This window comes from Oncorhynchus kisutch, linkage group LG14, assembly GCF_002021735.2.
Source record: "Oncorhynchus kisutch isolate 150728-3 linkage group LG14, Okis_V2, whole genome shotgun sequence".
Classification (NCBI taxonomy): domain Eukaryota; kingdom Metazoa; phylum Chordata; class Actinopteri; order Salmoniformes; family Salmonidae; genus Oncorhynchus; species Oncorhynchus kisutch.
The window spans coordinates 55001237-55144548 of NC_034187.2; the positions used below are offsets into that span (position 1 = coordinate 55001237).

The 143312-nt window shown below is 42.7% G+C and overlaps 7 protein-coding genes, 1 long non-coding RNA gene and 1 pseudogene across 34 annotated transcripts in view; 7 read left to right on the top strand and 2 right to left on the bottom strand.

The window, feature by feature from the left end:
• The first annotated feature begins 13384 nt into the window (after nucleotides 1-13384).
• Nucleotides 13385-19304, top strand: LOC109903668 (inhibitor of growth protein 4). 6 transcript variants are annotated; one of them, XR_004202931.1, is made up of 9 exons: nucleotides 13387-13491; nucleotides 14044-14115; nucleotides 14286-14452; nucleotides 14752-14866; nucleotides 15175-15286; nucleotides 17214-17358; nucleotides 17481-17542; nucleotides 17839-17900; nucleotides 18054-19304. XR_004202931.1 is itself a non-coding variant. In XM_020500531.2 (8 exons), the coding sequence occupies exons 2-8, from the start codon at nucleotides 14143-14145 to the stop codon at nucleotides 18091-18093; spliced, it is 666 nt and encodes a 221-aa protein (XP_020356120.1). In that variant the 5' UTR covers nucleotides 13387-13491; nucleotides 14044-14142; the 3' UTR covers nucleotides 18094-19304. The 6 variants fall into 6 exon arrangements, 2 of the variants coding, with proteins under 2 accessions (XP_020356120.1, XP_020356117.1); XR_004202933.1 differs by having other exon boundaries at nucleotides 13385-13491; nucleotides 14286-14570; nucleotides 17481-17900; XR_004202932.1 differs by having other exon boundaries at nucleotides 14044-14167; nucleotides 17481-17900; nucleotides 18054-19302.
• A 6781-nt stretch (nucleotides 19305-26085) lies between these two features.
• LOC109903665 (glyceraldehyde-3-phosphate dehydrogenase-like) lies at nucleotides 26086-33593 on the top strand. The gene is made up of 12 exons (XM_020500523.2): nucleotides 26086-26171; nucleotides 26706-26751; nucleotides 28551-28650; nucleotides 28752-28861; nucleotides 29158-29248; nucleotides 29517-29632; nucleotides 29882-29963; nucleotides 31711-31862; nucleotides 32026-32104; nucleotides 32244-32327; nucleotides 32843-32940; nucleotides 33332-33593. The coding sequence occupies exons 2-12, from the start codon at nucleotides 26729-26731 to the stop codon at nucleotides 33399-33401; spliced, it is 1005 nt and encodes a 334-aa protein (XP_020356112.1). The 5' UTR covers nucleotides 26086-26171; nucleotides 26706-26728; the 3' UTR covers nucleotides 33402-33593.
• Nucleotides 33594-46524: 12931 nt separating this feature from the next.
• LOC109904454 (glyceraldehyde-3-phosphate dehydrogenase-like) lies at nucleotides 46525-52228 on the top strand (annotated as a pseudogene).
• Nucleotides 52229-53260: 1032 nt separating this feature from the next.
• On the top strand, nucleotides 53261-70402 carry LOC109903649 (intermediate filament family orphan 1-like). Of its 4 annotated transcripts, none has more exons than XM_020500495.2 (9): nucleotides 53261-54600; nucleotides 59054-59114; nucleotides 60323-60418; nucleotides 60639-60779; nucleotides 61063-61244; nucleotides 62918-63038; nucleotides 63593-63688; nucleotides 64209-64339; nucleotides 66180-70402. In XM_020500495.2, the coding sequence occupies exons 1-9, from the start codon at nucleotides 53582-53584 to the stop codon at nucleotides 66340-66342; spliced, it is 2010 nt and encodes a 669-aa protein (XP_020356084.1). In that variant the 5' UTR covers nucleotides 53261-53581; the 3' UTR covers nucleotides 66343-70402. The 4 variants fall into 4 exon arrangements, with proteins under 4 accessions (XP_020356084.1, XP_031645217.1, XP_031645218.1 ...); XM_031789357.1 differs by having other exon boundaries at nucleotides 61060-61244; nucleotides 66180-67063; XM_031789358.1 differs by having other exon boundaries at nucleotides 61060-61244; nucleotides 63596-63688; nucleotides 66180-67063.
• Nucleotides 70403-72663: 2261 nt separating this feature from the next.
• Nucleotides 72664-79106, top strand: LOC109903670 (vesicle-associated membrane protein 2-like). The gene is made up of 5 exons (XM_020500534.2): nucleotides 72664-72947; nucleotides 73983-74100; nucleotides 75707-75865; nucleotides 78437-78488; nucleotides 78710-79106. Coding segments are annotated over exons 1-5 (348 nt in total). The 5' UTR covers nucleotides 72664-72945; the 3' UTR covers nucleotides 78727-79106.
• Nucleotides 79107-80651: 1545 nt separating this feature from the next.
• On the bottom strand, nucleotides 80652-95271 carry LOC109903637 (uncharacterized). The gene is made up of 8 exons (XM_020500468.2): nucleotides 94505-95271; nucleotides 91303-91505; nucleotides 89046-89150; nucleotides 88871-88963; nucleotides 88491-88601; nucleotides 88226-88349; nucleotides 86208-87695; nucleotides 80652-86100 (listed from the first exon to the last, which is right to left on the bottom strand). The coding sequence occupies exons 1-8, from the start codon at nucleotides 94842-94844 to the stop codon at nucleotides 84212-84214; spliced, it is 4353 nt and encodes a 1450-aa protein (XP_020356057.1). The 5' UTR covers nucleotides 94845-95271; the 3' UTR covers nucleotides 80652-84211.
• Nucleotides 95272-107302: 12031 nt separating this feature from the next.
• Nucleotides 107303-113967, top strand: LOC116353459 (uncharacterized). The gene is made up of 14 exons (XM_031789224.1): nucleotides 107303-107321; nucleotides 110978-111169; nucleotides 111386-111501; nucleotides 111585-111656; nucleotides 111746-111829; nucleotides 111954-112100; nucleotides 112190-112270; nucleotides 112394-112543; nucleotides 112669-112712; nucleotides 113035-113095; nucleotides 113194-113292; nucleotides 113402-113482; nucleotides 113571-113675; nucleotides 113836-113967. Exons 1-14 carry the CDS (start codon nucleotides 107303-107305, stop codon nucleotides 113965-113967), a joined length of 1383 nt encoding a protein of 460 aa, XP_031645084.1.
• Nucleotides 113968-116240: 2273 nt separating this feature from the next.
• On the top strand, nucleotides 116241-116762 carry LOC116353499 (uncharacterized). Its single transcript, XR_004202934.1, has 2 exons — nucleotides 116241-116432; nucleotides 116531-116762. It is a non-coding gene; the product is annotated as an uncharacterized LOC116353499 (long non-coding RNA).
• An 11477-nt stretch (nucleotides 116763-128239) lies between these two features.
• LOC109903634 (chromodomain-helicase-DNA-binding protein 4) overlaps nucleotides 128240-143312 on the bottom strand; it is a 26732-nt gene continuing 11659 nt past the window's right edge. For 2 of the 19 annotated variants that reach the window (XM_031789386.1, XM_031789395.1), the window contains exons 12-42: nucleotides 143133-143264; nucleotides 142916-143015; nucleotides 142467-142658; nucleotides 141724-141924; nucleotides 141450-141587; nucleotides 141029-141150; nucleotides 140695-140868; nucleotides 140311-140452; nucleotides 140026-140157; nucleotides 139664-139781; nucleotides 136898-137022; nucleotides 136525-136617; nucleotides 136151-136304; nucleotides 136014-136037; nucleotides 134725-134900; nucleotides 133858-134047; nucleotides 132778-132867; nucleotides 132562-132662; nucleotides 132210-132343; nucleotides 131933-132077; nucleotides 131627-131795; nucleotides 131383-131442; nucleotides 131094-131197; nucleotides 130645-130876; nucleotides 130464-130526; nucleotides 130145-130300; nucleotides 129864-129972; nucleotides 129428-129560; nucleotides 129064-129259; nucleotides 128629-128798; nucleotides 128240-128530 (exon numbers count right to left, since the gene is read on the bottom strand). In XM_031789386.1, the coding sequence (XP_031645246.1) occupies nucleotides 128516-128530; nucleotides 128629-128798; nucleotides 129064-129259; nucleotides 129428-129560; nucleotides 129864-129972; nucleotides 130145-130300; nucleotides 130464-130526; nucleotides 130645-130876; nucleotides 131094-131197; nucleotides 131383-131442; nucleotides 131627-131795; nucleotides 131933-132077; nucleotides 132210-132343; nucleotides 132562-132662; nucleotides 132778-132867; nucleotides 133858-134047; nucleotides 134725-134900; nucleotides 136014-136037; nucleotides 136151-136304; nucleotides 136525-136617; nucleotides 136898-137022; nucleotides 139664-139781; nucleotides 140026-140157; nucleotides 140311-140452; nucleotides 140695-140868; nucleotides 141029-141150; nucleotides 141450-141587; nucleotides 141724-141924; nucleotides 142467-142658; nucleotides 142916-143015; nucleotides 143133-143264 (4090 nt within the window). In that variant the 3' untranslated portion in view covers nucleotides 128240-128515. The remainder of the gene's footprint in view (nucleotides 128531-128628; nucleotides 128799-129063; nucleotides 129260-129427; nucleotides 129561-129863; nucleotides 129973-130144; nucleotides 130301-130463; nucleotides 130527-130644; nucleotides 130877-131093; nucleotides 131198-131382; nucleotides 131443-131626; nucleotides 131796-131932; nucleotides 132078-132209; nucleotides 132344-132561; nucleotides 132663-132777; nucleotides 132868-133857; nucleotides 134048-134724; nucleotides 134901-136013; nucleotides 136038-136150; nucleotides 136305-136524; nucleotides 136618-136897; nucleotides 137023-139663; nucleotides 139782-140025; nucleotides 140158-140310; nucleotides 140453-140694; nucleotides 140869-141028; nucleotides 141151-141449; nucleotides 141588-141723; nucleotides 141925-142466; nucleotides 142659-142915; nucleotides 143016-143132; nucleotides 143265-143312) is intronic. The other 17 variants (XM_020500459.2, XM_031789399.1, XM_031789387.1 and 14 more) reach the window with 16 other exon arrangements.

Consider the following 143312-nt stretch of genomic DNA (forward strand, 5'->3'; position numbering starts at 1 on the left):
TAAATTGTATCTCTTCGCTGCCACTGATTCAAAATAATGCTCCCAATTATAAAAGTAAAACCATTCTCTTTCTTCCCAGTAATGAAGTAAAAGATTGCTACTGTGTAACGTGTGAAACTGCAACAACGCCCCTATAAGTGCATACGTTTGTTTATATTTGATAGTCTGGTTTGGGTTTAGGTCAAGTTACTGTGGTAGGAAATACCATACTATAGTAAATGAAAATCCCCCGAAAACCACATTCCAAAGGCATTTCCCAGCTAGCAAATAATGTTCTGAGAACCATATGTTTCTTAGGGCTTGGTGAGAGCATGGTTGTCCTATGGTTATTTTGCATATAACCTTCCCACAACATTCTGGGAATGGTGCAGGATACCCAGCTAGCACATAACATTTTGAGAACCATGTTTCTTAGGTAGGAATTTCACTGCATCAGCATAATGCTTTCTACATGTTTCCTCATGGTTCTCATGTTCTTCTGTGGGAATCTCAGTACATCAGCATAACATTTTTCTGCAGGTTTCCTCATGGTTCCATTTAAAGTCATGTTCTCAGAACTTTAAGAAAACGTTCCTTTCAAACGGCGAAGAAAACAACATTAGTAATGTTCAAAGAATAGAATCGTGGAGCAAAGAAACCACAGCAAGTTGAAAGTGCCGAGAGCCAGCTTCAGAATCTGTCAGGAGAATCATTACATTGGAGTCTCATGTGATGGGTGTGTCCAGTATTGTGGCAGTGGAGTCCTGGAGGACAAGTGTCTTTCAATTGGGGGCAGGACAACAGCACTTTGGACGACTGGCTACAAAACAAGAGAGGGCATCTGGCAAGTCATGTTCTTCTAAAAATCAATGGCTGTCATGTTATTTTGTAACGAATAGCCTAGGGCTTGTTACACCGCACGCTCTCACTCATTTAGACCCAAGCCAAGGTGGGGGAGCTCGGCTCCTGCCCAATTCATGGCCAGCTTTTCATCCTGTGTACACAACAGGCGAACACAACACAATTCACTATCTCTTAGACAGGTAATGTAAGCTAGCTAATGGACTTTCATGATGGCTTTCACTCTACCCTAATTGTTTATGTCACGAACCCCGCTTCCTGAGTCTGTGTTTGCCTGTGTTTCTGTCCTGGAGTGTGTTTCCGGTGTCCTAGAACGCACCCTGTCTGGTTGCCGGGCAGATTAGCTTGTTGGGAGATCGATGTTCACCCGCACCTGTATCCCATCAGTAATCTGCACACCTGTCCTGATCATCACCTCTCCCCTTCAAAAGCTCTGACCTGACATCCATTCCCTGCCGGATCGTTAGCCATGAACAGTATGTTGTGCCATAGTATCAGCCTCAAGTTGGATAGAATTTGTTTTGTTGTTTTGTACGTCTTGCTTGCCTTCAACTTACCTCCGTTTGTTCTGTCTTCAGTTACCCACCCGGATCATTTACCCCATTCCCGCCTGGTCATCGGAGGATTCCGCTTCCCCATTGGATCTACCTATTTACTCCCATCAACTCACCACCGCTGCCCGCTACGCCACCTGGATGTATCTACCCACTCACATTCACTTGTAAATAAATACTCACCTTCTTCCTACTCTCCTTGTCCTGGTCTGCTTCTGGGTTCGATTTTGAAGAAACGTGACAGTTTATAACCGATTACATTGTTGAACTTGAGATAGCTAACGTTAGTATGCTCCTTCGCTCGGGAGACCTGTACAGGTCGTGACGGTACCACAGATAGCGTTACTTCCAGCTACAGTTGACTGAAAGCATATGGGAAAAGAGCTGGATAGCTCTCCTTGTTGTACACAAACACAAATGAACAGTATAACACACATCTACACGCTGTCTAATGTAAACAATAATGACTTTTGTAACCTGTAATGAAGGGTTTACCATACACGTAGGTGTGTGACGAAGCCAGGGCCCTCAGGCATCCTCACGTCTGATGGACTGGAGCCACAGCAGTCGTCTGAGAGGCTCTTTTTGGGGATTTGGTGCAGCGAAAAACTTGACGTCTGGGTTTTTCCTCTTATTAGAGGTAGACCCTGCGACACCGGCTTCTGGGCATTTTTGCGTTATTGGAACGCTTCAAAGGTACCACGGAAAAAAAGCCAACTTTGAATGGCGGACTATGAGATGAACCGGGACGCGCCCCGTCAAATGAGGGGCTTTGCGTGTTCTAATTTATAACGTGAAGCTGAGTAATAGGATGATAACATCCAAAGACGTTCAAATTATTTTTTTGATAACAAAATGTTTTATTTTTGTTAATATTTTTTAAAGAAAATATCCTTGGAATCTTCTCCTAAAATTCACAAAAATGTTGTGAAACACACCATCTATAACAACCACCACAGAACGTTCCCCTACGGTAACTATTAGGCTCCCAGGTAATGTAATAACGACATTTGTTCTGGGAAACATTCTTGCATCAGGTGAATGTTTGATACAAACATTGTGTAAATGTTGTGCTCCCGAGTGGCGCAGCGGTTTAAGGCACTGCATCTTAGTGCTAGAGGCATCACTGGTTTGATTGCAGGCTGTATCCCAACCGGCCGTGATAGGGCGGCGCACAATTGGCCCAGCGTCGTCTGGGTTTGGCCGGTGTAGGCCGTCATTGTAAATAAGAATTTGTTCTTCACTGACTTGCCAAGTTAAATAAAGGTTCAATTCATCATCATCAGCACAACTGGACAGTTTTCGGGTTTTTGCAGAACAGGAAGTTCTACACACATCTAATTCATTTTAATTCCTTCACTAGCACTTCTATTCTATTGACATTTATCACTATTTGCAGATGGAAATGTTACGTGTATGGCTTTCAACCAAAAACATAAAACTTTGTGAAAGTTCATTTCTCACTTCACTCACGGTGTCTGTGCTCCAACGACAGCATCACAGCCATTCCAGAAAAGTGGGTATTGCTTCATTCGTGTCATAATTGTTTAATACAAGGCCTCTTGATACAATGAAAAGACAGCTAAAGCAATCACACTAGTTCTATTCAAAATGTGTTTATTTCTTATTGAAAACCAGGTATCTTCTCGGGATGGAAGCTCTTCCATCTTGACGGATGACTGGCTAGCAGAGACGTTCTGCGCAGACAAAGGCGTAACTAGAATTGCAAACTTGATCATTCCACCTTGGGTCAAAATGGTTAGTTATTACACAGTTTTGACTCCGTCCGCCATCAGGCTGGGATGGATGCCAGGGTATGAAGTCCACTTTGGATGTCAGACAGACCCATCCAGGTTCCTCTCTCCGCAGGGTCGAATCTCTGGATCAGGATTTTGATGAACTGGTGTTCTGCCTCACTGTGCACAGAGACCAGGTTTGCTCCCTGAGTCAAACAGTAGGACTCAGGCCAGTTCAGTGGTGTAGCGACATACTTATAGCAGCGTCCGTTAAAATCGTACCAGCCCATTGGGCAGGAGTTTTGGGATAGCTCTTCCCCCTGGTAAAGCACAGGAGCACCCAAAGCAAGGCTGTGGAGAAAGGCGACACAGAGTAACACGAACATGTTGCAGAGTGTTGGGCCGGTAGGCAGGCACTATAGGTGAGCTGTGCAGCAGTGGGCCCTGTCCTTTTATCTAATTCAGAGAGGGCAGGGAGGCCGGTAGGCTTGACATCATTGGTGGATCACCCCACCGATCCATATACGTGCACATTCACTGTCTTGGAGTGAATTTTAACCTCTGCCTTTACTAAACTGCTTAATTTTTAGATTTCACTCCAGATCCTAACAAAAAAAACGAACTTTTAAAAAGAAAACAATAACATATTTAAGGAAATTAAAAATGATAAAGTTATTTCTCAATTCCCTCACTAAGGGCTTGTGTGAATAAGCTATGCTGCAAAGGCATGACAACTGCCAGATAAGGGGCTATTGCCACGTAACCAAGTGGTCATATCAACTCTGCAGCTGTGTTCTTCTCATCATTTCTGTGGCAAGTTTTGGTACAGGGCTATTTGACACTAACAAAGCACACCTAGATAGTATGTTTTACATCTTTGACTTGAGGTAAAAATCTGCCATATTTACTGCTGTTCAATAGTCATTTCGAGTTTCAAGCTTTTTTTGCAAGCATTACCTCCAATAATTCAGTAGTCAATAATCATGTAAGGTAGAACAAAATCACAAAATATATAAAAATAAGAAATAAGAAAAACACGATAAACTACTGTAAGTAAGCATATACAGGGTCAGTTCCAGTACCATCATAACCCAAAATATAAGGATGGTGTACATCATTGTTTAGGTTTTGTTGTAATTTGAGTCCTTGTCAACAAACAATGTAGCCCATAGCTTCAAGTTGCTGTCAGGTCTTGCATCCATAGATTTATCTAGAAATGTGAGAGTGCTTACATTTTCTCTAGCCCTTTTCCTCAGCTTAGCAAATCAAGTGTCAAGGTGTGCCGTTTGCTGACACACAGATTCAGGGTTGTGGCTTTAGCAACAGTCGTGTTTTTCTACATGAAAGCGTTTCAGATTGACAAAATAACAGCATATTTTGGAACCATCTTAGACAGTGAGACATAAGACAGTCCCAAGAGAGGAAGTGAAATAAAGAGCTATTCTAGTTTAACCTCCCCACAAAAGTGGGTGGCCTGCTTGACATAGTGAGGCACAACTGATGAGGATAAAGAGTAGCAGTGTGTGTGTGTGTGTGTGTGTGTGTGTGTGTGTTCTCTATAATTCAGAGCTTTTCAATCTCGTCTGCATGTCGTGTGGTGCACACGTCTGTGTTCCTCCCTCCTCCGCCTGTTAGTCTGTCGACCCCTCTTCATGTTCGCGTTTGTCTCTCTCAGTAATGCGTCTCTAGTTGGTCGAGTGCTTTTGCCCCGATAGGTTGGTCATTCCTTGCATCTCACCTTTGTTGCTACTTACTCAGTGCTTGTCATTTTCAGAGTCATTAGGAGACTGACAAATATCTGATTCTGGATCAGTGGTAGGGGAAACTACTTCCATTTCATCAGGTTCTTTACTGACAGTGAATTGTGATGGTGATAGAATATAGTACACTGCCACCTATTGGTGACAAACACTCAGAGAATCCTTTGTAATTTTGAAGTGTCCCATATAATAAATAAATGGATATTGCACGAATGAACGAATGAATGAATGAACAAATGAACGAATGGACAAACCAAGTGGTGTCTCCTCTGCATCCTCTGACCAAATTATTCCATTCACTCTGTCTGGTTTCCTGCCAGCTGTTGAATGGCTCCGCTGAGTTGATTAGAATCCCATTCTAGCATAGAGGACAGCACAAGGAGAAATGACAGTTTGCCAGAGTTAAATGGCAGAAAGGAGGTCTATATGCATCAATTAGGATCCCTCAGATGAAGAGGAATAGCCTCTTCATCTGAGGTTTAGATAGGCCTACTATTTATTTATATTTTTGCCAATTCCATATAAATATTTCTGTTCTATAACAAAATTATAACAACAAAATTATGTATTTCAGATAATATTTATATTATTTTGTTCCTTAGACTAATGCATATTGCATCTCATTTGTAACATAGCTTACTGAAGGGAAGAAATAGGCCCACATAAAATAGTTTCACTTTTTAGATTTTTTATATGCATTAGAGAATCTTTATTAGGTGTTAAATGTATGAAAACCTTATTTTGGTGGCAAAAAAATGAAAAGGGGTGTCCCCTACTGGGTTCCCCCGAACTTAATTTCCTGTCTGAACACTGAACTATGGTAGTGTAGCGTTTTGATCAGCAGCTCAGACATCTTTAAAAAAGCCTGATGTAATCCAGGCACAAGACCTAGATATGTTATGTTGTGATAGGTTGTGGAGCAGTCAGGACCTCCCCGGTGGCAGCGCTGCAGGTAGAGTTGGGAGAGATACCATTGAAGTTGAGATGACAACAACTAACCATGATATATTGGGTAAATCTTCAAGGATATAAGGTTACACGTCCTACACATAAGGTGCTCCTAGAGTGCTGGGAACATGAACGAGATCTGAATACAAGTTCTGGCTGGATAGGTAAGAGATGGGAATGGGATTGTTTGGGAAGGAGTTCAGCCTCTTCCTGCTATTCCACCTTGGTTTCTCCCTCAGCCAATGATATACCTAGGGTTGCCTGAGAGGGTAAGAGATGTTGAGGAAGGAGTAGATTCAGTTGTAAGTGAACATTTAAGAACACAGTACTATGCTTTCTTGAATATATTCACTAATGGATCTAAGGACCCCAAAACAGGGAAGACAGGTGCCGCTTTTAGTGTTCCTGAGTTTAAGGTGGCACTGACAAAAACAGCAACGGATAATTTATCTTTATACATCATGGAGTTCCTGGCCATACTGCACCTTAAAGTGGCAATCAGCAATTGAAACAAAATCTCCCCACCCCTGTTTCGGTAAAAAGCTGAGGGAAAAGCTAGAGGAATGTAACCACTCTCAAATTCATAGACAGGGCTATGGATGCAAGGACTGACTATCCATGATATCAAAAGTGTAGTTTAACCATGTTTTAAGCCTATATTTACTTTTTTTTTAGTAAAAAAGCTTACATTTTAGGTTCTGATGATGTACGACAGTTGAATTAAGCTCCTGAGGCATGCATGCTGATTGCCCCTTTAAAGTTGGTTGCCAATCTCCATATAAAATCCACAGAATAACATTTTAGGGACTAAGTGTAATGAATTCATACTACAGAATAGTAGGCCGCCAATAAAGAAGGTGGCGGCTTGCACCTATAACATTTGTTTGCGGACCGCCATAATACCAAATAAGAAGAAGAAGAATATTTCAGCATTTCCACAGTTATAATCTGTAAGGTTCAAGTCTCAAATGAAGTCTAAGGAACTGGACATTATTGTGGCTGCGGAATAAACGTTTTTGAGACTTAAGGACATCAGAAGACTTGCAAGGGGTACTAGTGCAGGAAGACGCTCCCCTTGGGCCTGCGTAGGGATCAGATCTGTTTATTTTTTACCAGTGAAGTTGTTTGATTTATTTTATTTTTGGTAGTTTACCAGTGAAGTTGTTTGATTTATTTTATTTTTGGTAGTTTACCAGTGAAGTTGTTTGATTTATTTTATTTTTGGTAGTTTGCCAGTGAAGTTGTTTGATTTATTTTATTTTTGGTAGTTTACCAGTGAAGTTGTTTGATTTATTTTATTTTTGGTAGTTTACCAGTGAAGTTGTTTGATTTATTTTATTTTTGGTAGTTTACCAGTGAAGTTGTTTGATTTATTTTATTTTTGGTAGTTTACCAGTGAAGTTGTTTGATTTATTTTATTTTTGGTAGTTTACCAGTGAAGTTGTTTGATTTATTTTATTTTTGGTAGTTTACCAGTGAAGTTGTTTGATTTATTTTATTTTTGGTAGTTTACCAGTGAAGTTGTTTGATTTATTTTATTTTTGGTAGTTTACCAGTGAAGTTGTTTGATTTATTTTATTTTTGGTAGTTTGGTGGTTTTGTTTTTTAATGTTTTATATGTTTAATTTTGTGTTTGTATTTTATTTATTTATATATATATATATATACACTGAACAAAAATATAAATGCAACATGCAACAATTTCAAGATCTACTGAGTTACAGTTCATATAAGGAAACCAGTCAATTGAAAGAAATGAATTAAGCTCTAATCTATGGATTTCACATGACTGGGCAGGGGAGTAACCATGAGTGGGCCCATTTGGCAGTCAGGCCCACCCAGTGAGTTTTTCTTTATTTCAGACAGAAATACTCCTCAGCCTCCCACCTGCAACTGGATTCTGGACTTAAAGATGGGCTGCCCCCAGGTGGTAAGGGTAGGCAACAACACATCTGCCATGCTGATCCTCAACACTGGGGCCCCTCGGGTGCGTGCTTAGTCCCCTCCTGTACTCCCTATTCACCCACGACTGCGTGGGCAAGCACAACTCCAACAACATCATTAAGTTTGCTGACGACACAACAGCGGTAGGCCTGATCACCGACAACGATGAGACAGCCAATAGGGAGGAGGTCAGAGACCTGGCAGTGTGGTGCCAGGACTTCAACCTCTCCCTCAATGTGAGCAAGACAAAGGAGCTGATCATGGACTACAGGAAAAGGAGGGCGGAACAGGCCCCCATTAACATCAACGGGGCTGTAGTGGAGCGGGTCGAAAATGTCAAGTTCCTTGGTGTCCACATCATCAACAAACTATCATGACCCAAACACACCAAGACAGTAGTGAAGAGGCAACGACAACACCTTTTCCCCCTCAGGAGACTGAAAAGATTTGGCATGGGTCCCCAGATCCTCAAAAGGTTCTGCAGCTGCACCATCGAGAGCATCCTGACCGGTTGCATCACCGCCTGGTATGGCAACTGCTCTGCATCCGACCATAAGGCGCTACAGAGGGTTGTGCGTACGGCCCAGTACATCACTGGGGCCAAGCTTCCTGCCTTCCAGGACCTATATACTAGGCGGTGTCAGAGGAAGGCCCAAAACATTGTCAAAGACTCCAGTCACCCAAGTCATAGACTATTCTCTCTGCTACTGCACTGCAAGCGGTACCGGAGCGCCAAGTCTAGGTCCAAAAGGCTCCTTCACAGCTTCTACCCCCAAGTCATAAGACTGCTGAACAATTGATCAAATGGCCACCCGGACTATGTACATTTACCCCTACATCTACAAATAACCTCGACTAACCTGTACCCCTGCACATTGACTTGGTACCGGTAGCCCCTGTACAGTGCCTTGCGAAAGTATTTGGCCCCCTTGAACTTTGCGACCTTTTGCCACATTTCAGGCTTCAAACATAAAGATATAAAACTGTATTTTTTTGTGAAGAATCAACAACAAGTGGGACACAATCATGAAGTGGAACGACATTTATTGGATATTTCAATTTTTTTAACAAATCAAAAACTGAAAATTGGGCGTGCAAAATTATTCAGCCCCTTTACTTTCAGTGCAGCAAACTCTCTCCAGAAGTTCAGTGAGGATCTCTGAATGATCCAATGTTGACCTAAATTACTAATGATGATAAATACAATCCACCTGTGTGTAATCAAGTCTCCGTAGAAATGCACCTGCACTGTGATAGTCTCAGAGGTCAGTTAAAAGCGCAGAGAGCATCATGAAGAACAAGGAACACACCAGGCAGGTCCGAGATACTGTTGTGAAGAAGTTTAAAGCCGGATTTGGATTCAAAAAGATTTCCCAAGCTTTAAACATCCCAAGGAGCACTGTGCAAGCGATAATATTGAAATGGAAGGAGTATCAGACCACTGCAAATCTACCAAGACCTGGCCGTCCCTCTAAACTTTCAGCTCATACAAGGAGAAGACTGATCAGAGATGCAGCCAAGAGGCCCATGATCACTCTGGATGAACTGCAGAGATCTACAGCTGAGGTGGGAGACTATGTCCATAGGACAACAATCAGTCGTATATTGCACAAATCTGGCCTTTATGGAAGAGTGGCAAGAAGAAAGCCATTTCTTAAAGATATCCATAAAAAGTATTGTTTAAAGTTTGCCACAAGCCACCTGGGAGACACACCAAACATGTGGAAGAGGGTGCTCTGGTCAGATGAAACCAAAATTGAACTTTTTGGCAACAATGCAAAATGTTATGTTTGGCGTAAAAGCAACACAGCTCATCACCCTGAACACACCATCCCCACTGTCAAACATGGTGGTGGCAGCATCATGGTTTGGGCCTGCTTTTCTTCAGCAGGGACAGGGAAGATGTTTAAAATTGATGGGAAGATGGATGGAGCCAAATACAGGACCATTCTGGAAGAAAACCTGATGGAGTCTGCAAAAGACCTGAGACTGGGACGGAGATTTGTCTTCCAACAAGACAATGATCCAAAACATAAAGAAAAATCTACAATGGAATGGTTCAAAAATAAACATATCCAGGTGTTAGAATGTCCAGACCTGAATCCAATCGAGAATCTGTGGAAAGAACTGAAAACTGCTGTTCACAAATGCTCTCCATCCAACCTCACTGAGCTCGAGCTGTTTTGCAAGGAGGAATGGGAAAAAATGTCAGTCTCTCGATGTGCAAAACTGATAGAGACATACCCCAAGCGACTTACAGCTGTAATCGCAGCAAAAGGTGGCGCTATAAAGTATTAACTTAAGGGGGCTGAATAATTTTGCACGCCCAATTTTTCAGTTTTTGATTTGTTAAAAAAGTTTGAAATATCCAATAAATGTCGTTCCACTTCATGATTGTGTCCCACTTGTTGTTGATTCTTCAAAAAAAAATACAGTTTTATATATTTATGTTTGAAGCCTGAAATGTGGCAAAAGGTCGCAAAGTTCAAGGGGGCCGAATACTTTCGCAAAGCACTGTACATAGCCTCTTTAATGTTATTGATTGTGTTACTTAAAAAAAAAAAAAAATGTTTATTTAGTAAATATTTTCTTAACTCTATTTCTTTAATTGCATGGTTGGTTAAGGGCTTGTTGTATTGATCATACTGTTTAATCAGCTTCTTGATATGCCACACTTGTCAGGTGGATGGATTATCTTGGCAAAAGAGAAATGCTCACAAACAAGGTACTTTTTTCCCCCACTGGTCATGATCCCCACCATAATTGTAGCAAGACTGTTCTTCACTCCGATCTTCTGTATACTCCACCTGTCTGCACACACTTGAAACATGGCCAAATTGTTATGTTATTTTACACTGTAGTGGTGTAGAGACAAAATATCTTTCTGCATACCTTATATACCCCAGCGAGCGTTACTACATGCATAGGGAGTTGCTCACCATAACAAAAAAAAACAATAGAACCAACAAACCTTCCTTTCTTCCATCCACCATGCAGGGATTCACGTCACAAGGTTTTCCTCTTTAATAGAAAAGGACTCAAGGAAATGTGTAAGTCACCCAGTGAAATACTACTTGAGCAAAGGTAGGTCTAAAGGTATTTTCTTTTAAATATACTTAAGTATCAAAAGTAAATGTAGTTGCTAGAATATACTTAAGTATCAAAAGTAAAAGTACAAACAATTTAAAATTCCTTATATTAAGCAAACCAGACGGCACAATTTTACATTCTTATTTACAGATAGCCAGGGTCACACTCCAACACTCATAATTTACAAACAAAGCATTTGTATTTAGTGAGTCCGCCAGACAATAGGAAATAGGGATGTTCTCTTGAGAAGTGTGTGGATTGGACCATTGTCTGTCCTGCTAAGCATTCAAAATGTAACAAGTACTTTTGGGTGTCAGGGAAAATGTATGGAGTTAAAAGTACATCATTTTCTTAAGAAATGTAAGTGAAGTAAAAGTCAAAGTTGTCAAAAATCTAAATAGTAAAGCACAGATACGCCCAAAAAACTACTTAAGTAGTACTTTTAAAGTATTTTTCTTAAGTACTTTACACGACTGATCATGACCCAGAGGTCGTGGCATGTCCTGTAAGGGTGAAGGAGGTTGAGGTGGCATTTAGGTGCTCCATCAGATCTCCTAGGCGGAAGCGATCAAAAGAATTGAGAGAACAAGTGATGTTGAAGAAATGGTAGTGAATGGACCACAGACCATAGTGAATAGGCCTATTTGTCAACCAAGAGAACTGGACATACTGTAGGTAAAGGAAGTGGATTTAATGGCGTTCATTGCAACTGTGGCTCAAGTAGCAAGGAAACCAAAGAAATTGGACAGTGTGGCTTCAGCAGACTTCACAGTGGAAGATTTACAAGGGTTTTTGGCGTCGGAAGATGACGCCTTCCCAGGCTCCTGATTTTGTGGAGGGACTATACATGATTATTATTTTTAACAGATGAAGTAGGGAGCGTTTTGAGGAGTGAGTTTGGGTAGTTAATTAGTATTTTTATCCATATTTATTCGTTTTTTAAATCTTTTATTTTCATTCCGCACAGTTGGTGGCGGCAATACAACTTTTAGGATGTAGTCCACCTTAAGCCCAGAAGAAGGAGAATGAGAAGAAGATTTTGATTTCATGTCTGACCGGAAGAACAAGGGCAGACGCCTCAATGGAAATGGAGTCCTTAGAGAAAGCAAGAACAAGATGGTTGTCAGGGGTAGTGCAGTATTATCATAAGGAGACGTATACTTGGAAAATGGAGGAATGGAGGGAAAAAGAGAGGGAGAGGAGGTCTAAGAGAGAGAGGGAAGAAGAGGGTGAGCTTGAGTAAGATAAAAATGGTGGAAAAAAGGGAGATGGTTTGTTAAAGAAGAACGTTAGAAAGTGTAAGCAGAGGGAGCTGAAGACAGGAGGAGAAATGGAAGTGAATGAGGGTGAAGTATCGGAGGTGGTAGGTGCAGTGAAGTTATATGAGACCGAGGTATGCACCGAGGATCAGGAGAAAGATGAGTCTGTGACAGTAGGAGTGAAGTTTATGGAAAACGTGGACTCTTGCCTTTTGGCTGATCCATTTGTGGTTTCACGGTGGGTGAAAAAATTGTTGGCTAATGTGGAATCGGTGAGGGTAACCAGAAGTGGTCTAGTGATAATTGTTTGTGTTTCTGTTGGTCAGAGGGAGAATGAGCTCGGAATAAAATGAATGTGAGCAAGAAAAGTGAATTGTTTCGTTCTCAAGAAATGGGCACCAATGAAAGGAGTAGCAGTAAATAAAAAAGTTGACCAGCTGAGGGGAAAGATTCCCGGTGTATGTGATTCTCCTCATTTGATGAGACGCAGACAGGGTGGCGAGAGTGGGGAACAGAACCTTGTCTTTTTGAAGTTGAGTCTTTGCCTGACAAAGTGAAGTTAGGATATATACGTTATCCTGTACAAGTGTATGTGTCGAATTCATTAAGATGTTACAGGTGTCAAGCTTATGGACATGTGGCAGCAGTGTGTAGGAGCGAGGGTCCAAGCTGTGAGAAATGTGCAGAAGGGCATGAAACAAAGGAATGTGTAGCATTGGGGAAAGTAGTGGAATGTGTTCATTGTAGGGGTGCCCATGGAGCTGGGGATCAGAAATGTCCCGTGCGAGAGAGGCAGGTTGAGGTTTCCAGGGTTAGCGTAGAGCAGACGTTGTCATATGCAGAGGCAGTGAAGAAAGTAGAGAAAGATGGGTTAAGGGGGAGGAGTGGTGAGAGTAGTAGAGATATACCAGTACAGAGGGAGAGGCCAAAAAGTGATATAAGTTTCAGTAATATTGGATATTTAGCATTTATAGCAATGGTTATCAACTGTACTGCAGGGATGGAATGAGGTTGAGGTTGTGGTGGCACCTGCAGAGAGGTATTTGGGTGTGTGAGATTTGACATCATACGAGTTACAGAGGTAGGAATAAATACATTTAATTAGTAGAGTAGGGTGGTGTTCATTTTATTTTATATCATTTTGAAATTAGTGAGTGTAGTGTTAGATGGTAGGGTATTTATTTAGTACATTTTTATTTTCCAAGAAAATTATACGGGAGTTGTACTCCAGTCTCGTAGGTGGCGGTAATGCAACAAATTGGATGTCAACCGCAGTTAAACCTCATAAAAACCTCGGAAAAACCTTTGTTTATTATTTTCAAGATGGCGGCGGGAATGTATTTAGAACATTACCTTGACAGTAAGATAGTTTCCTTTTTTAATGTTTTATTCGTGAAATAATGTAGAATCCTACTAAAATATTGTGTAATGGAATTTATTTGTGTATTTTTGTTTTACTTGCACGCATAGTTACTCCCAGAACCAGTACCAGGGCTTGAGGAGACAAGAAGCCCAGTTACTGGTTCAGCTAACGTTAACGTTACTACATAAAAAAGCCCAGGGCAAGGGACAAAGAGCACGCGAGAAAGCTAACTTACGTTAGCTAAGTTAGCGCGCCTGCAACCCAAGTTCGCTAGATGGCCAGCTAACAAAGCGGTGCATAATTATACCGTTCTTGATCGACTCTAAATTACTTTGTTGTATCGTAAGGTTCTATTCAGTGGTATCCCCACGTTTACGTAATAAGAGTTATACATATTTATAGACCAGCATTGACAATTTTAGTAACGTTACCTAACACACACAAGAAGCTAGCAATGTTGCAGCCCACTGACGCTGATGATGCATACTGGTGTATTTGATTTGGAACCCGGTATATAACGTGATATACTGTACAACCTTGTTTTTCTAGGTATAGAAAATCTGCCGTTTGAGCTACAGAGGAATTTCACTCTTATGAGAGACCTGGACACACGGACAGAGGGTGAGAGACTCACACAGATCTGATATTATGATTGTTGCTGCTATCATAACAGGTAAATAGAAAACACTTATCCAGAGTGTCTAGGCTAAAGTCAGAAGTCAGTGTGCATGTAGCCCATGTGATGGTTGTATCCACAATTGACTATAAATTAATTCATCTCTTTCTCTCAGATCTGAAAGGGCAGATAGACTCTTTGGCTCGTGAGTACACGTCAAACACACACACCCTCTCCTCTGAGCAGAAGCTCTCCCTGCTCCGGCAGATCCAGCAGTCATATGGCAAGTGTAAAGAGTTTGGAGATGATAAGGTCCAACTGGCCATGCAGACCTATGAGATGGTGAGTAGGACCTTAAGATGGATACAGTAGACTGGGAATAGAAGCGCTGCTTGGGGTCCATACTAGTAATGAGGAAAGGAAAGGTGTTCCTTGGAGAGAGGTTTACCTCAGGTTGCAGGTAAGCTTTACATAGTGAAATGTGTGTTATATTCTCAGTTAGCATGTTTGATGCAGCTGGAAATGGAAATGTTGACTACTTTCTGCTTCGACTCTGATTAGTTAGCCTAGGCAAGTTGAGATGTCTGTCATTTCTACATGTAATGTCTCAGTCAGTCCTGTTATTCATTGTGACCCCTCAGGTGGACAAACACATTCGCAGGCTGGACACAGACCTGGCCCGCTTCGAGGCAGACCTGAAGGAGAAAAAGATTGAGAGCACAGACTATGACTCAACCTCCAGTAAGGGAATCAAGAGTAAGTTCTGTTCAGACACTTTGTCCTCATTTTCATTAAATTTTGTCCCTTCAAACCCAAATGTGACTTTTTAGTGTTGTCTCATTGACGTTCAACCCTATAGATAGCTGTGAATTGGGCCATGTTCATTATTGCATGCAATGGAAAACAATTAGAAAAAACAAACATTTGCTTGTTCTTATTGGACAAGTCCAGGGAGTCCCTCCTTATTTATTTTATTAGTATATTTTCTTCTGTTTGGTGCTTAATAAACAACCCAGGTAAGCTCCAAATGTGTCCATAGCCTAAAAAGTTTTGTCTTTTTTCAGGTGAGCTCAGGGGACCAAAAGAGAAGAAGGTGGCTCGCACAAGGTTAAAGGTGAAGTCAGACGACGACTGCAGCCCCAAAAGCGGACAGAAGAAAGTCAAACTAACACAAGTGTATGTACACTTAAAACATATGTTTCATAGGCTGATGCTTTGTACGAGGGATGCACGATATATCGGTGAACATATCGGAATCGGACGATATTAGCTAAAAAAATGCCAACATCGGTATCAGCCCGATGTTAATAACTGATGTCAAAGCTACCGTGCATACCTATATAACGTAAGTACATGATGTAATAACGCCGCGTAAAATGTAGCGCTACACGTGCAACACAGCATTCTTAACCTAGCCCACACAATGTCTGCTGTGTGGATCGAGCTGTCATTTGAAAGAGTAACAAAATTTCAGCGAGACAACTCAAAGGCGAAATCCATTAAAGCCAAGATAATGGAATTCATTGCCCTTGACAATCAACCTTTCTCTGTCGTGGTTGATGTTGACTTTCGCCGACTGGTTGAGCACCGGTACACAATACCAAGTGTGCTATTTTTCAGATGTTGCCCTACCGGAGTTACACAGTAATGGCGTCACTGCTATTAGCTTCACAACATACTATGGAAAGCCGTTTGGGTCTTTGCGTGTCATAAAAGAAACAGTAGCACTGTCAAAGCTGGACAAAAAAGTCTGCAAACACCGGCCACAAACGATGTGTTTACAATACCGCGTTGGCAATAAAGCATTATTTGATCGACCGCAACTTCTGGGGTAGCTAACTTTAGCTTGGTACCTAGCGAGCACCAATACAACCAGCCTGAAAACAATGACCAGTAGAAACTGCAGTCATTTTCATTATTCTTCGCAATGATTTATGAATCCTTGTGACTAAGTATTGTTGTTTGCCTATTGAAATTGAATGAAAATAAATAGCTAGCTAGCTACTTAACCCTGTTGCCCAAAGCTAACATTATAAGCAGCCAGCTAGGTTCATCTGGCTAGTGAGGCTCGACCAGACCGGGTTATGTGTTGTGAAGCTAGCCACAATAAGGATTAGGCACAATAGTGGAATTTGTAGTTTGCCTTCAAAATAAAAGTATGTCGTTGACAGTGATGCAAATTAATACAAATAGTAGAATTATGCCATACTTTTATTTTTGAAGGCTAACCGCAAAGTCTACTCTTGTGGCTAATCCTTATTGTGGCTAGCTTTACATAGATGGGTCTGACCACCTTTAATCAATTAAGAACGGTCTTATAAATTAGGGTTATTTTAGATGATGACGCCTAGCTATATAGTTAACTAGCTAGCTAACTATAGCTACTGAAACAGATTGTTGTGTTATTTGACACTTTGACGTATATATTTTTTGACATGCAAAGACCCAAACAGCGTTCCATAGAAATTCTGGTAGAGAATGAAAGGACTGAACAAATGAACAACAAACCATGGGTGGCAGGTAGCCTAGTGGTTAGAGCGTAAAGTTGGAAGATCGAATCCCCGAGCTGACAAGGTAAAAATCTGTCCTTGTGCCCCTGAACATAGCAGTTGACTAACTATTCTTAGGCCGTCATTGAAAATAAGAATTTGTTCTTAACTGACTTGCCTAGTTAAATACAGGAAAAATAGATTAAAAAAAAAAAATAGGTCTTGATTATGTTTTACATTTACATACGTAAATCCCAACAATAACTTTTTGGTATGTGTGTGTAACCTTTATTTAACTAGGCAAGTCAGTTAAGAACAAATTCTTATTTACAATGACGGCATGGACAACGCTGTACTAGAATGCTTTAAAGGCCGCTAAAACTTTTAAGTATTGGTTATCGGTATCGGGCCAAAAATGGCATATCAGTGCATCACTACTTTGTACCAGATATAAGCAAGACGGCTCATTTTCATCTCCACTCAAATAACTCCCGTGAACCTAACCGAAATGTGCTGTTCTGGTCTTCTCTCACTACATATCTTGCAGCAGCTTCTGATGCAGTACATCTCTTCCTCTCAGTATTAATCCCCATTTCCTCCCTTGTTGTTCTTAGGCCTGAGTTCACAGCCCCTACAGTGAACTTTGGGAACGTCCACCCCTCGGACGTGCTAGACATGCCCGTGGACCCCAACGAGCCCACCTACTGTCTGTGTCACCAAGTGTCCTACGGAGAGATGATTGGCTGTGACAACACAGACGTGAGTCCACAGCTTTCTGCCAATGACGATCTAGTGGTACATGAGCACTAGGTCCAGAGTTGAGGTCAGTTCTTTCAATTCAGGAAGGAAACTGACATTCCAATTCCCTTTTTTTCTCATAGAGAGAAGCAATGACATCACGTCCTGAGATGACGGAATTGAAATGAACCCCAACCCTGATTGGGTCAACTATTCACTATGATCCAAATCCTAACCTGATATCTGGGCACTAGAATGTTCCTATAAAAAATACCACATTGACATGAATGTGTGATTTTACCTAAAAGTTTGATTTATAAAATAGTGTTTAGAAATGAGCGATGGCTTTGGAATTTTTGGCACTTAAATCAAAGATGAATTAAGTAAAACCTAAATAAAGGCTAGTTCATTTTGGCCCACTAGAGGGCAGTAAAGCATTATAAGTCTCTCCCGGCACTAATGGAATACTAAGCAGAATGTATTGTGTTGGACTCATTGCAGTGCTCCATTGAGTGGTTCCACTTCGCCTGCGTGGGGCTGACAACAAAACCCAGAGGAAAATGGTAAGTCAAGGAAGAGATGGAAATCAGGAATTTAGAATTGGAAAATATGGATTTTTCACCTATAACATGGAAGAGATCAAGACCCTGAACGTACCACCATTTATCTCTCACCCTTTCTTTTCTCTTTTCCTCTCTATCATTTCTTACGCCCAGGTACTGTCCAAGGTGTACTCAGGAGAGGAAGAAAAAATGAACCCAGAGACAATCATAACCAACAATCATAATGCTAGAGTTTACAAAGGAGGGTTCAGTGTTTGTATTGGAACATGGGGAAACCCTCCATCAACACTAACATGGACCCCCGCACGGTCATGTTTAATAGGTCACACTGTCGCAAATTGTCAAAACCAAAATGAGCATTTCCTATTGGACAAGTCCAGAGTAGCCCCTTCCCTGTATCAGTCCATATTCTTCAGTTCAGTGTCTAATGAACACGACCCCCCCCCCCCCCACACACACACACACACAGTATTAGGGTCCTGCTGGTCTGCCATCCTGTATAATTCTCTTTGTTAAACAGAAAGAAGCAATGATGGACATTTGACAGAGGTGAAGTTACAGACGCTCCCCAATCATGACTATTATGTTGCATTTTATTTTTGAACTTTTTTTGACAGTTGCTTTAATGCCTTTATATGCAGAGTAATACAGGGACGTATACCCTTATTTTACAGCCGGTGGTTCTATATGGCTCTCAGCCACTCGGTTGCTTCATGACAGACTAACAGCGACTCCTACTGGATGCTTTTATACTGAACACTATTCAGCCCTGATACACGCAGATCACATGTGTTAACTCTTATTTTCCAACTGTTATCTTAATTCAACCCTGGTTATTTCCATATCAGACTTTTGGGGGACAGAACATTTATTGATTAAGCAGAGTCATTGATTTAGTTGATAGATTTGACTCAATGAGAATATACAGATCTAGATGTCCTAGTTCAGAATGCAGTCGGAAGCAAACTGGACAGAATTTCTCTCGCACATTCGCTTAAACAGCAATGACCTGAATTGCAGGTTTTTTGCACAAAATTAGTGCGCTGGAAATGGAATTGCTTAAAGGAATGTAGATGCTAACACTTTCAAATATATATGGATATTTTGATAGGCCCCAACTCGCATCATTCAACAATGTCCTGTATATTTCTATTATGGAGAGGCATATCTTTGACTGGCTGTGTTTATGAAGAGCCTTATTGATCATTACTGTAAGAATAACCATTTAAATGTGCTTAAAAGTATCAGGGTTACCTGATACTTTGCCCAGTAGGTTTTGACTGGTGCCTCAAGAATATTATTTCAAGTTAAACTAATGAACATTTATTTTGTTGCCATTTACTTTTTGTATTTGGTGTTTTTCCATTATGCAATAAAGCTTAAAAAAAAAGAAGCAAAATGACATTTTGTTTCTAGAAGTTGCTATATTCTCATTAGCTTAACATATGTATTTCCTGCATGTAATATTTTTTTGGCCCAATGTGCGAGATGTCTAAGAAAGATGGACACATCTTTGCATGGATAGTATTGACAATATCAATCTGACGTCATCCAATAGTTTATCACTCTTAAGATGTTCTTTCCTTTGACCCACTGTTATTTTGGTAGACATCAAAAAACTTCATAAGTCTCATCACTGCTCTATCATAGACCATAGCATGTCCTGTGCTTTCCAAAATTCCAGGAAGTGTCCGTTCTTCCCTTTTTCATATGATACTATATACACTTATTTTATATGATTCACAAGAGGCATCTGCCAAAATAAAGGAAACACTTGTGTGAATGAGGGAGACAAAGTATATTGAAAGCAGGTGCTTCCACACCAGTGTTGTCCCTGAGAAATTCCTAAGCAAGTAACGTTCCATGATGCTTAGGGTCATGTATAAAAATGCTGGGCAGACCCAGTTGCCCATTATTTTGGCCACAATGGCTATACCCCCATCACTGGGCACGAATGGTCACTGAATAGTTTGATGAGCATAGAAACAATGTAAACCATAAGCCGTCTCGGTCACGACATCTCAACCCCATTGAACACTTATAGGACATTCTGGAGCAGTGCCTGATACGTTTTCCACACCATCAACGAAATTTTTAAATTTCTCGTGGAAGAATTTTGGAAGGATGCGACACCAGTGTTCCAGATACTAATGTGAAGGTACATTGAAGCTTTTCTGGCTCATGATGACAGAATGCCCTATTAAGACTGTGGGGCGGCAGGTAGCCTAGTGGTTAGAGCGTTGGGCCAGTAACTGAAAAGTTTCTAGATCGAATCCCCGAGCTGACAAGGTAAAAATCTGTCGTTCTGCCCCTGAACAAGGCAGTTAACCCACTGTTCCTAGGCCATCATTGTAAATAGAAATGTGTTCTTAACTGACTTGCCTAGTTAAATAATACAAATATTGGTGTTAGTTTTATTTTGGCAGTTACCTGTATGTGGAAGGTGTTTATGGGTGGAGATTATTAGGAATTGTTTTGTTTATTGTATATATAGTACCATTCAACATTTTGGACACCTACTTATTCAAAGGGTTTTCTTTATTTGTACTATATTCTACATTGTAGCATAATAGTGAAGATATCAAAACTATGAAATAACACATATGGAATCATGTAGTAACCAAAAAAGTGTTACACTTATCAAAATATATATTTTTCTTTTAGATTCTTCAAAGTAACCACCCTTTGCCTTGATGACATCTTTGCACACACTTGACATTCTCTCAACCAGCTTCACCTGGAATGGCTTTCCAACAGTCTTGAAGGACTACACACATATGCTGAGCACTTTTGGGCTGCTTTTCCTTCACTCTGCGGTCCAACGCATCCCAAACCATCTCAATTGGGTTGAGGTCGGGTAATTGCAGAGGCCAAGTCATCTGATGTAGCACTCAATAACTCTCCTTCTTGGTGAAATAGCCCTTACACAGCCTGGTGGGGTGTTCTGTCATCCTGTTGAAAAACAAATGATAGTCCCACTAAGCGCAAACCAGATGGGATGGCGTATTGCTGTGGTAGCCATGCTGGTTAAGTGTGCTTTGAATTCTAAATAAATCACAGAAAGTGTCACCAGCAAAGCACCCCCACACCTCCTCCTCCATGCTTCACGTTGGGAACTACACATGCAGAGATCATCTGTTCACCTACTCTGCATCTCACAAAGACACAGCGTTTGGAACAATCTCAAATTTGGATTTCCACCGGTCTAATGTCCTTTGCACGTGTTTCTTGTCCCAAGCAAGTCTCTTCTCATTATTGGTGTCCTTTAGTGGTGGTTTCTTTGCAGCAATTCAACCATGGAGGTCTGATTCAAGCAGTCTCCTCTGAACAATTGATGTTGAGATGTGTCTGTTACTTGAACTCTGTGAAGCATTTATCTTGGCTGCAATTTCTGAGGCTGGTTACTCTAATGAACTTATCCTCTGCAGCAGAGGTAACTCTGGGTCTTCCTTTCCTGTGGTGGTCCTCATGAGAGCCAGTTTCATTATAGCACTTGATGGTTTTTGCGACTGCACTTGAAGAAACTTTAAAAGTTCTTGAAATGTTCTGCATTGACTGACCTTCATGTCTTAAAGTAATGATGGACTGTTGTTTCTCTTTGCCTATTTGAGCTGTTCTTGCCATAATATTGACTTTTACCAAAGGCTATCTTCTGTATTACTACCCCTACCTTGTCCCAAAACAACTGATTGGCTCAAACTCAATAAGAAGGAAAGAAATTCCACAAATTAACTTTTAAGAAGGCACACCTGTTAATTGAAATGCATTCCAGGTGACTACCTCATGAAGCTGGTTGAGAGAATGCCAAGAGTTTGCATAGTTGTCATCACGTCAAAGGGTGGCTACTTTGAAGAATCTCAAACATAAAATATATTTTGATTTAACACTTTTTTTGGTTACTAATTCCATATGTGTTATTTCATAGTTTTGATGTCTTTACTATAATTCTACTATGTAGAAAATAGTCAATAGTCAATGGTTCATCCTTGGGAGCAATTTCCAAATGCCTGAAGGTACACGTTCATCTGTACAAACAATAGTACGCAAGTATAAACACCATGGGACCACGCAGCCGTCATACCACTCAGGAAGTAGACGCGTTCTGTCGCCTAGAGATGAACGTACTTTGGTGTGAAAAGTGCAAATCAATCCCAGAACAACAGCAAAGCACCTTGTGAAGATGCTGGAGGAAACAGGTACAAAAGTATATATATCCACAGTAAAACGAGTCCTATATTGACATAACCTTAAAGGCCACTCAGCAAGGAAGAAGCCACTGCTCCAAAACCGCCATAAAAAAGCCACACTACGGTTTACAACTGCACATGGAGACAAAGATCATACTTGTTTGAGAAATGTCCTCTGGTTTGACAAAAATAGAACTGTTTGGTCATAATGACCATTGTTTTGTGTGGAGGAAAAAGAGGGAGGCTTGCAAGCCGAAGAACACCATCCCAACCGTGAAGCACGGGGTAGCAGCATCATGTTGTGGGGGTGCTTTGCTGCAGGAGGGACTGGTGCACTTCACAAACTAGATGGCATCATGAGGGAGGAAAATTATGTGCATATATTGAATGTGCATCTCAAGACATCAGTCACTTAAAGCTTGTTAAAGCTTGGTCACAAATTGGTCTTCCAAATGGACAATGACGCCAAGCATACTTCCAAAGTTGTGGCAAAATGGCTTAAGGACAACAAAGTCAAGGTATTGGAGTGACCGTCACAAAGCCCTGACCTCAATCCTATAGAAAACTTGTGGGCAGAACTGAAAGCGTGTGCGAGCAAGGAGGCCTACCAACCTGACTCAGTTACACCAGCTCTGTCAGGAGGAATGGGCCAAAATTCACCCAACTTACTGTGGGAAGCTTGTGGAAGGCTACCCGACATCTGCCGAGTGTAATCAAGAGGGACTTGATATAGAAAAATGTGGGGAGGAAGGGGGTAATGTAGTGACAGTTGACACATTTATGTCAGATGTAGTTTTGTGAGCAAATGCTAACTACCATTATCACAATGACTGGAAGTCTATGCAGATATGCAGATATGCAGAGCAATTGACTACACTGACTGAATTAAATTAGCTTTTTGATGACTTTGGGTTGGCATCCAAACTGTGCAAGCAGATACTGCAGATGCCAAACATCTGACAAATCTGACTCCACTTTTCAAAGGCACACTGGCGGTACATTTGCCATTGGCCATGCTCTGGGCTGTGCACTCACAGATCTCCTCACTATTCAGACATCATGAGAGTGGGGCAGACAGTCTTGTAAAATGTCAACCACCAGTGGAAACCAATTTCTTTCTCTCTCACCCACTTGTTTCCCCTCTGCAGGTCTATTTATGATTGGTCACAAGAAGTTCACATTAATCAACTGTGAGCCTCATTAACTGTGGTATTTATTATTTAGTTCATTTGATTCAGATTGCAGTAAATTATCCCAGAGAATGCTTAACTCATACAGCATATGGGCAAGGATATTCAGGTAATAATACTGTAACGACCCTGGGTTTATAAGAGCGGAAATCGACTCTGCCGCATGAGCACGCGGACCTCGGGCTCGAAGGTGGAGGGTTCGAGACCTGCTCCCTGCCGTTTCATTACAATACATTGTGCTGACTATAAGCCTACAAGTATTGTCAAATTAGGTATATGAAAAGTCAACACAACCTAGAGGATGACTGTTGGATGTGTCAATGTTGAGAAAGGATATGATCAAAAATCATATAGGCCCATGCAATGTCGTTTCTGAAAACATTCCTCAATGGTGTGCCTAGTCTACACTGTACATATGCAAGATGTACACTAGCATCTTGCACCACATAGTCACATGCCCCAAGTCTCAAAGCATCATATTCTGAATTTGAGAAGAGACCTCTTGACTCTAAACAAGTAGCCTCGTACAACAGAATTTGAGTCTTACCTTGGCAGGGTGCCAATTTAAAGGCAGAGCGTAGATGCAGAAATTAAACAGCATAGTGGGTCAAATCCCGCAACAACTAAGAGCGTTGAAGTGCGAGGCTCAACTTCTCCGCTGTTTAATGTCCCATGGGTACCACGCTGTGATAGCGTAAAGCGAACACCGTGCACAAGCACAGACACTCCGTGTGAGAGCGAACTGAGTCATCGACTGACAGATTGCTATAACGTATGATGTGGTAAGCTGATATGAACATTTTTATTTATTTATTTTATTTTATTTCACCTTTATTTAACCAGGTAGGCCCGTTGAGAACAAGTTCTCAGTTACAACTGCGACCTGGCCAAGCTAAAGCAAAGCAGTGCAACAAAAAACAACAACACAGAGTTACACATGGCATAAACCGAAGTACAGTCAATAACACAATTGAATAGAAAAATATATATACAGTGTGGGCAAATGGAGTAAGGAGGTAAGGCAATAAATAGGCCATAGTAGCGAAGTAATTACAATTTAGAAAATTAACGCAGGAGTGATCGATGTGCAGATGATGATGTGCAAGTAGAAATACTGTTTTTTTTATATGGGGATGAGGTAGGTAGTTGGATGAGCTATTTACAGATGGGCTATGTACAGCTGCAGCGATCAGTAAGTTGCTCAGATAGCTGATGCTTAAAGTTAGTGAGGGAGATATGTTTCCAACTTCAGCAATTTTTGCAATTCGTTCCAATCATTGGCAGCAGAGAACTGGAAGGAAAGGCGGCCAAAGGAGATGTTGGCTTTGGGGATGACCAGTGAGATATACCTGCTGGAGCGTGTGCTACGGGTGGGTGTTGTTATGGTGACCAGTGAGCTGAGATAAGGCTGAGCTTTACCTAGCAAAGACTTATAGATGACCTGGTGTCAGTGGGTCTGGCACAAATATGTAGCGAGGGCCAGTTGACGAGAGCACACAGGTCGCAGTGGTGGGTGGTATATGGGGTTTTGGTGACAAAACGGATGGCACTGTGACAGACTGCATCCAGTTTGCTGAGTGTTGGAGGCTATTTTGTAAATGACATCGCTGAAGTCAAGGATCGGTAGGATAGTCAGTTTTACTAGGGTATGCTTAGCAGCATGGCTGAAGGATGTTTTGTTGTGAAATAAGAAGCCGATTTTGGATTGGAGATGCTTAATATGAGTCTGGAAGGAGTTTACAGTCTAGCCAGACACCTAGGTATTTGTAGTTGTCCACATATTCTAAGTCAGAACCGTCTTCAAAGCACCACAAATGCCAGACTTTGATGACAAAGTTTGATGACAGAATTCTTCCACGAAGAACCGCCACGCCACCTTCCTGTTCAAGTGAGCACAGCACAACAAGGTGAGTCCAAAAAGGTATTGTATGCTGCTGCATAAATTATGCAATATTCCAGGGAGATATGTATACTGTAGCCAAGAAAGTAATACTAAGTGTATGTTGTGTAGTAAGCTGTTAGTAGCCCATGTGCTTCACCCTAATAATTTGGTCCATTTTCCCCTCATAATTCAGCCTACTGTTCTGACTTGGTGGTGCCTATAGCATGTTTTTGAGAAATATAATCATTGGATATTGTAAGAGCTTCCTTTGTCTGCCTATATGTTCCCTTTATTTATTTTACGGTACAGACTTGGTGTACAGGGAGAATACTGTAAGAACGGCCCATGTTCTGAATTATGTCGCTGTACATTTCAAAAGTGCTGAACAAATTGTTATATTGACCACGTCATTTAATGTAATTTTTATAAAAGTCGCGTTGTCGGAGAGAGAGTTACATGGTTATCAAAATGTTACGCCAGGGCAAGCCTACACGAAACACAGCCCTTATTTTAAGTGTTTCTAATATTCCCTATGGGAAAAATGAATGGTGGGAAAACAATTGGAACCATTTCCCTGTTTGAATGCTAGGTTTTATGGGTATTATGACACCTCCACCTCTATTGTGTCACACCCTCTAGAAATGTATTGCCAGATCAATAATAAATTGGCTTTTAGTCCATGTGTATTAAAAATGGACAAATTAGTTAATCAATCCATCCAGACCCACCATTTTAATTGATTAGTATATGAATGAAATATAAAATTAGACTGAAAATGATTTAAAACATGATTTTGCCAAGATGCAGCCACCGTCCAAAATAATGGTGTAGGTTTTTAGTTCGGTACTTCCTTGTCGATTGATAAGCGACAACGACCTTGACATTCTGACAGGGCGTGCGGGCGCGGAGGGCGTGTCCAAGGACTCAATGGGAAGATAAAATGCGAGCGCACCTTTGCTTGTCCACGCTTCCCCTTGCAAACAAGTGGACAGACAGAGGCTATACAAGAACGGTACTTTAACATTTTGTTTGTTATGCCTTCAAAACGAATTTTAATTCAGTTTCATGTATGTGATTTACGCACTACTCATTGTAGGCCTACGCTTATCTGGCGTTTTTAATTGTTTTCTTTTATGACTTTGCGGATCGTGTTTTAACTTTCTTTGGCATGCATATTTAGTCGCTTCATTTCTTTCAACGTTTTCCAAGACTGTTTGGTCAACTGTGTACATTAATAAATGACTCATTGCCACAGACTAGATTCTCATGGCTATTTTAATATTTTCTTCTTTCTATGACTTGATTGACGAACATCGTCTCCCAAACTCAGTCCTGGGGACCCCAATTAGTGGACTTTTTTTGTTGCTTTCACGACACAGCTAATCCAAATAGCCTAATCAACTCGAGTTGATTAGGCTATTTGATCATTTGAATCAGCTGTCTACTGCTAGGGTGAAGGACAACTAGTTTAAGTAACACTGACATTCAAATTTTGCATTATGCTCATATTACTTGTGATACAAAGTTAACTACTTTTTACATACAGAGGACTAGACCATATCAGCCAAAATGGTGAAGATTGGGATCAATGGGTAAGTTGCTTTTGCTTAAATACTCTTGAATATTTTAACACTTAACACAATTTGACTTTTGTATTAAATCTAGAGAATACGTTTTTAAAGGTCATAAGAGACCTTGGCTTGCATTGCACAAATCCCATGATACAGTTTGTACTTAGGAACAAAGGTGGTGGACAGCCATACTGTAGCTACTAGTTCATAGGCCAAGTCTGGACACTTCCCCTGTCCATTCTCTATGTATTTATAGTTTGGGTGTCACACTGCCTCTGCAACACTCACATAGAAATCCTCTCAGCTGTCATGTCTTTATTCTATCTAATAATACCCTGTTAAAGTTCAGAGTTCAGATTGTCTAAGAGCTCCTCCAAACGATCCTATCCTTTTAACCTTTATTTGGCCAATAGATGGCTGTAAGTTCGTTATATTTTTAAATTTAACTTTTTATTTAACTAGGCAAGTCAGTTGAGAACAAATTATTATTTAGAATGATGGCCAACTGAGCGCCACCCTATGGGACTCCCGATCACGTCCGGGAGTGTGATACATGTGATACAGCCTGGATTTGAACCCGGGACTGAAGTGACGCCTCTTGCAGAGTGCCTTAAATGGCTGCGCCACTTGGGAGCCCAATGACTGAATAGATTAAAGTTGGATATGATAGGCCCTTTCTCAAATAAACATGAAGTCCAAGACAACCTATAACATTGCCCATTTTAAACCGGAAACAATGACATGTCATTGTTCTGATTGACCTTTATACAGTGTGCTAAACGTTCTTATCACTGAGTGCAATAAATCCTCCTGACTGTTCAGTTCCCTCAACCGATGTCATGGACGTGTTGAGTGACAACTTAATTGACTAGAACAGGACTTGTTAATGGGATTGGATAACAAGGGTTTTGCTTCAGAACACCAACTGTTTACATCCTAATGTTACCAAATGGGCTACTTGTTTTTCACTGTTTATATTCTGTTCTGATGCACTGAGTCCTTTTCTTGGTCAATACATTGACCCTTGTGAACAGGACACCCTTGTAGTTGGGGGTGTGTCGGCTTGTGTCACTGGACAAAGTTCATAACCATAATCACAATTCATGACAGTGAATCCTCAGTTTTAGTATCCACTCTGTGAACTTGATTGTTCTAGATATACACTCCACGACAGCTCTGCACTAATTGACTGCTGACAGTATCTTCAAGTAAGTTAATACTTCAGCTGCCCAGAACCCAGAACTGACTTAAATTCAGACTGAAAACAAGTCTAGACTACAATCCAGTGTGCTTTCAGTGTCATCTAGATTCATATTCCTTATTATTGACCATAAACATTTCTCAACTACTGAAACTGAAGTCTCCTGCATTTGACTGTGGTCCTTTCAGTAATCTGCTTGAGTTACAGTAACCATCAGGTGAAATAAATTCAGTCTGTGGATTGCGCTAAACACTTCACTGACATTATGCTGAAACTAGACCTACACAACTGATGGAAATGTGGCTTAATCTAGTTTAAACACTACAAACATTTATTTGCTTTTGGTGGGTAATGTCACTGACTGCACAGGCCAACCAAGCTTACATATCTGTCTTCTCTAACCTGATTTTCCAATTTGTCTTAACCTGCACTTTCTCGTCACTTCTGGTCACGCTGCACCAACCCAACCATATTAGGCATGAACAAAGGCTCTGGGCTGCAAATGTCAAGTATTGTTATCAGTCAAGGTTGGCAGGCCTTGTAAGGCTGCTGCCACCTGCTGGTATGGTCATATGGATACATGGGGATTAATCGTAAAATATCTGATTTCGCTTCTCAGATTTGGGCGTATCGGGCGCCTGGTGACCCGTGCTGCCGCCAAGAGTGGAAAAGTTGAGGTTGTCGCCATAAATGACCCCTTCATCGACCTAGACTACATGGTGAGAACTTTATACTACATTAAGTGCAGTACACTTAAATGTAAACTAAACCTTCTCAGGTTTTTACTGTACCCTGACTGTACTTGCCCCTTTTTCCATAGGTCTACATGTTCAAGTATGACTCCACCCACGGTGTTTGGAAGCACAGTGAAGTGAAGCAGGAGGGTGGAAAGCTGATCATTGGGAACCTCCACATCACAGTTTTCCATGAGTGGGTTTTCCTTATTCTTTTAAGTACGTTGGTTCAAATTACACATTTGGATGCTTTCCTCCACCCATATTAAGCTTAAAAGTTGACTAAAAAGCACTTTCAATGGAAATGTCTCCCTGGTTCTGCGAAACTGCCCCATTTGACTCTTGGGCGTGCCAAGGCTGACGCTTGGGAGTGCTTGATCAGTCTAGACCACTTATGTTAGGGTGCCTATGGGTTTCACACCATTTGGAACCATTCAATATCTGTAATTGAATGCTAGGTTTGTGGCTCTTAATCCCAACTTCTATCTTCAGGAGGGACCCCACTGCCATCAAATGGGGCGAGGCTGGCGCTGACTATGTTGTGGAGTCTACCGGTGTGTTCACCACCATCGACAAAGCTTCTGTAAGTACATCCGTTCACTAGCCGTAGGAAGGCCATCGTCACATTTTTATGTAGTTTGAGATATTGGCGAGCAGTCATTATAATTTTAGTAGGCATGTTGTGCCGTGACCTCGCTTTACAGTAACTTTTTTTTTGTTGTTCTAACCTACTGCTATCTAACATAGCTTGGTTTTTAAACTCTGTGCCTAAATGTTGTCTGGCTTGGTTAATTCACTGGCTTTGCTATTCCACAATGTCATTTTCCCTCTAACCCCAACTGCCACAACAGGCTCACCTGCAGGGAGGTGCCAAGAGGGTCATCATCTCCGCCCCCAGTGCAGATGCCCCCATGTTTGTGATGGGCGTCAACCATGAGAAGTACGACAACTCCCTGAAGGTCGTCAGGTAAGCCCCCCCCCCCCTTCGTTGCATCTTAAAAGAGCAGTGGTAATTCCCTGTGGCCAAAAGATCATCTGTACATAGTTTCAGCCATTCTATCTCTGTGCTTTATTTAGACTCCTACCCCTCAGTCCTGAGGTAATACTATTTAAATAAATACGCCATTTAAGCTGAGTCTGCAATGCATTTGTTGAACAATGTTTATTTATTTAACATTTGCGCTGGTATGATAGTAATTATGTAATGTCCTCACAGCAATGCCTCCTGCACAACTAACTGCCTGGCTCCCATTGCCAAGGTGATCAACGACAACTTTGGCATTGTGGAGGGTCTCATGGTAAGAACAGTTTCCTTCAGTGTTTGACTTTGTCGAAGTGCAGTACTTACTGGAATGTAAACTCAGCAAAAAAATAAACGTCTTCTCACTAACTGCGTTTACTTTCAGCAAACTTAACATGTGTAAATATTTGTATGAACATAACAAGATTTAACAAGTGACATAAACTGAACAAGTTCCAGACATGTGACTAACAGAAATTGAATAATGTGTCCCTGAACAAAGGGAGGGTCAAAAGTAAGTCAGTATCTGGTGTGGCCACCAGCTGCATTAAGTGCTGCATGTCATGGACTGCACCAGATTTGCCAGTTTGTGCGGTGAGATGTTACCCCACTCTTCCTCCGAGGCACTTCTAAGTTCCCGGACATTTCTGCAGGGGAATAGCCCTAGCCCTCACCCTCCGACCCAACAGGTCGCAGGTGTGCTCAATGGGATTGAGATCCGGGCTCTTCGCTGGCCATGGCAGAACATTGACATTTCTGTCTTGCTGGAAATCACGCACAGAATATGCAATATGGCTGGTGGCATTGTCATGCTGGAGGGTCATGTCAGGATGAGCCTGCAGGAAGGGTACCACATGAGGGAGGAGGATGTCGTCCTTGTAATGCACAGCGTTGAGATTGAGCTTTTCGTCATCGCAAGCAGTCTGATGCTGTGGCACACCGTCCCAGACCATGACGGACCCTCCAACAAATCGATCCCGCTCCAGAGTACAGGCCTCGGTGTAACGCTCATTCCTTCGATGATAAACGCAAATCCGACCATCACCCCTGGTGAGACAAGATTGTGACTCGTCAGTGAACACTTTTTGCCAGTCCTGTCTGGTCCAGCGACGGTGGGTTTGTGCCCACAGGTGACATTGTTGCTGATAATGTGTGGTGAGGACCTGCCTGACAACAGGTCTACAAGCCCTCAGTCCAACCTCAGCCTATTGTGGACAGTCTGTGCATTCCTGGTGTAACTCAGGCAGTTGTTGCCATCCAAACCTGTCCCGCAGGTGTGATGTTCAGCTGTACTGATCCTGTGCAGGTGTTACACGTGGTCTGCCACTGCGAGGACGATCAGCTGTCCGTCCTGTCTCCCTGTAGCGCTGTCATCTCACAGTATGGACGTTGCAATTTATTGCCCTGGCCACATCTGCAGTCCTCATACCGCCTTGCAGCATGCGTAAGGCACGTTCACACAGATGAGCAGGGACCCTGGGCATCTTGAGCTTTTTTTTGTCAATAGAAAGGTATCTTTAGTGTCCTGAGTTTTCATAACTGAACTTAATTGCCTACCGTCTGTAAGCTGTTATTGTCTTAATGACCGTTCCAAAGGTGCATGTTTAATTGTTCATGGTTCATTGAACAAGCATGGGAAACTGTGTTTAAGCCCTTTACAATGACGATCTGAAGTTGGATTTTTACAAATTATCTTTGAAAGACAGGGTCCTGAAAAAGGGGGGACATTTTTAGGGGAGTTCAGTAGTAAAGTGTGTACTTAGCATTTACATTATCAGTGTTAACATATAAGGTCATTACAGCCCAAAATCAAATTGTCCAATTAGTGTCTCAATCTATTCAAACCCTCCTGGTTCATTTATTTGTATATCAATGAATTCTACATTTTTCTGAAATCTTTTATCAGTCTGCGACTCAAAGTAGTCCATTGTTTAACATTTCCAAAACATAGATTCTGGAATGTCATATCCATATCCATTTTGGTGCCCTCCATAAACCAACATCCCTACCACTGGTTCCCCCAGAGCACAGTTCATGCCGTCACAGCTACACAGAAGACTGTTGACGGGCCCTCCGGTAAGCTGTGGAGAGATGGACGTGGTGCCAGCCAGAACATTATCCCTGCCTCCACCGGCGCTGCCAAAGCCGTGGGAAAGGTTATCCCCGAGCTGAACGGGTATGAACTAATCAGGATCACTTTAATGACGGTTTTGACACGTGATAAAGGCTGGGATTTATATGGCCCTAGTGCTTTTTTTACTAGTGACCAGTTTTTTTTATATACTTGAATTGGTGCAATGGTGTGGCTCCTGAACCTTGTTGCTCTTTCTAACCCACAGCAAGCTGACGGGCATGGCCTTCCGTGTCCCCACTCCCAACGTGTCCGTGGTTGACCTGACTGTCCGTCTTGAGAAGGCTGTAAGTCTCCAACCACTTAATACGTTCGCTTGTCTACTAGGGTTAAACTGGGCGTTTGGGATACGTTACCGGCATTACAGCAACAGGCACTTCATGTGTGTATGGTCTACCTTTTTTTTAACATGTTCGTCTGCTTTAGGCACCTTATGACGAGATCAAGAAGGTCATCAAGGCTGCTGCTGAAGGACCCATGAAGGGAATTCTGGGATACACAGAGGACCAGGTAAATTTCCCTAGTAACTCTATCCCAATCTCTTTTTTTTTTTTTTCTTAGTGTCCACTTGTATACTATTCCTTATGATTAAAAAATTAGATTAGTCTAGATCCGTCTACCAAACTGAACAGACGCCCCCCTCACCCCCAAAGCATGTTTTGGTTTTTGCTTTGCACTACACAGCTGACTACAATAACTAACTTATTATCAAGTTTAGATTATCTGAGTCAGCGGTCTAGTCCTCGGGCAAAAACCAAAACTTGCAGTTTGGAGAAACCCTTGTCTAGATCAGTCTTTTTGAACTTCATTCCTAAGCCATTCTATATGATGTATTCTAGAACTAGTACATCTGATTTGAATGAGGGATTATTAGTTGACAATTTGACTACTGTACTAGTTCTGGAATGCATTGACTGTGGCTGTAGTGCACACCAAGAACAGGCAACATTTCCTTATTCTAATGCCCGGGGCCTCAAAGTCGAGGCTGAAATGTCTAAGCTTCAGGTGCTTCACCCCCCCTGCAGGTGGTGTCCACAGACTTCAATAGTGACTGCCGGTCCTCAATCTTTGACGCCGGTGCAGGAATTGCACTCAACGACCACTTTGTCAAGCTGGTCTCGTGGTATGTATGCAGGAACCGACACCCTTGCAATATCTCACCAGGTGTCCACCGACTCAATGTTTCATTGAGATGTACAGCGGTGTATTATTCACATTGCAGTGAATGTGCTGTTATAACCTTGCCACGGTCAGTGTAAATATATACATAAAATGCAGAGCCTTGAGCAACTTCCCTTTTAATTTGATTTTCAATCAACAAGTTGATACCTTGTCAGGATCTAAACCAGGCCAAAAAAAGTAAACTCAATGGCTTAACTAAAGTCTCCTGTTATTGTGGGATGGTGAAATGCAACACAAGTGTGTGGGTGGGGGGGATTACGACAGTCATTGAATTAGGATAGTCTTTTCTGTCATTTGTATGGGTTTGTTTGTTTAACTTCTCTTTTCCACAGGTACGACAACGAGTTTGGCTACAGCAACCGTGTCGTTGACCTGTGTCTGCACATGGCCTCCAAGGAGTGAACACAACTCCCAACCCCCACATCCTTCTGAATGGATATCCCACCAGAGAAAAAGAGCCTGTAGGGAACTCCAAGGCAACATTTTCATTCAACGTCACCTCTAGTGTGAGGACTACGATTTTAGCTTGAAGAGTATCTTTTTACTGCACTATGGCTTAATTTGCACTCTGACAATAAAGGTCCCGTTTTGTGATAACTGTCCTCGTTCTTCCATAGCACATTTTCATTATGGCGCGCAACAGCATTTTGATTATCTTTACTTTTTGCAACAAAAATAAATCTTATTCCAGTTGGAGCCTAATAAACCACTCTGCATGGACTAACGTCACTAGCCAACAGTTCACGTCGCCATAGAACAGACGGGCACTCCAGTAAGCTGGAGAGGCGCCAGATGGCACATCACTCGTGTCACTAAGGCTGTCCAATCCAGGACCACTGTGTCCCTAATAGGTTATCACCTGTGATGGATAGGATTGGTGTACTGCTTTTCACTTGGCTGAAATCTCAATTCTAAAGCAGTCATATGGAGAGGCATCTCTATGCAGCTGGTCTAAAGTAGTTGGTGTACCCAACTGCTGTGACTTGTAAAAAAGGGTATAACTTAAGATGAACTACAGTATTGCATGGATTCTTTGTTTAAATTAAACTGTCCTGCAAGCTGGCCAGCATGGCCTACCGTGTACCCCCCCCCCCTTGTCTGTGACCTGACAACCCATCTTGTAAGTCTAGCCTGACTGATCCAGAACAGAGTAGCAGAATGAAATCTGACAGGTCAAGGAGGTACTCGGATCCAGAAATGTAGGAAATGTATTGTCTGTGGGCGTGGCATAGCGTTTGATTGGCACAAGGAGTCGGTGCCAAGCAAGTCTCAATATTTTCTACATGTTTAGTGTAAATGAGGGTCAGGGTTGGTTCAATTCACTAAATCAACTGAAATTCAGCAATCAATACTCCTCTAAAGCTATGTTTCTGTGAAATTGGCTACAGATTCCCTCAAACTGTTTTTCCCACCAGTTGTCTTTGCACAACTTCTGCGGCTAAAAAGCGGTGCTTGACGACGGTGCACTAAGTTAAACCAGTTCCTGGAAATTTCGGGAAATAAATCACTGACCTGGATTGGTGTGCAAGCTTTCCTTTGCTTTCACCATGTTGGAGTCAAAGGGAGGTAAGAACACCATTTTAGGAGTTAAAGGGCCCAAGCTTTCCTTATGTCCTGTGCCTCGGTCATAAATGGTCAAATCTAAGCTCAGACACGGGAGCAGTATTTTTTTTCTTTTTCACACCATCCCTCAGGTGTCCAGACTTCAGTGTCTGCTGCTCAATCCACGACGCCATCACACTCAACCTATGTCAAGGTGCTCTCGGTGTGTATGCAGGAACTTACTCATCCTTGCAAAACCACAATTGGCACCAGACATGAGCTTCACAGCACAACTGCAAGAAAATTGCCAGGAACAAAAGGGACCTTAAGCCTTTGACTCTAGCTGATTCTGTCAAATTGTCTGACAAATTTGCCAGAATACTGCGACTGATGCATGACATGTCAGCTTCAGTGCTCAGTAATATTGAACAGCTGGGAGGACACTGGAGAAGAGGTCGATGTGGAGGAAAACTGTCCATGAGGGAGTAGCCCGGTACCAAGAAGCTCTCCGCCATGCTGCAGAAGACAAGCAGCAGCTTCGAAAGAAGGCCCAACCACCATCAAAACCCACCATTCACCCATGCCCACACTGCACATAGGAGACAGAAAGTTGAGGGGTGTGAATACTTTCTGAAGGCACTGTATGCTCATCCATAACCTGTCTGAAGGTTTTCATTTCATGTAAGAGTAAGCGAACAGGGTCAAATGTGCTCGTAACTAGTCTTCAACTGTTTAAGTCACAATCACCAAACCAACTTAAAACATTCCATATAATTTTTTACCTATAACTATTTACACTTGCATAAGAGCTCAATAGGCTATAATCCATTTTGGATTCACCACTGCTCTTGAATCATTTAAGCTACAAACGCCAAAACAACGTTGAAATGTGAAGTTAAATTGCTCGTCAAAAGCTTTTTGATACCATTTACACTTGGGAACTATAACAATTTTAAATAAAGCTACATAGATACTGTAACGTCTTCTCTAGACAGAACAGAATTGTGGTACTTTTCACTTAAATATTCCCTGAACTCAAAGCTAACCCTGTGTTGGTTAAACTGAATTTAAAAATGTAGCTATCCCTCAACTATGAACTGAGCATCCTTTTCCCTCAAACAAACCACCTTTCCTATTGGTTATAACTTGTAGTCCACGAAAGGGGCAGACCATGGCCCTATTGGTTATAAGTTGAAGTCCATGAAGAGGGCTGAAAATGGCCCTTTTGGTTATAGTCCATGAAGAGGGCAGACCATGGCCCTATTGGTTATAACCTGTAGTCCATGAAAAGGGCAGACCATGGCCCTATTGGTTATAACCTGTAGTCCATGAAAAGGGCAGACCATGGCCCTATTGGTTATAACCTGTAGTCCATGAAAAGGGCAGACCATGGCCCTATTGGTTATAACTTGTAGTTTGGCTCTGTACTCAGCACTTTGGATTTCAAATGATACAACAACTATGAGGTTAAAGTGCAGACTGTCCATATCGGGTGAACCATTTAGAAATGACAACCCTTTTTGTACCTAGTCACCACATTTTAGGGGACCACAAGTATTGGGACAAATTCACTTATACAGTATATGTATTAAAGTAGTCAAACATTTCATATTTGGTCCCATATTCCCAGCACGCAATGATTACATCAAGCTTGTGACTACAAACCTGTTGGATGCATTTGCTGTTTGCTTTGGTTGTGTTTCAGATTATTCTGTGCCCAATAGAAATTAATGGTAAATAATGTATTGTGTCATTTTGGAGACACTATTATCGTACAGTGTTTCTAAACACTTCTACATTCATGTGGATGCTACCATGAATACAGATATTCCTGAATTATTCATGAGTAATGATGAGTGAGAAAGTTAAGAGACGCACAAATATCATACCCCCAAGACATGCTAACCTCTCACCATTCCAACAGGGGAGGTTAGCATTTTGGGGGGGGGATGATATTTGTGCACCTGTAACTTTCTCACTCATCATTATTCACGATTCATTCAGGGTTATCCATAGAGGTAGCAGTCTGCACTTTATCCTCATAGTCATTGTCACAAATCCAAAGTGCTGGAGTACAGAGCCAAAACAGCAATGTCACTGTCCCAATACTTTTGAAGCTCACTGTAGGGTACAAGTTGAACAAGCTACAGTCTAATCACTCATCTCCATTCAGTGAGTGATAATATCCGCAGGGACACTGATTATGCAGCAAATGTCGTATTGTTACGCATCAATTTATCCAATTTAATAACCCCAAACTCTCCCAAGTTCAGTCTAGTCGAGACGTGTTGATGTTGAAAGCTCAAATAACATCCTAAAAGTGGTGTATCGTTAAACGGAAATGTGGGTTTTATCGAATGAATCAAAAGCCTTTTGAAGAAGGGTCTTACATGCAATGACTAAGCTATGTGGTTGCAAGTCGCTCTGCAGAAGAGCATCTGCTAAATAACTCAATTGTCAAATGCGTCATGAGTGATGGTATGAAGAGTGGTGCTGGAGCAATTGCCAACATCTGACCCTGAAGGAATGGAGTTGAAAGGCTTTTACTATAAAGGATGCCAGAGGTATTTCAGCCAAATAGCCCCTATCCAAATCACTATGTAAACATTTGCCTTTGGCTTTAATTGAGACATATTATGACTTGGACGGAAACCTTAGAAGATTCCTACTGTGGAGTCTTGTCCGGCACCAGCAGTGGTTGCCAAAGCCCTCCCCGGATCTTTGCCTGGCCCTGGTCCAACCTCCAGCAGCAATTCTGGATCCACCGTAGATTCCTCTGCTGGGTGATAACCCTGTGATAAGAAATCATCCTCCTGACTCAGAAGTAGGATTGTATGCATGAATGTAACGAACACAGCAGGAAGAATAAGCATGAAATGGAAGTGCAGATGAAATTGAATAATAAACTATCGGTAGCACAATAGAGAAACAGCCACTTTAAGGTAACAAAGGACTGTATAAAGGTAGCAATACAAACTCGACCCAATGAATAAGAATAGGGACAACAATGCCAGACGTACAGTTGGCACTCAACTTTATGAGAGCCACTCAGAAGATCGGGTGCCAGGTGTTGAGACTCTGCACTGCTGCCGGGAAACCGTGGCTAGTGGGAGAGGTGAGGAGATTTTCTGGGCAGGCTGTAATGGGACCGATGGGATGCCTGGTCATTCAGGTCACGGACAGTTACAGAGAGTTACAGGTGGCTGAGATGCTTCGTCACTCCAAAGACAAACTGCTTCAACTCCCTTCCTGATCTCATATTTCTATTTTTGTATTTGCTATTTGGTTAGATTTTTTAAACACTTTGAGAAACTTTGTGTGCCAGTGTATTATTATTATTAATAATATATTATTGTTATATCTAGAAACCTAGATGTCTGGGCACAGTGGGAAGCTCACCATCCCCCGGTTTTATGTTTCTGCTATCTTCTGCAGTAAAGCTGAGTTTCGGGGGAGCTTGAGAAAGAGCTGAAGTGTGTGTCAGAACTTACCAGCACAGCTCAAAACAGTTTTTTATATATTTTTATAATTATTTTATTTTACCCCCTTTTCCTAACCAATTTCGGGATATCCAATTGCAATCCAATTATGATCTTGTCTCATTGCTGCAACCCCCCAACGAGCTTGGGAGAGGCGAAAGGTCCTCCGAAACATCCACGCTTCGTAACACCCGCTCGCTTAACCTGGAAGCCAGCTGCACCAACGTGTCGGAGGAAACACTGACGACCGAAGTCAGTCTGCAGGCGCTCGGCCCGCCACAAAGAGTCGCTAGAGCGCGATGAGCCAAGTAAAGCACCCCCGGCCAAACCCTAACCCGGACGACGCTGGGCCAAATGTGTGCCGCCCTATGGGACTCCCGTTCACGGCCGGTTGTGACACAGCCTGGGATCGAACCCGGGTCTGTAGTGACGCCTCAAGCACACCGCTGTGCCATTCCAGGGGCCTAAACAGGTATTCTTAATGGACAGTAAAACATGAGGAATCTTGTGAGGAACGAGGGAGTGAGGCATAGCGACTCAAGAGACTCACCATCCAAGTGACGTCCACTATCCTCTATCCCACAACCTGCCTCTCAGTGTCACCACCACACATACAGTTGAAGTCTGAAGTTTACATACACCTTCGCCAAATACATTTTTAAACTCAGTTTTTCCACAATTCCTGACATTTAATCCTAGTAACAATTCCCTGTCTTAGGTCAGTGAGGATCACCACTTTATTTTAAAAACGTGAAATGTCCGAATAATAGTAGAGAGAATGATTTATTTCAGCTTTCATTTCTTTCATCACATTCCCAGTGGGTCAGAAGTTTACATACACTCAATTAGTATTTGGTAGCATTGCCTTTAAATTGTTTAACTTCGGTCAAACGTTTCGGGTAGCCTTCCACAAGCTTCCCACAATAAGTTGGGTGAATTTTGGCCCATTCCTACTGACAGCTGGTGTAACTGAGTCAGGTTTGTAGGCCTACTTGCTCGCACACACTTTTTCAGTTCTGCCCACACATTTTCTATAGAATTGAGGTCAGGGCTTCTTGATGCACCCATCCAGTTAGTAGGATCATTTTCATCAACACCAGCTGAATTGCAGCGCACCAAATTCAAATTAAATTACTAAAAATGCTTGTTGTTAATCCACCTGGCGTGTCAGATTTCAATACAGCTTTTCGGCAAAAGCATAACAAGTGTTTATGTAAGAACATCTCTCTCAGTAGACAAAATATTACAAACACCTAGCAGCCAAGTAGATTGGTCACGAAAGTCAGAAAAGCAATAGATTAAATCGCTTAACTTTGATGATCTTCGGATGTTTGCACTCACGAGACTCCCAGTTACATGTTACTTTTGTTCCTTAAAGATTATTTTTATATCCAAAATACCTCCATTTGTTTGGCGCATTATGTTCAGAAATCCACAGGTTCGAGCGGTCACGACATCGCAGACGAAAATTCCAAATAGTATCCGTAATGTCCACAGAAACATGTCAAATGTTCTTTATAATCAGTCCTCAGGTTGTTTTTAAAATATATAATCCATAAAATATCAACCGGGACTGTCACTTTTTCAATAGGAGAGGGAGAGACAATGGCTGCCCCACTCTGTTGCGCAAGCAAAACTCTGCGAACACCCAGCTATCCACTGACGCGATGCTATCTTTCTCGTTCATTTTTCAAAATAAAGCCTGAAACTATGTCTAAAGACTGTTGACACCTTGAGGAAGCCATAGGAAAAGGAATCTGGTTGATATCCCTTTAAATGGAGGCAAGGCATCCAATGGAACAGAGAGCTTTCAGGAAAAACAACCCTTCCTGGTTTGATTTTCCTCAGGTTTTTGCCTGCAGTTCTGTTATACACACAGACAATATTTTGACAGTTTTGGAAACTTAAGAGTGTTTTCTATCCTAATCTGTCAATTATATGCATATTCTCATTTCTGGGCCTGAGAAATAGGCCGTTTCAAATGGGTACGTTTTTTTGCCAAAAACAAAACAAATCCTGCCCCCTACACTCAAGAAGTTTAAGCTATTTTGCCACAACTTTGGAAGTATGCTTGGGGTCATTGTCCATTTGGAAGACCCATTTGCGACCAAACCTTTACTTCCTGACTGATGTCTTGAAATGTTGCTTCAATATATCCACATTATTTTCTAGATGCCATCTATTTTGTGAAGTGCACCAGTCCCTCCTGCAGCAAAGCACCGCCACAACATAATGCTGCTACTCCCGTGCTTCACGGTTGGCAAGGTGTTCTTCAGCTTGCAAGCCTCCCCCTTTTTCCTCCAAACATAACGATGGTCATTATGGCCAAACAGTTCTATTTTTTGTTTCATCAGACCAGAGAACATTGCTCCAAAAAGTACGATCTTTGTCCCCATGTGCATTAGCAAACCGTAGAATGGCTTTTTTTATGGCGGTTTTGGAGCAGTGGATTCTTCCTTGCTGAGCGGCCTTCCTGGTTATGTCGATATAGGACTCATTTGTACTGTGGATATAGATACTTTTGTACCCGTTTCCTCCAGCATCTTCACAAGGTCCTTTGCTGTTCAGGGATTGATTTGCACTTTTCGCACCAAAGTATGTTAGTCTCTAGGAGACAGAATGCGTCTCCTTCCTGAGTGGTATGACGGCTGCGTGGTCCCATGGTGTGTATACTTGCGTACTATTGTTTGTACCGATGAGTGTGGTACCTTCAAGCATTTGGAAATTGCTCCCAAGGATGAACCAGACGTGTGGAGGTCTACAAAAATGTTTTGAGGTCTTGTCTGATTTCTTTTGATTTTCCCATGATGTCAACCACACACAAATATGTAGCGAGGGCCAGCCGACTAGAGCATACAGGTCGCAGTGGTGGGTGGTATAAGGTGCTTTAGTGAAAAAACGGATGGCACTGTGATAAACTGCATCCAGTTTGCTGAGTAGAGTGTTGGAGTTTGAAGGTAGACCTTGAAATACATCCACAGGTACACCTCCAATTATGTGAATTGGCCTATCAGAAGCTTCTAAAGCCATGACTTAATTTTCTGGATTTTTCCAAGCTTTTTAAAGGCACAGCCAACTTAGTGTAAACCTCTGACCCACTGGAATTGTGATACAGATGATTTAATAAGTGAAATAATCTGTCTGTAAACAATTGTTGGAAAAATTACTTGTGTCATGCACAAAGTAGATGTCCTAACCGACTTACCAAAACTATAGTTTGTTAACAAGAAACAAGACATTTGTGGAGTGGTTGTAAAACGAGTTTCAATGACTCCAACCTAAGTGTATGTAATTGTAACTTGCGTTCCAGACTTAAGTATGCTATAAATTAAGCTTGAATGCTGCATTTATAGTAGCCTATTGTAGTGTTTCTGGGCATGGGTAGTTCAGGTTATGCACTAACAGATCCCCTCACTATGCAGACCTCTCTGGAGTGTGGGGGGGGGGGGTGTCTTGTAAATGTCAACCACCAGTGACTCTTGTTTTTTTTATTTTTTTACATGGCCTCACACTCCCTGTCCTCTCTCTCTCTCTCTCTCTCTCTCTCTCTCTCTCTCTCTCTCTAGGTTTCTTTTGGTCCTGAGACAATGACATGTGGGAGGGGGATGGGGGTTTAGAGGGTCTTGTAAATGTCAACCACCAGTGACTCCTCTTTTTTTTCCTAAATGGACTCACACACTTCCTGCTTTCTCGCTCTCTATATGTCTCTCTTTCTATCTCTCTCTCTCTCCACATTTATTTTGGTCCCGAGAACATTGATGCCTAGGTTCATAAGTAATATAGAACCCCCAACACATTAGTTCCCTTTACATCCAAATTCTCAGAATGTAGGATAGTGTTAATTTATCTTGCTGCATTAGGCATCCTAAACCTCGTGCAGGATATCACATAGAAAATGGCACCAGATCATCACATGACCCTTCATTTCTCAAAGTCAGTGCTTGAGTAGGTGCTGGTACTGTTCATATTTAGGTCCACAATACTTTTGGGCTAATATGCTATACTTTTGAGCTAATATTCTATAAGAAAAACCGGAGCTCAAGCAGTAGAACATTTGGCGCCCGGAGATCTTTGTGGGCTATACTCGGCCTTGTCTCAGGATGGTAAGTTGGTGGTTGAAGATATCCCTCTAGTGGTGTGGGGGCTGTGCTTTGGCAAAGTGGGTGGGGTTATATCCTTCCTGTTTGGCCCTGTCCGGGGGTATCATCAGATGGGGCCACAGTGTCTCCTGACCCCTCCTGTCTCAGCCTCCAGTATTTATGCTGCAGTAGTTTATGTGTCGGGGGGCTAGGGTCAGTTTGTTATATCTGGAGTACTTCTCCTGTCCTATCCGGTGTCCTGTGTGAATTTAAGTATGCTCTCTCTAATGCTCTCTTTCTCTCTTTCTTTCTCTCTCTCGGAGGACCTGAGCCCTAGGACCATGCCTCAGGACTACCTGGCATGATGACTCCTTGCTGTCCCCAGTCCACCTGGCCGTGCTGCTGCTCCAGTTTCAACTGCTCTGCCTGTGATTATTATTATTTGACCATGCTGGTCATTTATGAACATTTGAACATCTTGGCCATGTTCTGTTATAATTTCCACCCGGCACAGCCAGAAGAGGACTGGCCACCCCACATAGCCTGGTTCCTCTCTAGGTTTCTTCCTAGGTTTTGGCCTTTCTAGGGAGTTTTTCCTAGCCACCGTGCTTCTACACCTGCATTGCTTGCTGTTTGGGGTTTTAGGCTGGGTTTCTGTACAGCACTTTGAGATATCAGCTGATGTACGAAGGGCTATATAAATACATTTGATTTGATTTGATTTGAGGTACCGGTACTCAGCTCCAGTGAGCTCCTGCCCAAGTCAAGCACTGCTCAAAGTGTCATACTCTGAATTTGAGATGAGCGCCCTTGACTGTAAACTAGTCGTAGTGTACTGGTGGTCTTACCTTTGCAAAAGTCCAACTGATGGACACACTGTTATCATTGGGCTTTATCCCATGTTCTTTCAACTGCCTTCTATTGCAACATACTATATTGCAGCCAAGCACACCCAGTGAAATGGAAAAAATATTATTAAATGTTTTTTCCCCAAAGATTATAAATGTTTTTTTCCCCAAAGATGATAGCCTTTAAATAAAGTTAAAGTTAAACAATTGGTTGATCCAATTATTATCCAACTATCAAATCAATCTGAATACAAATTTCCCATCTTCCTATTTTTTGCAAAGATGCATCGATTTCATTACATACGCAATGTTGCCATGATGATCACATCAGTAGTGGGGCGGTGTCATCCAAATGATTGTCCTGTTCTGTAATTCAAATTAAAGTCGATTAGGACAATGACCAATTGGTTCTGCTGTCCATCTGTGACTTGACATTCTGAAGGGGCGTGTGCACTTGAGTTTGTGTTCACGCGGGGGCGTGTCCATGTACCCTATAGGAACATAAATTGTGAGCACACCTTGCCAACATTGTGGACAGAGCAACCCACAATTGTAAAAAAAAAAATGTTTTTACAATTATTATTTTTTTCTTTAGCTCTTAATGCCTTCGTAGCCAACTTGACATTTAATTATACAATTATGCGTTGATTACATGTGGCAATTTGCACTTTGGCAGGTGAAGTCCTACCTGGCATTTTGAATAGCTGTCTTGTATGACTGCAGTTGAATAGCAAAACATTTTAAATGGGCTCTTTGAAATGATTGTAATGTCGGCACTGTACAATTATTGGGGATTCTATAGATGTCACAAAATAGATCAGCATCTATCACAGCTAGTTTCTTTCTATAGTGACTGTTAATCAGTGATGCTTAATGTAGTGAGGTACCTAGAGGATTTGAGTTGCTTATTAAAATGTTGCCTCATACATAATATAACCAAGTACAGTTCAAGTAAAACAAGTTATTAAGTATATTCTTTTTTAACTTTCAGAGGTCTTAGACCATATCAGGAAAAATGGTGAAGTAGCTTTTTTTTTTGTGCAAATTAACCTTTAAAATTATATATTTTCAAAAGGACAGACATGACAGGATCGAGTGACAAGATAATACCCTGGGTTGCATTGCACTTCTGTGCTGTATGTTCCATAGGTGCTTGCTATCAAGTTCATAAGCCTGACCAGTTGGAGGTGTGTCTGCTTCTGTCAAGGGGCAATTTTTTTATATGGCATATTTAAAATTGCACATCTTAAAGAGAACATAAGGAATGGCTATTGACAGGATCGGGTCACAGGACAGATCCTGGGTTGCATTGCACTTCTGTACTGTACATACCATAGGTGCTTGCTCTTAAATTCACAAGCCTGGGTTGTACAGTTTTCACTAGAAACAGGACGAAATGAGAAGGGATTACCTGAACTTGTCCAATAAGATGCTGCTTTTAATTTTCCATTGCAATATTTTTTGTCACCTTGTGCCCTAATGAATAAGACCCTGGTCTGGCCAATACCATTCTCTACTTCTTTCCAAACGCCTCTCTGCAACACTCTTGTATCTCTCCTCAGCTGTCACATTCCTTTATTCTATCCATCTAATAATATCCTGCTAAGCTTCTCAGCTAAAGTTCAGAGGTCACACTGAGACTTGTTTGGAGGAGCTGTTAGACCAATCATATCCTTCTAACCTTTATTTGACCAATCTGCAGCTGTCACTGCAGAGCCACAGGAAGATTCAAGTTTGCGTTGATAGGCCCTTTCCCCAAATCAACCCGAATGTTTAACTGTACCTACTTGAAAGACCAAACGCTGTGCCTTGCAGTTTGATATTTCACTTCTGCTATCAACCTTAGCATGACAACTAAATGATGTGTCTCGTAATGACTGACTAATTGATCATGCTGACTGTTCACAGTTCCGGCAAAGCCAATCTTGTTGACCCATTGAAAAATGGTTTGTGGAGTATAGTTATGATTTAACTTTATTGACCTGGGCCAGGTTTCCCAAAAGCATCTTAAGGCTAAGTTAATCATAGAACCATAGGATCGTATGGTTCTATGGTTCTAACAATGAACTTAGCATCTTAAAGCTTTTGGGAAAGTGGGCGCAGAACAAAATGACTTTGACAAAACTGTTACCAAACACTTGTTTTTGGTGGCACCTTAATTGTGGAGAGCGGACTCGTGGTAATGGCTGGGACGGAAGAGTTGGAATTGTATCAAACACCTGGCTTCACAATTTTATTCCATTCGTCTCCGTTCCAGCCATTATGAGCCGTCCTCCCCTCGGCAGCCTCCACTGTTTCTGACATACTGTACACGGACTCCTTTCTGACGAACTTTGACTATTTTGCTGGGCCATACATTGACCCTTGTGTGCAGGGCTCATTTTAGATGGGGGTTTGTCTGCTTTGTGTCACTGGGCAACGTTCCAATATGTTCTGTTCGAACAACGATCGTCACACCGACTCCTCAATCACAAAGATTTGATCTTCCACTGTCGGTGGACTTGATTGGTCTATCTAGCTCTCTCTATATCGTTTCACTAGCTGTCTACAAGAGCCTGCAGTATGGCGAATAGTCTAGACGTGTCTCAACCGTTTGTGAGTGGTGACAACTTAAGTCTCCAGCGTTGACAGTATTTGACTAATGTTTGCCTCAGTAGTCTGCACGAGTTCAACAGTAAAGGGAACGGTGCATACCGTACATACAGTATGTATTCCACTGAACTTTACCACCAAGTTATGCTGCAACTGGGCATTTAAAGGGGAATTACACTCCGTGTTCCTGAAATATTTTCATACACAAGTGGTTTTCTGTTGAAGTCCGTGTTACCCAAGATGCGCACCATGTCATTTACGGTACTCCTCTTTTCCATTCTTTTGGGGTTGACGGAGCTAGATATGCACAACTGATAGTGTGGAGCGTGGATTAATCTTGACATCAGACTACTGGATAGGTAAACGACAAATGTTACACTGACCAGCCTTGTCCCTTCCCTGCTTCTACAATTTGTGTCCTCGACCCCGCACTTGTCTGTTCTATGGGTCAACGAGCTGCACAAACCCAACCATATTAGGCATAAACAAAGGCTCTGGGCTGCAAATGTCAAGTATTGTTATCGGTCAAGGTTGGCAGGCCTTGTAGAGTTGTCAGTATAGGGCTGCTGCCACCTGCTGGTATGGTCATATGGATACATGGGGATTAATCGTAAAACTATCTGAAATCGCTTCACAGATTTGGGCGTATTAGATGCCTGGTGACCTGTGCCACCGCCAAGTGCGGAGAGGTCAATATCGTTGCCATCTAAGACCCCTTCATCGACTTGGACAACATGGTGAGAACCTTATGTAGGCTACTGCTTTATATACTGACAAATATACAATTTAAAAGGTATGGAAATTGAAATAAATTGAGAAATATTAACCTGTTTTACTGAAGTCAGACCTTGAGTGGGTCAGGTCTGTTTCGGTTTAACAAGAAATATCTCAGGTGCACAAGTTTACTGTACACATATTCAACACCTCCCTAAAGATTGTATGCAATATCACTGACCAGCTCTCTACCACTGTTCCATAGGTCGACATGTTCAAATAGCACTCCACCCACGGTGTTTGGAAACACAGTGAAGTGAGGCAAGAGAATGACACGCTGATCATTGGCAACCTCCACATCCCAGTTTTCCATGAGTAAGTGTTGTTCCTTTTCCCTTTTCTCTGTAATTCTAACTCTCGTTTTATGGTATAAACCTAACTTCTATCTCTTTGCCATCTTCAGGAGGGACCCTTCCCAGATCAAGTGGGGCGAGGCTGGAGCTGACGATGTTGTGGAATCTACCGGTGTGTTCACCACCATCGACAAGGCCTCTGTAAGTACCTCTTCGCTAGCAGTAGGTCATATTGACAATGGTCTATACTTGAATTTGGTGGATATATATTTATATATATATATAAGACTTCATGGGTATAAGGTTGTGGGTGAACAGCAAGTGAGCATTGTGGTTTTATGCTGTAAATGGTTTACATTGATACCTTCATTTTTTCCCTACAGACCGACGATTTTGCATCAGCTGCATGCGACTGAACCAAGCAAGGCAGCCTTGATGCTGTGTATTTGTTGTTACACAAACATACCCGTTGACCTCTCACCCCACCCATCACCCCCACAGGCTCACCTGCAAGGAGGTGCCAAGAGAGTCATCATCTCCGCCCCCAGTGCCGATGCCCCCATGTTCGTGATGGGCGTCAACCACCATCATTACGATAACTCCCTGAAGGTTGTCAGGTAAGCCCCTCCCCCCTCGACATTATTTTAAAGGAGCCGTGTGACATGTACAAACATTCCTGCCACAGGGTGACATGTCACATGTACAAACAATTGCTGAAACAGACAGACACGCACACTCAGTTCCAGCAGGACAAAAATCATCCCTCAGTCTTACAGAGAATGCGAGTATGAAACATGCCCTAAACACATCCTACAATTGCTCACACACTTCAATTAAACTTTGGGACAATATCACTAAACAAGGTCCTGTGTTTGACAGATTTTGGAAAAGAACTGTTTTCAACAATGGTTTTGTAAAGAAAAATCTACTCTCATTCTAAGCACTGTTTACTTTCCATTGATTTCCATAAGCCTTATCTTCAAATTCTATGGAAGTTGCATAACTCCTTGAGGTAAGAAAACAATTCAGATTAGGTAACATGGGAAACTATTTTACTTCGGAAAGACAGGATTTAATGTGGGTCAAAGGTGGGTGGAGGAGTGACTTGGTGCTGCTGCCGATACAGTTGAAATGATGTTGGGTTTTTCCTAGTGGGAGGAAATAGATTATGTTGATAATGATGTCACGTCCTCACAGCAACGCCTCCTGTACAACTAACTGCCTGGCTCCCATCGATCGGCAAGGTGATCAACGACAACTTTGGCATCATTGAGGGTCTCATGGTAAGAACGGATGATAATTGTGTTAAAAAAGCACAATTATCACACGGACTGGAATGTAGTGATAAAAGTGGGTCAGCACTGATGCTGACATTGAGATCTCGATTAATGTACATGCTAACAACCCTCATGCTTCTGCTCTGCACGCGTCCCGAGTCATGTTTATCGGAGCACACAACAGAAAAAGAAAATATGGTTAATTTCAGATAGTAACTTCCTGTTTTCTTCCTTTTGGTGCCTAATGAACAAAACCCTGCATAGACTAGCATCCATATCACTTGTTTCCTCCCCCAGAACACAGTTCACTCCGTCACAGCCACTCAGAAGAGACTGTTGACGGGCCCTCCGGTAAGCTGTGGAGAGATGGACGTGGTGCCAGCCAGAACATTATCCCTGCCTCCACCGGCGCCGCTAAGGCGGTGAGCAAGGTTATCCCCGAGCTGATTGGGTAAGAACCAATCCAGGACCATTGGTTTCGTAATGGAGGTTTTATGACCATAGTGATAATGGATGGGATTTGTATAGTCCTTTTCACTAAGGGCGCGTCTCAATATTAGAAAGCATGATAAAAAATGATTATAGCCCCATCCCTCAGCTGTATATCAAAACAAGTGGCAGGGCTGTCATTGTTTAATTTACCCAGAATGTAGATTAACTGAACCTTCTGACCCACACAAAGCTGACCGGCATGGCCTTCCGTGTCCCCACCCCCAACGTGCCCGTGGTTGACCTGACTGTCCGTCTTGAGAAGGCCGTAAGTCTTGTCACCTCTCTACACTTTTTGGGGTATTTTATTGAAATACAAGATGTTCTACACAAGTAGAGCTACTCTTTGATCAGGCTGTGTCACAGCCGGCCATGACCGGGAGACCCATGAGGCGGCGCACAATTGGCCCAGCGTCGTCTGGGTTAGGGGAGGGTTTGGCTGGCCGGGATTTCCCTATCCCAACGTGCTCTAGCGACTCCTTGTGGTGGGCCGGGTGCCTGCAAGCTGACTTCCGGTCGCCAGATGGATGGAGTTTCCTCCGACACATTGATGTGTTCTTGGCTTCTGGGTTAAGCGAGCAGTGTGTCAAGAAACAGTGCGGCTTGGGTTGTGTTTCGGAGGACGAATGGCTCTTGACCTCCGCCTCTCCCGAGTCTGTAAGGGAGTTGCAGCGATGGGACAAGACTGTAACTACCAATTTGATATCATGAAAAAGGGGTAAAAAAACAGGAATTCAGAGTAGCTCTACTTAATTCCCCTTGACCACCCTCCCAACCCAACTACAAGCTACCATTGTTTTTGCACCTTTCCTTTAGTTACTGTAAATGTAACACACAACAGGGACTTAATACATAGTAATTTGTTTCCATTTAGGTACATTCTTGTTCTACATGAATAATGTTTTCTCCTGTCTGCCTCAGGCCCCTTATGAAGAGATCAAGAGAGTCATCAAGGAGGCCTCCACAGGACCCATGAAAGGAATTATGGGATACACAGAGGACCAGGTAAATATTTTCTCATTCCAAGACCCTGCTTGAATACTATCAAATGCATCATTCCTTCCATACTTATAGAAATCACTGTTCGAACATGATTTGATAGGTGTGAGCAAGGGTCTGTGTTGCAGTCCTTAATCATGTCAGTGAGTACCAAAATGAAGGAAATAAGGAAGGATGCATTTTAAGACTACATGAACAGGGCTTTCCCTGCTCTCATGAACTGAACCTAAAGGTCATATGAACTAAAACATTTCTGTTTTTCAAGTAATGAGCCTGTTGCTCTCCCCTCAGGTGGTTTCCACTGACTTCAATGGTGACAAACGTTCCTCAATCTTCGACGCCGGCGTAGGCATTGCACTTAATGACCACTTTGTCAAGCTGGTCTCATGGTATGTATCCAGACCTACACACACACACACACACAATATATATACAATATACATCCCATATACACAATATACATCCCATGACATCTTTCTTCTCCTGAACGGACATCCCACCAGTCCACCGCCAGAGAAAGAACCGATAGCAAAGTACATAGCAACAGGTTTAAAATAAGTGACATTTCTGTGCAAAGGATGGAGTCTTGTTTTTGCCTGCAAAATATTTCAGTCCACCGCACCGCACCGCACCGCACCATGCCTTAATTCACTCGGTCACACAATAAAAGTATTCTGTTTGGGAAGTGTTTGTCGTCTTCTGTTGTTGAAGTGTTCTCATGGTACATTCTAGCAGGCTTGTTGTGGTACATTTCATTAAAGCTGCACAGAGGCTGTGAAACAAAGCATTTGGACCATGAATGGCATGCCACAATCTGCCAGTCATTTGCTTAAGTCTGACAACAGGAACCTTCTTCCACCTATAGTCAACTCATTTAATTATCATGACAAGATAATGGTTCAACTACTTATTTTCAACAGCTAGCAGTGAAGGCTCCTCAGAGGAGGAAGGGGGGGGACCATCCTCAGTGAATTTCCCCAAAATTAAAATGGTAAAACATTTAAAGTTCACCTTTTTAGACTATACTAACTATACTAAATATAGACACATGTTGTCACGCTCGTCGTAATGAGTAGACCAAGGCGCAGCGTGTGTAGAGTTCCACATAATTTTAATAAACCGAAACTCACTGAACAAAATAACCAACCAACCAACCGAAACGTGAAGCTACTGTTGTGCACTCAGGCAACTAAATGTACACAAGATCCCACAAACACAAATGAGGAAATGGCTACCTAAATATGATCCCCAGTCAGAGACAACGATAAACAGCTGTCTCTGATTGGGAACCATATCAGGCCAACATAGACATACAAAAAACCTAGATGACCCACCCTAGTCTCTATCACGCCCCAACCAACACAGAGAATAAACAGCTTACTATGGTCAGGGCATGACAGTTCCCCCCCCCCAAAGGTGCGGACTCCGACCGCAAAACCTGACTCAATAGGGGAGGGTCCGGGTGGGCATCTACCGTCGGGGGCGGTTCCGGTGCGGGACGAACTACCCACTCCGCTCGCAGATCCGACGTCTTCCTCCATGGTGGCTCTGGTGCGGAGATCGTCGCAGGAGGAACCGGACCGTGGATTGTCGCCGGAGGAACCGGACCGTGGATCGTCGCAGGAGGCTCTGGACTGAGAACCCCTTCTGTTGGGTCTAGACTGAGAACCCCTGCTGTTGGCTCCGGACTGCAGACCGTTGCTGGAGGTTCCGGACCGCTGACCGTCGCTGATGGTTCCAGACCGCAGACCGTCTCATGAGGTTCCGGACCGCAGACCGTCTCAGGAGGTTCCGGACCATAGACCGTCGTTGGAGGCTCCGGACTGTGGACTGTCGTTGGAGGCTCTGGACTGTGGACCGTCGTTGGATGTTCCGGACTGTGGACCGTAGTTGGAGGCTCTGGCCTGGGAACTGTCGCCGGTAGCTCTGGGCTGGGAAATGTCGCCGGAAGCTCTGGGCTGGGAACTGTCGCCGGAAGCTCTGGACTGGGAACTGTCGCCGGAAGCTCTGGACTGGGAACTGTCGCCGGAAGCTCTGGACCGGGAACTGTGGCCGGAAGCTCTGGACCCGGGAACTGTGGCCGGAAGCTCTGGACCGGGAACTGTCGCCGGAAGCTCTGGACTGTGGAGGCGCACTGGAGGCCTGATGCGTGGTGCCGGCATTGGTGGTACCGGGCTGGTGACACACAATTCAGGGCGAGTGCGGGGAGCAGGCACAGGACGTACTGGACTGTGGAGGCACATTGGAGGTCTGGAGCGTAGAGCTGGCACAATGCGTCCTGGCTGGATGCTCACTTTAGCCCGACAAGTGTGCGGGGCGCTGGCACAGGACGCACTGGGCTGTGAAGACGTACTGGCGATACAGTGCGTAGAGCCGGCGCAGGATATCCTGGACCGAGGAGACGTACTGGAGACCAGGAGCGCTGAGCCGGCACAACCCGTCCTGGCTGAATGCTCCCTTTAACTACTACTTAAAGGGATAGCTTTCTGGGTTTTTACTGCAATCCTAATTGGTTTGTGTTCTAACTTATTTAAAATACAGACGACTTGTTTAAAATACAGGCTCTACAGAAAGCCCTAATGAAGTAAACTATGTATGGCTTGGGAGAAAAGACATATGCTAAAAATCTTTGGGAAAAGTTATGTTCCATAAACGTAGATGAACACAGATCTTCTGGAGTGATATTGTGGCAATGGAAGTTTGATTTAAGTATCGACAAGGCATTTTGGGATGTTTTTAGAGAAGCGTGGCAAACGCATTCTATGCATTGTTCACTTCACAGGGCTTTCTGCAGAAAACAATCTCTTTAAGTTGATTGTTTCTGTCCTTTCACTCGCTCAGGACAGCACCATGGTAACATAGCAACTAGTGAGAAGAGACCAACTACATCTTTGATTATATGCCCTTCCCTATGCTACCAGAACACAGAATAAAAACACTGAGATGATACCAACATCCATAAATTCAAGTCTGTTTAGCCCTGACAATTCTACTACAACGAAGACCACCAGAACGTTTGAGATAACACCATTCTCCTCAATTACAAGTCAGTATACACCCAACCAGTACTGTGAAAACCCCCATTGAGTAAAGAGCAACATCCTCCATTGCAACTGTGAATGCCACTTCCAGTTGCACTACGACACATCAGTCTGATTTTAATGGGTAGATAGATTCCTGTGGGGGACACACGGTACATGTTCAAAATGCTATTGGAAGAGGAGGGGGGGGGGGGGGGGGGTTTGGGATCTACACACGTTAAGTCAGGAATTCATGACCAACAGCAACATCTATCTACACTAAGAGGGCGTGGCCTGTCAGCAAGTCACACTCTTCTCTCCACTGATCCAATTGACAACATTCAACTTTTTTTTTGTATGTTCTCTATTGCTTTTATGTATGTGTCAAATAAAATCAAATGTATTTTACCATATTTCAGCCCTCCTTGATCAAACAACAGGAAATTGTGTAATGGAGCATGTGTAGCAAACATTTCAACTAGGTGTAGGCCTACTTTTGCCCAAAGCACAGTCCAAACGTTTCAGTAAGCCAGTAGCCCATAGCTTTTAGACAATATGAGCAGAGAACCTTACAGGCAACGTTATTATGGGCTCTCTCTGACGTCCCCAATGGATGCTGAGGGTGCCGTAAAACTCCTAAACCGTGAGCCATTTTTGATTGAAATAATGGTGACAAAGTTAGACTTACAGACAATAATGCCATTGATATTACTCACGTGTAGGGTCAAATAAACACACAATGTGACATTAATGAAACGTGTCGAGAATTTACTTAAGCGAAGCAGTAGGTGATTGCGCGTTTACTCTAGTCATGGCGGTAGTTAAAACCCGCAGTAGCTTGTTTATTTCTGCCTGGCCATGGTCTTGACTGTACTGTTACTTCGGCAGACATCCCTACGCCAAAGTTGGTAGTTGCGCTGCGGCCAGCCAGGTAGCCTTCACCGCTTGATTGCTGCGGCTTTTTCAGTCACTGACGGGTGTAATTTTAAGACGTGGAATATTCTACTTGTTCAATAGCACCTTTTTACCTATAGCCTATAAATTATTTGATTTAGTTCAGTTATCTTATTCTGTCCTGGTAGGACGCATGTGCTAACTCTTCACAGGGCAAGGCTATTAGGGATAGAGCAAGTAAGGCCATTATTTGCATCAGGAGTTAGCTTTCAAGCTAAATTAAGAAGTCTGTTTTCATGCCGGATTTCGAACATTTCAGATTTTCATACGCAAGCATGAATCCGTTATTGGGGGAGAACGCGTACCTGGTTCAGCAACAGCAGCATAACCAGATGGGCAGCAATTCGGATTCTTCCATGACAGGCCTAGACGCATACGGTGCACCTGACTCAGGCTTCATCTTGGGTGAGCACACTGGCTTTGGACAAGATGGGCTGTCTGGCCTGGAATTTAGTGCGCTGCCACCTTCGGGACTCGGGTATCTGCACCTGAACAACATGCACCGTGCGCCGCCGCCCCCCGCAGCGATGGCCCTGCGTAATGACTTGGGCTCCAACATCAGTGTTCTCAAGACCTTGAATTTGCGCTTCCGCTGCTTTTTGGCTAAAGTTCATGAGCTGGAGCGTCGGAATAAAGCTTTGGAGAAGCAGCTTCAGCAGGCTTTGGAAAATAATGAGGACAATTCAGGAGAAGGACACAGGAAAAAGCCATTGACTAAGGAAATGGGAGTCCAGACTGGTTTCGTAGGGTCCATCGCAGTTAGGCCCGGACATATCCCCCTCCAGAACGTCAATAATTCGGCATACCTGCCCGGAGGCCTTCTCTCTCCATCACTCAACAGGCCTACAACTCCCGTCTTTGAGTCCAACAGCAAATCAGTATTTAGGAACTCGACTCTGACTGACTCGAATTGCAACCTCAATTCCAACCAACTCACTCCACATATTTCCATCAGTCCTTTATTAACCCCTACCGATCCTTGCGAGACGATATCCAACATTAACGAGAAATATTTCCGTTTTGGGACTGGTATGTCTACTAACCCGCCTCCCCGGTTCCTTCCCGGCGCCGTTTGGTCCTACAACCACGACCGCAGATTTGGCGCGGGGAGGGATTCGCGCATAACAGGCACGGGTGTGCCTTGTGCCCAAACCGACGGAGTAGGTGTACAAATCGACACCATCACCCCTGAGATACGGGCCCTGTACAACGTGTTGGGCAAGGTGAAACGAGAGAGGGATGAGTATAAACGCAGGTATGGATGAAGCGTCTAACCATTATAGTTAAAGGCTTGGGGCTTTAAGCCTATGTTATTGTCAACTGTAGGCCTGATGTGTGATGTCATTTATTGTCTCTATACCCCAGGATTGGCCAACCCTCCTCCTGGAGAGTGAAGGGGTTGTGCAGGTTTTTTTTCCCCCAGCCCTGCTCTAATTACACACCCGATTCTACTAATCAGTGATCCTTTTTATAGTTACAGATACCATAACATCTGTGTCCTTCTGCCAATGTCTTGTCTAACAGTAACCTGATTTGAGCCTAATCAACCATAGTGTGTTTTTGCTTTCTTAGAACTGAGTTGAAATGAAGAGGCATCATCATCATCCTCCATAAGATGGCTTCTGGTTTTAGCCGCTCTACTTTTTGTCTTCAAATTGCCCCTGTACTTCCCAAGTGATATGCCATTACAAGGCTTCACTATAGGCTGGTTGGGGATCATAGTTCAAACATGGTTAATCACAGCGTTTAAAAGAACAGCACTGGCCAATCTCTTATCCAATAGGAGATTATCTAGAGAGGGCTGAATTGGCTGGGGAGAAGTCAGCAGTACAATGCTTTTTCTCTCTCACATGGCCTCTCTCTCTCTCGCGCGCTCTCTCCCTCTCCCTCCTCCGCCCATCTGCGTTTCGTCTCACCACCTGCAATGCAGCACTGTACTGAAACCTGTGACCGCTAGTGGGGCCGCTAGCAGCTGTTCACATTATTCTCTCTTTTCCTTGTTCCCACTTTCTCTTCCTCTCTCACACTCTCTCTATCACTCCCTCTCTTGCTCTCTTTTTCTCACTTGAACCCTCTCCCACTCTATTTCTCTCTTCCACATACAAACTCCCTGTTCCTCTCTCTTTCGCTCTCTCTCTCTCTCTCTCACCCCCTCTACCCATCGCACTCGCCTTCTGCAGCATCTGTGAGAAGATGCTGACATCACTAAATGACACCAGTAACCTTCACTACAGCCTATAATCAACTGTCTGAATGTTAATGGCAACAAGGCAACGTCAACTCTCTGTTCACCAGCCTCTATGCCTTGCCAGCTGAAACATCTTCCTCTAATTCTCTTTTATTGAGAAGGTCAAATTGTTCAACATGGGAACATTTCCAATCATCTGCCTTAGATCGCATGAAAAACAACTGTCTCGTAACAATACAGTAACATACAATTAGTTTTTGTGTAATAAGTCTCCAGGGGGCTGTGTGAAGCTAGAATAGAATGCAACTTCATTTTCCATTCAACTTATACAGTGTATACCTAAGGCAAAACCGAAAGTAGGGTTCAAGTTCAAGTTATCTTTATTGTCCCAATTGGGAAATTTGTTGTGCAGTCAGGGTTCAACAATAAAAAACAACAACATTAAAAACAGTGACAACCATATACAGGTGAAGTCGGAAGTTTACATACACTTAGGTTGGAGTCATTAAAACTCGTTTTTCAACCACTCCACAAATTTCTTGTAAACAAACTATAGTGCATGACACAAGTCATTTTTCCAAAAATTGTTTACAGACAGATTATTTCGCTTATAATTCACTGTATCACAATTCCAGTGGGTCAGAAGATTACATTCACTAAATTGACTGTGCCTTTAAACATCTTGGAAAATTACAGAAAATGATGTCATGGTTTTAGAAGCTTCTGATAGGCTAATTGACAACATTTGAGTCAATTGGAGGTGTACCTGTGGATGTATTTCAAGGCCTACCTTCAAACTCAGTGCCTCTTTGCTTGACATCGTGGGAAAATCAAAAGAAATCAGCCAAGACCTCAGAAAAAACATTGTAGACCTCCACATGTCTGGTTTGTTCATGGGAGCAATTTCCAAATGCCTGAAGGTACCACACTCATCGGTACAAACAATAGTATGCAAGTATAAACACCATGGGACCATGCAGCCGTCATACCGCTCAGGAAGGAGACGCGTTCTGTCTCCTAGAGATGAATGTACTTTAGTGCAAAAAGTGCAAATCAATCCCTGAACAACAGCAAAGGACCTTGTGAAGATGCTGGAGGAAACAGGTACAAAAGTATCTATATCCACAGTAAAACGATCCTATATCAACATAACCTGAAAGGCAGCTCAGCAAGGAAGAAGCCACTGCTCCAAAACCGCAATAAAAAAAGCCAGACTACGGTTTGCAACTGCACTTGGGGACAAAGATCGTACTTTTTGGAGAAATGTCCTCTGGTCCGATGAAACAAAAAAATAGAACTGTTTGGCCATAATGACCATCGTTATGTTTGGAGGAAAAAGGGGGAGGCTTGCAAGCTGAAGAACACCATCCCAACCATGAAGTATGGGAGTGGCAGCATCATGTTGTGGGGGTGCTTTGCTGCAGGAGGGGCTGGTGCACTTCACAAAATAGATGTTATCATGAGGTAGGAAAATGATGTGGATATATTGAAGCAACATCTCAAGACATCAGTCAGGAAGTTAGAGCTTAGTTGCAAATTGGTCTTCCAAATAGACAATGACCCAAAGCATACTTCCAAAGTTGTGGCAAAATTACTTGAGGACAACAAAGTCAAGGTATTGGAGTGACCTCAATCCTATAGAAGATTAGTGGGCAGAATTGAAAAAGCGTGTGCGAGCGAGGAGGCCTACTAACCTGACTCAGTTACACCAGCTCTGCCAGGAGGAATGGGCCAAAATTCACCCAACTTATTGTGGGAAGCTTGTGAAAGGCTACCCAAAATGTTTGACCCAAGTTAAACAATTTAAAGGCATTGCTTCTAAATACTAATTGAGTGTATGTAAACTTCTGACCCACCGGGAATGTGATGAAAGAAATAAAAGCTGAAATACATGATTCTCTCTACTATTTTTTTTTTTTTTAATAAAGTGGTGATCCTAACTGACAGGGAATTTTTACCAGGGTTAAATTAATTGTGTCAAAATGCAGCAATAAGAATATATTTTTTCATTTTATGTGCAGATTCAGAAAGTTTATGGCCTGTGGGATAAAAGACTGGTTGGTCTGGGTGGATGGGTGGGCGTACAATGCGATCGTCTCCCCAAAGGTTAACATATCATAAGTTTAGCAAATTCGTAGAATATAGTGCGTTTTGTAATTCATAACATATTATATGAAATGGGTGATGGACATCCACAATTTAATACATACCATACGAAACATAACATATCATACTAAATGGAGTGTCTCGGATTTACGTACGGAATAATACAAAATGCTATGAGACCAGGTTGAATTTACAGCATAGGCTACCCACGTATACTGTTAACAACAGGCTACTGCATCCCCATCTGAGCAGACTGATAACAGTGTGTATAGGCAACGTGGACTATGGCACATGCACCCTCCTGGGTTAGGCCACTTCACCTTCAGTAAGTGTTGCAGCAGGGTGCTCTATATGCATACTACGTGGTGTCCTGTTCCGTAACACAGCTGAGTAAGGGAGATTAGGCACACAACGTGGATATACAAACTCCATCAAACTTTAGAATGAACTGGGTGGTTCGAGCCCTGCATGCTGATTGGCTCACAGCTGTGGTATATCAGACCGTATACCAAGGGTATGACGAAACATTTATTTTTACTGGTCTAGTTATTTTGGTAATACAGGAGGTTGGTGGCAGCTTAATTGGGGAGAACGGGCTCGTGGTAATGACTGGAGCGGAATCAGTGGAACGGTATCAAATACACCAAACACATGGTTTCCATGGTGTTTGATGCCATTCCATTTGTGTTGTTCCAGCCCTTATTATGAGCCGTCCTTCCCTCAGTAGCCTCCACGGTTGGTAACTAGTTTATAATAGCAATAAGGCACCTCTGGGGTTTGTGATGTATGGCCAATATACCACGGCTAATGGCTGTATCGTGCAGAAGAACAGCCCTTAGCCGTGGTATATTGGCCATATACCACACACCCTTGGGCCTTATTGGTTAATTGAACCGCATGAGCACAACACTGTAGCCTATAGGAGATGGTATTAGGCTGTCTGCCTGGTTTCTACCTGTTATTTGGAACTTTTTTACATACATTTTTATTTAACTAGGCAAGTCAGTTAAGAACAAATTCTTATTTACAATGACGGCCTACCGGGGAACAGTGGGTTAACTGCCTTGTTCAGGGGCAGAATTACATATTTCTACCTTGTCAGCTTGTGGATTCGATCCAGTGTTACTATTTGTGAGACATTGTGGCCTTTGACAACATTATCTACACTCAGTCACAGATGGACGGGAAAATTGAAGTACTAGAATAGCCTAAATAGACAATAATGGTGATTGTGGGATTGAACTGCTAAAATTGGGTGTGTAATTGGAAGTTGTCTCCCCAGAAGAGACAGTGATGAATAGTGCGATGTTGTGGTGATGACTTCCTCATCCATCTCCATTCTCATCTATATGATCACTGTGTGTGTGTGTGTGTGTGTGTGTGTGTGTGTGTGTGTGTGTGTGTGTTTCAACAGATGGGAAGAAGAATATACATTCAGAGTGGACCTCCAGGAGAAAGTGGCTGAGCTGGAGGAGGTAAGCCCTTAACTTTGTCAATGATAAAGGGCAACATATGTAACAGTTTAACTTTCGTCCGTCCCCGAACCAGGGACCCTCTGCACACACCGACAACAGTCACCCACGAAGCATCATTACCCATCAGAGCGAGTGACGTCACCGATTGAAACGCTATTAGCGCGCACCACCGCTAACTAGCTAGCCATTTCACATCCGTTACACTCACCCCCCTTTTGATCTCCTCCTTTTCCACAGCAACCAGTGATCCGGGTCAACAGAATCAATGTAACAGTTAAACCTTTTTCCGTCCCCTTGCCCCGGGCTCGAACCAGGGATCCTCTGCACAACGACAACAGTCACCCACAAAGCATCGTTACCCATCACGCCACAAAAGCCGCAGCCTCTGCAAGGGGAACCACTACTTCAAGGCCTCAGAGCGAGTGATGTCACCGTTTGAAACGCTATTAGCGCGCACCACCGCTAACTAGCTAGCCATTTCACATCGGTTACGCATACATGTTTTAATAAATTACATATAGCCATTGATTCTTGAAAAACAAAACATATGTAAATGCCTCGTGAGCTTAGTTCAACAGTCAAACCCCCTCAGAACCCAAAATAGAAGTGGGTTTTACTCCATTGTTGGTAAACAATGTAATTGTAAACAAAAACTGTATAGTGTAGCTTTAAAACATGGTAAAACTATCATTTTGAACTCATGGATGGTGAGTCCTTGTGTCCATAACACCGTCTATGAATTTGATAGTGGTTGCATTTCTCCGAACCCCCCTTCCCTAAGCTGTGCACCTAAAAAGCTGGAGGGCGACTGCTTTGTTATCGTTTGAACTGCAGGTTACCCCTTTTAAAATTTCCCATCACACTAACATTATGATTCCAGATCAGCTGGGTTGATTGGAAAGCAGTAGTAGAGAGATAGTGTATTGTGTAACTTGAGCTGGAAAGAACTACAAATGAACTATGCAATACACCACCCATTCTATTTATTATGCATACTTATAATCAGTTATGTTATGTCATACTTGCAATGCAAATAAGGTGTGTGTGTGTGTGTGTGTGTGTGTGTGTGTGTGTGTGTGTGTGTGTGTGTGTGTGTGTGTGTGTGTGTGTGTGTGTGTGTGTGTGTGTGTGTGTGTGTGTGTGTGTGTGTGTGTGTGTGTGTGTGTGTGTGTGTGTGTGTGTGTGTGTGTGTGTGTGCGTGTGTACAGGATCTCCAGGAGAGTGAGGTGTGTCAGGATGAGCTGGCTCTCAGGGTGAAACAGCTGAAAGCTGAGCTGGTCCTCTTTAAAGGCCTAATGAGCAACGTGAGTCCCTCATAGCAACGTTGGAATAGCTCACTCAAGTTGTTGAGATTTGTATACCTCAAAAGTAGTCCTATGAGAGATGGCTTAGAATAGGAGTTTTGCCCTACTCACTTTTGAGTTACTTCAAAATTGTATTTTAAAATACAAATAAGATTTGGGAACACGTATTTCCTATTGCGATGGTCACTCACTCTCCTCTCCTTCTCTCTCTCTCTATCAGAACCTGTCAGATCTGGACAGTAAGATCCAGGAGAAGGCCATGAAGGTGGACATGGACATCTGTAGACGCATCGACATCACGGCTCGCCTGTGTGATGTGGCCCAGCAGAGGAACTGTGAAGACATGATCCAGATCTTCCAGGTCAGGACTGCTTATAGGCCACTATACAACTAACTATACTATATGTTAGGTAGCCCCTAGACACTGATATGAGATCAGTTTAGCGTTTACCACCATAATGGTTAAGTGTAGGATTTTCCCAAGGTAAGCTGATTCTAGATCTGTTGGAGCAATCGTTGATTGGTATAATTACAGCATGATCCATTCTGTGGAAGCAAGTCCACTCATATCTTCTAGGTCAACTCATGTTAATTACACCTTTATTACACTGCTATTACACTGTTATTCCACCTTTATCTAGCAGATGGCCACACCTCCTTCCACTCTGACTCGCCGGCCCCGAAAGCAGGCGGCCCAGTCGGTTAAAGGCGGTGATGGGGATGAACCAACCAGCATCTCTGAGAGCGAGAGGGGCAATGATGAGGAGTCATGTAGCACGTCAGCCAATCAGATCAACGAGGAGATGCAGAGGATGCTGAACCAGCTGTGAGTCCTAACTATGTGGAAATGGTCAGCAATCGGGGTCTGATAAAGTCTCAATCACTACAACTGGGGAGACACTCTAAATTTCAGACCATGATTATTTGAATCAGGACTGTTAGAGTTGGTCTGGATTAAAAGCTTGCACACTGCTCATCACCAGGACTAGTCTGTCACTTGTAAGCAATGAGCGGACCAGAGTCGGCCAGTAAACTACACTGAACAAAAATATAAACGCAACACGCAACAATTTCAAAGATTTTAGTGAGTTACAGTTCATATAAGGAAGTCAGTCAATTGAAATAAATAAATTAGGCCCTAATCTATGGATTTCACATGACTGGGAATACAGACATGCATCTGTTGGTCACAGATACCTTAAAAAAATAGGTAGGGGCGTGGATCAGAAAACCAGTCAGTATCTGGTGTGACCACCATTTACCTCATGCAGCCCAACACATGTCATTTGCATAAAGTTGATCAGGCTGTTGATTGTGGTCTGTGGCATGTTGTCCCACTCCTCTTCAATGGCTGTGTGAAGTTGCTCGATATTGGTGAAACTGGAAGACGCTGTTGTACACGTCGATCCAGAGCATCCAAAACTTGTTCAATGAGTGACATCTGGTGAGTATGCAGGACATGGAAGAACTGGGACATTTTCAGCTTCCAGGAATTATGTACAGAATATGATGTGATGGCGGCGGATGACTGGCACGACAACGGGCCTGAGGATCTCGTCACGGTATCTCTGTGCATTCAAATTGCCAGCGATAAAATACAATTGCATTCGTTGTCCTTAGCTTATGCCTGTCCATACCATAACCCCACTGCCACCATGGGGCACTCTGTTGAAAACTGTTGCATCAGCAAACCGCTCGCCCACACAGCGCCATACACGCTGTCTGCCATCTGCCCAGTACAGTTGAAACCGGGATTCATCGATGAAGGGCACACTTCTCCAGCCTGCCAGTTGCCATCAAAGGTGAGCATTTGCCCACCGAAGTTGGTTTCAACGCCGAACTGCAGTCAGGTTAAGACCCTGATGAGGATGACGAGCACACAGATGAGCTTCCCTGAGGCGGTTTCTGATAGTTTGTGTAGAAATTCTTTGGTTGTGAAAACCCACAGTTTTAATCAGCCGTTTGGGTGGCTCATCTCAGACCATCCCCACAGGTGAAGAAGCCGGATGTGGAGGGCCTTGGCTGGCGTGGTTACACGTGATCTGCGGTTGTGAGGCCGGATGGATGTAATGCCAAGTTCTCGAAAACGATGTTGCAGGGGGCTTACGGTATAGAAATTAACATTCAATTCTCTGGCAACAGCTCTGGTGGACATTCCTGCAGTCAGCATGCCAATTGCATGCTCCCTCAAAACTTGAGACATCTGTGGCATTGTGTTATGTGACAGAACTGCACATTTTAGCCATTTATTGTCCCCAGCACAAGGTGCACCTGTGTAATGATCCTGCTGTTTGATCAGCTTCATGATATGCCACACCTGTCAGGTGGATGGATTATCTTGACAAAGGAGAAATTCTCACTAACAGGAAAAATCTGAGAAATAAGCTTTTTGTGCGTATGGAACATTTCTGGGATCTTTTATTTCAGCCCATGAAACACGTTACGTTGCGTTTATATTTTTGTTCAGTGTGTAACAACTAGTAAGCCATACTATTGCAGGAGGGAGTGTGAGTTTGAGGACGACTGTGACAGCCTGGCCTGGGAGGAGACTGAGGAGACTCTGCTGCTGTGGGAGGATTTTCCAGGATACACTCTGGGAGCAGTGGAGACCCAGGGAGAGGTAGGCCACTATACCTGCCACTGGCTGATTTAAGTTTTGTATTTACCACTGTAATGGTTAATGTTAGGAGCTGGCTTGGTAAGCTGATCCCAGAACTGTGTTAAAGGGCGTGTTTCACTGTACTTCCTGCTTATTAATTATTCTTATGGTTGGGCTGCCTTGTCTATGTCTCTGTCCTACTTTAAACATTGCATGTATGACTGTGACATTGATATGTCCTGATCCGTGGATCACAGTGTAAATTTGATAAGCTGGTAGCAAGCACACACACACACACACACACACACACACACACACACACACACACACACACACACACACACACACACACACACACACACACACACACACACACACACACACAGAGGCAGGGCAATAGAGACACTTTGGAATTGAGCTGTACTTATGCAATGGATTGGCAGTATATTACATTTCCATATACTGATTGACATTCCTTTTATCTCATGTATATTAGGCAAATAAGCACAAAACAATGTGTTTCTCTCTCTCTCTCTCTCTCTCCGTGCGCGCACACACACACACACACCACGCAGCAGCAGGAGGAGTCCATAGAGAAGGTGATAAAGGACACAGAGTCCCTCTTCCAGACTAGAGAGAAGGAGTATCAGGAGACAATCGACCAGATCGAGGTGAGACACACCCAAACATACAAAAGCCCTTCTCTAAGTACCACAGTTGTCCCCCTGCAGATTGTACAATATGAGGACTTTGCTGCAGGATAAGGCTATTTATAAGCCTGCAGAGATGTAAACAGAGCCGTAAATACATAGACGTTTCTCTGGGATTATTAAATGATGGAAATGAACAAGTCAGCCATTCCATGTGCTTACATGAATCACCGTTGAAATGAGTTCCTATGTAGATGATAAGATACATTGAAGTAACCAATTGAAGGTAGTGTAGTCTTTCCAGAAGCTTTCTCATTTGCTAGTTTCTCTGTTCCCCGTGGCAACGATAGGAAGGACAAATACGATCGACCTAAAAGAAGACGACAAACTAGAAAAAAAAGATTTATGCAAACGACTGCAGCCTTTTGGTTTTTGCGCTTGTAAAGATCCCGCCCCTCATCACTCCAACATGTTTGTGGTGACACTTCAACACCAGACAGCAAACTTACAGTATGGATTGTCTCACGTTACGTCTCCACAGTTGGAGCTGGCCACGGCTAAGAGTGACATGAACCGACACCTGCACGAGTACATGGAGATGTGTTCCATGAAGCGAGGCCTGGACGTGCAGATGGAGACGTGCAGGAGACTCATCACCCAGAGTGGGGACAGGTATCAGACACCTCCGCATGGTGCTGAACGCTCACCCTAAACGCTCAGAAAGATACCCTAGGTATGAGATACCTGTATGAGATATCCAATCGGTCACGAGATACCCTAGAGATACCTAGAGATACCCTAGGGATACCTAGAGATACCCTGGTATTAGATACCAAAAGAGGTCAAAGATAGCAAGATGTCAAATCAAAATCAAATCAAATGTTAATTTGTCCCATGTGCCGAATACAACAGGTGTAGGCTTTACCATGAAATGTTTACTTACAAGCCCTTAACCAACAATGCAGTTTTAAGAAAATAAGAGTTAAGAAAATATTTACTAAATAAACTAAAGTAAAAAAAGTAACACAATAAAATAACAATAACGAAGCTATATACAGGGGGTACCGGTATCAAATCAAATTTTATTGGTCACATACACATGGTTAGCAGATGTTATTGTGAGTGCAGTGAAATGCTTGTGCTTCTAGTTCCGACAGTGCAGCAATATCTAACAAGTTATCTAACAATTCCACAACAACTACCTAATACACACAGATCTAAGTAAAGGAATGGAATAAGAATATATACATATATGGATGAGCAATGACCAAGCTGCATAGGCAAGATGCAATAGACGGTATACAATACAGTATATATGCGATGAGTAATGCACGATATGTAAACATTATTAAAGTGTCATTATTAAAGTTACTAGTGATCCATTTATTAAAGTGGCCAATGAGTTCAAGTCTGTATGTAGGCAGCAGCTTCACTGTGTTAGTGATGGCTGTTTAACAGTCTGATGGCCTAGTCTGAAGCTATTTTTCAGTCTCTCGGCCCCAGCTTTGATGCACTTGTACTGACCTCGTCTTCTGGATGGTAGCGGAGTGAACAAGCAGTGGCTCGGGTGGTTGTCCTTGATGATCTTTTTGGCCTCCTGTGACATTGGGTGCCGTAGGTGTTCAGGAGGGCAGGTAGTTTGTCCCCGGTGATACGTTATGCAGACCTCACTACCCTCTGGAGAGCCCTGCGGTTATGGGGCAGCCCGGCAGGATGGGTGCCATAGGTATCCTGTAAAAGTTTGTGAGGGTTTTAGGTAACAAGCCAAATTTCTTCAGCCTCCTGAGGTTGAAGAGATGCTGTTGTGCCTTCTTCACCACACTGTGGTCACATTGGCACGGTACCGAGTTGGCGGTACAGGTTAGTCGTAGTAATTGAGGTAATATGTACATGTAGGTAGGGGTAAAGGGACTCTGCATGGATAATAAACGGGGAGGGGAGGGTCAATACACATAGTCTGGGTAGCCATTTGATTCATTGTTCAGCACTCTTATGGCTTGGGGGTAGAAGCTAATGAGCCTTTTGGACCTAGATTTGGCACTCAGGTTAACTCTTTAATTCTCCCAACCTAACTGATAGATTTCATACAGTATATTAAAGAGACGTGGATGTAGGTCTGTCTATGCAATACTAGACAGACGGAAATGCTAGTGACAGAAGAACAATATTCTATTCCACGATGCCAGAGAGATAAGTACAACATATCATACAATGGCAGCGATAAACACACAAGATTGTAGACAGGTATACACAATGGAGAATGCAGGTACTGTGATTAGCCACACTGTACCATCGTTACATTGACCCGTCTGTGAGTATGGTAGCCTGGTCCCAGATCAGTTTGTGCTGTTTTGCCATCTCCTATGGTCATTATTACTCCAATGACCATAGGAGTTGGCAAGACGTCTCAACAGATTTGGGACCAGACTATGACTACGGACCGTTGAGTCATCTTGTCTCGAGAACATTCATTGCCTGTTGTCTTGACTCCACCTCTCTGTCTCCCTTTCAGGAAATCTCCCCCTCTCATTACTGCGGCAATGGAAGACTCTGATGATGGAGAGAAGGAGTGGAAAAAGGCGTCCCCACCCACAGACTCTGAAAGTGATGAACCCTACTGTGAAACACAGGTTAATAGTGGTACGGTCCCTCACTTACCATGGAGGAAGTCCTAATCCTTCCTGATGATGCCCTGTAGATGTACCATAGTCGGGATAGTGCTGCTGTTTACATTTTTTGCCATCAATTATGTAAAACTAGCAGACTCTTTCCATGGCCATATGTCATCACTGCCCTCTTGTGGTTCAGGTTATTAAAACACCTAATCTGAGGATAGGACTAAATGGCACTTAAAAACATGTCAATGAATTTCTTAACATTGTGCTATTTATATCTCTTCTTATATGATATGAACGATCAAAATATATACATTTTTGTTAAGTTTGCACATTGACCTTGCTGTTTGTAGCAAGGTCCAACCAAAAACTATTTGCACACAGTTTTTGTGGAATAAATGCCTTATGTTACATTGCAGTTACAGATTTGAAACCACAGCTGCATTTTTGAAGGCAAACAAAAAAAATAGCTAACTATTTGCACAGGTCATTATCTAGTAGTCTGTTGCAGTCAAACAAAATGAGCATTTGCAATGTGCTAAAGGGAAAGGACCTAGCTGTTGATAGTCATCTATGGAAATGTATTTTCTTTATAGTTAATGTCCTCCTCATGATCTATTTTCCCTTTTTAAAAGAATGGATACCACTTCTAGGAAACCTGTAGAAAGATTGCTTGAAAAGGCTTTACATCAAATCAAATCAAATCAAATGTATTTATATAGCCCTTCGTACATCAGCTGATATCTCAAAGTGCTGTACAGAAACCCAGCCTAAAACCCCAAACAGCAAGCAATGCAGGTGGAGAAGCACGGTGGCTAGGAAAAACTCCCTAGAAAGGCCAATACCTAGGAAGAAACCTAGAGAGGAACCAGGCTATGTGGGGTGGCCAGTCCTCTTCTGGCTGTGCCGGGTGGAGATTATAACAGAACATGGTCAAGATGTTCAATGTTCATAAATGACCAGCATGGTCGAATAATAATAAGGCAGAACAGTTGAAACTAGAGCAGCAGCACAGTCAGGTGGAAGTTGAAACTGGAGCAGCAGCATGGCCAGGTAGACTGGGGACAGCAAGGAGTCATCATGTCAGGTAGTCCTGGGGCATGGTCCTAGGGCTCAGGTCAGTTGAAACTGGAACAGCAGCATGGCCAGGTGGACTGGGGACAGCAAGGAGTCATCATGTCAGGTAGTCCTGGGGCATGGTCCTAGGGCTCAGGTCCTCCGAGAGAGAGAAAGAAAGAGAGAAGGAGAGAATTAGAGAACGCACACTTAGATTCACACAGGACACCGAATAGGACAGGAGAAGTACTCCAGATATAACAAACTGACCCCAGCCCCCCGACACATAAACTACTGCAGCATAAATACTGGAGGCTGAGACAGGAGGGGTCAGGAGACATCCTTCAACATTCGTATATACACAACATGTTATTAACAGAAGTTCACATTTGTATTTATGTAGGATTTATTATCATTTACTGTATTTGATTACATATTCATACATACTTGATTCATTTATTTCAGCACTTTTTCAGTCATCGTTGAAATTCAGATCGCTATGTCTTTTTTAAATATTCAAATAACTATAAAGAAAGTATGATAGTTGATAGATTGTTTTTAATATGAAATGCAGAGGATAATATTATGTAGTTTTGCAAAGATAATTCACAAAAGCCATTGCTATAAAGTTTCGAGTCAAAAGTAAAACATTGGTACCGTTAGCTTTGCACTGTCATGCACATTGCTGGGATTCCAAGCTATAAGCAAACATAGAAGCATTCTGCATTAGACCCATGGATAGTGTTGATATCACAACCCACATAAATAAATCCTACAAAAGCACACACTCAATGCTAGCGTATCAATCCCCAGCCAGCAGTGACTTTATCTTGAACTCAAAAAAGCTCTCTGATCAATCAACGGGGGGGAAATCAGACTGCTATTTTGGTGCACTTTTAAAATGGACAGCCAAGAGGTATGAGTTTAAAGGCCGTGGACAAAGGGAGAAGTAGGCTAGAGTAGATGTTGATCCTGTTCAGGACAATCTAACATACTGCTAGCAAGCGAATAACTTCTTTGGGAGTTCGTTCAAGGGCACTCAAACTGTGACATGTTTTATGTAGTAGCACATGAGACCTTCATTATCTGAACACGGGCAGTGTGTTTAACCATCTGCTTTGTGAGATCTGTGGTTTTGTCTCTGGATGTGACACAGTTTCATTGCACTTGAACATGCTCAGTGTTTACAGTTGGAGAAAACGTAAAACAGCAAACATATCTTAGGTCTCGATTCAAATCAGTAGTGCGGAAGATCAGCGTTACAGCGCGATTGACATTTAAAAGCAATGTCTCCGCGTTCGGCTCAATCAGAAACGACCTTTACATTTCAATCACACTACAACACAGGTTGTCCGCGCTCCGGATTGAATCGAGCCCTCCTTTGTTTATTGATGTCTGAAAGCCTATTGTAAATACCCCCCCCCCCCCCCCCCTATATTGTACAGTTTGTAAATCTCCATATATAGGTTGCACAAATGGATCTATATTCAACAGTAATGATAAACACTGTATAAAAACTGCAAACATATAACACCAGTACTAGCTGTTTCTGAATGTACATAACATGTCAATGTGCACTGAGAAGACAAATCCATGTAAGAGAAGCCAGGAATGCATGGAAGAGATTTCAGAAAGCGATATCGGACCGTATGAGTGAAAAAGGTGGCCATTGTATAGGTGAGTGTCTTTGCGCGTTCTGAGACTAGCTTCGTTGGTGTGCATGTACCTCTGTCTAGTGCTGTCTGTCTTGTAATCGCAAGAATGTTTCAGAGTTTACTTGTTCGCCTCTCTGGGGAATCAAAACATATCTTTCATATTATAAAACTTGAATGTCTGCCTAGTAATTCTCTCATCTTTACCGCAAAAGAGTAAACACGGAAGAAAAACAACAACAGCAAAAGCCGTCTTAAAACTTGCATCGCCATAGCCATCAATAGACTGCCATACCTCGTCATGCAACTGTGTACAGAAGCTCGGCAAGTAAACTTTTGAAAACATCAATGTTGAAATATGAATATTAGCAACAGCTGTGTGAGAATGACGATTAATATGTGGTGAAAGAGTTGAACATTACATTTCCAGTCTCAAATTATATACACGGAGTATACCAAACATTAGGAACAACTTCCTAATATTGAAACAGCCCCAATTCATCTGGGAATGGACTCTACAAGGTGTCGAAGGTGTTCCACAGGGATTCTGGCCCATTTTGACTCCAATGCTTCCGACAGTTGTGTCAGGTTGGCTGGATGTCCTTTGGGTGGTGGACCATTCTTGACGGGAAACTGTTGAGCGTGAAAAACCCAGCAGCGTTGCCGTTCTTGACACCAACCGGTGTGCCTGGCACCGACTACCATACCCCGTTCAAAGGCACTTAAATATTTTGTCTTGCCAATTCACCCTCTGAATGGCACACATACACAATCCTTGTCTCAATTGTCTCAAGGCTTAAAAATCATTCCTTAACTTGTCACCTCCCCTTCATCTACACTGATTTGAAGTGGATTTAACAAGTGACATCAATAAGGGATCATAGCGTTCACGCAGGGGTGGGCAACTCCAGTCCTCGGGGGCCTGATATGTGTCACACTTTTTCTCCATCCCTAGCAAACACATCTGATTAATCCAATTGTATTCTAAACTGAAGATCATGATTAGGTAATTATGGGAGTCAGGTGTTTTAGACGGGGCAGGGGCAAAACTGTGACACCAAATCAGGCCCCCGAGGACTGGAATTGCCCACCCCTGACTGGTCAGCCTATGTAATGGAAAGAGCAGGTGTTCTTCATGTTTTGTACACTCAGTGTATATCGGTCAACATGATTGAAATGCAGGTGACTTACAAATATGAATGTGTCAAACAGCAGCATTGTATGGAGATGTCATAATGATTAAGTGGTTGCAAAAAGAAGACTTGTACTCCGTTGAGACCAATATAATTGATCTGGGACTGTGTATACAATGTATCTGTGTAACATCACAACCTCCAGGTTTCTGGAAACAATAGGTAAACAATCAATGTATTAATGGAAGTGGTGTACAAAATAAAATATGTTGAAGGAGACTGTGGTCCCTGGAGTTGTATTTGTTTCCATTCATTTCCATGGCTGTAGTTTGTTTTCCTTAGGCATACCCCCTAATGATTTTATCATTCGCTTTCCATTTGGACTTTCCTAAAAGAATGAAATGATGTAAAAAGGAGGAAGCACCAAAGCAAATCAACGAGTGAGCACTAAAACAACCCTAAAATCAGAGAACAAGCCCATTGCAAAAACATTCATTTACAAGTTCAGCGCATTTAAAACACTGTACCAGTAATTCTTTGTGCCCTCTGACTGAAAGGAAAACTGTCGCATTGTGAACTTTGAAGTCATTGTGGACACCGAAGAGACATTGCTCGAAAGCACGTCTGCTACGTGGCCACGGCAGCAGCTGAGCTCAACTTCATCACAATCTGCTTGCCTACACTATTTCTTGCTTCTGCGTTGAGCTTGAAGCGGCCAGTAGACACACGAACACAGACACCAACAAACACTTTATGTTGAGCTCCATTTCTGTTTAGCAGTGGATTTACTTAGACACTGACATGGCGTACTTTCAAGCGTTGTTGATCTGAGAAAAACAAAACAAAGCAGTAGGCTATCCCTAGAGGTTCACAAAGGCAAGTCAGAGCAACTGTCCGCACGTTTCCGCAAGTGATCGCTTCCATTTCCGTTCACTATATTTTTGCAATAGTCGACAATATAGACTCTAAACTTTGACTTTTAAAAAATATATACAAATATATGGTTGTAAAATAGATACATTAGTCAAAAGTCAATAGTTTGGACACACCTACTCATTCAAGTTTTTTTAAATTATTTTTTTAAAACTATTTTCTACATTGTAGAATAATAGTGAATACATCAAAACTATGAAATAACACATATGGAATCATGTAGTAATCAATAAAGTGTTAAACAAATCAAAATATATTTTATATTTGAGATTCTTCAAATAGATACCCTTTGCCTTGACAGCTTTGCACACTCTTGGCATTTTCTCAACCAGCTTCATGAGGTAGTCACCTGGAATGCATTTCAGTTCACATGTGTGCCTTCTTAAAAGTTCATTTGTGGAATTTCTTTCCTTCTTAATGCGTTTGAGCCAATCAGTTGTGTTGTGACAAGGTAGGGTTGGTATACAGAAGATAGCCCTATTTGATAAAAGACCAAGTCCATAATATGGCAAGGACAGCTCAAATAAGCAAAGAGAAATGACAGTCCATCATTACTTTAAGACATGAAGGTCAGTCAATACGGAAAGTTTCAAGAACTTTGAAAGTTTCTTCAAGTGCAGTCGCAAAAACCATCAAGCGCTACGATGAAACTGTCTCTCATGAGGACCGCCACAGGAAAGGAAGACCCAGAGTTACCTCTACTGCAGAGGATAAGTTCATTAGCGTTACCAGCCTCAGAAATCGTCAATTAACTGTACCTCCCAAATAAATGCTTCACAGAGTTCAAGTAACAGACACATCTCAACATCAACTGTTCAGAGGAGACTGTGTGAATCTGACCTTCATGGTCAAATTGCTGCAAAGAAACCACTACTAAAGGACACCAATAATAGGAAGAGACTTGCTTGGGCCAAGAAACACGAGCAATGGACATTAGACCGTTGGAAATCTGTCCTTTTGTCTGACGAGTCCAAATTTGAGATTTTTCGTTCCAACTGCCGTGTCTTTGTGAGACGCAGAGTAGGTGAACGGATGATCTCTGCATGTGTGGTTCCCACCGTGAAGCATGAAGGAGGAGGTAGGATGGTGTGGGGGTGCTTTGATGGTGACCCAAAACACACCTGTGGGCTGTGTAAGGGCTATTTGACGGGGAGTGATGGAGTGCTGCATCAGCTAACCTGGCCTCCACAATAACCCAATCTCAACCCAATTGAGATGGTTTGGGATTAGTTGGACCGCAAAGTGAAGGAAAAGCAGCCAACAAGTGCTCAGCATATGTGGGAACTCCTTCAAGTCTGTTGGTAAAGCATTCCAGGTGACTACCTCATGAAGCTGGTTGAGAGAATTTCAAGTGTGTGCAAAGCTGTCACCAAGGCAAATGATGGCAACTTTGAACTTTGAACGCTTTTTTGGTTAGTACATGATTCCATATGTGTTATTTCATTATTGTGATGTGGTCACTACTATTCTATAATGTAGAAAATAGTAAAAATAAAGAAAAACCCTTGAATGAGTAGGTGTGTCCAAACGTTTGACTGGTACTGCATATGGTTGTAAAAAATAATATATATGAAAATATACAGAATATTTTTTTACAACCATCGATTTGGGACCGTTATATCTACCGCTGTGTACAGACTGCGAGTTTGTGCGTCAAAGACGCGTCGACATTTTCCACAGGCGTCGGCTCGCAGTTTGTTAGAAATTGGACAAAAGTGACAGAAACCGGCTGGATTTCTTCGGAGTATTGAAACAATCGTTCCCGTGCCTGTGGATAGTACTACTTTCTCAAATATACTGTAGCTATAGTGTATCTCTCTCTGTCTTTTTGTGCCCCCACTCCCTACTCCCCCTTGACCGCGGATTATTATAAAGCAGCTACCATCGACATGTGAGTAAATGTGTTTTTTAGTTCAGCTAAATGTATATGATATGTGTCCGATAGAGATATAGACTACAGCGTTGTGAATACCTATTTAAGGATGTTAGAGTAATTGTATTGTTGTGTCAACTAATTGCAATTATGGATTGTTTTACTGCTAAGACTAAACATCTGTTGAAATAGTTCATTGCTATTATATATTCATTTTAGGATTCGAATAGTTTACCCAAACGTAAAATATATCACAGAAAGTAGGCCCATTGCAAATTAATATTAGGCTACATGTCTCTCAGTCTCACAATATCAATAGTAGAATGACTCCTTCACAATGACTCAGTCAATATTCATCATCCATCTTCTTTATGAAGCTAGCTGTTGTAATATTTAAAATATATATATATAATTTTTAGTTGTTTTTGTTGTTGTTATCTACTCAATAATTAGCGTACAGCACCTTGCCTGGTTTGTTAATCTGGAGCAAAATTCATCCATTTTTTTAAAAGAGCAGCCTTCACGTTTTTTTCCCCTCTAATCTCTCTCCATTTTGCTAGTGGAAATCAAGCCTGTCTAATACAGACTCTGTACCAAATCAAATCAGAGTGGTTGTTTGCTCAGGATGTGGCTCAGACATGATGAGAGAACAGGCCTCTATGATTGGCTTTTCTAGTTTAAACATCACATGTATCATTTTCTACCATAGCCGATATATTTCGCATTCATTCAGTCTGTGTGGTTATTAGTCCTTAGTGTTTGAAGAGGGCTATTTCAGCAGTTCAAGTTATTCTTCACTTAGACACCATTGCTAGTATTGCCTACTTACTATGCTGTATGGCTTAGCAAGATCAAATCAAAATCAAAATCAAATCAAAGTCTATGCGGGTGCAGGGAAATGCTTATGTTACTAGCTCCTGACAATGCAATAACATTTCAAACAGGTACACAAATAATACATAATACATACTTTTATCATTCATTTTCCTTACCAGTTTTGGTGCAGTTTTGGCAGTTGTTGTTGTTAGTAAGTTAATGCCTCTCTCTACACAGGTCGACCACAGACGCAGGAACCCCGGGGGCCCCTGAGGGAGAAGGGGGCCCCCCAGCCCCAGCCCCCAACCTCACCAGTAACCGACGACTGCAGCAGACGCAGGCACAGGTGGACGAGGTAAGACTCAAAGAAGAGTACCCTTTTTGAAGTGTTGATCTTTTGATATGTCAGTGCGATTACTCATTTAGGCAGCCCTGTAAACAACCTTTATTTGTCGAAAAAATGTACAGAAAACTTATATGTGAAGTGAACAATTATAAAGACCGTGTGGAAGGTGGGATGAAACGATAATGATGGGGATGAATAGAGGGGAGGATGAAAGGATAAAGGCAGGGGAAAGAAGAGATGAAAGAATGAAGGGATGAAGGATACTGCATTTTCTTTATTGTTGTGTGACGAAAGATGAAAATTGTTCCTGAGAGAATCAAATTCAAGAACGATGGGAGGACGATGGGAGGATGATGGGAGGACGGGGTCCTAAGTGGAGGAGATGGGCACGGGGATGGGAGGCGGTGGTACGTAAAAAGGAAGAATGATTGAAGAAAAGAGGGATGAGTCAGTGAGAGTTTACAAGGGCATAAACATTGATCACAGAATATTCTCTGGTCATCTGTATGAGGTGTACACATCCTTTCCAATCACTCATAATGAGGATGAAGAGGGCCCATAGAGGTAAACACTTTCCTAATGAAATACCGAATCATTCAACCAGTGTTGTGCTATGCAGGTATTCTTATTTTTCCTATGGCATTGTTTGTACGCCGCCCCTGTTCGTTGGATGTTGGTGCACTAGTTTTGAAATAACTCACTTCTTGACCGTTCATTCAGAAATGCTGACTATCCTCACCACCTGTGGCATCAACAATTGTAGTGGAGGCTCACATCATTTCTTCTCAGTCAATTGATTCCTTGACCATTGGGTAACAGTGACATTGATATTTACATTCTGATAAGACGTGATTGATTACCTTCTCATTGAGCAATGCCGACTCTGTCCCTTCCTCGCCGTCTACTGTACATTAGTGACACTGGCAGTCAAAAGTTCACATTATTTCTATTCAGTAAGAATTGTTTTCTCGACTGTTAGGTGCAATGCTAGCCTCGACTGCAGATGTTTTATAGGTAACTGCCAAAATAATGGAAACACTTGAGTAAGTGAAGGATACAAAGTATTTTGAAAGCAGGTGCTTACACACAGGTGTGGTTCCTGAGTTAATTAAGAAATTAAAATCCCATCATGCTTAGGGTCATGCATAAAATTATAAAATTGCTGGGCAGGCTAATATTTTGGTTACCTTGACTACACCCACACAGGATGGCAATGCCCCCATCCACAAGGTATGAGTGGTCATTGAATGGTTTGATGAGCATGAAAACGATGTAAACCATATGCCATGGCCGTCTCAGTTATCAGTTCTCAACCCAAATTGAACACTTAAGGGAGATTCTGGTGCGGCACCTGAGACAGTGTTTTCCATCAACAAAACACCAAATTATGGAATTCCTCGTGGGAAAATGGTGTCTCATCCTTCAAATAGAGTTCCAGATACTTGTAGAATCTATTCCAAGGTGCATTGAAGCTGTTCTGTCTCATGGTGGCCCAACGCCCTATTAAGACACTTTATGTTGGTCCTTCCTTTATTTTGGCAATTACCTGTAGGTTTCTTCATGAACAAGAATATAATGTTGACTGTCCTCTCCATTCCACTCCTGTCCCCTACAGGTAGTGGACATCATGCGTGTGAACGTGGACAAGGTGTTGGAGAGGGATCAGAGACTGTCGGAGCTGGACGACAGGGCCGATGCTTTGCAGGCCGGGGCCTCACAGTTTGAGAGCAGCGCTGCCAAGCTAAAGAACAAGTACTGGTGGAAAAACCTCAAGGTTTGCGTGTGTGTCTGTCTGTCTGTGTGTATATGTAACCGACTGGGTTCAAATCCGGTTCTCCTACACACCACATGTCTGCGTTAACCCTCTTAGTAAAAGCCTAGGCTTTAGCTCACGGGGCTAACACAAGTCTTCAGGTCTCAGGCAACTCTTCACACAAGCAGGAATCATTTGTAATGCAACCTTCATACGGGTCACTCTTTAATTATAAAGTGAGTTTGCTGTTTTATGCTTAGGCTTCCATAGTGCAGGCCGCCACACCATGGCAGTCACACACTAGCTGTATATTGTGACAAGGCGTTGGGGTATTTCCACAGTGCTCAGACAATTTATACCAATGATGTCCCTGTACATGGAGGAATAACTCTGCCAGTCTGTGACTCTTCGTACTTACAACTACCATTTTAGCCCTTTGTTTGCTCTGTTCTCCTGTGACCTCACATAAGGCTGTATTCAATCTGGATCGCTGAAGAGTTGCAGATTGCACAATAGAAATGTGAATGTAATTTCCGATTGAGCCGACAATTGCAACGTTTTTCATCGCGAATGCAGCCGCTAACGCAGGAACATTGCCTTTACATTTCAATCACACTGAACTTCCGCGATATGGATTGAATAGAGCCCTTGCTATATAAAAAAATGTAGATCCTTCTATCCAACTATCCTTCAATCCATCTTTCTCACAGCATGAATTTATAAACCCTTAACCAACCCCCAACCCCCCCCCCCCCCCCCCCCCCCGCCTCTGCTTTTGAGCACAGATGGCTGTCCCGTTGCCAGTCCAATCATGTGTGTCCGTTGAGGGGGAGGGGTTAGAAATCCCAATCTGGATTACAGTGTGATGCAAGATTAAACCCAAAACCCAGCTGTGGCTCAACTCGTGATGTAACCCCTTCAGCTCATCCCTCTCTTCCTCTCACTCTAATACTTCCTCTATTCCTCCCTCCAGATCTCTCTCTCGCTCCACTTGTTTCTCTCCTAATCTCAGTCATCTGATCTGCAGCCCCGTAGTTGATTTGTATTTATTTCCCCTCTTATGCTCTACAGAGCCGGCTCTAATATAATATTAATCACGGCTAACCTCACTCTCTGAAATCGAATCATTCTTTGCCATACAGGCATAAACTACATCACCCAGGTGTGTCTGTTTAGGTCATAGTCATGCTTACACCCTCTTGGCACATAATCCATGTGACTACTGCATCACATTAGTGCTATTTGTATGAATGATTCGGGAGACAGGCGCAGGAATGCGTAATAGTTTTTTAAATGTTTTATTACCCAAATGACAGCATGCCATGTAAAGGCATGGGGATGAGGACCAAACAAACAAGTATACACAGGTTGAAACCCAAAGAAAAGACCGAAATACCTAGAATAAATAACACAAGCACACAATGATTAACAAACGGGACGAGACCCGTAATCATCTGTGCAATCCACAAGGGCACGAAAGTCAAAAAGCACCGCACAGGTACTCACACGACCAACGGACATGGTAAAAATAATGGACAGCACCATGGTGAACAAAGGGCACATATATACCAATACAATCAGTGGGAATAGGGGCCAGGTGTGCACAATGAAAGTTCCAGAGGGATCCGTGACCATTTCCAGTGCACTGTTTTATAACGCGCGCCTTCGCTTGAATCCCAGCCTATGTGACGAACGACAGTTTAATCTGTTAATGATCGGTATCTATCAATCAATCAATGAAATGTATTTATAAAGCCCTTTTTGCATCTACTGTACATTGTAAATAACGATGGGAGAGAAGCAACAGAGCAATATACACTGAACAAAAATATAAATGCAACATGCAACAATCTCAAAGATTTTACTTAGTTACAGCTCATATAAGGAAATCAGTCACTCAGCTCCAGGCGTGGGACATTTCAACTGATATCCATCAACCGCTGTTACCGAGACCAGCGCTGGGTGATGGTTGCTGATTGAAGAGGACTGGCCACCCCACATAGCCTGGTTCCTCTCTAGGTTTCTTCCTAGGTTTTGGCCTTTCTAGGGAGTTTTTCCTAGCCACCGTGCTTCTACACCTGCATTGCTTGCTGTTTTGGGGTTTTAGGCTGGGTTTCTGTACAGCACTTTGAGATATCAGCTGATGTACGAAGGGCTATATAAATACATTTGATAATGGGCCTCTGATCGCCTATATAGTTATTCCATTTAAAAAATCTGCCGTTTTCAGCAACAATAGTAATTTACAACAATAACAATGTTTAAACTGTATTTCGGATCAATTTTATGTTATTTTAAAGGACAAAAAAATGTGCTTTTCTTTCAAAAACAAGGAGATTTCTAAGTGACTCCAAACTTTTGAACGGTAGTGTATATGTAAAGAGCAAGGATACAGCTATCATGATGAGAGAGTAATGTTGAATGGATTTTAGATTCAGCTCTCTCCAGATTAAAAACAATAATAGATTAAGAATTTGCTATTAAAACGGGTTTAATATTGAAATGTGTTAGAGAGAATATGGAAGTGGTTTTATATATTTGAAGGTTGATATTTCAGGATATTTGAAGGCTTTATATTGTGTTTTTTTTCAGATGATGATTATAATGGCAATCATGGGAGTCATATGTGTTGGAGTTGTGTTCTGTAAGTACCATATATATCTAAATTTTCACTTACAGATGAAGTCTGCTTCACTCGATTCTCACACAAAACAACACATGGGAAAAATGTTTAGACAGTTTTCTGAAATTGTGAAACAACATGCGCATGTCATTTTGTGTTGCTGTAGCCTGATGTCCAAAGTAGGAAACAACTGTTTACTCTGTGATATTTACATGGTCTCTTTCTCATCTTCTCCCCTGCAGTGTATTTCTATTATTGAGCTGGTCTCTTCAGGGACGGACAACAAGTGCAAGACGAGATACCAGAATGAAGCCAAATCCACCCTCAATTCCCTCTACTCCTCCTCTCCTTCATCCCTCTCTTCTTAACCGATGCCTTCCATCCAAAACCACCATGCTCTTGTAGACGTTGGCGCAGTGCCTCACCCTCTTCTTTCTTCACAGTCGCTCTCTGCCGTTGTGCCCTTGAGCAAGGTACTTAACCCCTACAAATGCCCTGGCGGCGCTGCTCTGTGGCTGACGCTGTGCTGCTCCGGACATTGTGGGTGTGTGTTGGTGTGTCAGGTTTGGTATTGTGACAGCAAATCGATAAACGTCTGTTGTAAAATTGGCAATAAAGTATCTATTCTATTCTGCTGTTGCCGCTTTCTCCAACTCTCTTTTTTTGTCTCTCTTCATCCCCCATTTGTAAGTGTGTTTTCCCTTCAAAGTCCAATGTATGTGCTATCCCAAAGGGCTTATCACATTTATGGACTGTATGGACTTCTCTAATACACTACCGGTCAAAAGCGTTTTTCTTTATTTTTAATATTTTCTACATTGTAGATTAATAGTGAAGATGTCAAAACTATGAAATAACACATACTAAATCATGTAGTAACCAAAAAAGTGTTAAACAAATCAAAATATGTTTGAGATTCTTCAAATAGCCACCCTTTGCATTGATGACAGTTCAGGATAAACGAGCTACAACTAGGAAAACAAGTTTTGAACGTTCATCCAACTCAGAATTGTAAATTCATAACTCGGGCCTTTTTCTTGAGCTACGACCTGAAGATCACTGACATCATCATGATTCAGCCTTAATTTTTCTCTCGAGTTTCCAGTTGTCTTGAAAGCGCCATAAGTCCAGAGAACGCCAGACTTTGTTGACAAAATTTGCCCATGAAGGACCACGGCGCCACCTTCCTATTCAAGTGAGTACAGCGCAAGGTGAATCCAAAAATGTCTGCTGCTGCATACTGTAGCTAAGAAAGTAATACTAAGTGAATGTTGTGTAGTAAGCTGTTAGTAACCCATGTGCCTCAACATAATAATTTGGTCTAGTTTCACCTCTTAATTTCACCTACTGTTCTGACTTGGTGGTGCACATGTAGCCTATAACCTGTTTTTGAGAAAGGTAATCATCAAATTTTGTAAGAGATTTCATCGTCAGTGTATATGCCCCCTTTATTTATATTATGGTTCTGACTTGGTGTACAGGGAGAACGGCCCATGTTCTGAATTCGGTTGCTATGCATTTCAAAAGTGCTGAACAAATAGTTTAATGACTACGTCCGTCCTAGCTTGCTCATTAATGTCTTAATCAAAATTACAGATTGCCGCTTACCTGCTTGTTGTCCCCTTATGCCAGTTTGTACATCTCAAATTGTCAGCATAAACCACATTTGTTTAAGCAAGTCAACCATATCAGCTATGTATTTTTTGATAGCCAGGTGTAGCAGTGGTAAGGTGTTGGGACAGCTTTATGTCGGCCCTAACAGTTTGTGGGTACCGTTTGTCACCGCTATAGTGCAATTAATGTATTGTTTAGTGTTGTGGCTTTGCTGGCATTCATCCCACTTTTTTTTTGGTCCCACCAAGATTGACATGCTAAAATCACCACTGCATCGAATAGTTGATATGACATGTCAATCTTAGTGGGACAAAAAAAAAGTATGATGAATGCCAGCAAAGCCACAACACTAAACAATACATTAATTTCTTAATGCTTACCTCATACCAATGTTTGTCCTGTGTAATGGCAAGCTTTATTTTGTGTGCTGAAATCCGTCGTTTTGATAAAACTTCAACGGCATCATGAACTCACCCAGTAACAGGTCATTTTAGCCTCTACCAGGATGCTGAAACTTGGCCACAAGTGGATCTTCCAGCAAGACAATAACCCCAAGCACACATCAAAATCCACAAATAAGCAGATCAGCTTTAATATTGCAGATAGAACTCACAATCTATCCATAGAAATCATATTATATTACCAGCGAACTGTCATAATCCATCAAAGTTCCACAATGGGGCCAAAATGGAAGTCATCTTGGTCAGGGAGAAATCCAAAACCAGTCTAAATAGAATGAATGGCGGTAGAGCAGGGTTTCCCCAAACTCGGTCCTCTGGACCCCAAGGGGTGCAGGTTTTGGTTTTTGCCCTTGCACAACACAGCTGATTCAAATAGTCAACTAATCATCAAGCTTTGATCATTTGAATCAGCTGTGAAGTGTTAAGGCAAAAACAAAAATGTGCCCCCCTTAGGGTCCAGAGGACCGAGTTTAGGAACCGCTGCAGTAGAGGCATAGGTGATGCATTTCCTGCTTTTACTTATGCAGGAAAATAAAAGGCATGTCATGTATAAGACGTGTATTTAAACAGAATTAAGGTCAACCTCAAATATTGTCATGATTACAAATACAGTTTATATGGCTTTTATACACATTTTCTGTATAAATAGCCAACAAAAATATGAAAACAGACCATAGATGTCTCAGATTCTGTTTTCTTGGAAAGCTATAATACAATATTAGTACTTGTTAAAGTACAACTTGTCTAAGTACTATCATCAACTGATTTCAGCCAGTGTATGGCTGTGGATTGACTGAATAGTTTGAATATAATTTTGGCATATTGGCAGTTAAATAAATTAACAGAATCATTCCTCTAAAACTGTCTGGCTAACACATAATACAGAGCAGATCAATTCTTCACATACATTGTTTTACACAATATATTATCACAGCACTGGCAAACCATAGTTGACCAACTCCCTGACCAACATGGCTGACCTTTGGACCACCATAAGATTCATTCCATTCTAATTCCATCAATTTAATTGACTGCATAATTTCTAATCACCTTTGCCCCCCCCCAAGGTGAGGCATTGAAAAGGAATTGAAAACAGGGGCGTTAATCATTTTGACCACTACCTTTGAGAGAAAAAAAAGATGACTTGTTATACAAAATGTCTTTACCCGAGCAATTGTATTAGTATAAAATATAATTTTGCAACAAGAAAATGTGCACGCTATAGCTCAGAATTTAAATGATTTATTTTAAACAGTCGTTATTGCTCATCTTTATCAAAAGGCGTCAATTTCAGACCCCAGTGTAGTTTTAATTTCTCCTGAGCCTCGATTATACTAGCCGTTCGCCCTACGCTTACAGGATATAGGCTATGCTTATAAACCATTTAATCATATTCCCCACCTCCCAATAACAAGAAGAATAATCCTTTATTACATTTTTATTTAGGTAACCCAAAAAGAAATGCAGGCCCAGTACGGTCACAGACAGGAAACCCTTTCAACACCTGGCAGAGTGATTTATCTTAGAATAAGAACATTAATGCTACCTTCAACAAAGACAAGACATTAATGCTATAAAAACATCAAGCTAATGCTCATCGAGGCCAGTGTTGGAGGTAACGCGTTACAGTAATATATTACTTTTGAGAGTAATATAACGAGTTATCTTCAAATATCGTAATAGTTGCTTTTTTCAAGTAACGAGTCCTTTACTTTCATCATCATTATATCTCTCAGCGTGTTATACATTGAGTGTACAAAACATGTTCTTCCCATGAAATAGGCTGACCAGGTGAATGCTATGATCCCTTACTGATGTCACCTGTTAAATCCACTTCAAATCAGTGTAGATGAAGGGGAGGAGACAGGTTAAAGAAGGATTTTAAAGCCTCGAGATAATTGAGGCATGGGTTGTGTATGTGTACCATTCAGAGGGTGAATGGGCAAGACAAAAGATTGAAGTGCCTTTGAAAGCCATTTTGCATGGTCATCTCAGTCTCCGGACTTGAAAACCTGCGGTATGGCAGTAGGTGCCAGGTTTGGCAATGCCACCAGCAATACTGCTCGTTCTGTGCATGATTTCCTGCAAGACAGGAATGCCAGTGTTCTGCCATGGCCAGCGAAGAGCCTGGATCTCAATCCCATTGAGCACGTCTGGGACCCCCCGGAAATGTCCGGGAACTTGCAGGTGCTTCGGTGGAAGAGTGTGGTAACATCTCACAGCAAGAACTCACAAATCTGGTGCAGTCCATGAGGACATGCACTCCAGTACTTAATGCAGCTAATAGCCACACCAGATAGTGACTGTTACTTTTGATTTGGACCCCCTTTGTTCAGGGACACATTATTCAATTTCTGTTAGTCACATGTCTGTGGAAATTGTTCCGTTTATGTCTCAGTTTTTGAATCTTATGTTCATACAAATATTTACACATGTTAATTTGCTGAAAATAAACACAGTTGACAGTAAGAGGATGTTTCTTTTTTTGCTGAGATATATATATATATATTTATTTATTAGATAAGATAGAGAGATGGCAGCTGTGTTGTTACCCTACTTATCCTTTTCCTTGTGGAAATACTCCCATTACTTTTACTTAATCGAAGAGAAAGAGTACAACGTTTTAGTCCGATGCAGCAAGCATTGATCTCTTCATCCAGAAACACCACATCAAATCTGAAATAGCATCTGGAGGTCATGCAGAAAGGCACAAAAGCTGGAAGCCTAAGTTCCAGAAATGCGTGAAAGAGGAGAAATCTATAGGCATTATGATAATAAACAAAAGATGCACATGCCTAAACAATATTTCCAAGTGTTCTTACAAAATGTCCATGTAAACAATCAAAATGTCTGATAAATCCAATGTTTGATAACAACAAACATTCTATTTTAATATACAAAGGAATAGGCCTATTGGCCATATACATTTAGGCAGCTTTACGAAACAAAATGTACATTAAAGCCACTAAATAAAGGCTGTCAAGTGACAACAAGGATGACTTCAAATAACCGGCGCATTAACCTGCTGAACGTGAATGCAAACCTTGTCATATGAACCCTACACAAAATGCACTGTAATAAAGTCATACCTCCTCTGTCCTCGACTTTTCCTGAATGTCTATTTAACACACTGACTGACGTTAGAATTTTCGATATAACAATCAAGAGTGTGTTCTAAGCACTTTTAGGAGGACATGTATTTATTTTTTCCCCACGCTGCCTTTCCGTCACCCGACAGTTGACTAACGGCCAATCGAAACTACACCTAAACTATATTGAAAATAATTTCACACATATAATAATAATAATAATAATAATAACAATAACAACAACAACAGATGCAGTCTAAATCTAATTTAATCTAATTTAATCTAATCTAATCAGATTAAATTCACAAGTCCGATGGGTATCAGGCTATCAATTGTAATTGTGAATGAAGGATTCAGCACCTTGGATAGCGCCTTAGGGGTTGCTTTGCTCATCTGATACAGGTAGGCCTGTAGTGGAGCTCCATGGTGCTGAATAACAACAATTGCAACAAGTGATATGTAATATACTACATTCCATGCAACCATACTGTAACTTGACAAGATGAATTTTCTTAAACCTAACAATAGATTACTTTTCTAAGTAATGAATCCCACACAAATCCCACACAAATCCTCAACATTACAATGACGTGTAATGTAGGGGAGTGTAATGTAGGGGACTTGTGTGGCTATATAAACACGACTTGTTTTTTTGGTGTACCCTCAAAAGTGCTTTACGGTTGAAAGCCATGCCACATGCTTGACATTTAAACGGCTTCTCTCCAGTATGGATGAGCATATGTCGTTTTCTATCTTTGCTGACATAAAAGCGTTTATCGCACACTGTGCACGGATACGGCCGCTCCCCTGTGTGCCTCCGCAGATGCTCCTGCAGCTCACTCTTCTGCCTACAACCTTTGCCACATTCTGGACACTTGAATGGCCGTTCTCCAGTGTGTGTCCGGGTGTGAATCCTCAATTCAGCCGTAGATTTGAAACCCTTTCCACAGAGGTCACAGAGGAACGGTCTCTCGCCAGTGTGCATTAACATATGCCTTCTTAACCATACCAACTGAAAAAACTTCTTCCCACAGTCTGGGCAGATGAAAGCAGCATCTGTGTGATGCAACATGTGTTGTTTCAATAGCTCTTTTCTCTGGAACCTTTTCCCACAAGTGGAGCAAGCGTGGGGTTTTCCCTCGACATGACTCTTAGAGTGTGATTGCAGTAGTTTTTCACTCCGGAAACCCTTTCCACACTCAGCGCAGAGGAATGGTTTCTCCCCTGTGTGAATTCGCTCGTGAATAGTCAGGGTATACTGTGTTCGGAATAATCGCTGGCACACTGAGCACTGGTAAGGAGTGGACTCATTTCTCTGATGCAAGCGCAGCTCAGTTAACGAAACAAAAGTCTTCTGACAAGAAGGACAGGGGAACGGTCCCGTAAATTGATGAGTACGACTGTAGTGGCTCTTCAGGTCCATGCCCTGAGAAAAGATCTCATCACAAAATGTGCACTTCAAGATGTCAGGGCACTTGTTGAGACTTTCCTTTTGGTGAGAAGCAATGTGCCTTACCATTGTAGCTTCAAATTTAAAAGTCTTCTGGCACAGAGGACATGCTTTAGGAATTGTCTTTTTATTAGAGGACTGTGCTGTAGTGGTGGGGGCTTGAGAGATTGGTGGTTCCTGGGTTGCTGTACTGGAAGGCTGAGGAATGTCATTTTTATTTTCCCTTGGAGCCAGTGACCATGCTGGCTTAGTCGCATGTTTGTAAACTCTCTCTAACCGACAACCTCTTTTGCTCTGCTGGTGTCTCTTCCTTTGACTGTGGGATACAAAAGCCATCGAAGCACTGGGACACTTAAAGCGGCTTTTGTCTGGGGCGTGATGGTGAAGAAAGTGGCTTTTCAAACTAGACGTTTGTGAAAACGTTGCATGGCATACAGGGCACGTTTTGGAATAATTTGCGTTTGAGGAAAGTTCTGGAATGATGCGAGCAGGAGGGCTTTTTGATCTCAGCTCCTTCCTTTTTTTGACGGACTCACTTGTAGGACAACCTCTTTTGTTACTCTGGTGTTTCTTCAAATCACGGAGGAAGGCAAAACCCTTCAGACAAAGAGGACACTTAAAACATTGTTTGCCTTTGTGAAATATAATAAGATGACTTCTCAACATATATTGAAACTCAAAAGTCTTATGGCATAGGTGGCACGTTTTGGGATCACTACTTGCATTACTGGACTGTCCCGATATCCTGTCATTCTTTCCATGCTGGCGCTCATTGACCTCCTGTCGTTTCGTCATCTCCTCACACTCATTCTGCTGATGTTTTTGGAAGTCGTCCTGGTGGTCAAAGCCTTCCCCACACTGGGTGCACTGGTGAGGGCTCTGCTCGGTGTGAGTTCGCATGTGTGTTGTCAAATCCTTCGCTTCAACAAAACTCTTCCCACATAAGGAGCAAATTTTGGCACGCTTGCTTCTTTTAGGAGACTGCTCTGTGTTATGGGAAACAGGACCTGGAGCACCGACTGGTGTTGGAAGAGAGAAGTACCATTGTTAGAAGGTTACAGATGTCACTCTCACCTCTAACTTGAGCCTTGGATATATATCTTTTTTTTAATGATGTTTTACTCACCTGTCATGAGACTGTTGTCATCAAGTTGGGTCAGCAGCACTACAGGCTGAAGTTCTAAATCAGACACGTCTTCAACCACCTGTTGTTTCCTTCCAATATTCATTCTGCCGTCCCATTCATCCCCATTTCTCTCTTCTGTTTGCTCTCTGGGGAGTGCCTTGACTTTCACTTTTCTAGAAGCCCCTTTCTCGTGTAGATGCTCCAACTCCACAGAAGGCCCTTCATCCTGATCCGAAGATACGACTTCGCCATCTGAAACCTTGCCAGTTCCCTTGGAATCAGGCATATCAGGCATGTTGGCGAGAAATGTGTGCAGTTCAGAAAAGAACGGACAGGTCGCTCGGCCACTACTGCTTGGGTTCCTCAGTGCTTGTCTGTAGCTGTGCTTCATGTGCTTCATCTTTGATTGGCACTGCTTCCACGTCCTTTTGATGCCAATGACCTTTAGCCGCTCGGAAACTTCACTGTACGCATGTTTTTTCCGGTAACTTTGCTCCATCATCTGAAGAACCTGTTTGTTTGACCACACGGAGATCAGTGCTTTCGTCCCCTCCAGGGTCCAGGTCCGTGTGTCATTGTCTGCCGAGGTTGTCGAAGACACGTCTTCAACCATCTGTTTGCGACAATGTTTTTTGGGGGGGCTTTTCATCTTGCTGTCACTTTGAGGGATGCAACATTTTTCATCCTCTTTTTTCTCGTTGGCTTGCTCTCCGGGGAGTGTCTTGCATTTCACTTTCCTGGAAACCATTTTCTCACATTGAGGCGCCAACTCGACCGCCAAAGAAGGCCCTTTATCCCGATCCAAAGACATAACTCCTCCATCTGAAACCTTGCCAGTTTCCTTGGACTCCGGCATATCAGGCACCGCGGCAAGAAAATTGTGCAGTTTAGAAAAGAACGGACACGGTCGGCTACTTGGGTTCCTCAGTGTTTCTCTGTAGCGCCACTTCAAGGCTTTTATCTTATTGTGGCACTGCTTAGTTGTCTTTTTGATACCAAGCTCCTTTAGACACTCTGAAATTTCACTGTAAACATGTTTTTTTCTATAGCTTTGCTCCATCTTATGAAGAATCTGTTTGTCCGACCATATAGAGATAAGTGACTTTGTCTCCTCGGGTGTCCAGCAGGTCCATCCAACGTCGTCTGCGGTCATCGATGATGTTGAGGACATGTCTTCTCCGTCTACAATCTCTACCTTTAAAACATCATAAGCCAAGTCATGTCGCAGTCTCTCCTCATAGTCGTTCTCTCCCCATTCCTCTGTTCTTCCATCCACCATTTCCACTGCCTTCTTAACCGTGTCCAAACTCATCCCTAGCTCCTTCTCTACATTATCGTGCTCTATCAAAGTGTCCCTTTCCTTTCTGGATGCACACGTGGATAAAGACTGGCTATGCGAGCGTGCTTCATCAATGTCCATTTCTATCCTCTCTGAGAGCGAGTGAGACAGTGAAGAGAGGATACGATCGTCGGCACCAGATGACGGAGCTGAAACATTGGGAAAAAATTTAATATTTAGTCTGCCTGTGATTGGCTACATACATTTTTGGATTTGAATGATATATGCTGTGATGAAATATGGTTCTTGAAGAATATAACTTATAAATGCCTCATGAGCTTAGTTCAACTGTCGTAGCCCATCAAAATGAAAATGTAGGTTTGTTTTACTCAATTTTATAGCCTCACTTTATAGCCTCAAATCATGGTTAAAACTATAATTTTGGTATGGACGGCCAGTTCTTGTATCCATAGCTTTGTCTATGAGTATGAGAGCGGTTACATTTTTCCAACTCCATCCCTCAGATGTTTACCAAATCAATATCTTGAAAATAGAAACAAAGCATAAATTCCCCCCAGAACCCTCGCTGCTTACGCCCACGATTCCTTTCAAAACAAATGGGAGCGTCTCTACAACGGTTACACGTCCAGTGTTGCAGCCCGTTAGTCTCCTTACATATAAAAACGTCATGAAAAACTTATTTGCCACTGTATGAAAACAGAGCTGGGAAAAAGCCTACCATTAGTGAACAAATGGCCATGGCATCTGTTGTGCTGGAGAAGAGTCTTCAAAGGCTGAGGTTGAGTCACAGAATGTGCACACTCCTTCAGCACAGAGGGGGCAGGTCTGAGCCATGATACAGTCTGTGAAGGGGAGGTGGTTTAAAATGAGCAACAAATTAAAATTGACCAAATGACAAAAGTAAGGTATGGTAGACTCCGCAATATAACAACTCAAAAATCGGCCAAGGTTGCCACGATTGGCTCTTCCCAAATTGCATCTACCTGTTGAAAGGTTGGCGTTGGAAGCAACTTCTCCAGCCTGATGAGGAACTCCCACATCAGAGTCTGCAGTGCTGCGTCATACCTGGGCCCGAATTCGTCTGGAAAAACATCCTAGAAGAAACATTAAAGTGCATCTGAGTGGTGTATAACAGATTAAACAAATGCCTTAATTGAGTGTGAGGCATCCTATTGACATCATTAATGGCTATACAAGTCTACTCAATATTAGCTAATGCAGGTTGGGGTTCAACATTACTGACTAAGCCAGTAACAAGGACTTCGATGGAATAAGATGTGGAACAGATTGTGCACACACTGCTGTACAGTTTACCTCTTTGATTTAAATGTCTGTTTAGCAGAAACATTGCTCTCACACCAACCTGGAAGAAGTGTTCCCTCTCAATTGGGTCATCTAGAAGAGTTTGGACGAGTTCCAAGAAGTTTGATTCCGATGCCTCCACCTCTGTATCTATCTACAGCAAGTATACACAACACAGTTAGTAAATTAACCTAGCCAACAGAGCTACAAGGCTTGATCACTTGAGTGGCACTCACCTCCTTTTCTCTATGAGTGATGATGCAGGTCCTCATCCTGCTCAGGTGTGGCTGGATGGTCTCCGGGTCGGCTGAACAATCAGAGCGACACAACTCCAGAACCAGCTGTCAACAACAAACAGGTAACACTGAGGCATTTTAGATGCAAACCAATCCGGCAGTGAGTATGGTAGAAGAATGTTACAGTAAGTGTTAGACAGTATGTAAATGCTATAATATCATATAATATTGAACCTTTACGTATCATCATGCAACCTTATTTTCAATGGTTGCATAGGTAAATAGTTATTTTCTCATTGCATTGTTTCTCTGTCCCAGGAACAGAAGAGGTGGGTTTTCATAATGTGTCTTGACCTACCTTTGAAACCCTGATCAAATTTACACCAAGGACATTACTGAATCCTCATTCCTAATACATTACCCATATGGTTTGTTTTCAGACCAATAGCCCCACATTTGAAAGCTTGATGATTAATTGTTACACTTATTTATTCCAGGGATGAACGCCTCCTCTGAAGAACTCAAGCCATATTATTGGTGTGGTTTGCTGGTTTCGGAGAAATTCCCAAGACTTTGTGAGATGTGCACATCTGTGAAACGTGTTTGAAATAAAGATGACCTGGAACGTGCCCAGAATTACATGTTGACACAGACATAGGGCAGGTTTGTAAATTCACTCTGGCTATCTCCCCGATTTCAGAGCACTCTCGTCTGTGTGCCAGAGGGCAGAATAACTGATGAATTTACCAAACGCTCGACACCTGTTGAATATGGCCGGTGTCAGTAAACATTGGGGGGGAAAAGCTTGATTAAATTGTTGCCAGCAGCACAGTTACCAACGCTCTGGATAACATGAAAACAGCTTAACCAGCTCTGATAGGGCAAGTAAAATGGCCAGTGAGGTGTTCTCTCATTTATGTCTGGAAGTAGCTAGCAAGCTAGCTAACGTTAGCCAGTTAGCTTGACTGCCTTTGTGAGGTCACAACTCTTGGATCAACCCTACTCCTAGGCCAGAGCGACCAGTGTGTGTTCGAAACGCTACGAGAGCAAAACGCTCCAAATTTATAAACGGGCAATTTACAAAACGCCCAGAGAGCACTCTGAGCTCTCCCTGGCACTCCAGAGTGAATTTACAAACGCACCCATAATGTGACGCATAGTGCGTGGTGAAGAATCAGGATGGACATGGCTATGAAAAGTGTGCAAAGGCCAGAAAGAAGAGATTGCGTGAAAGAAACGTTCACAAGAAGAAGAAGAAAAAAAGAGTGTACATTCTCTACAATTTGTTTCAATTTTGGATACAGAAATCCCGTTGATTACTTCGGAAAGAAATTCCACAAATTAACAAGGCACACCTGTTAATTGAAATGCATTTTCCTGAAGCTGGTTGCGGTTACTACATGATTCCATATGTGTTATTTCATAGTTTTCATGTCTTTACTATTATTCTACAAAGTAGAAAATAGAAAAAATAAAGAAAAACCCTGGAATGAGTAGGTGTGTCCAAACGTTTGACTGGTACCGTACATGACAGAAGATGACACTAAACTTGTTCAGTCAATGAATGGTGGGTATGAAGATCAAAAACATTAAGCATTGTGTGAAGATACCTCCACTGTTTCACCAAACAAAAGTATTACGGTTACCATTTCACACCAGAACATTCCCCATACTTGGACTATCACAGAGAAGTGGTAAGTGTATTGATATAATCTGGTAAGCGGTAATATGTTGGGAATGATGATTGAATAATGTCCTGAATGTAAATTTGGCCACGGTTTCAAATGTGGGTCAAGACATCATGAAAAACAACCTCTTCTGTTCCTGGGACAGAGCACCAATGCAAATAACTAACTGTTCCAACTGTGCAACTATTGAATAGAAGGTTGTATGATGGCACATAAGAATTCATCTTAAAGGGATGTTTTAAGTGCATTTAAACATTGTTAATAACTGGATTTAAATATTGGCTCACTATTTGGCAAACACAGACCAGTTAATGCACTATTTTGACCAATGCGATATAACTATTTGTTCATGATTTATAATGCATTTACAAATGATGAAATGTTAATAACATAATTATAACCCCTTTACAAGTGGAACCTTATAGTAAAGTGTTACCGGATTTGTTTTATTTTTACCTTTATTTTAACCAGGAGTCCCATTGAGCTCAAGGTCTCTTTCTCAAGGGAGCCCTGCATGCACACAAATGTCACCCTACGTTCTACTTCAGTCACACCCCTCCATCTCTCACCTGCGCTCGCAGCCCCATGATGAGTTGGACTTTCTCTCTGTAACTCATCAGATCAGGAATCATCTCCAACACAGTGGTGGCAAACTCCTCCACCAACCCGTAGTCCATTGTGTCTCTCCGCTGAACAACTTGCCATAGAGCTGCCGACACCAGCCGCAGTGGAGGAACCAAAAGGCGCAGAGACGACAGAGGAAGAGGAAGACCTGGTTGGAAAGAAAACATTTGGTGACGTTCCAGGCCATCTTTTATTGCGATTGCCATATACAGATGATCAGATTTTACACGTCATGGAGTGGTTTTGTTGCTGCGTAGCTAAATGTGGGTGGCAGTAGCCTAGTGGCTAGCCATCTAGTGGACAGGTTATGTTCCTACTTCTACACTGGCATAATGAAACAGAAATGAGTTAACTACATTACAAATAATAAAGCCTGGATTTTACTTATAAGTAGCCTACATGCATTTATTTGACACTTCTCAATATAACAACTGACCTATACTGCAATAAATTTAACATAATGAAGCTTTGGTTTTCAGATGTAAGAAAGGTTTTTAAGCCTCCCCACCTTAATTACCAAGAAATATCACAGTAGTGCCTTTCTACTTTCTAAATCCATCCTGAATCCACCCTTCCAGTGAGATCAAGATTATATGGATTTTCTGCATTAAAACCAACCTAACCTAATCCTGATTAAAGGTCAGACTGGATTACCAAATCCGTATTCGGAGGATGAGAATCTTATTTTTCACTTTTGAAATACCCAACATTTAATCCAATTAGGGCTGTGACTGTCATGGAATTTTGGATGATTGTAATTGGACAGCCAAATGACCGAGGTCACCATGATAATGGTTCAAAAAACATTGACCCATATTTTGTCCTCGCCTCCGCTCCTGACTGCATGTGCTGCCATAGAAATACAATGGACGTCTCCATTCAATTCAATGATGGTGGACTGGTGGACTGGCGGCCATTGCAAAGCAGGAAGTGAAATATGTGCTGTGATTTTTGGATTCAACTCAACTGACATTACAAAAAAATTAAGTACAGTCCATTGCATGAGCCACATTAGTTAACATAATTTGAATGAACATTCTACATACAAACACTCGATCACTTGCACACACACATTTATACTGACTATCATCATATAAGCTGCTGCTACTATGTTAATCATATATCCTGATGCCTACCTTACCCCTCTATCTACCTCTATCGATGCAGTATCCCTTCACATTGTAAATATGGTACTGGAACTGACCCTGTATATAGTATGCTTACTTTATCATGTTCTTATTTCTATATCTCACGTGTTTTGTTCGAGCTTGCTTTTTTTTGTATTACATTGTTATGATTACTGCATTGTTGGGGTTAGAGCATACAAGAAAGGCATTTTTCACTGCAATTGTACATGTGATTTTAAGGGTGCGTTGGTAAAATCACTTTGGCCATCTACTTCGATTTCAGTGTGCAGAATAACGGATGAATTTACAAATGTGCAACAACCATTGAACATGACCGGTGTCAGTAAACGTCTGCAAAAAAACAATTAAATTGTTGCCAGCAGCACAGTTAGTCACCAATGCTCTAGATAACATGAAAACAGCTCAACCAGCTCTGCTAGAGCAAGTAAAATGGTCAGAGTGACCACCTCTTATGTCTGAAAGTAGTAAGCGAGCCAACTTTAGCCAGGTAGCTTTGGTGCTTCAGCGAAACGCTCTGAATCTGGATTTATGAACTCACCCGAAAACATTGCGAGTGTACCCATGAGTTTAGTCAAATTGCCAGGGTTAGACGTTATATTCCTGTGTGCTGCTGCTGCTGCATTTAGGTCAGGGTAGCCTAGTGGTTAGAGTGTTGAACTAGTAACCGAACAGTGGGTTAACTGCCTGTTCAGGGGCAGAACGACAGATTTGTACCTTGTCAGCTCCGGGGTTTGAACTTGCAACCTACCGGTTACTAGTCCAACGCTCTAACCACTAGGCTACCCTGCCGCCCCAATGCTAATGCTAGCTAGCAGTAGCCACACCAGCCATTTAGGAATGGCACGTCATGTTGATCAACAAAGGAGCTGATCAACATGTACCATCACTCTGTACCATCACTCATTCATATATCTTTATGTACATATTCCTTATCCCCTTACACTTGTGTGTATAAGACAGTAGTTTTGGAATTGTTAGTTAGATTACTTGTTGGTTATTACTGCATTGTCGGAACTAGAAGCACAAGCATTTCGCTACACTCGCATTAACATCTGCTAACCATGTGTATGTAACAAATAAAATTTGATTTGATTGGCTGACAATGCCATTCCAAAATGGTTTCAGTGACTACTGCTAGCTAGCATGAGGACGAAAAGGGCAGTTTTTCATAAAATACTAGCAGTATTTAAATCTTCAACGTATCAGTTTGGATCTAGGTTCAATTTGGAGTACATCCCATCCCTGCATTGAGGTACGTTTTCCAACCGGGCCCTGCTGTTGTGTTTTTGAGCAAGGCACTTAATCCACCCAGGGTTGCTGCATGCACACTGTGCCTCTCAATGTGTGTGTGTCTGGGGTTTTGGGAAAGACAGAGGACGAATTTCCATTCTAACTAATCTTGCCCACCAGCCGCTCAACAAATCAAATCTGCAAAGTTGCTTAGGAGCTAGAAGCAGAGCTGCCATGTCTGTCGGCGCCATCTTGCCATATCGAACCTATATGTGATACCAATTAAGCCTGGGGACAGGTTACATTCTTTACAAACAGCCCAATACAGATGTTTTTTTCACTAATTGGTGAAAATTAGCTAATCAGATCAGCTCTTAAAAAGATCTGATGTAAAAAGATCTGAAGTGATTGGTCAACACCAATTTGTGGGAAAAATATAACTGTGCTACCTGTCTAAACATAGCCTTAAACTCTTGAAGATTATTATGTTGAGCTGTGTGACAGGGTTTACACAGGCAGCCCAATTTTTATATATATTTTCCACTAATTGGTATTTTGGCCATTAACATCAGATCTTTACACATCAATATATATATATATTTGAGCTTGTTATGATTGGTCCACTGAAAGAAATATCAGAATTGGGCTGCGAATTCTAGAAATTAATATCGCGCCACATTGCTTTTTAAATAATTGGCTATCCATTTAGTTTTAAAAACTATTGTCAAGTCTGACACTGAACACTATTAATGTAACCTGATTTTCTTACCATTATCTTCCTCCTCGTCAGTTTCCTTGGACTCAGGCATGTCAGGCATGGCGGCGAGAAATTCGTGCAGTTCAGAAAAGAACGGACACGGTCGGCTACTGCTTGGGTTTCTCAGTGTTTCTCTGTATCTCCACTTCAAGGCCTTAATCTTGTTTTGGCACTGCTTCCACGTCCGTTTGACACCAAGGTCTTTTAGCCGCTCCGAAATTTCGCTGTAAACATGTTTGTTTCTGTACGTTTGCTCCATCTTCAGAAGAATCTGCTCGTCTGACCATACCGAGATCAGCGCCTTTGTCTCATCCGCGGACCATGTCCATCCGACATCGTCTGCCAATGACATTGTCGATCTAGTATTTTGATAGTAGTCTACAGCAACTAGTAAACTAGATAATACAAGGTTAATATTAGTGTTAGTAGCTAAGTCCAAAAGCTTTGGTCGACAAAACAAAGTGGTGGACTACTCCCTCTTTGGCTGGCTACTTCGACGTGACGTCATGACGTCATCTACAAGAAAATATGGTCGTTCCCAGATGGGCTTCTTTGCAGTCGTGCTGTGAATCTGAATATTGCCAAATATGTTATAAATAGAAAGTAAAAGTAATACGAACTAACTTGCCGAAGTACGTTTGATTAAAATGTATCAGTAAAATAGTCCAGAAGATGGCATCAATGTCTGCACACTGAGTTAAATTTTATCATAAGCGGAAAAAAACTCTAGATCAATTTTACTCCACATAGAGAGAAGAATACAAAGCTCGTCCTCCATCTGGCAAATTTGATAAACGCTTACAAGCAAAAACTTCAACAGGAAGTACCAGTTACGACCTCAATGCGGAAGTGGTCTGATGCAACAAAAAAGCTAAATTAGAGGACTGTTTCGCAAGCACAGACTGGAATATGTTCCGGGATACATGATGGCGTTGAAGAGTTAAGCACATCAGTCAACAGCTTTATTAATAAATACATCTACATGTCCTCACAGTGACAGATACATAGTTGATTTGCAAATACGAGCACTTTTTGGATATTAAATGCTTTAGAAAATGAAACGTTGAAACTGCTTTTTATCTATCTGAATATTTCTTCACTCTGTCTGTGGACAAGTTAGAATAGTGGCTGAGACCATACTTTGAAAAATATAAGATTTGTATTGGTTTCCCCAAATATTTTTTACAGAAAGTACACGAGGGAACACAAGTATATATAGATTATAAACAATGGACAATCGAGCTAGGGGGTACAATATCACATTACAATTACACAAGGACCTTAAGGGACATACATACACTTACAATTCTTACAGCTTTTTTGTTAGTAGAGTATTTAACTGTCTTAAAATACAGTTCAATTTCTTTTTGTAGGGTAAGAAAATGTGTTTTTTTTATATGAAATTTGGCCAAAAGAATAATGAAATGAATTACATAAAATTGTTTCAGCTTATTTCTATCGTATGTAAAGAATCCAAGCAGTACAACTCTCCACAATAGTGTAAAATCTTCATAAATGTGTTCAATTATAAATCTACTGATGTCTTGCCACAGTTTTCTTACACGAATACAATGCCAAAAAAGATGCAACACTGTTTCTGGGTGGTCATTACAAGAGGAGCAATTTGAGTTGATGTTTTTTTAAACTTCTTCATATAGTGGTTGGCAGGATAATATTTATGAATAATTTTAAAGGAAACTTCCTTAATTTTGTTAACAAGTAGGTATGCGTGTGGCAACATCCAAACTTTTTTCCAACAGATATTATCAATAAATCCATTCCAATAAGGCATGACATAAGGTATCCTGCTGAAACAAGGTTCATATCGCTCTGTTGTTGAATGGACCAAAATAGAAACAAATATTTCCTACTGATGAGTCAACAGGGTCAATAGAAGGTAGGCTCTGAGGGTCAGGTCTTGACACGTTCCTGAATAACAGAGCAACACCCGAGGGAATGGCGTCCAAAACAATTGCAAAATCTTTAGGTTAACAGGGACCTTGTAAAGTGATAAGAATTCCTTATAACTGAGTAAAAGACCCTCTGCATTTACCAGTTGGCTCACCAATAGGATATTATTTCGGAACCAATATTATAAAAACAAATAAGTATTTTTATACAAAAAAATCCAGATTATTCCATATATAATATCTGCGTGGAGAAAAATTGTGTTTATAAATTAAGGACCATAACAAGAAAACCTGCTGATGAAAAGCAGAAAGTTTCACTGGAATTTTGTCAATATTATAATTGCAAAACAACATGAAGTTAAGGCCACCAAAAGTAGAGAAGACATGATGAGGAATAGAATTCCGGATAGAAGTGGGTCTTCTTAGGAATTGTTTTATCCAATTGATCTTAAAAGTATTATTTAAAGTACTAAAGTCCAGAAAATTCAGTCCACCCTTCTCATAAGTGTTCATTACAACAGTTTTCCTAAGGTAATGGGTACGGTTTCTCCAGAGAAAGTTGAAAAGCATCTGGTCTATCTCCTTGCTTATTTTACTGTCAAGATATACAGTGGGGCAAAAAAGTATTTAGTCAGCCACCAATTGTGCAAGTTCTCCCACTTAAAAAGATGAGAGAGGCCTGTAATTTTCATCATAGGTACACTTCAACTATGACAGACAAAATTAGAAGAAAAAAAATCCAGAAAATCACATTGTATGATTTTTTATGAATTTATTTGCAAATTATGGTGGAAAATAAGTATTTGGTCACCTACAAACAAGCAAGATTTCTGGCTCTCACAGACCTGTAACTTCTTATTTAAGGGGCTCCTCTGTCCTCCACTCGTTACCTGTATTAATGGCACCTGTTTGAACTTGTTATCAGTATAAAAGACACCTGTCCACAACCTCAAACAGTCACACTCCAAACTCCACTATGGCCAAGACCAAAGAGCTGTCAAAGGACACCAGAAACAAAATTGTAGACCTGCACCAGGCTGGGAAGACTGAATCTGAAATAAGTAAGCAGCTTGGTTTGAAGAAATCAACTGTGGGAGCAATTATTAGGAAATGGAAAAAGCCTACCATCAGTAACACACTACGCCGCCAGGGACTCAAATCCTGCAGTGCCAGACGTGTCCCCCTGCTTAAGCCAGTACATGTCCAGGCCCGTCTGAAGTTTGCTAGAGAGCATTTGGCTGATCCAGAAGAAGATTGGGAGAATGTCATATGGTCAGATGAAACCAAAATATAACTTTTTGGTAAAAACTCAACTCGTCGTGTTTGGAGGACAAAGAATGCTGAGTTGCATCCAAAGAACACCATACCTACTGTAAAGCATGGTGGTGGTGGATACATCATGCTTTGGGGCTGTTTTTCTGCAAAGGGACCAGGACAACTGATCCATGTTAAGGAAAGAATGAATGGGGCCATGTATCGTGAGATTTTGAGTGAAAACATCCTTCCATCAGCAAGGGCATTGAAGATGAAACGTGGCTGGGTCTTTCAGCATGACAATGATCCCAAACACACCGCCTGGGCAACGAAGGAGTGGCTTCGTAAGAAGCATTTCAAGGTCCTGGAGTGGCCTAGCCAGTCTCCAGATCTCAGCCCCATAGAAAATCTGTGGAGGGAGTTGAAAGTCTGTGTTGCCCAGCAACAGCCCCAAAACATCACTGCTCTAGAGGAGATCTGCATGGAGGAATGGGCCAAAATACCAGCAACAGTGTGTGAAAACCTTGTGAAGACTTACAGAAAACGTTTGACCTCTGTCATTGCCAACAAAGGGTATATAACAAAGTATTGAGATAAACTTTTGTTATTGACCAAATACTTATTTTCCACCATAATTTGCAAATAGAGTCATTAAAAATCCTACAATGTGATTTTCTGGATTTGTTTTCTCATTTTGTCTGTCATAGTTGAAGTGTACCTATGATGAAAATTACAGGCCTCTCTCATATTTTTAAGTGGGAGAACTTGCACAATTGGTGGCTGACTAAATACTTTTTTGCCCCACAGTACATATAAGGTTCACATATGGGAAAAATCATCAAAATCAATTGTAATTTAATACACCCTTTCCTGACTTAGTGTGGTGGAAATGACTATTGATTCAGATTCATGGGACAGGTGTGTGCTCATGCAAGATTAAGTTTTGCCCTTAATGCACTCTATTGCTTAACGAGACCAAATTTCCTCACAGACTGCGCCATCAAGCATCACATGCCATTTTGTCACTGGATGAGGCTCAGGGACAAGCCCAAGCACATTCCCTGGTTGGTATCATACTGTACAATGTCCTCTCTCATTGGCCAAAATAATCGATTGGCTCCCACATGACTTCTGACTAGAGCACAGCTCTCTGCATCAACATCTTGTATAATACCAGGGTAAGGATCTTCATCCTATTTCACAACACACCACTTTCCAATCAGTCCCTCATATATCTCTGCAATGGGCTGATTTGTTCTAGGATATGGCTGTGATGCTGTGCAGGTTGAAGTGGAAGGTTGTGCTTTGTCTGCCTCTGTTGAATTATCACAGTCTGTGGGCCAAAACAATGACATAGATTTGGAGTCATTTGAGGGGCAGATAGGTCATCAAATCAAATCAAATCAAATTTTATTTGTCACATACACATGGTTAGCAGATATTAATGCAAGTGTAGCGAAATGCTTGTGCTTCTAGTTCCGACAATGCAGTAATAACGAACAAGTAATCTAACTAACAATTCCAAAAAACTACTGTCTTATACACAGTGTAAGGGGATAAAGAATATGTACATAAGGATATATGAATGAGTGATGGTACAGAGCAGCATAGGCAAGATACAGTAGATGATATCGAGTACAGTATAACATATGAGATGAGTATGTAAACAAAGTGGCATAGTTAAAGTGGCTAGTGATACATGTATTACATAAGGATGCAGTCGATGATATAGAGTACAGTATATACGTATGCATATGAGATGAATAATGTAGGGTAAGTAACATTATATAAGGTAGCATTGTTTAAAGTGGCTAGTGATATATTTACATCATTTCCCATCAATTCCCATTATTAAAGTGGCTGGAGTTGAGTCAGTGTCATTGACAGTGTGTTGGCAGCAGCCACTCAATGTTAGTGGTGGCTGTTTAACAGTCTGATGGCCTTGAGATAGAAGCTGTTTTTCAGTCTCAGCTTTGATGCACCTGTACTGACCTCGCCTTCTGGATGACAGCGGGGTGAACAGGCAGTGGCTCGGGTGGTTGATGTCCTTGATGATCTTTATGGCCTTCCTGTAGCATCGGGTGGTGTAGGTGTCCTGGAGGGCAGGTAGTTTGCCCCCGGTGATGCGTTGTGCAGACCTCACTACCCTCTGGAGAGCCTTACGGTTGAGGGCGGTGCAGTTGCCATACCAGGCGGTGATACAGCCCGCCAGGATGCTCTCGATTGTGCATCTGTAGAAGTTTGTGAGTGCTTTTGGTGACAAGCCTAATTTCTTCAGCCTCCTGAGGTTGAAGAGGCGCTGCTGCGCCTTCTTCACGATGCTGTCTGTGTGAGTGGACCAATTCAGTTTGTCTGTGATGTGTATGCCGAGGAACTTAAAACTTGCTACCCTCTCCACTACTGTTCCATCGATGTGGATAGGGGGGTGTTCATTGTGTAACTGTAAGACTTCAGGTGATTTTGGTGGTGTGTTCCTTGACAGGGATGACTCCATAACCACTCTTTTATGGATAGTTGATCTTCTGTTACATTGCTTTATTTTCCATTGTTTCCTTTTCCCCCCTTTTTTCCTCACTGGGAAACTTGTAAGATGGGTTTCAGGTCACCACTTTCTTTTGTTTTGAGGTATCTTTTTGTTTCTTAAGATACTCCTGGTATCTTATAGGATCTTGTCTGATTTTGTTTTATATACACTACCTGACCAAAAGCATGTGGACACCTGCTCGTCAAACATCTCATTTCAAAATCATGGGCATTATTATGGAGTTGGTCCACCCTGCGGCTATAACAGCCTCCACTTTTCTGGGAAGGCTTTCCGCTAGATGTTGGAACATTGCTGTGGGGAATTGCTTCCATTCATCCACTAGAGCATTAGTGAGGTCAAGCACTGATGTTGGGCGATTAGGCCTGACTCGCAGTCATTGTTCCAATTCATCCCAAAGGTGTTCGATGTGGTTGAGGTCAGGGCTCTATGCAGGCCAGTCAAGTTCTTCCACACCGATATAGACAAACCATTTCTGTATGGACCTCGCTTTGTGCACGGGGGTATTGTCATGCTGAGACAGGAAAGGGCCTTCCCAAACTGTTGCCACAAAGTTGGAAGCACAGAATTGTCTAGAATGTCATTGTATGCTGTAGTGTTAAGATTTCTTTTTACTGGAATTAAGGGGCCTAGCCCGAACCATGAAAAACAGTTCCAGACCATTATTCCTTCTCCACCAAACTTATCAGTTGGCACTATGCATTGGGGCAGGTAGCGTTCTCCTGGCATCCGACCAAACCCAGATTTGTCCATTGAACTGACAAATGGTGAAGCGTGATTCAACACTCCAGAGAACACGTTTGCACTGCTCCAGAGTCCAATGGCGGCTAGCTTTACATCACTCCAGTCGACGCTTGGCATTGCGCATGGTGATCTTATACTTGTGTGCAGCTGCTCGGGCATGGAAACCCATTTCCTGAAGCTCCAGATGAACAGTTCTTGTGCTGACATTGCTTCCAGGGGCAGTTTGGAACTAGGTAGTTTGTTGCAACCGAGGACAGACCATTTTTACACACTACGTGCTTCAGCACTCGGCGGTCCCGTTCTGTGAGCTTGTGTGGCCTATCACTTCGCGGCTGAATCGTTGTCGCTCTAAGATGTTTCCTCTTCACAATAACAGCACTTACAGTTGACCCGGGGGAGCTCTAGCAGGGGAGAAATTTGATGAACTGACTTGTTGGAAAGGTGGCATCCTATGACGGTGCCACGTTGAAAGTCACTGAGCTCTTCAATACCGGCCATTCTACAGCCAATGTTTGTCAATGGAGATTGCATGGCTTTGTGCTCAATTTTATACACCTTTCAGCAATGGCTGTGGCTGAAATAGCCAAATCCACTCATTTGAAGGGGTGTCCACATACACTATATATACAAATATATGTCATTGTCTTCTTCTTGGCTGATTTATGACATCCATGTGCTCCACTGTCACTATTCACATCCATGGTAACCAAGAACACAAACTTTTGTGTAACGGTTCTCTTGATGTGAAGGAGAGTCGGACCAAAAGGCAGCATTGTGATGATTCATGTTATTTTAATGAAGGAAAAAACTATACATGAAGAAACTACAAAATAATGAAATGTGAAAACCGAAACAGTCCTATCTGGTGCAAACACAGAGACAGGAACAATCACCCACAAACACACAGTGAAACCCAGGCTACCTAAATATGGTTCCCAATCAGAGACAATGACTAACACCTGCCTCTGATTGAGAACCATATCAGGCCAGACATAGAAATAGACAAACTAGACATGAAACATAGAATGCCCACTCAGCTCACACCAACCAAAACATAGAAACATACAAAGCAAACTATGGTCAGGGTGTGACAGTACCCCCCCCCCCCCCAAGGTGCGGACTCCGGCCGCAAAACCTGAACCTATAGGGGAGGGTCTGGGTGGGCATCTGTCCGCGGTGGCGGCTCTGGTGCTGGACGTGGCCCCCACTTCACCGTAGTCTTAGTCCCCCACCTTGTCCGCTTCCGTGATCTCCTAGCCACGGCAACCCTACTTAATAACACGGGACAGAGGGGCAGCTCGGGACAAAGGGGCAGCTTGGGACAGAGGGGCTCTTCAGACTCCGGCAGCACAGGAGAGGAGGAAGGCTCTGGCAGATCCTGGCTGACTGGCGGTTCTGGAAGAGTCTGGCTGACTGGCGGATCTGGAAGAGTCTGGCAGACTGGCGGATCTGGAAGAGTCTGGCTGACTGGCGGATCCTGGCAGACTGACGGCTCTGGCTGCTCCATGCTGACTGGCGGCTCTGGCTGCTCCATGCTGACTGGCTGCTCTGGCTGCTCCATGCTGACTGGCGGCTCTGGCTGCTCCATGCAGACTGGCAGCTCTGGCGGCTTCTTGCAGACTGGCATTTCTGGCTGCTCCATGCAGACTGGCAGCTCTGGCAGCTCCTTGCAGACTGGCAGCTCCTTGCAGACTGGCAGCTCCTTGCAGACTGGCAGCTCCTTGCAGACAGGCAGCTCTGGCTGCTCCATGCAGACTGGCATCTCCGGCTGCTCCATGCAGACTGGCAGCTCTGGCTGTTCCATGAAGACTGACAGCTCTGGCTGCTCCATGCAGACTGACAACTCTGGCTGCTCCATGCAGACTGACATCTCTGGCTGCTCCATGCAGACAGGCAGCTCTGGCTGCTCCAAACAGGCAGGAGACTCCGGCAACGCTGTAGAGGCGGAAGGCTCTGGCAGCGCTAAACAGGCGGGAGACTCCAGCAGCGCAGGAGAGGAGGAAGGCTCTGGTAGCGCTGAACAGGCGGGAGACTCCGGCAGCGCAGGAGAGGAGGCAGGCTCTGGCAGCGCTGGCGAGGCGGGAGACTCCGACAGCGCTGGAGAGGCGAGGCGCACTGTAGGCCTGATGCGTGGTGCTGGCACTGGTGGTACTGGGCCGAGGACACCCACAGGAAGCCTGGTGCGGGGAGCTGCCACCGGAGGGCTGGGTTGTGGAGGTGGTACTGGATAGACCGGACCGTGCAGGCGCACTGGAGCACCGAGCCTGCCCAACCTTACCTGGTTGAATGGTCCCGGTCGCCCTGCCAGTGCTGCGAGGTGGAATAGCCCGCACTGGGCTATGCAGGTGAACCGGGGACACCGTGCGCAAGGCTGGTGCCATGTAAGCCGGCCCAAGGAGACGCACTGGAGACCAGCTTCATGGCACTTGGCTCAATGCTCACTCTAGCCCAGCCGATATGCGGAGCTGGAATGTACCGCACCGGGCTATGCACCCGCACTGGGGACACCGTGCGCTTCACAGCATAACACGGTGCCTGTCCGGTCTCTCTAGCCCCCCGGTAAGCACAGGGAGTTTGCGCAGGTCTCCTACCTGGCATAGCCATACTCCCTGTGAGCCCCCCCCCAATACATTTTTGGGGCTGACTCTCTGGCTTCCGTCCGCGCCACCATGCTTGCTTCGCCAACTCCATTCTCTAATAACTTTCCACGCACTGCTCCATCGAATCCCAGGCGGGCTCCCGCACTCTCCCTGGGTCGACCGCCCACCTGTCTATCTCCTCCCAAGAAGTATAGTCCGTACTCTTGCAGTCCAAACCGTACTCCCATTCCTCTTTGCGTTGCTGTTGCCCGTTACCACGCTGCTTGGTCCTGTTGTGGTGGGTGATTCTGTAACGGTTCTCTTGATGTGAAGGAGAGTCGGACCAAAATGCAGCGTTGTGATGATTCATGTTATTTTAATGAAGGAAAAAACTATACATGAAGAAACTACAAAATAATGAAATGTGAAAACCGAAACAGCCCTATCTGGTGCAAACACAGAGACAGGAAACAATCACCCACAAACACACAGTGAAACCCAGGCTACCTAAATATGGTTCCCAATCAGAGACAATGACTAACACCTGCCTCTGATTGAGAACCATATCAGGCCAGACATAGAAATAGACAAACTAGACATGAAACATAGAATGCCCACTCAGCTCACACCCTGACCAACCAAAACATAGAAACATACAAAGCAAACTATGGTCAGGGTGTGACATTTTGAAACAATGTTATTATCATGTAATTTGTTGTTGTGGTGGTAATGACCCAATTTAAACATTTAAGTGCCTGAGCTTGACCCATATGTATTTCTGAAAGTCAAACATGTCCTTAAAAAAAAAAAAACATTGAATACTTTTATTTTTTTGAAGATAGAACTTTTTCAAACAATTGTGAGGTCCAAAAGGCTACGCATAGTAGGAATGACCCAACTAACATTAAAAGATGCTACACCAGCTATGTCCATGCCTTTAAAATACAATTTAATAACAGTCACATACATAACACGTCCTTGTTTTTGTTGATTTACATTTTTTTTTAACAAAGCCCCGTGGTTTATGATTTCTTAATCTGGTCCTGGCTATTGCTCCCGATGTTAATGTTTTTGCTATCCCGTTGTATACAAATGCTTTTTCTTAGCTTCGTATTATTGATTGATGGTATGCACATCTTAGAGTGATGCTTAAAGGAACAGGTCCATTTCAGTCACAGTCAGGAAACCCTTTCAACACTCGGTACAGTGATTCATCTAACTGAACAAAAATATAAACACAACATGTAGGATGTTGGTCCCATGTGCTGAAATGAAAGATCCCAGAACTGTTCCATACTCAGAAACACCTTATTTCTGTGTACACATTTGTTTACATCCCTGTTAGTGAGCATTTCCCATTTGCCATTATAATCCATCCATCTCACAGACGTGGCATATCAAGAAGCTGATTAAACAGCATGATCTTTACACAGGTGCTCATTGTGCTGGGGACAATAAAAGGCCACTCTAAAATGTGCAGTTTTAGTCACACAACACAATGCCACAGATGTCAACAATTTTGAGCTAGCCTGTAAATTAGCTTGCTGACTACAGGATTGTCCACCAGAGAGGTTGCCAGAGAATTGAATGTTACTTTTTCTACCATAAGCCGCCTCCAACGTCGTTTTGGAGAATTTGGCAGTACGCCCAACTGGCCTCACCACCGCAGACCACGTAAATGGTGTCGTATAGGCGAGCGGTTTGCTGATGTCAATGTTGTGAACAGAGTGCCACAAAATGGCGGGGGGTTATGGTATGGGCAGGCATAAGCTACGGACAATGAACACAATTGCATTTTATCAATGGCAATTTGATACCGTGATGAGATCCTGAGGCCCATTGTCGTGCCATTCATCTGCCGCCATCACCTCATGTTTCAGCATGATAATGCACAGCCCGATGTCGCAAGGATCTGTATACAATTCCTGGAAGCTGAAAATGTCCCAGTTCTTCCATGTCCTGCATACTCACCAGACATGTCACCAATTGAGCATGTTTTGGATGCTCTGGATCGACGTGTACGACAGCGTGTTCCAGTTCCGGCCAATATCCAGCAACTTTGCACAGCCATTGAAGAGGTGTGGAACAATATTCCACAAGCCACAATCAACAGCCTGATCAACTCTATGCGAAGGAGATGTTGCGCTGCATAAGGCAAATGGTGTTCACACCAGATGCTGACTGGTTTTCTGAGCCACGCCCCTAGGTACAGTGCCTTCGGAAAGTATTTTAAAAAATGAATCAGCAATCCACACACAATACCCCATAATGACAATGTGAAAACATATTTTTTTTTTTTTACATTTTAGCAAATCTAGAAAAACAGATACCTTATTTACATACACTGCCGTTCAAAAGTTTGGGGTCACTGAGAAATGTCCTTGTTTTGGAAAGAAAAGCTAAAAAAATTGTCCATTAAAATAACGTAAAATTGATCAGAAAAACAGTGTAGACATTGTTAATGTTTTAAATTACTATTGTAGCTGGAAACGGCAGATTTTTTAAATGGAATATCTACATAGGCATACAGAGGCCCATTATCAGCAACCATCACCCCTGTGTTCCAATGGCACGTTGTGTTAGCTAATCCAGGTTTATCATTTTAAAAGGCTAATTGATCATTAGTGTAACGGCAGATTTCCTCCTCTTCGTCTGAAGAGGAGGTGTAGCAGGGATCGGACCAAAACGCAGCGTGGTAAGTGTCCATATCGTTTATTATAAAACATAAACTGAACACTAAGAAATACAAAACAATAAATGTGACCATGAACGAAAACCAAACCGAGACAGTCCCGTGTGGTGACAGACACAGAAACAAACACCCACAAACCAACAGTGAAACCCAGGCTACCTAAGTATGATTCTCAATCAGAGACAACTAACGACACCTGCCTCTGATTGAGAACCATACTAGGCTGAAACAGAAAACAAACATAGAAACACAAAACATAGACTTGCCCACCCCAACTCACGCCCTGACCAACTAAATAAAGACAAAACAAAGGAAATAAAGGTCAGAACGTGACAATTAGAAAACCATTTTGCAATTATGATAGCACAGCTGAAAACTGTTGTTAAAGATTAAAGAAGCAATAAAACTGGCCTTCTTTAGACTAGTTGAGTATCTGGAGCATCAGCATTTGTGGGTTCAATTACAGGCTCAAAATGGCTAGAAACAAAGACCTTTCTTCTGAAACTCGTCAGTCTATTCTTGTTCTGAGAAATGAAGGCAATTCCATGCGAATATCTCTGAAGATCTCATACAACGCTGTGTACTACTCCCTTCACAGAACAGCGCAATTGGTCTCTAACCAGAATAGAAAGAGGAGTGGGAGGCCCCGGTGCACAACTGAGCAAGAGGACAAATACATTAGAGTGTCTAGTTTGAGAAACAGAAGCCTCACAAGTCCTCAACTGGCAGCTTAATTTAATAGTAATAGTAAAATACCAGTCAAAACGTCAACAGTGAAGAGGCGACTCCGGGATCGTAATATCTCATTGGATCGGATTCTGCACCAAGAGGTTTCTAAACGTCTTTTTCCCAAGGGGTGCTTTCAACAGATACCCCTCGTGAATGACTGCGTTGCAGCTAGTGTTAGGGGAAGACAGTGTGGTCAGTGGAGAAGGCACTGTGGCCTGTGACCATACCTGGTTGGTTTTCCAATCCATCAATGGGAGTAACCGATCCATCAAGTCTGCTCCAAGTAGCAGGAGTACAGTTTCGAGGCTGGTAACATACACAGGGTGAACGAGCGATACGTCCTGGAAGTGTAGTTTCAGCATGACTCTCAATGTGAGAGGTGAGGTAGTCTGAGTGACCCCTCAAAGTTTAGTGTCACATCGTTCCACTTTTAATTAAAGTTTAGTTGGCTTCAAAGCCCTTTTGAGACAATCGAACAATGTTTGAGAGATGAGTGATATTGTCGCACCCGAATCAATTAGCGCATGACAAGTTAAGCAGTCCTCCAGGACTGTTTCCAGGTATGGCCGTTTAGATTCGTGGTTAGTGGACATATTCCCCACAAAGTGGAGTGGTCATTCGCTACGACATGATCAAGGTTCTGTTCAAGGTGGAAGCAGATTAACTTTTCCGATTTTGAGTGGACTTGGCTTTAACGAACCGTTTGACCTTTTTCTTGACCTTTTTCCGCCCGTCAGTCAGGAGCTGCCGGAGCCGCCCGTCAGTCAGGAGCTGCCAGTGCCGCCCGTCAGTCAGGAGCTGCAGGAGCCACGCTGCCGGAGTGAAGGGATGGGGGGGGGGGGGGGGGGTACTGTCACGTCCTGACCTTAGTTCCTTTTTTAAGTCTCTATTTTAGTTTGGTCAGGGCGTGAGTTGGGGTGGGCATTATATGTTTTGCGTTCTATGTTTTATATCTCTATGTGTTTGGCCTGGTATGGTCAATCAGAGGCAGCTGGCAATCGTTGTCTCTGATTGAGAACCATACTTAGGTAGCCTGTTTTCCTATTTTGAGTTGTGGGTGATTGTTTTCTGTTGTGTGTCTGCATCAGACAGAACTGTTTCGTTCGTTCACGGTGTTATTTATGTTATTTCTGTGTTCATTAAATAAATATGGACACATACCACGCTGCCCCTTGGTCCTCTCATTCCAACAGCTGTTACAAAAAGCTCATTCATGCTTTAGTCATATTACAATGCTCTGCTCTCCGGTTACCCGGCTAAAGAACTAAATAAACTTTAGTTTGTGCTAAACACGGCTGCTAAAATCCTGACTAGAACCCAACAATTTGATCATATTACTTGAGTACTAGCCTCTCTACATTGGCTTCCTGTTAAGGCTAGGGATAATTTTACTGCTAACCTACAAAGCGTTACATGGTCTTGCTCCTACCTATCTCTCCGATTTGATCCTGCCGTACATACCTACATGTACACTACGGTTACAAAACGTAGGCCTCCTTATTGTCCCTAGAATTTCTAAGCAAACAGCTGGAGGCAGGGCTTTCTCCTAAAGAACTAATTTTTTATGGAAAGATCTTTTTATGGAATGATCTATCCATGTGAGAGAGGCACACTCAGTCTTGACTGAAAACTAATCTCTTCAGTAGGTCCTATGATTGAGTGTAGTCTGGCCCAGGGATGCGAAGGTGAACGGCAAGGCACTGGAGCGACAAACTGCCCCCTCTCCACTGAGATTCTGGGGGTTGAGTCACTGGCTTACTAGTGCTCTTCCATGCCATCCCTAGGAGGGGTACGTCACTTGAGTGGGTTGGGTTCTCTGTATTAGTATTACCCACATCAGCCCATTAAAACACATTGGTAGAGCAGAGATAACTTAGAGCCTTCAAAATGAACTCTGGACCTCGAAGCCAGTTCGACTGCATTTTCTCCATTGCTCCCCTCTAATCAGGGACTGATTTAGACCTGGGACACCAAGTGGGTGTAATTCATTATCAGGTAGAACAGAAAACCAGCAGGCTCCAGACCTCGTAGGGTAAGAGTTGAATACCCCTGACTTAGAGCATGTGACTTTGCAACACACAGGTGTTTCATCTCCCCACTGGGATGATTTTAACAGTGAAATGCCACACATGCCTCATTCCGCTCAGGTAGGAGGGTACCAGAAATACATTAAAAACTAAACAAATTAAAGAGAACACTTCAGTACTTCAGGAGCACACAGACCAAAAAAATCCCTGGCATCAATATTTTCAACGAGCTCGGCTCGGTATTATAGCACCACCAAATTCCATTTATTAAAAGGCTTGATTCAATTCCTATTGGGAGGGGTGGTCGGAAACAGTCGATGAATCTGCCAAAGTCTGCAAAAAGCTCCGGTACTGTTTGGTAAAGTAAAAATCAGGATACACCGTATCTGTTTTGAGTTCCTCTGAAAAAACCTGTCGTTGCGTAGTGTGCCACTGTCATTGCGTAGTGTGCCACTTTCGTTGCGTAGTGTGCCACTGTCATTGCGTAGTGTGCCACTGTCATTGCGTAGTGTGCCACTTTCGTTGCGTAGTGTGCCACTGTCATTGCGTAGTGTGCCACTGTCATTGAGGAAGAATATGAACACCATGATCATGCTCAAGTAGAGGATGGTAGTGGTGGTGATCTGTAGCTTGGAGAAGAAGTAGTGCACATCGAAGACTCACAAGACATCTCACCCATTGAGCATGATTGGGATGCTCTGGATCGACGTGCACAACAGTAGGTATGAGTTCCCGTCAATATCCAACAACTTCGCAAAACCATCGAAGAGGAGCGGGACAACATTCCACAGGCCTCAATCAACAACCTGATCAACTCTATGCTAAGGTGATGTGTCCCTCTGTATGAGGCAAATGGTGGTCAGACCAGATACTGACTGGTTTTCTGATCCACAACCCTATCTTTATTTAAAAAGGTATCTGTGATCAACAGATGCATATCTGTATTCCCAGTGATGTGAAATCCATAGATTAGGGCATAAAGAATGTATTTTAATGAACCAATTTCCTTATATGAACTATAACTCAGTAAAATCAGTAAAATTGTTGCATGTTGCGTTTATATTTTTGTTCAGTGTAGATACATACTATTTATCCGCATATTGCCAGATTATTGCTAACAACCCTGTTTGTATCTTTTGGAACAATGGTAGTGAAGTTTATTAAAATTATGTAGAATAGATGGGCCACCACAGATGTTACAGGCATCCACAGGTCTTGACCACCATGTTGCTATGCTTCTTTAGCATCATATTGCTATTTGTATTTAAAAAAAAATATATATATATATTTTAGCATCACATTGTTGTTGTCGTAGAAGAGTACAGAGATGGGACTGAGCTTGGTGGGTGTGCAGCACGCTTTGGAAACCTCATCCGGCTTCAAAAGGTGAACCTGCCATGAAAAAAGGTCAATCAGACTTATTCATACATACACTTTGATATTAATGATAATATCCTGTTTAGAAAAGAGATATGGATTATTGTTATGCAGATGTTTCAGTGCTCTCCTACCTCAGTGGGATGTGGTTTTGCACCCCTTGTCTGAATGTGGTCAATATGTTTTATCACGGGTTGTCTGTGCTCCACAAGACTTTATAGCCCACTGAGCCAAAGCCTAGACTATCAGAAGTTCAACAACAACTTCCATGAAACAAGTTAAAACATTTCAATGGGCCATTGACCTAGCTAGTGACTTAAAAACATTTGGTCTTTAAGTTTTATATTATACACACACAACATAAGAAAGCCTCTGGTGACAAAATAGGGTCAATGGAATTAGAATGATGACCAGGAATTGTATAGGATTGTAATGGTAACCATAGAGTTCCAAACTCATTTCTATGGCAACACAGCTGTCAGTTTAGTAAACAACAATTTTCAAATATATATGTTGCCAAGAGACATCTAACCGTTAGAACATATCGGCGTTCTATTGAACGTTTTCTGTTCGAAAACAAGAACAAGAACAATTTGCTGTTTAACAACAACAAACTTGACTGATTTTTGAGACCTGAGATTGAAACATCGACTGGAAAATGCCTGGGTGCTTTTCAAGATTGACGGAGAGAGTGCGAGGACGTCGGCAGCCTTTGCGTCGACAGGTTGTTCAAATTCATTTGTGGGTTGTTTTTGTTGTCTTTTTCCGTTTTGCAGGGTTCGCGATCGTTGGGAGGTGGATAGCGACAGCGACTTCGAAGAGGGTACGTGGAGTTTTAAACTTCTTATTTTACCACATTCAACATTGACAATGTAATTTGTGAAATGTTGTGTATGTCTGTAATAAAGACTTGCAAGCTAACATTAACTTTAATAATTGATGCTAAGCGATGCACTTTTGGACTTTTACTAGTAGTGACGTTAGTACGTGCTACATTTGACGTCCTAATAATTGTTTGTTTTCCTTTTACTACTTTTAGAATCAACTGTGCTGGATGAGGTCCAGTTGGATGGGCCACTGCTGCCAGTTATCCTCAATGTCCAGGATGCTGCTATCATCCTCGAGAATGTGCCAGATGTGCTGACTATCCTTGAGGTATAATTTTCTGAACGTTTTGGGTTTTATGTTTATAAAGTATCCCACATATTCATTCTGAAAATCTTTGTTGTCTGCTTTAGGAGGCCACTGGTAATTGGCAGCTGATACCGATTAGGTTCAGCCCTCTGTACTGTGGGCCTGTTGCGATCAGGGTAAGAGAACCACACACAGTCACATCACTGTTACAATGTTTGCTGTTTCTAACATGAATGTACTGTAATGTCACCCCCCTCTTGTGCAGAACCATGCCGGTCCGGTGGCTAAAGCCTGGAGAACTTTCCAGTTCATCAGCCCCATTATCACCTACATGCGTGGAGGATCCCAGGTATGTGTCTTTGTAACTACCTAGTCCTAATCTACATTGTCAGAGTCATGTGATCAAGATGGAAATATGTTACAGCGATGGCTGATGTTGTTTTGTTGATGTTACTTGTCGTTTCTCTCCACAGCAGGTGGTGGTGAGGATGCACCATGTGAGTAGGGTTCGAGGCCTGGAGACTCAACTGGTGTGGGCCATCTCCAAGGAGACAGCCAGGCTTAGTCCAGAGGGCATCCCCTACTGTGCCACCAAGGTGCAGTCCGTCACTTGGATCCAGGTAATATGTAAATACTACTGAAATCGTATTAGATTAGGCTTTTCTTCACTTATTCCATTTGGCCTTAACATGTCGTCTCTCTCTGTCAGTATGTGGCTGGCAGGGTGACCCAGTATGCGTCTCACCTCCGCCACGAGACGTCTGTGGACGTGACGTTTGGCTGCTACCAGGTAAATAAACGTTTTCCTATGTATATAGAATACCAATTACTGTGCATTTTTCCATTAGATCTGCTCTGTTTTCTAATAACGTGTGTGTGGTAAACAGGTGTGTTGTGTGTGTTTTTGGAGCAGCAGACTGATGTCTCGGTGGTGTATGCTACTCTCCACATGGGGCTGGATGGGCTGCTCTCCTCCTCGTGGGGGTCGGAGGCTGCCTCCGTCTCTACGCCCACCAATCAGCAGTTCACTGAGCCAGAGCCTGAGGGCCACAACTGCTATGAGGTCAGATGTTAGACACACAGCTACACATTCTATTGACTAGTAGCATTAAGATCCATCCATTGACCCATTGTTTGTCATGTCATTGCATTGGTCACTGATGTTGAATGTTTGTTCTGTTGTTGTAGGGCTGGGAGGAGGACCTGCTGCCTGAGGAGAGGGAGGTTCCTCTGCTAAAGTGAGTTCCTCTAAATGTCTGTGTAGTCTGGGCTTGTCAGATGCTGAAGGATAGTTGTCACCATGCTGTATCCCCATTGACTCTAATGGTTGACATGCTCCATTCCCTCCCTCCCACAGCCTCTACCTTACCACCAAGAGAGTGGAGGACATCGCCCTGAGGCTCGTCTCCCTGCGCCAGGCCTTCACTGTGAGTGGACCCACTTTTATTTTTTCTCTCTGTATCTTCTTGTTCTGTCTGTCTCCTAGAGGAAGATGGGTGTCTCACCCTAACTCTTCCCTCTTCTCTAGACACTGCTTGGTTCCACCCTGGGCAGGAACCATCTGTTTGTGGCAGGAAAGGTCCTAATGGGTGCACTGGTTCAGGCCCACCACATGGTAGCTCACTAAATCATTATTAATTCAAAGGAAAGAGCGCGTCCTCAGTAGGAAATGTGTTCTGTTCACTAACATCAATGCTCTTTGCTTTGTTATAGGACGAGGCCGAATTCATCCGTGCCTATAATGACTTTGTGGACTACCTGAGTGACCCCTCCAAGAAGATTGACATTGAGAGGGAGCTGGCTGAGGCAAAGGTGAGTTCATTAACTCTTTCATGTCTCACTTTGAGTTCTTCCACATGCATGTCTTTTATACATCACAGTATCTGATCTATTTGAAATCATTCCTATTTTCTTGTCCTAGATCCATCATGTTAACCTGATAGATGTCCTCTTTGAACTGGTGCTGTTTGGGTTGATGACCGCTCAGAAGTCCCTGATGGTGGTAAGTAGCATCTCACTGGTACATGTTTCGATGTCTCTCTATTAGCAAGTTCACTTCAATTTTTCTTCTCTCTTCCTTTTTCCTTTAGCACCCTGGTGGGTTCATGGAGCGTCTGTACGCTCTCCTGTACTCCTTCCTGCCCGCTGCTGCCAGCATTGAGCCAAAGGCTGAGAGATACCTGCTGCTGCTCAATGTAATAGTCAAGAGTTTACTTCCTTATTCCTAGTAGACTTTTTCCTGAATAACAGGGTTTCAATTACATTTTTACAGGGAGTAACTCTCATTGTCTCTTTCCTCTTGGTAAGCTAGTAACTCAGAGCCATTATCTATGTGTTGTGTGGTGTTCTCTTCAGGGCGGGCTGATGGCTCTGCTAGATGACATGTTTGGGCAGCAGCTGGCCTGGTACTTTAACCCAGTGTCTCTGGTCACTGAGCTCTCCAGCCTCCTGGAGTACCACCTGGAGAACCTCATGGCCAGCATGTAGTCCTACTGCAGAGATCTGAAAGGCCACTCTCTCTCCGTCCATCTCTCTCTCTCTCTCTGTCCGTCCATCTCTCTGTTTTTGTCCATCTCTCTCTGTCCATCTCTCTCTCTCTCTGTCCATCTCTCTCTCTCTCTCTCTCTCTCTGTCCATCTCTCTCTCTCTCTCTCTCTCTCTCTCTCTTTCTCTCTCTCTCTCTCTCTCAGGATTTGAGGACTTGAAGTGCTTCGTTGAACCTTGATTAGTTAACACCCCATTCAATTAATGTATTCTCTTGTTTTCTCTCCCCACAGGATTCTTGTGACACTTTGCCACCTAACAGGGATCTAGACACTAATGCACTACATTACTTTGCACAGAATTTGACATTTTTTAATAAAATAACTAGTATTTAAATTGCATTTGTCTCTGTCTTTCCATTTACTTGATCATTTCATCACTACTTCCTCTTCCTGGAGTTATGAGGCTAATATTACATGAACAATTATGCTTTATTCTTTGCATATGGAAATAAACAACGTTTAGTTGATTTACAGGCCCACACTTTATGGCATTGTATTGTGATGTGTGATACTGTACTGACTCTACAAGCTGTCAAACGTGTTCCACAGGGATGCTGGACCATGTTGACTCCTTCCCACAGTTGTGTCAAATTTGTATAATGTCCTTTGGGTGGGTGGACCATTCTTGACACACCTACTACCATACCCTGTTCAAAGGCACTTACATATTTAGTCTTGCCCAATCACCCTCTGAATGGCACACATACACAATCCATGTCTCAATTTTCTCAATGCTGAAACATCATTCTTTAACCTGTCTTCTTCATCTACACTAATTGGAAGTTGGTTTAATAAGTGACATTAATAAGGGATCATAGTTTTACCTGGTCAGTCTGTCATTTAAAGAGCATTTATAGTATAAAGTCGAACACTTCAGTCTTGAATGTATCTTCTCACTATCTGTACTCTACTCTACATTAAGAGTCTGCCATTTTAGAATTTGCCATGTTTTCCATTCATGTCTGAGCCAATTACCTTCTTTCCCACTGAAACCAATGTTGTCGTTCATGTGAGAGAGGATGTAGTAGTGCATACTGACCACTAGTTGAATCATAGCGTGGTTGGTGGCGTTCATGTGAGAGAGGGTGTAGTAGTGCATACTGACCACTAGTTGGATCATAGCGTGGTAGGTGGCGTTCATGCAGGACCCCAGAGGGTATAATAATGTGTACATCACTTTTCGAAGACAATTTGTGGACGACAGCTAGTTAGGCCTCTACGTTTTGAATTGTTTTTAGTGGGTCGCCACGCGGTTAAGTGTAATGCAACACTTTTTTTTTGTTAACTTCAATCAATCAAATGTATTTAGAGCCCTTTTACATCAGCCGACTTCACGGTGAAATTAATAGAATGGGGGTTAAATGTTGGTGGTGTAGCGCTGTTTGAAGTAACCCTATTCACACTTGGAATAACCTATACACGGTTGGTTAGATGAACTTGTAGAGGAATTCCATTTTTATCTTGGAATGTCAGGTGTTGATTTCGGTAGGAAACAGAACACTTTTTTTTGTTAGTGAACTTCAAACGAATCACTTAGGATATCAACAGTGACAACGGTTGGCTGCTATTTAAGTGACAGTTTGACTGTCAAATCCATGTATTGGTGTGTGGCCATAGACTTTTATAGAGAGAACGTGTTTAATTTTCTTTGCCATTTCATTAATTTATGTGGCATTTCTAAGTCCTGCATAACCCAGTGCGTGTGACAAAATCATTGGTACAAAACCACAGATATTGATCTGTTTTAAGCAGTCAATCATATGTCATCTTGAAAACTATACACTTTTATACTAGCATCAATCTGAGGTAAAATGGATGTGTAATTCCACTACATTTTATGGGGTGAAAATGCAGGCTTGTGGGAAATTAGTGTAATAATATAATTTACTATGGCAAAATAATTGAACATGTCAATTTATAAGATGATAGTATACAGTATGTTGCCCACTCACAAACAATTGCAACAATGACATCTTATTCTCACTCATTTAACCATTTAGAGAGTAAAATGCTCTCAACCACAATTTAACCGGGTGCTCTAGACTAGAGCCTCCATAGTCTGTACAGCAGCCGGAACGTTTGACATCCCTACCTTTTAGATTTCTCTTCGTGTCTAGACCATTGTACTGGCCTGTTGTGTGGAGTAGTTTGATGCATCTTATTGCTTTGTTATCATGTGTCACCAGTCAGTCTCAGCCAACAATTGTTGATATCCTCCATCCCTTACCTGACCCTTACAGACACAGATGCCGGACCCGAAGACGTTCAAGCAGCACTTTGAGAGCAAGCATCCCAAATCCCCAATGCCCCCAGAGCTGCATGATGCTGAGGCTTAAAAGACCAATGCACACAATGGACCTACAGCTGGGTTAAGAAGCTCTCATCATTCAGACTCCCAGTTTACATGTTAGAAGCAAACTCTTTCCCTCTACTAAAGTTGTATTTTGTATGACTCAATATGTGGATATGTTGTCACTCTTCGCCTTTCATGTTGTGATTCACAGACACACGATGACCACGATTAGAGTGCTGCAACTGGAACTTAATGGCGTCAAGAGACAAAATACTGAGACCCCTGGACATGTGTATATTTATGACAAGGACATAAAAAGGGGGGCAGAAGCACACCAGCACCCTATCTTATATGTCCAACCACCCCTCAACTTCAGACTCTTTTGAAGCACCCATCTTAATTATATGAGCCCACTCTACCTACATCCCTTTTCCCCATGCTGCTTCCTTCATTAATACCTGATTCAGTAACATCTAGACTGTTACACGTCTAAAAGTATCAGGGTGTTACTGTTTTTGCAACTTTTTCCTCAGTTGAGTACCGCTGTCTTACTTTAACCCACAACTCTTTTCTATACCTCCTCCCATACACTCTTGTGCAAATCATTTCTGCTTTCTTTGAGAATGGTGTCATAGTGGAAAGGATTTGTTAACTGCCCAAGACTGAGTCTTGTTCTGCCTGTAAAAGGCCCTGGTTGAAACAGTGCCAAAATCACTGTGGATAGTCACCTGGTCCACGTTGTAACAGTTGTATTTTGCATTTGACCATTTCCAAGAAATGTAGCAATATATATGAAATCATTCCTCTGCCTATTTGATCCATTCTGAAGGAAAGCAGTGGATATGTTTTGTGTGTGAGAGAATATGTATGCCTTGTAATTCTAGCAGAAAATGTGTTACTTCCAAATGCAAGTTAAACGCCATTCCATCTATACTGATACCAGACAAATGCATACTTACAAGTATTTTCAAATGTATTTCCAATATACTGGAATGCTATGTAGCTGAAGAGTGGTGACACTGTTTAGGATAGGAGTGTCAATGGCATTTACTCTCACGTCTGCATCAAATCAACCTCTGCAATAAATATTCTAGTTTGTTTTATAAAAAAATATAGCAGTACACAGTCCTTCAGAAATCTTTTGTCAATGACACATTCATATGTATTGGTTCCATTGTACATAGAAAAACTACTATTGCTACTAACGTTTACTGGTTCAAAGTATAATTAAAGAAATGCACACACTTATGGTCCATATATTTAGCGTTTTAATTGAACCATGCGTAGTACATCTAAAAGAGACAATGAGAAATTCTTGGTTCAACAAGACAACAGTCATCAAAAGGGTAGAAATGTAGCATTGTACTTATGTCACAGCTTTGATTGGAAACATAGAATAAATGACAAAGGATGATGTAATTATCTGAATTACTGTAGATTTGAATAGTTTAATCAAGAGGGAAGAATGGTTTCAGTCAAATGTGAAGTTTGAAACTGATTCCGTCCGAGGTCCTTTGACATATATTTTGTTGCGCTGTTTTGCCAAACATTCTGGTGAGTTTGCCAATACTCAATCCACAGTCGTTGACAAATGATGTGACTATTTTCTACATTGTCCTGTTTCAAATTTCCTTAGTCACTCTGACTGATTTGGGGATTCTTGACTCTTGTCCAAAACTCTTGTTCCAAAACTCAAAAAGGAAATATCCAGGAGGAGTTGAAAAGAAAAGTTTGACATTTGTCGTATTTCGTTTACAAGAAAAATAAATAAAATAATGCAGATAAAATGAACTTCAAAGGTCTAATAGCCAACAATGAAGTAACAAGTAAATATAAAAGTACAAAAACTCTCTAAAAGCTTCACTTATTATAAAGTTTTATTTGAACCCTAAATGGTTCTCAAGTAGATTAATAAGAAAAGCTCATCCATTGTTTAAAAAAATGGCCTTTTTGCCTTTGTGCAGATTGCCATGTCTCATTTTCGATTCATTGAAAATTATACTTTTTCAAAGTCTCTCTTTTTCAAACAAGTATTGCAGAGCTGGCTACAATTTCAATTTCATCCCCCTGAAAAGATAGAACAAATATTATGGCTGAACTCAAATGTGCTGTTTGATAAAATACCTGTATTTATGTGAAAGTTTGAAAAGGGTATTTTGTTCTTAAATTATATTGTAAATTGGAGTTATGTCCTTCATGGAGTTATCAGAATTGTACGGGAGGTCTGCTCAATCCAAGAGTACAACCAATTGATTACAGCATTACCCCAAAAATGGAGGAGGCATGTGGCAGTGGAAGGAGGTAGGGAACCGGTCTGTCTGCCTAATATAAAGGATCAAACTGGCTGAGGAATAAAAATAGCATAAATAGGAAGGTTTACCAATTTCATTTGAGGACCAAGATGTTGACAACTGTGCCATACAGATTGCAAAATATTTGGGAAGAGATTTTTGATTGGATACATAGAATATATAACAAAGGATGATGTAATTATCTGAAATACTGTAGATTTGAATAGTTTAATCAAGAGGGAAGTATGGTTTCAGTCAAATGTGAAGATCCTTCTTTATGAAGGAGGTATTGGGTGTTATTCATATACCATTCTCATACTCAAAATCAATATATTATACTGAACATGAAGTGTTGGTCCCATGTGTCATCAGCTCAAAACGAAATATTCTAGAAATGTTTCACATGCACAGAAAGCTTATTTCTCTCAAATTTTGTGCATAATTTGTTTAAATCCATGTTAGTTAGAATTTCTTCTTTGCCAAGATAATCCATCCACCTGATAGGTGTGGCATATCAATAAACTGATTAAACAGCATGATCATTACCCAAGTGCACCTTGTGCTGGGGACAATAACAGGCCACTCTTAAAATGTTGTCACACAACACAATGGCACAGTTTTTTCTCAAGTTTTGATGGAGCATACAGTTGACATGCTGACTGCTGGAATGTCCACCAGAGCTGTTGCCGGAGAACTGATTGTTAATTTCTCTACCAATGTTGTTTTAGAGAATTTGGCAGTACGTCCAACCGGCCTCACAACCGCAGACCATGTGTTGCCATGACAGCCCAGGACCTCCACATCCGGCTTCTTCACCTGCGGGATCGTCTGAGATCAGACACCCGGATAGCTGATGAAACTGTGGGATTGCACAACTGAAGAATTTCTGCACAAACTGTAAGAAACCGTAGCAGGGAAGCCCATCTGGGTGCTCGTCGTACACACCCGGGTCTTGCCCTGAATGCAGTTCGGCATCGAAACTGACTTCAGTGTACAAATGCTCCCTTTCGATGGCAACTGGCATGCTGAAGAAGTGTGCTCTTCAAGGATGAATCCCGCGTCGCATGGTCGAGCGGTTTGCTGATGTCAAAGTTGTGACCAGAGTGCCCCATGGTGGCAGTGGGGTTATGGTATGGGCAGGGATAAGCAACGGACAACGAACACAATTCCATTTTATCAATGGCAATTTGAATGCACAGAGATACCGTGACGAGATCCTGAGGCGCATTGTTGTGCCATTCACCCGCCGCCATCACCTCATATTTCAGAATGACAATGCACGGCCACATGTCGCAAGTATCTGTACACAATTCCTGGGAGCTGAAAATATCCCAATTCTTACATGGCCTGCCATGAAGGTAAACTGGTCAGGAAGGAGTACCAACACCAGTGAGTCCTATACAAAATACAACACTAGGTTTGGCTCAAACTTTTTTTTTGACACTGTAGTGAGGTTTAAGTGCTTGGATCAATCAACACAGATAAATTAAGTGATATGAGAAAGAAACATTTCCATAATTCATAAAATAAAAATAGATTTACTGTTGACACAAAGACTTGACAAAAAACATACCGGCACAGATAACTGGCAAACTGGAAAGTGGGGAAATCTGTTCTAACAAATATTTCACATTTACATACAAAGAGAGAGCACAGTATGCCATTATTGTGATAACTATGTATGTATGTATGCATGTGTAACAGTATAACTTTAGTCCGTCCCCTCGCCGGGCTCGAACCAGGGACCCTCTGCACCATCAACAACTGACACCTACGAAGCATCGTTACCCATCGCTCCACAAAAGCTGCTGCCCTTGCAGAGCAAGGGGAACCACTACTTCAAGGTCTCAAAGCAAGTGATGTCACCGATTGAAATGCTATTAGCACGCACCACCACTAACTAGCTAGCCATTTCACATCGGTTACACATGTCTGCATGTATGTATGTATGTATGTACAGTTGAAGTCGGAAGTTTACATACACTTAGGTTGGAGTCATTAAAACTCGTTTTTCAACCACTCCACAAATGTCTTGCTTAACAAACTATAGATTTGGCAAGTCGGTTAGGATATCTACTTTGTGCATGACACAAGTAATTTTTCCAACAATTGTTTATAGACAGATTATTTCACTTATAATTCACTGTATCACAATTCCAGTGAGTCAAAAGTGTACATACACAAAGTTGACTGTGCCTTTAAACAGCTTGGAAAATTCACGAAAATGATGACATGGCTTTAGAAGCTTCTGATAGGCTAATTGACATAATTGGAGTCAATTGGAGGTGTACCTGTGGATGTATTTCAGGGCCTACCTTCAAACTCAGTGCTTCTTTGCTTGACATCATGGGGAAATCAAAAGAAATCAGCCAAGAACTCAGAAAAAAATTGTAGACCTCCACAAGTCTGGTTCATCCTTAGGAGCAATTTCCAAACACCTGAAGGTACCACATTCATCTGTACTAACAATAGTATGCAAGTATAAACACCATGGGACCACGCAGCCATCATACAGCTCAGGAAGGGGACGTGTTCTGTCTCCTAGAGATGAACGTACTTTGGTGCGAAAAGTGTAAATCAATCTCTGAACAACAGCAAAGAACCTTGTGAATATGCTGGAGGAAACAGCTACAAAAGTTCTCTATCCACAGTAAAACGAGTCCTATATCAACATAACCTGAAAGGCCACTCAGCAAGGAAGAAGCCACTGCTCCAAAACCACAATAAAAAAAGCCAGACTACGGTTTGCAACTGCACATGGGGACCATTGTTATGTTTGGAGGGAAAAGAGGGAGGCTTGCAAGCCGAAGAACACCATCCCAACCGTGAAGCACGGGGGTGGCAGCATCAGAGCATGCGCAGACCAGCTGGCTGATGTGTTTACGGACATATTCAATCAATCCTTATCCCATGCTTCAAGAGGGCCACCATTTTTCCTGTTCCCAAAAAAGCGAAGGTAACTGAGCTAAATGACTATCACCCCGTAGCACTCACTTCCGTCATCATGAAGTGCTTTGAGAGACTAGTCAAGGACCATATCACCTCCACCCTACCTGACACCCTAGCCCCACTCCAATTTGTTTACCTCCCCAATAGGTTCACAGACGACGCAATTGCAATCACACTGCACACTGCCCTAACCCATCTCGAGTAGAGGTCGACCGATTAATTGCAATGGCCGATTAATTAGGGCCGATTTCAAGTTTTCATAACAATCCGTAATCAGCATTTTTGGACACTAATCACGGCCTATTACATTGCACTCCACAAGGAGACTGCGTGGCAGGCTGACTACCTGTTATTCCAGTGCAGCAAGGAGCCAAGGTAAGGTGCTAGCTAGCATTAAACGTATCTTATGAAAAACAATCAGTCTTAACATAATCACTCGTTAACTACACATAGTTAATGATATTACTAGTTTATCTAGCTTGTCCTGCATTGCATATAAATCGGTGCGGTGCCTGTTAATTTATCATTGAATCACAGCCTACTTCGCCAAACGGTTATTTAACAAGCACATTCGCGAAAAAAGCACTGTTGTTGCACCAATGTACCTAACCATAAACATCAACACCTTTCTTAAAATCAAAACACAAGTATATATTTTTAAACCTGCATATTTAGTTAATATTGCCTGCTAACATGAATTTCTTTTAACTAGGGAAATTGTCACTTCTCTTGTGTTCTGTGCAACAGATTCTATATGCAGCAGTTTGGGCCGCCTGGCTCGTACTTACAATAAACAATTCCCGACAAGGAAATGGGGGAAACAGAGGGAACATATACAACATGTAATTAGGGGATTGAAACCAGGTGAGTGCGACAACCAGACAAAACAAATGGAACATGAAAAATAGATCGACGATGGCCAGGAGACCACCCGAACTTCGGCAGAAGTCGTGACACTGATCAATTGCCTGGAGCAAAGAGAATAGCATAAAACTCATCAAGACATTGTTAGACCCTTGTTAGTGTGCTATTTGCTCTGATAGTTTTGCCAGTGTGAAATAAATTGCAAACACGAGGAAAATGCACATGATGTAAGATGCCCTGAAAGAGTTATTCATACAAACAGTGTTATTAATAGGTGAAACTCACACGCCTCTTGAAGCCGAAGTAGGCTAGCCACCCATGAAGGTAATGGGCACGGAGATGCCAAACCACAAAGCCAAGATGGCCACCACCGTGCCGAAGGGGATGGCTGCCAAGAAATCATCCACCCACAGGATCAGGTTAACCAGGAAGAAGTCTGCAAACAAGATCCTAAGAGGGAGGGAGAACAATGGGTGGGGGAGGCGTGGGACAGTGAATATCACACTGGACAAATGGGCAACAGCATCACCCTAATAAAATCTAGACATGTTTAAAGATGTTTCAGTCAAGTATGTTGCCATGATGTGTAGAATCTGTAATTGACAAAAGGGAATATTGATCATAAAAACATAGTGGTGATTAGCATGACAGTTGTAAGTAACAGCAAACTTTCCAGGACATAGACATGTCTTATATGGGCAGAAATCTTAGATTAACAAGAATTTAACTGCACTGTCCAAGCTATTACAGTGAAAAAATACCATGCTCTTGTTTGAGGAGAGTACACAACAACAAAAAAGGTCAATCATGTACTTACATTCAGTAATCTTGCTCTGATTTGTCACCCTGAGGGTTCCTGATGAAAATGTAGCATAGTTTTGTTTAATAAAATCCATTCTTCTATTCAAATGTAGGAACTGGATTCTACAGTTTGAACCTCTGCTGTCTCTGGCTCCACACCCACCCTGTCCAGCCATCCAGATTGGTGAAAGTTAGTGTATAAGCTAATGATCCATCATTTATGACATTCCTGGGAGTGTGTAAACTTACATTTTGTATTACCATACAATTGTTGTATTATCTCTATAGTTATGTACTTGAAAATGTATCAATTGACCAATTCGGCACATTTGGGCAAACTTGATACAAAATATTGTCCAGTATTGCCATGCTTCACTGGATCAATCTGGACCTTTATGCACACACTGCTGCCATCTAGTGGCTAAAATCTAAATTGTGCCTAAACTGAAATAATACATGTTATTTATTTTTTATTTCACCTTTATTTCACCAGGTAGGCGAGTTGAGAACAAGTTCTCATTTACAACTGCGACCTAGCAAAGATAAAGCAAAGCAGTGCGACACAAACAACAGAGTTACACATGGAAAAAACAAGCGTACAGTCAATAATACAATAGAAAAAAAGAAAGTCTATATACAGTTTGTGCAAATGGTGTGAGGAGGTAAATAGGCCATAGTCGTGGAGTAATTACAATTTAGATAATTAACACTGGAGTGATAGATGAGCAGACAAAGATGTGCAAGTATAAATACTGGTGTGCAATAGAGCAGAAAAGTAAATAAAAACAATATGGGGATGAGGTAGGTAGATTGGGTGGGCTGTTTACAGATGGGCAAAACCTGAACCTATAGGGGAGGGTCCGGGTGGGCATCTATCCGCGGTGGCGGCTCTGGTGCGGGAATATAGTGCACCAGGCTATGAGTGCGCACTGCGCAGAGCCGCATAATATGGGGCCTGCCTAGTCACTCTCTCCTCACGTTAAGCACAGGGAGTTGGCTCAGGTCTATAACCTGACACTGCCAATCTCCCCATGTGCCCCCAACAAAAGATTTGGGGGGACCGTTTCTCTGGCTTCCGTGCTAGCCATGTCCCCTCGTAACGCTGGGCCCCTTTTCTTGCTGCCTCCGCCTTCCTAGCTGCATCCACCTGTTCCCATGGGAGGCAATCCCTTCCAGCCAGTATCTCCTCCCACGTCCAGGATCCTTTGCCATCCAGGATGTACTCCCATGTCCAGTCCTCCTTACCATGCTGCTTGGTTCGTTTGTGGTGAGATGTTCTGTAACACTCGTCGGAAGAAGTGGACCAAGGTGCAGCGTGGTACGTGTTCATGATTCTTCATTAAAACCGAACACCAAAAAAAAAAAGGACCCCCGAACGTCACGTTCCGTAGGCTACGCAGAGCTAACAAAAAACAACATCCCAAAACCTAAGGTGGCAAAACAGGCTGCCTAAGTATGATTCCCAATCGGAGACAACGATAGTCAGCTGTCACTGATTGAGAAACATACCCAGCAAAAACATAGAAACACAAAACATAGAAATAAAGAACATAGAATGCCCACCCAAATCACACTCTGACCAATCCAAATAGAGATAAAAAGGCTCTCTCAGGTCAAGGCGTGACAACAGGTCCTGAGCTACGGGAAGTTAGATTTGGTGTAATTTTAGGCGAAAATTGAAAAAAAGAGTACGATCCTTAAACTTCTTATGGCTTAGATCCCGTTAATGGGATCGATATGACAACAGCCAGTGAAAGTGCAGGGCGCCAAATTCAAAACAACAGAAATCTCATAATTAAAATTCCTCAAACATAGAAGTATTTTACACCATTTTAAAGATAAACTTGTTGTTAATCCCACCACAGTGTCTGATTTAAAAAAGGCTTTACAGCAAAAGCACACCAAAAGATTATGTTAGGCCTGCACCTAGTCACTGAAAAACACAGCCATTTTTCCAGCCAAAGAGAGGAGTCACAAAAAGCAGAAATAGACATAAATTAATCACTAACCTTTGATGATCTTCATCAGATGACACTCATAGGGCTTCATGTTACACAATACATGTATGTTTTGTTCGATAAAGTTCATATTTATATCCATAAATCTCAGTTTACATTGGCGCGTTACGTTCAGTAATGTTTTGCTTCCAAAACATCCGGTGATTTTGCAGAGCCACATCAATTTACAGAAATACTCATAATAAACATTGTATACAGAGATACAACTGTCAAGCATGGAACTTTAGATAAACTTCTCCTTAATGCAACCGCTGTGTCAGATTAAAAAAAAGCTTTACCGAAAAAGCACACCATGTAATAATCTGAGTACGGCGCTCAGACACAAAAACGAGCCATACAGATATCCGCCATGTTGTGGAGTCTTCATCAGAATGCTCCCAGGAATCCCAGTTCCACTATAAATGTTTGATTTGTTCGATAAAGTCCATAATTTATGTCCAAATACCTCCCTTTTGTTCGCGCGTTTAGCCCAGTAATCCAAATTCATGAGGCGCGAGCAGACGAAAAGTCAAAAAGTTCCGTTACAGTCCGTAGAAACATGTCAAACGATGTATAGAATCATAAATCTTCAATAATGTTCCAACCGGAGAATTCCTTTGTCTTCAGAAATGCAATGGAACGCAAGCTAAATCTCACATGAACGCGCGTGACCAGCTCATGCCACTCTGCCAGACCACTGACTCATTCAGCTCCCATTCCCCTCTTTCACAGTAGAAGCATCAAACAAGGTTCTAAAGACTGTTAAACAAATCAAAATCAAAATATATTTTATATTTGAAATTCTTCAAACTCCCTTTGCCTTGAAAACAGCTTTGCACACTCTTGGCATTCTCTCAACCAGCTTCATGAGGTAGTCACCTGGAATGCATTTCACTTACCAGATTAACAGTCAATCTGTACATTTTCAAGAATTTTAAAAGTTTCTTTAAATGCAGCCATCAAAACCATCAATCGCTATGATGAAACTGGGTCTCGTGAGGACCGCCACAGGAGAGGAAGACCCAGAGTTAACTGCACCTCAGATCGCAGCCCAAATAAATGCTTTGAAGTTCAAGTAACAGACACATCTTAACATCAACTGTTCAGAGGAGACTGTGAATCAGGCCTCCATGGTCAATTTCCGGAAAGAAACCAATACTAAAGGACACCAATTGACTCCCGAGTGGCACAGCGGTTTAAGCCACTGCATCTCAGTGCAAGAGGTGTCACTACAGTCCCCGGTTCGATTCCAGGCAGTATCACAATCGGCCGTGATTGGGAGTCCCACAATTGGCCCAGCGTCGTCCGGGTTATGCCGTCATTGTCAATAAGAATTTGTTCTTAACTGACTTGCCAAGTTAAAGGTTCAATTAAAAAAATAAATGTAAAAAAAGAAGAGACTTGCTTGGGCCAAGAAACACAACCAATGGAAATTCGTCCTTTGGTCTGACGAGTCCAAATTTGAGATTTTTGGTTCTAACCACTGTCTTTGTGAGATGCAGAGTAGGTGAAAGGATGATCTCCGCATGTGTGGTTCCAACCGTGAAGCACAGAGGTGTGATGGTGCTTTGCTGGTGACACTGATTTATTTAGAATTTAATACACACTTAACCAGCATGGCTACCACAGCATTCTGCAGCGATACACCATGCCATCTAGTTTGCACTTAGTGGGCCCATTATTTTCAACAGGACAATGATCCAACACACCTCCAGGCTGTTGTTAGGGCTATTTGACCAAGGAGAGTGATGGAGTGCTGCATCAGATCACCTCACCCCATTTGAGATGGTTTGGGATGAGTTGGACCACAGAGTGAAGGAAAAGCAGCCAACAAGTCCTCAGCACATGTGGGAACTCCTTTAAGACTGTTGGAAAAGTATTCCAAGTAATTCCAAGAGTGTGCAGAGCTGTCATCAAGGCAAAGGGTGGCTACTTTGAAAAATCTAAAATATATTTCCATTTGTTTAAACCTCTTAAGGATTGTACCCATCTTGTCAATTTTCACCTAAAATGACATACCCAAATCTAACTGCCTGTAGCGCACGACCTGAAGCAAGGATATGCATATTCTTGATATCATTTGAAAGGAAACACTTTGAAGTTTGTGGAAATATGAAATGAATGTAGGAGAATTATAACACAGATCTGGTAAAAAAAAAAAAAACATGTTAATTTTTTTTGTACCATCATCTTTGAAATACAAGAGAAAGGCCATATTTCCAGGCCAGGTTTTGGCCACTAGATGGCAGAAGTATGTGCAAAGGTTTAGACTGATTCAATGAACCATTGCATTTCTGTTCAAAATGTTGTAACACTACCTAAATGTGCCTAATTGGTTTATTAATAACTTAAGTTCATAACTGTGCACTCTCCTCAAACAATACGATGGTATTCTTCCACTGTAATAGCTCCTGTAAATTGGACAGTGCAGTTAGATTAACAAGAATTTAAGCTTTCTGACAATATCAGATATGTCTATGTCCTGGGAAACTTTCTTGTTACTTACAACCTCTTGCTAATCGCATTAGCATACGTTAGCGCAACCGTCCTGAGCCCAATACTATAGCGGTTAACACTTTTTTTGGTTACGACATGATTCCATGTGTTATTTCATAGTTGTGATGTATTCACTATTATTCTACAATGTAGAAAATAGTAAAAAATAAAAACCCTGCAATGAGTAGTTATGTCCAAACTTTTGACTGGTACATATATATATATATATATATATATATTACACACACACATACGCTGTTCACTATCTATGCAGTCACTTTACCCCTACCTACATGTACAAATGACCTTGACTGTACCCCTGCACATTAACGTGGTACTGGTACCCCCTGTAGATAGCCTCATTATTGTCTTACATTAGTTTTTGTAATTTTGTAAACATGTTCTTAAAACGTCATTTTTAGTTAAGGGCTTTTAAGTAAGCATTTCACAGTAAGGTCTACCACACCTGTAGTAGTCGGGGCACATGTGACAAATACAATTGACCCCCCCCCAATCTCGTGATAAAAATAAACAATCCTTTATTACATTTTTATTTAGGTCCCAAAAAAACATATCAATAATATTAAGTCAAAAAACAAAAAAAATAAAATAGCTATCATTTCCACAGTGTCCAGGAGTCAGCCTGTAGAAACGCTGCAAGTCCATATATATATATATATGTATGTATGTATATATATGTAAAGAGCCATGGTTTCAAGCTTGGGCGCGTCATCTTCTGCTGTGCCGATCAGGAATGTAGAGGTGATGGGGTTCGGGGGGGGGGGGGCCTAAGCCAGGCTACTGCTGCGACATCTGAAGCAGGAGAAAGGAACAACCACAGTACAAAGTGTGACAAGACTCGTGAACAGAATACACACACACACACACCTCTCTTTGGGCTGAGAGCTTACCTGCTGTTGTTGAGGTTGTGGTTCGGGGCCTCTGCTGGCCAGGCGGCTCAGGATGTTCCTCTCGGACATCTGGAGTCTCACTGCGACGGGGGGTATCCGGGCGATGGTTGCCGGGAGACGGGTGACATCTGCCTTCATGTCACTGAGAAGCTCCTCCAGCTGTTTTAGCACTGAGAGGGAAAAGAGTGAGAACCTGGAAGTGCTTGCCAACTTAAATCTTCAACTAAGCCTCAAGGTACTTTAGGTTGATAACGTATTATGGTCTGTTGTCAGCAGAGAGACTATCCTTCCCATTCCTTTGCACAGGGTCACGTTCAGTAGGCACAAAACGGCCGGGGCAAAAAAAAACTGTCAGAAACCAAATGAAAAATGGGAAGGTACCATCCTAACGAACTCGACCCAGACGTACTAGGCGAGTGCAAGCTGGCTAGCTACCTTTGTGCAGGACGGCATTGGCGGGCTTGTTCCCCGACATGGACTCCTTGCTGAGGTGTTGGTGGGACTCGGCCAGACACTCCACCTCGCTGAAGCGCGTGTTGAGGGCCATGGAGGGATGGGAAGGGTCCTCTGACATGTTGAGGTAGGCCGCCCGGCGCAGCTGCTCCTCGATCACCAAGGCCTGCTCCAGCAGCTAGTGGGAGGGAAGGAGGAGAGGAGATGGGGAAGGAAAGTACACAGAGCACAACAAACCTGTATATTATAAGAGTGAAAATGAGAACTGCTAACAAAACTGTACTAGAAGAGTTGGCTTAGAAATGACGCTCATAAAAGTATAAATGGCTAATAAAGGACTTTATACCTTAAACCTCCTGGCCAGAAACTTGTTTTTAATCTCTAGGAAGTTGCCTCGGTTCATCTCAGCCTTGAAGGGCTCGTTGAGGATGGCGTACTTCACATCGTTCTGGATGTCCTGCCAGCGCGCGTAGCCGTGTCTAGGGGGCGCCAGAGTCAAGGGGAAAAACAAAACAAGCCCCACTGTTTGTGTTATGACCAATAATGGCCTAATGTATGTGACCGTTCACTAATACTTGAAACTGGTCATAGTTCATAGATATGTTCAGATCATGCTACAGGCAGTCCACCCTGGAGGTAATAATCCAATGACGGGGGTTGTACCGGTCAAATGTTTAAGAGAAAGAATTGACAGTAAATCATTGAGTTCTGTCCGTTGGAATGCGCTGTCCTAATGTTTGTTTGCAAAGAGCCACAGTGAGCAGCCTAGTATAAAAGGATACTGTATTATGCCAGCAAGCAGCCAGTAGTCGTGGCGACGGTGCCAGATCTCATTGGTCTTCTTGGTGACGGTGGCGGCCCTCTCCTCGTTCTGCCACAAGGAGTGCAGCTCTGTAGGAGAGAGAAGAGATTGTTAGTGCTTCCCTGTAACAATTGAGACTATTGAAAATGCAGTTTAGTCCACGAGTAGCACATAACCATGTATGAAACCAACCAAAACTCAGTTGAGATGGAGTTGAGATCTGGGCGTGCGTGTCCCCTCGACACTCTCCAGTCCTCTTACCTGTGAATCCTCCGTCGGCGATGTTAAACATGAATCTCGTCTTCGCTTTCTTCTTCTCCTCACTGACTCCGGCCGCCACTCCCTCCTTCACACTGTCCCCGTTCTGCAGCTTGGCCGGCTCCTCCACCTTCACTCCATCCTTCTCCTCCTTTTGCTCTGCAGACAGAACGAGATAGAACAAATAAAAATGGGGCCAAAGAGAGAATGGCGTGAAGCAGAAACATTGACAAACATCAACCAAGGAACCGAACCTACAGTATGTTCTTACTGCAGTTTGTTGATCGACAAGGGACAAAACAAGAGCAGATGGACGAGCTACCTTTCTTTTCCTCCGAGGCAGGAGTGGTGTCCATCTCTTCGGTCTTCTCTTTCTTATCTTCTGCTGCAAATCCATGAAGAGAAAGAGGGGGAGACATTAGCAAACAAGTGTAATAGAAATGGTACTATGGGAAAACTAGTACTGAGCCATATTATATTATGACATTGACAGAAAAGTTCACCTTTGGCCTCAGAATCTTCAGATTTGACCTCCGACACGTCCGTCTTTTCCTCCGCTGCTGGAGACTTGGTCCCCTCTCCTCCCTCGGCACTCTTCTCCGCAGTCTCTCCATCCTTCTTTTCCGCCTCTCCGTTGGTAGGCTCGTCTGTTTCCATGGGCTCCTCTTCCTCTTTCTCCTTTGCTTTCTGTTCAGGGGAAGGGGCCTTCTCATCCTCATCAGGGATCGCAATTATCTGAAAGAGGGGAAAGAGCTGGATTTATTAGAGCCTGAAGCACAGAGAACTAAGTATAACCACAACCATTCTGGAAAAGGAGTTCCATCTCCGACTTCACAACAATGATATACTGTAGTATCAATCCCCCATGTACAAGTATGATACATTAGAATAGGGCAATGGATAACAACCAAAGCCACCCAGTCTATTGACCAATGTAGATCAAATTCTTTACCTCTGGGTCTTCCGTCTTTCCGGACTCCTTCTCCCCCTCACGGTCTTTCTTCTCTTCTTTCTCGCCATCCTTCACGGCGTCCTCAGTCCTTGAAGAATCGTCTGCTAAACCAACAGATCATCCGCTTTAATCCACCTTCCACACCTCTAAGCATTGATTGACAGTTACACATTTTACACACCAAGGACTCTTATTCTAGGGTGGTTTCACTAAAACCAGCATAGCAGCAGCGCATGGGTCAGAGTCCTGGAACAGTGAGTGAGTGTGGAGGTGGGGGCAGTTGGTTTACCTGGGGCGGGCGTGTTGGGTTGCGTGTCTGCGGGTGTGCCTGTGGAGGGAGTTTTGGGGGCTGGGGAGGGCGAGCACACAGAGGAGACCAGGGGTTAAAAGCATTATCGCAGGAGGGTCTACTTGCAGAAGTGGGGGGGTTGCAGGCCATAGGTCAACACAGCAGAGAAAGATGGATTCATAAGGAATGCAGGAAGAGCAGGGATCAAGGAGAGGGTCGTGGAAGAGGGCGTAGCGGTCTGTACCTGTGGCGGGTGTGTTGGGCTGTGTGTCTGCAGGCGTGCCCGTGGAGGGGGTCTTCCCTGGGGAGTCGGGGTGGGCTCCAGCTGCAGCGGCCGCAGCCTTTTTACTCTCCTCCAGCTCCATCATCCAGGGCATGGACCACTGGCCGTTGACGTGCTCAAACTCCTGGACCTGGTCCAAAACATGGTCAGAACACAGCCAGGACAGATAATGAAACACAGGGCCGTATACGATCATGAGACCAGTATACCATTAAGACTTTGACTTTAAAAGTATGACAGTTATCCCAAACAGGAACTGGGCTTTACCTTCTTACGGATGAGTGACATCACGCCGATGCGGGTGAGGACGTGTTGCCGCGACAACCCTTCGCGTGGGACGCCGTCGGCGAAGGTCTCGGCTCCGTCTGCGCCGGGTTCGCACAGGTGCCTCATGAAGAGCGAGACATACGCCCTGAGAGAGACCAAGAAGGAAGCGAGATGAGTGGATCCGATGTAAAAATAATACAAAAAAAAGAGAGGACAAATTCAACAAATATCAGGGCATTACCATTTTTATTTACACTATAACATGTTAGTTACTTACTTGAACTCTTTCTCAGCTTTCCCGCGCAGGTCTCTGACCAGCCACTGGGTGGTGAATGCATCCTGGGGAGGCATCCCATAACGCATCACTGCATTCAGGAAGGCCTTCCTCTGGCGAACGTTGAAGCCCAACACCTGAACACCAGAGGCAGGGTTAGTGTCGAGTTAACACTAACCCTGACACAGGTAGTCTTACAGATCGACCCACAACCTCTATTTCTAGCCAAGCCAATTGAATGTCAGAGGCACGAGGTGGGTAGGCCCATCTGTAGATAACCTAAATTGCAAACACATTCAGAATCACGCAGAGCATTGGTTCAGAGTGCAGTGATTGATGGACATTGACAGCTGACCTCAATGTTGCCTCCCACTCTGGCCAGCAAGGGGGGCAGTGGCTTGTCCCTGTCGCCCCGCATGCCTTTCCTGTTGGGTCTGCGAGAGTTGGCTGCACCGCCAGAAAAAAGGAAAAACATGAAAAGTTATTCTCTTAAGCTTCACAAACCACACACAAGCACTCTTGTAAACCCCACTGACAGGGACACCATCTCTGTCCACACACTCTCTCTTACCTTCTGCCCGCTCATCAAAGTCCTCGTCACCCTCCTCGGAGGCCACAGAGTAGTCAGAGTTGTTGTCCGATTGGTCATCCTGCCAATCTGCTTGGAGACAGAAAGACACGGGGAGCAATTTCAGTACACAGTCCAGAAACGTCTTTGAACTTCTTTAAAAAATATATGAACATTTAAAGAGGGGGGAGAAGATTCTACAAGGAAATGGACTGAGTGAAAGGTTGACAAACAGACCAAGTACAGAGATCTAGCAGGAAACCACCGTCACAGATATGGGGTGATGTCTCAACTTGCCTACACACAATACACGCAGTGCCCAAGTAGGAGTAGCTGACAAACCACATGTGGGACTTTGGTTAAGCTAGTATGTCTATAGTTAGCAGGCAAGGAAAAAGGCACCGGTTCCCAACTCAAGTGGGAAGGGGTACAATAAACACAAACCAAGTAAGCACAACACACACACAACCCCAATTCAGTGACACACGCCAACTTCTATCTCTTAGGGGACTAGAATAAAAGAGTACAGTTTGTGGGGCGGGTGCCGGCATTTTCTTCCTCTTGGTGAGGAGCCTGAGATCATGGTGCCCTTACATTGCATTGTGGGTAAAGTAGTCCACACCATTGCAATGCATTGTATTCAGGTGTCAAAAGTTAATTAAGGAAAGCGGTCAATCCAACATAAAAGGACTTGAACATATCTGCTCATCATATGTAATCCTGAACAGTTTGGATTGTTGTTGGGAATAGAAGATCCCTAACGTATGTGAAGATTTACCAGGCCTTCTGAGGTTTGACACAGAGCCTGGCTGGAGTGGTGAGGTAATGCAAATTGGATGAAAATTCTAAATTTCCAACACGACTGTGACAGAGAGGCATGTCTCATGCAGGAGGTAAAGAATATTCAAACCAGCCCCGGACACCACTCTTGTTACTAAAGCTTCACCGGAGACGCTCACACAGGTACATACCTCCATGCTCCTACACACTGCATGCCTCCCCTTGCACACATCCACAAAGGGACACACACACACACACAAAAACATGTAAGTAAATAATGGCGTCGGCGCTTGTTGTTGTTACCCCGTCTACTACCTCGGTCCTCCTGGGAGCCGTCGTTGTAGTTGACCTGCTTGCGGATGCGCTTGCCCTTGCCCAGGTTGCGGGCCAGGTCCTCCTGCTGCTGCTCATAGTGGTGCCTGAGCAGCTTCTCCCAGTAGTCTGGGTCGACACTCTCCTCCTGCTTGATGATCTCCCTCTGTACTTCCTCCTCCTGAGGGGGGCCAATAGCGAAGGAATAGGAGTGAGTGAGACAAAAGGTGATTCATTGATCAAATCAAAAATTATATTTGTCACACGCGCCGAATACGATAGGTGTGGACCCGACTGTGAAATGCTTACTTACAAGCCCATAACAATGGAGTTCAAAAAGAGTTCAGAAAATATTTACCAAATAAACTAAAGTAAAACATTTCATAAAAGTAACAATAAAAAACAATAACGAGGCTATTACAGGGGTGTGTGCGGGGGGGGTTAGTCAAGGTCATTTGTACATATTGGTCGTGGTATAGCGACTATGCATAGATAATAAACAGAGAGTAGCAGCAGTGTAAAAACAAAGGGGGGGGGGGGGGGGGGTCAATGTAAATAGTCCAGGTGGCCATCTGATGAATTGTTCAGCAGTCTTATGGCTTGGGGGTAGAAGCTGTTAAGGGGCCCTTTTTAAATATTTTATTTATTTATATTTTTTTAACTTTGACTTGGTGTTCCGGTACCGGCTTGCCGCGGGGTAGCAGAGATCAGTCTATGACTTGGGTGACTGTGTCAAATTAGACACACACACATGCGTCTGGGCTACAACAAAGACACATATGAGTCAACCTTCTAAAAATGTCAAATTGGACCTAAATAGCCTGCTAAGTGGCATATATGTCCAACAAACACGCTTACCGCCTCCTCCTCGTCCTTGACCACGTACTGGGCCACCTTGAAGGAGCCGAGGTACTCATTCATGCTCCCGATCTCCGTTTCCTCCGGGGTTTCGGACTCCTGGTTCCTGTCCAGCAGCCTGTCCACCGCCATGTCATCGTAGTGGATCACCTGGCTGTCCTCCTCCTTGTTCTCACCTGGGGGACATCACAATTACATTATGGACAAGCTCCATCTAAAAACATCAGCACACGTTCTAAACATGATCATGTAAGGCAGGGTTTCCCCAAACTCGGTCCTGCCCCCCCTCCTCGGTGCATGTTTTGGTTTTAGCCCTAGCAAATACACAGCTGATTCAAATAAACAACTCATTAAGCTTTGATCATTTGAAGCAGCTGTGGAGTAATGGCACAAAAACCAAAAACGTGCCCCCAGTGGGGGGCCCCAGGACAGAGTTTGGGAAAACCCCGATGTGAGGGATAATCAACGAGGGGCTATGCGTTCTAGGGAAAATAATGAATGACGCATAGAGCCCCGGGTTGAAGATCCCTTTTATACCATGGCTATAATTGAACACATTTGCAGGTAGAAATGTGTTCAACATCCACTGAAGTAGCTAGCAGGTTTACTAGATAGCTACTGTAGTTGCCGTGGTTACCAAACAGACATGCTAGTTTAGCTAACCAAACCATCAGTCCTAGCTTGACATTATGAAAATCGAATTCAACAATGCCAATGTTTTCAATTAAACTTTTTCTTTCAAAAGCAGCTCAAAACATGTCAAAACATTAACTATAGCCATTGAATTCTACTGTGCGTTATTGGGAAAATATGCATGCTCAAGAATGCCCTTCAAGCCAATCAGAAACAAGTATTTAACAATGCCATGGTATAATTAAGCAAAAGCCTGAGGTGTGATATATGGCCAATATACCACGGCTAAGGGCTGTTCTTATGCATGACGCAACGCAAAGTGCCTGGACACAGTCCTTAGCCGTGGTATATTGGCCATATATCACAAACCCTGAAGGTGCCTTATTGTTATTATAAACTGGTTACCAACATAATTAGAGCAGTAAAAATAAATGTTTTGTCATAACTGTGGTACGCGGTCTGATATACCACAGCTGTCAGCCAATCAGCATTCAGGGTTCAAACCACCCAGTTAATAAAACGTTACACTGAACGCGTTATAAACATGATAGTAATGTTGAACATTTCACCTAATAAGCACTAATAAGTAATAAACAACAAACTATCAGCTTATTTGACTGTTCGTATCTGCTGGCCTTTGCTCGTTTTCTGTTCACCTGCAACACGCTTCCAGTAACCTGCTGTGGGCAGGTAAAAAAACAACAACATTTTGTTTGCTCACTTGCAAGCCAACTGACTGGTGATTTGACAGATGAACAACTATCCACTCCATCCATCATCCCTCCATGTTTACCTTCTTTGTCCCCCTTTCCAAGCTCGTCCTTGAACAGCTCCTCCGTGCCGAACTTGAGGATGTCGTCCAGCTCCTGTTTGGACATGGAGCCCGTCTTGGAGCCCAGACCAGGACGCACCACCAGGTGGGTCAACATCATCTTCTTCTTGGCAACCTGGTGAGGGAGGGAACATGGGACGTTTCAATGCCTGCACTTTCTTTCAGCCCATTTAGGCCATAGAAATTAAATGAGTAGAGCTGACAGACAAGGCTCTGTTTCACACACACAACATTCATTGGATCCATCAAGAAAGTATCATTTCTATGATACAGATGTTGTGTTACGTTGTGAATAGGTCATTGTGATGTTGCGGGAGAGGGGACAGCCTGTTTACCTGAGTGATCCTCTCTTCCACAGAGGCCTTCGTGACGAAGCGGTAGATCATCACCTTCTTGTTCTGTCCGATACGGTGAGCTCTGCTGAACGCCTGAGATGAGGAGACAGAGAAACTGTATGAACCTTTCATCCTTGCAACCACCTTAATAAAGTTGATATGGAGGAGGACAAGGAAACGGTAAATGGCCCAATCCCAAATCGACCGCTAAACACGCGTGGAGATCTGATTGGATAGGCGTAAGCAATATGGAATAGCTCCACTTGCCCTGATCGGCTAGGTGGAAGTTTCACCATATTGCTTAAACAAAATCTAATTCTCTAAGTCCATAGGACTTGAATTGGCCTGTGTGTGATGGTTCCATGTGTGATACCTGGATGTCGTTGTGGGGGTTCCAGTCGGAGTCGTAGATGATGACGGTGTCGGCGGTGGCCAGGTTGATACCCAGACCTCCAGCTCTCGTCGACAGCAGGAAGGCAAACTGGACCGCTCCCGGGGCTAAGGAACAAAACAGATCAACCACTCAGACCAAATCACTAAACATATACATAAACATGGATACAAAAGTATGTGGACACCCTTCCAAATTAGGGAATTTGGCTATTTGCATACAGGTGTACAAAAACTAGCACAGGATGCCATGCAATCTCCATAGACAAACATTTGCGGTAGAATGGTCCTTGCTGAAGAGCTCAGTGACTTTCAACGTGGCACCGTCATAGGATGTCACCTTTCCAACAAGTCAGTTCGTCAAATCTCTGCCCTGCTAGAACTGCCCCGGTCAACTGTAAGTGCTTTATTCACAGGCCTGGGCAACTCCAGTCCTCGGGGGCCTGATTGGTGTCACACGTTTGCCCCAGCTAACACACCCGACTCTAACTAATCATGATCTTCAGTTAAATATGCTATTAGTTTAAAATCAGGTGTGTTTGCAAGGGATGGGGGAAAAGTGTGACACCAATCAGGCTCCCGGGGACTGGAGTTGCACAGGCCTGTGTTACTGTGAAGTGGAAACGTCTAGGAGCAACAACGGCTCAGCTGTGAAATGGTAGCCCACACAAGCTCACAGAACAAAAGCACGTAAAAGTCGTCTGTTCTAGGTTGCAACACTCACTACCGAGTTCCAAACTGCCTCTGGAAGCAACATCAGCACAAGAACGGTTTGTCGGGCCATGGCGATAATCTAGTGGCCGTCCATGGTTGCAATAGGCCCAATGAATTCAGGATGCATAGAATTGCAGGAAATTTGCTTTAAAACGGCAACAGCAAAAAATCTATAAAAAAATTGTCACATACACATGGTTAGCAGATGTTAATGCAAGTGTAGCGAAATGCTTGTGCTTCTAGTTCCGACCATGCAGTAATAACCAACCATGCACCATATCCGACCATGCAGTAATATCTAACAAGTAATCTAACCTAATTTCACAACTACCACCTTATACACACAAGTTTAAAGGAATGAATAAGAATAAGTACATAAAAATACATGAATGCGTGATGGGCGATCGGCATAGGCAAGATGCAGTAGATGGTATAGAGTACAGTATATACATATGAGATGAGTAATGTAGGGTATGCAAACATTATATAAAGTGGCATTGTTTAAAGTGGCTAGTGATACATTTTTTACATCAATTTGTTCATGATTAAAGTGGCTAGAGATGAGTCAGTATGTCAGCCTCATGGAGAAACATATATAATTGCAGTAAATTGCAGTCAACAAAACTAAGGAGATGATTGTGGACTTCAGGAAACAGCAGAGGGAACACCCCCCCTATCCACATCGATGGAACAGTAGTGGAGAGGGTAGTAAGTTTTAAGTTCCTCGGCGTACACATCACAGACAAACTGAATTGGTCCACCCACACAGACAGCACCGTGAAGAAGGCGCAGCAGCGCCTCTTCAACCTCAGGAGGCTGAAGAAATTCGGCTTGTCACCAAAAGCGCTCACAAACTTCTACAGATGCACAATCGAGAGCATCCTGTCGTGCTGTATCACCGCCTGGTACGGCAACTGCTCCGCCCACAACCGTAAGGTTCTCCAGAGGGTAGTGAGGTCTGCACAACGCATTACCGGGGGCAAACTACCTGCCCTCCAGGACACCTACACCACCCGATGTCACAGGAAGGCCATAAAGGTCATCAAGGACAACAACCACCCGAGCCACTGCCTGTTCACCCCGCTATCATCCAGAAGGCGAGGTCAGTACAGGTGCATCAAAGCTGGGACAGAGAGACTGAAAAACAGCTTCTATCTCAAGGCCATCAGACTGTTAAACAGCCACCACTAACATTGAGTGGCTGCTGCCAACACACTGACTCAACTCCAGCCACTTTAATAATGGGAATTGATGGGAAATGTAAAATATATCACTAGCCACTTTAAACAATGCTACCTAATATAATGTTTACATACCCTACATTATTCATCTCATCTCATATGTATATGTATATACTGTACTCTATATCATCTACTGCATCTTTATGTAATACATGTATCACTAGCCACTTTAACTATGCCACTTTGTTTACATACTCATCTCATATATACTGCACTCAATACCATGTACTGTATCTTGCCTATGCCGCTCTGTACCATCACTCATTCATATATCTTTATGTACATATTCTTTATCCCCTTACACTTGTGTCTATAAGGTAGTAGATTTGGAATTGTTAGCTAGATTACTTGTTGGTTATTACTGCATTGTCAGAACTAGAAGCACAAGCATTTCGCTACACTCGCATTGACATCTGCTAACCATGTGTATGTAACAAATAAAAATCAAATCAAATTTGATCTGCTAACCATGTGTATGTGACAAATAAAAATTTGATTAGATTTTTTAATGGAAACAACAACAAAAATGTATCTGCACCACCAAGACGGGGTTGTTTCTTGCCCAGAGACCGGAACAAATTCAGCCGCACCGACCACCACCTAAGCCCCCCTTTGATCCAGAAAAAACCCTGCTTTTTTACATCAGCTATTATCTACATCAATCACTTTCGATATCAAACAACAATAGGATATATACTCCTACAGACTCAACTATATAATATTCACTCTGAAACTGCAGTATACACAGTGATATAGTCGAGTGTGAATGAGGAAGTCTGTGGGGTGAGCCTCACCGTTGAATCTGTCGATGGCCTCCTGTCTCATGCCCCCGGTGATGCTGCCGTCGATACGCTCGTACTTGTAGCCCTCGTTCTCCAGGAAGTCCTCCAGCAGGTCAAGCATCTTGGTCATCTAATACAGAGGGAGTGAATGGGCGGTGAGTAAACAAATGGGGTTGATGCACGAGAGGCAAAATAAATGTCAATCTATAAAATAATCTACAAGGGTAAGCAGTGTCCATGTGTGTATGTCTGTGTCCTTTTTGTATCTTTAAGTGTCTGTCTCCAAGATCTTTGAAATGGTTGAATCCTTCAAGATGTAATGCGATTTGTGGATTCAAATAAAGTATTTAAAATGTGAGTTTGGGGTAACTAACTTGAGAGAAGATGAGTACTCTGTGCCCTCCGTCTTTCAGCTTCCTCATCATCTTCTGCAATAGAGTCAGTTTCCCGGCAGACTTAGTGAGGGCGCTGCCGTCGTACATCCCATTGGGCATCTTTGGGGCTTCCTGTTTGGGAGAACCAATCAAGAGTCAGAGCCTCAGTTAAAAAGAGCTTCATAATGCATATTATATCTAAAACAACCCTCCCCCCCACACACACTTATCCATCACAATAGCATGGTCCATTCTCAGTCAACAACATTGGTATGTGGGTCGTACCATGGCTGCCACAGGGAAGAGGTAGGGGTGATTGCAGCACTTCTTGAGGTCCATCACCACATTGAGAAGGGATACTTGGTTCCCACCACTTCGTGTGTTCAGGGCCTCAAAGTTACGGGTGAGGATGAATTTGTAGTACTTCCTAAAAAGATGAGACAATAAGAAACACTTAATACCCCTTCCCCAGTCCAATTATATTGTAAGGTTCTCATGAGTTGAGTATCCTGAGGGAAGATTGTGTTTAACTAAGTAGTCTTGGGAAGATAACTAATCATTCTAACTATATATTTGATCACATCACCTTTTAGCCAATTAATGTGGGTTACCACCATTCAATTTACCCTCTTCACTACATCCTATCCCTCCTTTCCCACGTTCACTCACTTCTGCATGGGGCTGAGCTCCACCCTGACGATGAGCTCCGTCTTGGAGGGCATGTGTTTGAAGACGTCCGCCTTCAGCCTCCTGAGCATGTGGGGTCCCAGCATGTCGTGCAGCTTCTTGATCTGGTCCTCTTTGGCGATGTCAGCAAACTCTTCCAGGAAGCCCTCCAGGTTACTACACAGAGTGGAAGATGCAGGTAAGTAAAGGTTTAACTCTATAATAGCTGGTCTAAGTTGTGCGGGGTGTGATACAGGTGACGTGAAGTGGTCGTTGGGATTGAGTGGGAAAGTATGGGGAGTAATGTTTGGAGGGTGGTCAGAATGTGTACACACACCTGAATCTCTCTGGCGTGAGGAAGTTGAGGAGGTGGAACAACTCTTCCAGGTTGTTCTGTAGAGGTGTACCGGTCAGTAGCAGCTTGTGCTGGAGAGGATAGTTGTTCAGCACCCTAAAGAACTGGACGGGAGAGAGAGAGAACGGTTACTAAACAAAAGAAAGGCACACTTGAATTTCTCAATGGTACCATCAGCCATACAAGTTTAGGTGGAGTTTCATTGTACTTAATACAAAAATCAGGATATCCAAATTATGATAAATGTTATTTGGGATGCCTCAATACCCTTATACTTCCAAATTGATATTTTTCTTGAGTAAGGGAATATGTTGCACATAACAGGTAAACTACCTCCCTAGCACAAGCTCTTTAAAGCCTCACCATAGACATGTTATAGGAGTCGTCAACTCTAATCTCTCACCTTGGACTGGTTGTTTTTGAGCCTGTGGGCTTCATCGACCACCAGACAGGCCCAATCTATGGAACCTAGGATGGCCATGTCGATGGTGATCAACTCATACGACGTCAGCAGCACATGGAACTTCACCGATGAGTCTTTCTACAAGGCCACGGGGATGGTTAAAAAACGTGACACACACCAGCATATCATTGAAGGAGTGAGCTTATCGTGGCAGATTGACAAAGCAAGTACTTCCTTACTTCAACAAGTACATTTGATCAGTTATCCTTCTCACCTTCATCTTAGAAGCTCTCTTGCCTCCGCGGATGGCGTTGTTCTCGAAGGAGAACTCATTCTCTCTAATGACGGCTCTGCTGTCCTTGTCTCCTACGTAGGTCACCACGTACATGTCTGGGGCCCACATCTCAAACTCTCGCTCCCAGTTAATGATGGTGGATAGGGGGGCGCTCACCAGGAACGGGCCCTTGGAGTGACCCTGTGAGGGGGAAAGAAAAAAAGTTCCATACAAATGATCTTTTTAATGTGTGGCCCCAGTGGGAATCTAACCCACTACCCTTGGTGTTAAAAATGCCATGCAACACCAACCGATACACAGCTAATTTAATAAAGAAATATCATTTTTCATGTAACATTCATGCATCTATAATTCTAATGTAAATACATGGTGTTGTCAAAGGGGTTGCATTATACACTCCGACCAATAGGTGGCAGTAGTCTCCATGTGATCACCCCCCAAGAGGGTTGACACAAAGCTCAAGCTTAATGTCGTCAGATTTCACCTGATTTATACAAAATGGCTGGGCTGGTATTGGTCTATAAGGCTGCCAAGGGAACTATATGCCAAAGTTGGCATTTCTAATCAGTTTCTCTTTAACTAATGGCTACCACTTCGCATTTTGGCCTTGATTTTTTAAACAGTGACATTAATCAATAAATAAAAGGTTAGAAGCTATAGTTAACATTTGAAAATTCAAACTGAAAGTTATTATCTCTAATACATGCACATTCACCCCATACCTCTTTGTAGAGTGAGTAGAGGAACACGGCAGTCTGCACAGTCTTGCCAAGACCCATCTCGTCAGCCAGGATAGTGTCTGTGCCCTGTGCCCAGGAGAAACGCAGCCAGTTGAGACCCTCCAGCTGGTAGGGGTGCAGGTTGCCCCCCGTACTGTCTAGGTAATCAGGCTGCCGCTCAAACTTGATGGTGGGCTGAAGAGGGGGGGGGGGGGGGGGGGAGAATGAGAAGTGAATTACTGTTGATGCCAAGACACACTATACAGTAAATAAGCACCATACGGGATTTATGTGATCGGCACAATTTAGAGCTGCAGAAGAGGCTAAAAGGCCATTTTCACAGCAATATACTGAAACAATTTATGATCAGGAATATCTTTTAAATCAAGAGAAACCATCTCTCATTAAAAAAAAAGACATAAGACTCCAATAACAGTTACAACTCCACTTACGTCAACGACAGGGTTCTCAGGAGGCCGGTCCAACCGTTTCGTCTTGCCTTTCACCTTCATCTTCTTCCCTGGTTTACCCTCATCGCCCATCATTAGCTCCCTGAAACAAACAGATAGAGAATATGGTTAGCCTCGGAAACAGACAAAGGGTGAAAGTAGAAACTCCTCCAGTTCATCTACGCAATATAGAGAAGGTGGTCAATAATGCATTAGTGACCTGTGGTTCCAGTACTGCTGTCTAAAGATGTCGAACTCGGGGATGTCCATGTCCTCGGCCTCCCAGGTGGCCTGGTCGTAGGGGAGGTCTTTCCACTTGATGAGGTAGTGGATGTTGTTCTTCTTGTCCTGACTGCAGCGCACAAACAGGCAAAACTTGGTTAGCAACATTGAAAATTAC

Coding starts and splice junctions, on each gene's coding strand:
- LOC109903668 (XM_020500528.2), top strand. CDS start 13,455: ATGGCGGCGGGAATGTATTTAGAACATTACCTTGACA. Junction 14,453..14,751: donor CCATGCAGACCTATGAGATG/GTGAGTAGGACC, acceptor GTGACCCCTCAG/GTGGACAAACACATTCGCAG. Junction 14,867..15,174: donor CTCCAGTAAGGGAATCAAGA/GTAAGTTCTGTT, acceptor GTCTTTTTTCAG/GTGAGCTCAGGGGACCAAAA.
- LOC109903665 (XM_020500523.2), top strand. CDS start 26,729: ATGGTGAAGATTGGGATCAATGG. Junction 29,249..29,516: donor CCACCATCGACAAAGCTTCT/GTAAGTACATCC, acceptor CTGCCACAACAG/GCTCACCTGCAGGGAGGTGC. Junction 32,941..33,331: donor TTTGTCAAGCTGGTCTCGTG/GTATGTATGCAG, acceptor TCTTTTCCACAG/GTACGACAACGAGTTTGGCT.
- LOC109903649 (XM_031789357.1), top strand. CDS start 53,582: ATGCCGGATTTCGAACATTTCAGATTTTCATACGCAAGCATGAATCCG. Junction 60,419..60,638: donor TTAAAGGCCTAATGAGCAAC/GTGAGTCCCTCA, acceptor TCTCTCTATCAG/AACCTGTCAGATCTGGACAG. Junction 64,340..66,179: donor ATCACCCAGAGTGGGGACAG/GTATCAGACACC, acceptor TCTCCCTTTCAG/GAAATCTCCCCCTCTCATTA.
- LOC109903670 (XM_020500534.2), top strand. Junction 74,101..75,706: donor CGCAGGCACAGGTGGACGAG/GTAAGACTCAAA, acceptor TGTCCCCTACAG/GTAGTGGACATCATGCGTGT. Junction 75,866..78,436: donor ACTGGTGGAAAAACCTCAAG/GTTTGCGTGTGT, acceptor GTTTTTTTTCAG/ATGATGATTATAATGGCAAT.
- LOC109903637 (XM_020500468.2), bottom strand. CDS start 94,844: ATGTCATTGGCAGACGATGTCGGATGGACATGGTCCGCGGATGAGACA. Junction 88,350..88,490: donor CAACGCCAACCTTTCAACAG/GTAGATGCAATT, acceptor TCCCCTTCACAG/ACTGTATCATGGCTCAGACC. Junction 86,101..86,207: donor TGACAACAGTCTCATGACAG/GTGAGTAAAACA, acceptor TTCCAACACCAG/TCGGTGCTCCAGGTCCTGTT.
- LOC116353459 (XM_031789224.1), top strand. Junction 111,170..111,385: donor CGACAGCGACTTCGAAGAGG/GTACGTGGAGTT, acceptor TACTACTTTTAG/AATCAACTGTGCTGGATGAG. Junction 111,657..111,745: donor GTGGGCCTGTTGCGATCAGG/GTAAGAGAACCA, acceptor CCTCTTGTGCAG/AACCATGCCGGTCCGGTGGC.